The sequence below is a fragment of the Diabrotica virgifera genome, chromosome 7 (assembly GCF_917563875.1).
Source record: "Diabrotica virgifera virgifera chromosome 7, PGI_DIABVI_V3a".
NCBI classification, from domain to species: Eukaryota; Metazoa; Arthropoda; class Insecta; order Coleoptera; family Chrysomelidae; genus Diabrotica; species Diabrotica virgifera.
In genome coordinates this window covers 133,076-277,254 of record NC_065449.1, presented here as the reverse complement: position 1 = coordinate 277,254, position 144,179 = coordinate 133,076, and the positions used below count along the sequence as shown (strand labels likewise).

Below are 144,179 nucleotides of genomic sequence, written 5' to 3'. Positions count from 1 at the left end.
TATACCTAATAGACTACATCGAACAGAAAAGATTAACCTGGTACGGACGTGTCAGAAAGAGCAGACCAAAAACGTTAGATAAATATAATAACAGAGTGGAGCCCGATAGGAAGAAAAAAGACAGGCAGACCCCGAAGATCCTTCAGAGATGAAGTGGATGAAGCAATGGAGAGAAGAAATCCACAAGAATGGGACTGGAAAAACAGAAAGGACTGGAGAAAAGGGTTGAGTGAAGAAATACAGTAAAAACTGTATTTACTATCCTTACTACAAAATATACATATTATACATTTTATTCTTATAATAGTCCAGGCGTACCTGTTGAAAAGCAGACCATCATGGACATTTTAAAAATTAATTATGATATAATATGGCACTGATCAAAACACATTTTTGTCTATGTTTAAATTATCATTAATGAAATATTTTGAAAATTTCTTTGTAAATTGTGTATTGTACAGTGTACAGTTGTTTCTTGTTATGTTAATAACTGTAAATAATTGAAGTAAAGGGAAACAGAAAAAAATCCTTCTATAATTAATACAAAAACTTACCTTTTTAATTCTTTGTAGAGACGCCATACGACCGCCATTCTGCATTCAAAATCAACGTCCAAAACTCACAATACATAAAATATTGTTTTGTTCAAAATACCCGATTAACACAAGTAATCACGAATTTAGAATCACTCAACAACGAGTTTCACGGCCGAAAATATTTATACACAAATTTCGATATGAAATATATTATTTTATTATAACAATAGTTTTGACTTGTCGCGGGGTGTTTCTTTAATGCATGTCCGATAATGGCTAATGAGATAACATAAATAATGGCGCGTGCGCCGAGGCGGCCAGTGCTCGCCAAAAAACTAGTTTTTTGGCGACTTGTAAGAAATAGTGGATGGATATTAATTGCACACAATAGGAGAAGTGGACGCGACTCAATTGCACATAATTAATAAATTAAACCATCAATGAATGAAATATAATTAAAATATTTTAATAATAAAAATGATCATTAACATGATTATACTAAAATAGAATTAAGTATATTTATGTTCATTTTATTAAATATTACAGAGCAAACGCAAAGGAGTTTCTAAAGTGTATCTAATATTTAAAAAAATAAATAAAAAATAACAATAATTTCTTTTATTTACAATAATAACATTCTTAGAGGTTAACTTCTATAAAGAAATTTCCACTAAGAAAAGAGGACATAGAACCAATTCTATCCATACACTGAGAGACAATTAAGGTCATATGATAATCGACGATAAAGAACTAACAGAAGAATGGAAAGGGTATTTCAGGGACCTTCTAAACATCATACAGGAAGAACAGCACAAAGAAGAGATCTATATCATAGCGGACATGCCCGTCAAAAATCCCTCTTTTGACGAAACCCAAAAGGCGTTAAATAAGCTGAAAAATCACAAAGCGCCGAGTACGGACGAGATACCAGCAGAACTTCTGAAATATGGTGGAGACGCACTACATCGCCAAATCCACCACTTTATAACACAAATATGGTTAGAAGAAAGGATACCAGCAAGATGGAAGGAAAACATCATAGTGCCCATCTACAAAAAAGGGGACAAAACAAAATGCGCGAATTATAGAGGAATTTCACTCCTAAACACGGCATATAAAATCCTCTCAAACATCATTCTTAATGGACTAACCCCCTATGCTGAAAATGCCCTAGGAGAATATCAAGCCGGTTTTAGGGCAAACAGATCCACAATAGATCAACTATTCAGGCTGAGACAGCTTCTAGGAAAGAGATGGGAGTATAACAGACCCATACACAATCTCTTCATAGACTTTCGACAGGCATATGATAGCGTAGAAAGAAGCCAAGTATGGAATACCCTGGCGCAGTTCTCAATACCAAAGAAACTCATTCGGATGACTAAAGTATGTATGGAGGGTGGAATATCAAAAGTACGTGTAAATAATAAACTGTCTGACAGCTTTGAAATCAACAGTGGACTCAAACAGGGTGATGCGTTATCTCTACTACTTTTTAACCTTGTATTAGAGAAAGCCATGAGGTCGGCCGAAATAAGGACAGAACTGCTATCGGTTCAAGGTCCCAAGTTATTACTAGCTTATGTAGATGACATTGATCTCGTTGAAGACTCCATCCTAACCACAAAAGCCATTTTCAACAAGGTGAAAGGAGCAACAAGCGAAGTAGGGCTGAGGATTAATGAAGAGAAGACGAAATATATGTGTATAAATAGAACGACACGAAGAGACAGGATAGGACAAAATGTGACGGTCAACACCTTCAATTTCGAAAGAGTACAACGTTGTAAGTATCTGGGGGCCGTAATCACAGGTGACAACGATGTTACTGAAGAAATAAAAGACAGAATCCAATCAGCAAATCGCTGTCTATTCGCACTGGATAAGCTTATAAAATCAAAAAATCTTACAAGAAGTTCCAAGATCAAAATTTATAAATCCATCTTCAGACCAGTACTAACATATGGATGCGAAACGTGGACCATGAAGAAATCAAACGAAGAAAAGCTCAGACGTTTTGAACAAAAAAATACTTAGAAAAATTTTCGGACCTCACCACGACATTAACACAAACCAGTATAGGATCAGAACCAACATCGAATTAAAAGCACTTTACAATGACACCTATATTGTCCAAAAAATTAAATCACAGCGACTAAGATGGGCAGGCCACGTGCACAGACTTGATAACGAAAAACTTGTAAAACTGGTATGGGAGGAGATTCCTACAGGCAAAAGACCACTTGGACGCCCCAGAATGCGATGGAGAGATAAAATCCAAGCAGATCTCCGGAAAATGAACATTCCATTTGACCCTAGGTTGATGGAAGACCGAACAAATTGAAAGAAAGTTGTACAGTCAGCCAAGACCCACCCAGTGTTGTAGCGCTACGTGATGATGATGATGAATATCATTCTTCTTTTTAAGGTTCCATCTTCTATTGAAGGTTGGATATCAACTTGGCAATTCTAATTTTACTTACAGCAGCTCTAAATAGTTGGTTATAGCTCTTCTTCTTTAGGTGCCATCTCCGCGACGAAGGTTGGCAATCATCATGGCTTTTTAACGTTCAATTCAGCTGCTCGGAACAGTTGCCTTGAGCTGCAACCAAACCATTCTCTGAGGTTCCTCAACCAGGAAACGCGTTTCCTTCCTACGCTTCTCCTACCCTCTATTTTTCCTTGAATTATGAGCCTCAAGATTTTATATCTTTCGCCTCTCATCACATGTCCGAGATATTGCAATTTTCTTTCTTTTATTCTGTTTTTAGTTTCCCTTCATCTGCCAATTCTCCTTAACACTTCCTATATTCGTGACTCTATTATACCCTCTGTTATAGGAGTTCTCTATTCAATTCTTCTCGCAACACCCAATATCTCAGCTGCGTTAAACTCAAATGCTAATAATATCAAAAATTTTAATATATTTAACATCTATCTATCTACAACCGAGGCTCCTACAGCCTTGCCGCTTCTCGCATTTCGACCGCCATCATCTTCTGTCCATCCATTCGTCTTCTTTGATGGATCTATCTCTTATTATGTGCCGTACATTATCTTCCCGGGCAGCTGAAAACCTTCTCCTTCTTCTTCTTTGTTCTGGTATGTAATTTAAAGCTTTGTTTGGCCATCTATCTTCATTCATTCGTTTCAGGTGACCATACCACACTAGCTGTCTCGTTTCAATTCTATCTTTACTGGAATGTACCGTATTTGTACTCCTTCTTATATCTTCATTTCTGATGTAATCTTTTTTGGATATACCATACACTCTTCTTAGATAATCCGGTTCTAATACTTCTATTCTTTTTTTTCTAGCTTTTTTTCGTTATCTGCTAAAACTTCTGCTCCGTAAGACATAATAGGCTCTACCAAGGTTCTGGGACTTTTCATCATCCCCTATTTTAAGATACTCTGTTTTTGACATATTCATATTGAGGCCCTATTTTTAATATTCCTTTTTTTGTATTCTTAACATGTAGTACATGTCTTCCTCATTATTCGTTACGACTACCTGATCGTCTGCGAAAAACAAAGTTGTTATACATTTACCACAGCCTATGTCTATAACACCTACGTCTATAGAAAACTAAGCTTATGACAAATCTTGTAATTAGTGGAAACATAACTATTGACAATAATACCATACAACAGACACTTACAAACATCTGGGACACGAGATCAAAATAAGCAGAGATAATCAAACACATGAAAAATAGCAACGAATAGGGCTTACATGGGCAGTATCTGGCAAACTAAGCAATATTCTATAAAGTTCAATTCCCATGTATCTCAATCGAAAGGTTTGTAACCAATGCGTTTTACCTTTGCAAATTTCTGGAGCAGAGACTTTAACACTGACGCAAAAATCCACAAATAAACTCAGGGTTACACAACGAGCCATGGAACGTGCAATGGAAAATGTAAGCCTACGAGATCACATAACAAACTAACAAATCAAGCAATGATCAGGAGTTCAAGACGTCATCGAAAGAACTACGACGCTTGAGTGGAACTGGACAGGACACCTAGCTAGAACACAAGATGTACGGTGGACACCACGAGTCGACGAATCATGGAATGGAGGCCCAGAAACTATAAAAGACGCCGAGGACGACCACCTACTAGATGGACCGACGAGATAAAAATTAGCGAGAAACTGGCTACAAGCGGCCCAGTGTAGAGAACACTGGAAAGAACTGAGGGAGGCCTATGTCCAGCAGTGGACGCGATTGGCTGAATGATGATGATGATGTATATTCCCATTTCGGATACTTGTTTCCTCCACTGCTCTAGTGGTGATCATATATTTAAAATCAATGGTACATTCCATGTCAAATCATTCAGGCAAAAACTTTTGGATCTCCGATTTTTCTGGAACTTGGTGTATATCTTCTGCGGGAGATAAAAATAAGATATTTTCACGTTTTCTACACTATAAAATTTGATCAAAAACTTGTTTTGAATCAAAACAACTTGGTATAATGCCATACAATGACATTTTTGAGTCCTCTCTATTAAAATATTATGTTTTCCATTGATACTTTACGATAGAAAATGCAATTTTGTTTAAATAAATACCAAATCACTGTAAAATCGTTTAAAATAACATTTTGAGAAAAAAAGAAGAAGAAGACAATTCGATCTTAAATGTTTTATTTCTACATATGCTATATACCAATTTTCGTACAAATCGGAGATCCCAAAGTTTTTTTGATCCAAAATTGAGTGATTTGAAATGGAATCACCCCAATTCATTTAATATTCCACTATTATCTACTACCACCAGGGCTCCTCTGGTGACCATGTTTCGACTAGCTAATAACATCAATACTCTAACTGATTTAGATTGGGCAGTCTCACAAAATGTATTTCGGGGAATAGTGTTACGACAAATTATTAATTTATCGGCATAGGATTAGTAAGTGTAGTCTTATGGATAGTTATAAGAATCGTTTGTATTATCTGATATGTTAGATTTACTACTTATTTTGTTTTTTTTCTGTTATTTTTATTTTTTATGTTATTGTATATTTATTTTAGAAAAATTATTGTATTTTATCCTTGTAATTAGACCTTACAGGTCTGTTAGGATAATAAATAAATAAATAAATAAATAAATAAAATATCACGGGTATAAAATACTAAATTGAAAACTTTTTTTATATAAAAAAACAGAACTTCGTAAATTATAAATTGAAAAAAAAATGCGCAACAGGTATAAACCTCAATGTGGTCTGGCCGGTGTGTTAACAGATTAAATCATCCGGGGTGTAAATTTGTGTAAATATTTTATGTCTGTAAAAGGATCCTTCGGCAAAGTTAATAAGAATAGAACGACGTTGTTTAGACTTTAATTTGTGTTAAACCTGCCTGGACTTTATTACACCGTGAAAAATGGTTAAAGTTTTAATAAAACGCTTGGCATGTGTTCTCGATGTAAGAGATATTTGCTCAACAGGGCTTCATTTTGGGATAAATTACAGTATCCTACACGCTTTTAATATTAATTAAGTTATGAGCCAATTAAAACATGTCACTAAATTCTTGTGATAAAAGTTTTTGAAGTGAATACTTCTCATCGTTTGATATGGAATTTTGGCGGGTGTAAAGTCTATTGGGCGTCATTCAATATCATGACGCCAGAGCGTCGTTCAAAAAAATCGTGAAGATAGAGCTTACCTTGCGGCAGGTATATCATGATATATATAGGCATATCCTTACTCTGTGTGAGCTGATAAGTCACTTCATAGAGTAAATCTTAGGCCGGATTCTGGCCAGGAGGATCTACTATTGTCCAACTATTCAACTATTATATCAGACGATATATTCAACTACAGATGTATATACAAATATAAGCTAAAGCCTGGGAGCACGATATAGAAATCTACCAAATCTTTGTAGATTTTCGACAAGTCATAACATAAACAGAGACAAAAAATATGCTTAATTATTCAAAAATTTGGTATATGTATTAGTATCTAGAGATTGGCAAAATTATGAAAACACAATAATGAAAATCTTTACAAAGTGAATAAAACACATAAATCAGAAGCATAAATATTTTAATTTTACAAATTAATACTTTGTCACATCAATTTATTATTTTAATTGGGGATAAGCTACAAAATGGGCTTATTCCCAACTAAAATAGTAAATAGAGATGATGTAACAAAGGATTATTTGTAAAATTAAAATAATACTGCTTCTTATTTAGGTATATAAACGAGACGATAGACCGCACACTATAGTAGCACCAGTTGGATATACTCGAAATATTAGTGCAAAAACTCTTATGGTAGTGTGCAATCCAGAGTAATAAACAACCTGTCATCATAAACTAGACAAAAAGTTTCAAACCAATTAGTGAGAAACTATTTACAATAAAACAAAAAGCTGGAAGCAAGTCCAATTGCAAGAGTTTTGACGCTATACATCCCAACTAAACCTGTCAGTATCGTTGATTGATAATGCTGCGAAGAGTTAAATCAGTGGCAGGATCCTTTATAATCCTACGTAAGGTTTTCCTTTTAGCAGTATTTAAAAAAGTGTAAAATGGAATTATTTATTATTTCGTCTTAAGATTCTTTTTCCGAACAGATCTAGTTTCTTTTTTTCTATTGCACATAATATGATGTCTTCGCCAAATGAAAATTATCAAGTGATATAAAAAAACGCTACTAAAATTGAAGAATTCGACACAATTGATATTGGTAATGGTAATTTAAAAAATATAAACAAATACTTTTTCCGCTTCTTTTGGCGACCTTATATTTTGGAAGATTTGTGTTCGACCTATTTTCTAGCCACCATTTATATAGTGGTTTCTCCTTTTTCTGCCTCAGCTTCTCCCTTTTCACAGATCTTTGTTGCCTACTGTTTTTCGTCACTCATTTTTGTTTTTGTCCATCGTGTATTATCGTGCATTCTTTATCTACATATTTCTCTCTCAAGTCCTTTACTACACAGTTCTATCATATTCACCTCAGTTTCCCTCAGCCTCGCTCTTCCCTCCTCACGATATCATCAGCAAAGAGCATTGATCAAGGAATCCCCTCCATTAAAATCTCTTTCAGTACATCCATAACAAAATTAAACAGGTAGGTATTCGGTGAAGATCGTAAGCTTCATCAGATGTTCATAGATTTTAAACAAGCATTTGATAGAGTGTGCAGGGCTAGACTGTGGGAAGCTATGCAGGAACTTGGCTTTCCGAAAAAACTAGCCAGTTTTGATACGAATGTGTATGGAACAGTTACGATGTAAGGCGAGAGTTGGACAACAATAATTCGGAGACATTCGAAATAAACAATGGACTAAAACAGGGAGATGCACTTTCACCACAACTCTTCAACTTAGCTCTGGAACACATAATCAGAAGTGCAAGCAAGAATCGAAAAACCGACTGCAGTATTTCATCAAGAAGGAACAAACTTACTATTGGCTTTTGCAGACGATATCGATTTAATAGGAAACATCAGATTAAGGATGAAGGAGACTTTCGTAAGGTTCGAGAAGGAAGCAGAGAAGGTGGGACTCCTAATCAAGGAAAATAAGACGAGATATATGTATATGAGGCGCAATAACCAAAGCAGAGACAGAATCGGTCAGAACATCACCATCGATGACTTTAACTTTGAGCGCGTAAGAGAATTTAAGTATCTTGGAACAACAATAACTGAATACAATAACGGGTCAGAAGAAATAAACAATAGGATACAAGCCGACAACAGATGTCTTTTTGCCCTCCAAAACCTTATAAAATAGAAACAACTAACAAGACGTGCGAAGATACAAGTATATAAAACAATCATACGACCCGTTGTGATGTATGGAAGCGAAACGTGGACGATAACAAAGGCAAACGAAGAGAGACTACGTATTTGGGAAAGAAAAATCCTAAGGAAGATCTTTGGGCCTGTACTGGATGAAGCATCAGGACAATATAGGATAAGAACTAATAAAGAGCTCGAAGAACTTTACCCAGACGCCAACATCATAAAAGAAATAAAGTCCAGAACACTCCAATGGGTAGGACACCTCAGAAGACATTCTGACCAAACAACAGAAAGGCTGGTAGGAAGTCCCAACTGGAAGAAGACCACGCGGACGAAGGAGATCTGAAAGCTATAGGCGTGGAGAATTATATAGAGTTGCTCAAGACACCAAGACAGAGAACAGTGGAGGCATGTTGTCGAGTTGGCTAAAACCCACGAAGGGTTGTAACGCCACGGAGTAATTAAGTAAGTAAACTTGATTTTTTGTGGTTTTCTCTGATATTTTGAATTAGTTTCGCTTTTGATGTCCATCATAAACAGCTTGTGTTGTTGCCTCATCAAAAATACTCTCGTGAATTTCCAGAGTTCAAGTCTACCCACGAAAAAGCGTTGCAACCCGCCTAAGTGCAATCCGTTACAGAAGTCAGCAGACTTCACTCTCAGTGTGAATGGAGTGGTGACAATAGAGGGTTTAAATAAGGGCTTGTTTATAGTTTGTCGAGCGGCATTTGGAATGGTTTTAACTCAAAGTTCAAGCTGTAATTGAGGTTCTTATTACCTGGTACTTTGAAAAGTCCAATAAAGTTAGTTATGTAATAGTTGAGAAGAATTATTGTGATTGGCTGTAGACTTTGGATCGATTCGAAACGGAACAGTTTTAATTGCGTATACTGTGATTTGAGCAAAAATGTGTAGGGCAATTAACACATTTTATAATAGTGACATTCTTAACAGTATGTCACTATTATACAGGGTGAGGCAAATAAAGGGCCTATTAGAAATATCTCGAGAACTAAAGGCAACAGAATCATGAAAATTGGAACAAAGGGATTTTGAAGGATGATCTATTAAATGAAAATATTTTGATCTCTTTGCAACTTCCGGTTATACCGGAAGTTGCTTATGACTTCGTTTTTTAATGGGACACCCTGTATATTTTTACATTTTTGGATTCTCTTCGATGTCTTCTTTCTTAAATATGAGGTTTTGTAATATTATACAGGGTATTTTAAAAGATAATTACGTTTCTTTATTAATTTCGTAGCAAAATTAACACCCTGTAGAATTGTAGTAGTTTCACATCTAAAACTCCACTTACGTTCAAATGATTTTTAATATACTCTACTATTGTTAAGAATCATAAGTATAGCTAAATTTTTAATTTTAGTATACAGGGTTGGTCGAATCTCGGAATGAGTATTTTCTGAGTTTTCTTTAATGGAACACCCTATATTTTAGTATTGTAATGAAATGATATTTTATGGTACTTTTTTATTTCTTAAGCATTCCCTATACCTAACTGATTTAATTTGCGCTTAATTGTTAATCGCACCAACAATCGTAGGTATTTTGATAGCTAAACCATTATTGGTAATTTTAAGGACCAGTCTAGATTAATATGTATTTATTTCTGAAAAACTATTTGGGATTGAGTATTTTCACGGCCAACCTAATAAAATTTTACGTATTTTTTGTTGCAATTAATGTTTAGCTTGAATCACCAATAACTCACAAATTAAAGCAGTTAGGTATAGGGAATGCTTAAGAAATAAAAAAGTACTATAAAATATCATTTCACTACAATGCAAAATACAGGGTGTTCTATTTAAGAAAACTCAGAAAATACTCATTCCGAGTTTCGACCAACCCTGTATACTAAAATTAAAAATTTAGCTATACTAATGATTCTTAACAATAGTAGAGTATATTAAAAATCATTTGAACGTAAGTAGAGTTTTAGATGTCAAACTACTACAATTCTACAGGGTGTGAATGTTGCTACGAAATTAATAAAAAAAACGTAATTATCTTTTAAAATACCCTGTATAATATTACAAAACCTTATAGTTTAAGAAAGAAGACATCGAAGAGAATCCAAAAATGTAAAAATATACAGGGTGTCCCATTTAAAAAAAAACGAAGTTATAAGCAGCTTCCGGTATAACCGGAAGTTTTTTTTCTCTGATTCTGGCTTTGGTTTAGAACTAGAACCTTTAGCCACGTAATTGTATAACTTATCACTAAGTCAGGGGAGTAATAACTAACCGGAAGTTGCAAAGAGATGAAAATATTTTCATTTAATAGATCATCCTTCAAAACCCCTTTGTTCCAATTTTCATGATTCTGTTGCCTTTAGTTCTCGAGATATTTCTAATAGGCCAGTTATCTGCCTCACCCTATATAATATAATGTGAAAAAAGTAAGAAATATCAGAAGTAACAAACGAAGTAAAAATATCATACCGATAATTACATCAAAGGAGTAGACAAAGCATTTATAATCGAACTCCATATGTTACGGGGTAGTTACCCTGAGGAGAGGATTGATTTGGTAAAACACTATTTACTCATACTATACTTATTAATCACTTCTAAATATCTGTAACGAGTTGGTGGGCTTGAGGTCTAACTAAACTGCTCGTCAAAAGTTAGGGATATAGAAAATTCTGCTGAATTTTTATAGTAGATTTTTTCGTGAACAGATTAACGGATTCCGCTAATTTTTTTTATTATTTTAGACTTTTCTTTAGTATTTACACAGTTATGCAAAGGTATACTCAAACTTTTTTTTGTACTTATACCGGGTGGAAGAAAAGAAATGTTTTTCTTATGTTAAGTTTGAGACGCCCTGTAGGGAGGACGAGGTATAAATGGGAGTATATTATATCGAAATCGTATTGTAGTCTTATGTTTTGTGAACATTTTGTTTTTTGAAAAGTCCCTGATATCTTTAGAAATAAAAAAAAATAGACGGTTTTGTAATTTAACATGACATTTGTTTTAACCGAAACAAAAGTTTCAAACACCTTGTAGGGAGAAAAAGGCACAAAGGTGAGTATACCTCGATATTTTGTTGTAGTCTCATATTTTGTGAATATTTTATTTTTTTAATTTCCCTGATATCTTTAATAACAAAGAAACTAGACGATATTACTCTTTAATATGTGTTTTAACTGACGACATGCGTCACATCACACATGTGAAACATAGAAAAACATATTAAAGTGTAATACCGTGTAGTTTTTTTGTTATTAAAGATATCAGAAAAATTAAAAAAATAAAATATTCAAAAAATATGAGACTACAACAAAATATCGGGGTATACTCACCTGTGTGCCTTTTTCTCCCTACAAGGTGTCTCAAACTTTTGTTTCGGTTAAAACACATGTTAAATTACAAAACCGTCTATTTTTTTGTTTCTAAAGATATCAGGGACATCCAAACAACAGCATGTTCACAAAACATAAGACTACAATATTATTCTGATGTATACTCACATTTGTACCTCGTTCTCCCTACAGGGTGTCTCAAACTTAATACAAGAGAAACATATTTTTTTCTTCCACCCGGTATAAGTACAAAAAATAAGTTTTGAGTAAACCTTTTCACAACGGTGTAAATACTAAAGAAAAGGCTAAAATAAAAAAATAGCGGAATCCGTCTGTTCGCGAAAAAATCAACTATGAAAATCAGCATAATTTTCTATATCCCTAACTTTTCACGAGCAGTTTATCTAATCATGTATCTGAATCACGAATGATGATTGATTAAAGAATAATAATAGAATGATTCGCGATGCTTTGCTGTAATTATAAATAAACTAGAAAAGTGTTGATGTTTTTAACGCTGACACGGGCTGGCCATGAATTAAGAATAATATTGAATAGCTGACACAGCGTTATTGAAAACTAGGTGCACTTGTGTTGAGCAATCGGTGTCACCTCATTGTTTAACAACAAACATGATGTTTATTTTGTAAGACATTTAAAAATTAAATGAATATGCTCTTATTTTGGATGCTGATAATCCTGTACACATTCTTCTTCTTCTTCTTAGCCTTCTATCGTCCACGTTTGGACATAGGCCTCTCCCAACTCCTTCCATCGGTCTCTATCCTAAGCAACATATTTCCAGTTTGTTGGTGCACTATCTCGTCCATGAGTGTCACAAAAAAATAATAAAAACCGTGACTTTGACCCCTTAAAACTACCCTCGTCCCCGGCTCTGGTGTCCGCCCGTATGGGAAAGTCATGTACACAACTAATTCAACATATCCCCGTATAGTTTGTCCATATTACTTATCACGAGCAAAATCCGCTTCTATCTCTCCGACTACTGTTTCATCTTTTTAATTTGTACAAGTCAACTATTATTGGAACTTACGTTGGCTAGCCTTAACGTGACTAGTATAGATGTTAATCAAAGCGGATATATGGCATGACAAAGGTAGGAGACCAAAAATACCATCGCCAACAGAGAGGACACGTACTCGAATCCATCAGGACATTTTAGTGCATTCTACCGCAACAAGATAAACAAAAAGACACGATCTGACCAAATTAATCGGGGACTATTTACGTGAAATACGAAATGCAGCCACCGCCGCCGTTAGCCAATGGACAATAAAATGATCTCGATCTAGTAGTCCCTTACTCGGTATAGCTGACCAATAAAATGTTCGATTGGAATTGCGGTTGACTTTTTTGTTAATTATACAAAATTAAATTTGTTTGTTGTAGACCAAACAAGCGTCCATATATTTAATTGCTTCGCTCTATATTCGTATTAATTTACAAAAGAGGATGATTTCGAATACACTCAGTAGGTAAATACCAAAAACTGACAGTGTTTAATTCACATCCCAAAAACCAGACAGGTACTTATAAATATACAGAGTGAGTTTTATGTATGGAGACACTCAATTATCTCAAAAACGGCTTGCACGATTTTTATAGATTTTGGTAAATAGGAGTTTTCTAATGGGGCCGATGTTATAGTGCTAATTACATTGTTGTCATATTTTCCGTTTTTCTGAAAATCTAATGAACTTTCGTATTTCAAATAGAACACCCTGTATATTTTTTGCGTTTTTAAGTCCTTAAGAAATTTTGATTATTTTTCATGTTATATTCCCTATACCTAAATGCCACAATTTCGGAGTTATTGCTACATTTATTTAAAAAAAAATCTTAAACAAATAATAAAAATCAATTTTTTTGGCCCGGGTAAACACTATTTTAGGTTGTTTGGATCATTGGGAACAAAAAAGATCTTTTGTAATTTTTCTCTAAAATTAATCGTTTCCGAGTTATGAAGGATTTAAAAGTGAAAAATAAATCGAATAATGACGATTTTCAAGGTTCAAGAACACAAATGGACAATTTTATTTTTGAAACTTCGAAGTACCCAGATTCAAGCTCAAGCCTTATTTTATCAGTTACCGATAAGTAATTTGAGATTGTTTCATTTGAAAACATTGTTTTTTAGTTACTAATGCAGCCAGATCGCCCGTCCTCTCATATGCACTTCATTAAAAATTAAAAAGCAATATTATAGAATAAAACGAGGCAAAAAATCTTATGGCAGGCTATTAAAAGAAGAGTTGGACTTGAATTTAGGTACTTTGTAATTTCAAAAATTATATTTTTTACTTGTGTTCTTGAACCTTGAAAATCGTCATTATTCGATTTTTTTTTCAGTTTTAGATTGTTTATAACTCGGAAACGATTAATTTTAGAAAAAAATTATAAAAGACCTTTTTTGTTCCTAATGATCCAAAAGACCTAAAATAGTGTTTACCCGGGCCAAAAAATTGATTTTTATAATTTGTTTAAAAATTTTTTTTTTAAATAAATGTAGCAATAACTCCGAAATTATGGCATTTAGGAATAGGGAATATAACATGAAAAATAATTAGTATTTCTTAAGGACTTCAAGACGCAGAAAATATACAGGGTGTTCTAGTTGAAATAAGAAATTTCATTAGATTTCCAGAAAAACGGAAAATATGACAACAATGTAATTAGCACTATAATATCGAACGAATTATAAAACCCCTACCTACCAAAATCTATAAAAGTCTTCCAAACCGTTTTCGAGATAATTGAGTGTTTCCATACATAAAACTCACTCTGTATATAAATACTTGATACTTTAAAGGTGATGCGATGCTCGGAAGATTTATATTTGATTAATGCATCAACAGTTTACCCATGTAAACTACCATAATTTTGTACTCTGCGTCGAGTAAGAACGTGAAGCAAGATAAACTTTTACTTTTACATGACGTTATTTGCTCAAATATGTAAAAATTTTATGCAAATAAAAATTATTCTATTCTATTCTATTCTAAACATAGATGGTTGTGTTTCGATTCAATTCTAGTCTCTTACCATCCTCTGAGACATGTTTCTAGGTCTACCCGTCATCAGGGAGGCTCGTAAGAAAACTGAACTGAATCAAAACGCACTGAATGGTTGGCTAAAGGCATGTGTCCCGAAATCTTGATTGGTCTTGTAACAGCTGGACAGTTGTCTCTTTTGGATAATTCCTTGGTCAGTCCATCTTACTTCCGCACATTCCATGTGTATATTTTTAAATCTTTGTCCTTACTTCGTTGCATTGGTCGTCCTCATAAGTTTTGTCTGGCTTATTTAGCTGTACATCTTGATTCTAACAATGTTACTGACTAAAAGGGCAAAACTGACTGACAAGGGCATAAACATAAACGGAGAAAAACTTAGCCACCTGAGGTTTGCAGATAATATTGTGCTAATAGCTGATGAGATGGATGAGGCCAAAGAACTTTTAAATCAGCTCTACCTTTGGGAATTGAAAATAAATATATCTAAAATCTATGGTTTGTTTTTTAACCAAGAGGAGTGATTCAAACTTACCGCGCTGTATTGATTGTTTGTAATTGGTCCAACCGCAGTCAAGTTTACTCCACTGTTATAAAATTTTAACACTAATGACATTTCATAGGTTAATTAAGTTATATCGGCGATTTTCCTGTTTTCTGTGTTATTCCTTTAATGTTTAGATTGTTAGTCTTCTTTTACATAAAAAGAACTCTTTAGCGACGTATTAGTTTAATATAATATGTATGGATTACCGTTGAGGGCCGACTAGATCAAACAAAAAAGAAGATATATTTGGTTATTATTCTAGTGGCTTTCGTGGGTGTGAATCTGTCTTTTTAGTTTACTCCTCCTGGTTAAAAAATAAACCATAGATGATGACAAATCTTGTAGTCAGCGAAGATATGTATATGCGTAGGAATAAGATCCATAGACCAGATCCATAGACCAACGAAGAGATATAATTACTTAGTCCTAAGCCTTTCTACCTTTAGGTGTAAGGCTGGTGAAGTTGAGTTTGGCATTGTAGTCTCCATGCTTTCCGATCTTGCGTTAGGTTTCTTGCACTTTCCAATGTCAATCCCTTCTTCTCGACTTCTTTCCTGATTTCATCTATCCACATAACTCTTGGTCTTCCTCTTTTGTTTCCCCTGCACTCTCGTTTCGAACACTCGTTCTTTTTTTAGCCTCTCGTTCGACATTCTACACACGTGCCCGAACCATCTAAGTTGTCCCTCCACTATTTTTTCATTGATTGGTTCTAGTTTTAGGTTTTGTCTAATTGTTTCGTTTCGTATTTTGTCTATCCTCTTTCTGTTTGCTATTTTCCTCAGGAACCTCATTTCCATAGCATTGACTCTAGATTTTTGTCTCCCCGTCAATGTCCATGTCTCGCTGCTATACATGATTGTTGGTCTAACTGCTGATTTAACGACTGCCGTTTTTACTTTCTCCGGTATCTATTTTTTTTTTCCAAAAATGTTGTTTTCATAGTGGTAGGGGAGCCCAAGCGGGGATTTTTGCAGTTACTCGAGCGCGTCAGATTAGCATATGGGGAGAAACCTGGTACTCTGCAGATGTACCTCTACCATATATTGGCTCTTAACTCAGGGGAGTTCGTTAAGGGGGGCCCGGAAAAACAAATCAATCCTTAAAAAAACTCGAAATTGTCAGATTAAGATACGGTAAGTTAAGTACATGCAAAAGAGTGTATATTTCAAAAATCTGACGATTTGAGCCGGGCGTAAGGAAATGGGTGAGTCGCAAAATTTCACAAGAAAAAAGCGAATAATTCGCGAAATGATTGACAGATCGAAAAACTAAAAAACATGTGCTCAATATTTTTTAAAAATCTATCGAATGATACCAAACACGGCTTCCCATGGAGAGGGGTGGAGGGTAAATTTAATATTTTAAATACGACTCCAGCGATATTTCGCGACATGAACATCGGATCGAAAAACTGTAAAATACACTTATTCAATATTTTTCAAAAATCTATCGAATGGCACGAAACACGACCCCCCATGTACGTGGGGTGGGGGTTACTTTAAAATCTTAAATAGGAGCCCTCATTTTTTATTGCAGATTTGGATTCCTTACGTAAAAATAAGTAACTTTTATTAGAAACATTTTTTCGATTTATGGATAGATGGCGTTATAATCGAAAAAAACGATTGTTGGAAATGGAAAATTAAATTAAAAAATGGCAAGCGCCCACTAAAATGGAAAACTTTACTTAACTTTTTTGGTTTTAGGACCTACTCTTCACAACCCAATAGGTCCCCAAAGCGCTCGAGTGACTGCACATTTAGCATACTTTGCTCCCCTACCATAGCGTTAAATAAGCTTCCTGTTCGTCCCATTCTCTCGTTTATTTCCATGTCTTGTTTACCATTTGATTCGATTATTACTCCTAGGTACTTAAAATATTCCACTTGCTCTAGTTGTTTCCCGTCTAATTCTATTGCGTGTGTCTTCCTCGTATTTGAAATTATCATTGTTTTGTTTTCTCTGTATTAATTTTCATAGACCAGGTAATCGCTTATAAATAACTAGTTCCTGAGATTCACATAGGAAAAGATAACCAAACCAGATAACCCAACACATTTTGGTGGCTCAGGCATGCAATTTTTGGCTTTTAAACACTGATGATGGATTTCTTAATCCGAAAACATTTTATATTGTGATCCTTATTTAGGGTATTTTAAAATATACCTTTTACAAAAACCTGGTATTTTTATAACCAAACCGTTGGACGGTAACCTCTAACCATTGGAGTTGAAAAACCTTTGATCAGTGTGTTTTGACAGTGTTGACTTACCAAGCGGAAACATTGACAATGACAAGGAGAACAGTGCAAAAGATCCGTGTGTCTCAAAGGGCAATAAAGCGTGCTATGTTGGGCGTTTCACTACGAGACAAGATCCCAAACCGCCAGCTACGACAAAGATCAGGAGTGGCTGATGCAGTAGACAGAATAGCTACACTGAAATGGAATTGGGCAGGTTACGTGGCTTGAATGACAGATAACAGATGGACACAGCGGATACTGAAATGGAGACCAAGAGCTGATGTCTACCGAAGCAGAGGTAGTCCACCAACACTATTGGTTATACTGATGATCTAAAACGTTGTTTTAAAACTCTTGCAGCCAATAGGAATTGGCTGCAAGAGGCACAAGATCAAAATAGATGGAAAATTATGAGGAATATCTATGTCCAGCAGTGGACAAGCGACGATTAAATGATGATAAATATACCTTTGAACGTGATTGTATGTATTGGATATCTTCACAACACGAATTATAAGAAAAATAAAAATCCTATTTTTAGTTTAAATATGTTTTAATACAAAAATGTTTTAGCAAAATATCCAAAAATTAATATGTTAAAAACATGAAGAGAAGTATCCATTCTCAAATGTGGTCTCGAGGTAATTAATATATTGTTAATAGGCCACAGAAAATCAGAAAATAAGAGCACAAATGTGGAAGGTGTTGAATTTATAATCGTTACGGACAAACCAACTCTAAAGGCCACACCTCCACCTGAAAGAGAACTGAGCGAGAGTTCAGTGTGCTGATAAATAATACATCTTATCGAGAATCGGTTAAAGTAGAAATCTTGTGAATAAACCTTTTGAAAAGTGAATAAAAGGTTTTCCATTATCTAAAGTCTCCCCGAAATTCGAACAAGCCAATCCAAGTAGCACTGAACTAGTTCGTGCTAGTCTGAACTGGCTCCGAAGCTTCGGAATAGAGAAAAAGCGAAGAAATAATTTAGTGCATACAAATAACTGTTGTTTGTTAAAATGTATTTTTACCTACTTTATAAGTGAACAATTCAAGTTGAATGTAATAATAAAGTGTAGGTATATTAAAAAAAAAAAGAATGTGTGTGTATTGTTTACGCACGTACTGGGTACGAACCTTCTCTGGTTACACCTCCGAGGCTTCTAAAATTTGCAAGCCATAGCGGATGCTGAGACTAAAGAAGATGAGGGAATTTTACAATTTATAATTCACACCCCATCTGCTTAGCGCGGTAAAGTTCCAACGTGCTTGATGCACTCTCTGATTGAACTAAAATATAATGCGGCTGTAGTTTCGTGTTGCAACGGAATTGAAAATGGTTATTCATTTTTGTTTTACAATATACCTAAGTATCTTAGTACTTAACAGTAATATAGTAAAAAAAAATGAAACGTTAATATTATTTGATTTATCAAGTTTTTTAAAGTTATGAGTTAATTTTGGAGCGCAGTGTAGATAGGGACAGGTATACCGCATACTCTAGTAGCCCCATCGAGTGTACATCTACAGTATATCCAGTATATTATTAGAATATAAACTACATACTATACTAAATTTACAATCAAGATGCAGTAGAAATAAACAAACCAAGACACGTTAAATGCTACTAGGAGCACTCCACTCCCGAATCGTAATTTACAATGTATATACATTGTAAATCCCAAATCATGATTTCCAAAGTTTATACATTGTAAATTATGATTCGGGAGTGCTCCTAGTAGCATTTAACGTGTCTTGGTTTGTTTATTTCTACTGCATCTTGATTGTAAATTTAGTATAGAATGTAAACTGACTACAATTATTATTATTTTAACACAGAATGAAATATAATAAATAAACAAGTATATTCAAATGGGAAATAAGCCACAATTTTACCTAAAAAAAATTTTATTAACAATAAAATAATAGCAACTACAACAGTCGGAAACGTATGATGCCTTAATCAGCATTCTTCAGCCATTTGCATCACTTAATTTTCTTGATGTGTTATAATATAATATGTAATTACATGCTGACTTTATAAATACTGTAATTTAAATTCTGCGAAATTCAATGCGGCATGTTCTATTCTAAACTAAAATAATAATATAATGGTTATGATCCGTGACAAAATACTGCATTAATTCGATAAATTAATACACATATCGGTTTTATGTGAATTAAAATGTACGTGCACGTTATGTAATAAATATATCGCTCATGAATAAAGTAGATATAGTCCCCAGTACACGGTCCTTTTTTGAAAATGATTTCAAAACTTAAAAATGGTTTTTTTATAGCCTTTTTTCTATTCGAACTGTCGAATAAAGGCCTCTCCCATTTCTCGTCATTCATCTCTGTTGTGTGTGAGGCGTTTCCACATTGGTCCTGCGCAAGCGCGGCTCCTCCTTAGGGTCAATTGGTCAATGACCCCCCTAAAATAATCTCATAAAAATACCAATTTTATTAAAAATATCTTTTATCTAAAACTTCACTCTGAAATATAAAATTCTCTCTCAGCAGTCTGCATTGGCAAAACAAATATAATAGATATAATAACGTCGCGCCTCGCGCTATACACAAGCCCGTGGCTGGGCCGTATTTTAAATTGTCTATATACAGTTCTTATGGCTTATGGACAAATGCATGTAAAATAGAAAAGAGACGGCAGATAGCAATTTCGTGGGCGAGAGTGGGAGTGACCTTTCCGTCGTATACCTCTAGTAGAGTCGACGGCCTCACGTTTAGTTAGTTACCGTCTGCTGACCGCACTTCACGGCAGGTCTATATCGATCGCGGCGTATTTGCGTAATTTATTTTGTTTTGTTGGATTTTTTTGTGATTGTAACAAAAACAAGATGAGTGTTGTTGACGAAATAATTGCCTTAAAATCTGCTGGAACACTAAATTATGAACGGCGGCTTGAGAAAAAAGAAAGTGGTCGACCAAAACCAAACATGAATTTAAAACAAACAACAAAGGATAGGGGTAAGGACATTCAAAGATATTTTAAAGAATCAATGTACAATTTGTGTGATTGGATTTGTGGCTGCAGTGTGAGAAATGCATTTTTTTGCTATCCGTGTTTACTGTTTTCGAATGACGCTGTATGGGCGAAAAATGGAGTAACTGACATTAAGCATTTAAAAGTGAAAATTACAAAACATGCCTCTTCAACTACTCATATAAATTCATCAATGAGTTACGCAAGTTTAGGACGTGTTAACATAAGACAGCAACTTGATAGTGTATATCGTAAATCTGTGCATGACTTTAATGAATTGGTATCTAAAAATAGGTATATTTTAAACAAACTAATCGACTGTGTAAAATTTTGTGGAGTTTTCGAAATTGCATTGCGCGGTCATGACGAAAGTGACAGCTCCAATAATCGTGGAATTTTTCTGGGCCTTATCGATTTTGTTTCTGAACTGGATTTAATGTTTAAAGAACACATTGAAAAAAGTACAGTATTTAAAGGAACATCGAAAACAATTCAGAACGATATTTTAGAATCAATGTTAGCCATTGTGCATACTCATATCATGAAGGAGATTGGCCAGACAAATTTTGTGGCCATTCAAGTAGATGAGACCACAGACAGCTCCAATAAAACGCAGATGATTATCATATTGCGATATGTATTAACTGGTATTGTACATGAAAGATTTTGGAAATTTGTTAACCCCCTAGGTACTACAGCACAACATTTAACTAATGTAATATTGGAAGAACTTCAATTATTAAAAATTAATGAAGCACCTGAAAAATTGATTGCCCAAAGTTACGATGGTGCATCAGTCATGAGCGGTAAACTGGGAGGAGTACAAACAAAAATTAAAGAAATATACCCAAATGCACACTTCATTCACTGCTATGCCCATCAATTTAATCTTATCCTCCAAAAAGCGGCGAGTCAACACAAACCGATAAAAATATTTTTTGCAAATTTACACGGATTTTCGTCCTTTTTCGGCCGATCTCCAAAACGTACGATGGTTCTGGATAGAGTGGTTAAAGTAAGGCTACCTAAAGCTGCGCCTACTCGATGGGCTTTCAATACAAAATGTGTTGAAATTGTATACACTTATAAAGATGATTTAAAATCTTGCTTAGAGGAAATTATTGATGAGGAGCAAGATGGTAACAATATAAATCAAGCAACTGGTTTAAAAAGACATTTGGAAGATGAGCATTTTTTATTTTGGTTAAATTTTTTCCATAAAATAATGCCCCATGTTGATATATTGTTTAAACAATTGCAAATGCGAGACATTGATGTTATATCTGTCAAAAATTGTATCCTGTCTTTTAACAACAATATCCAAATAATTAGAAATACTATTTTGGAATCAGAAGTACCAAGCACATCAACAGCAAAAAAAAGAAAAACTACTGCAGAGGATCCAAAGCGACGAACTGCACTTGAAATTTGTGATATTATTATATCTGAAATAAATCACAGGTTTAGTTTCAATGATCATCTCATGATTTCACAGTTATTCTACATAGAGAAATTTGAAGCATACACTACCAACTTTCCGCAAAATATTTTAAAAATGGTGACGGCTAATTATCCCACAGTGAATATTTCCAAACTAAAATCGGAACTTGAAGTCTTATATTGTCGTGAGGATTTTCGCAATAGTGCTGGTGCAGTAGCCATACTTCAGCTTTTTATTAACATGAATTTGTCTGAAACATTTTCTGAAGCAGTGAAGTTATTAAATATTTTGTGCACACTCCCTATGACAACCGTGGAAAGTGAGAGATGTTTTTCTACTTTAAAAAGAGTAAAAACATTCCTGCGTAATACGATGGGACAACCTAGACTTAGTGCCTTGTCTATGCTGAGCATCGAGAAAACGCTTGTCAAGAGCATTCCAAATTTCAATGAGAAGGTCATAGACTATTTTGCAGAACTAAAGGATAGAAGAATTGACTTAAAATATAAAAATATTTAAAGTAAGTTTCGTTTTAATAAATTTACAATTTATTATACTATAAATATTCCTATCTATATATCAGTCAATAACCTGTTCATACCATTTTTCCTATATTTTTTAAAAGATTTACTCTAAAAAAAGACAAATTTAATTTTCGGAAAACTAGGGTAAATAGTATTGAGTTTTATCTAAGTCTGTATTTTTTATCTAAAATATAAATGCTAAAAGATCTTTTAAATACTTTAAAAAATCAACAGTTTGAAGTTTTCAAACCAAAATGACCCCCCTGAAGATTGACCCACGAGCCGCCGCTGGTCCTGCGACTCTTCTGATGTCATCGCTCCAGCGCATTTGAGGTCTTCCTCTTGGTCTCTTCGCTTCGTACGGTCGCCAGTCTCCAACTTCATTGCTCCATCTACCATTTTCGAGACGTTCGTTGTGTCCAGCCCATTTCCATTTTAATTTAGCCGCTTGCTCCACGGCATCCCTTACTTTTGTTTTGTTTCGGGTTGCTTCGTTTGTTTGCCGATCTATGAGTGAGATACCAAGCATCTGTCGTTCCATGGCTCTTGAGTTTTTCTAATCTTGTCTATGTTCATTTTTGTGAATGTCCAGGTTTGAGCTCCGTAAGTGAGAACGGGAAGGATACAAGAATCGAACACTTTGGTTCGAAGGTATTGTGGTATCTTTTTGTCTTTTAGTATATATGAGAGTTTTCCGAATGCTCATTACATAGAATAATAATAATTCATTTTAAATATAATCTGGTTTCCTCTAATAAAATCCACAATTTACAATTTGTTTTGAAAAAAAAAAGAAAATTAAGACATTGTGTCTGCGTAACTTAGAACTATATGGGAAACTTTTTATTATTAATTTTAGGGAAAAAATTTATTCTTCATAAATTACTTTGCATAGTCTCAAAACTAAAATGCAACCTAATATAAAATTTTATCAATCTTATACGAGTATCAAAAATATGAATTTCGATCAAGATTACCTTATATTTTACAATATCGAAATATTATTATGACTATTTCACTCATCTTAAAATTTTCACATAATCTGACCAATCACAAACCAAAGACAGCTTGTGTTATCGCGAAAACACCAACTGTCTTTCAATTCTGATTGGTCTATCAGCTTCGTGTTTTCAACGACGTAACCATGGATACCGATCGCAAAGCAAAGTTTGACGTTTGCCAAAAAAAATATTGTAGCTGTATACGTCAAAATGAGTCGTTTCGGTGGTACTTCAAACGAAGTTATAAACCAAAACATTGAAGAAAATATACCGAGTAACACAAGAAAATCTAAATCTTATATATGAGACAATTTATGATGTTATGTGTGGATCGCAACTACAAATTAGATGCAGAAAATAACAACGAAAGACTAGCATTCATTCTAAAAGACTGGGCCTTCAACTATTTATTGTTATAGGTAAAAAATAATTATAACAAATTATTTATAGTTATAATAAATATTTCATGATTATGACTAATTGTGAATTATTCAAAAAATGGGTAGATTTGGGTTACCTAGATCAAATGTATTATTATTAAATTCCTTCCTCTCATTCTACTGAATTTTTGACCTATCACTTTGTTCGTGAAATAATCTAATAAAATACCACTCGTGATTTAATTTATCTTATAAGTCTGTCTTTTATTTCTAAACTCAACTAAGTTGCTTAAAGAAAACACCACTCGTCCTACGGACTCGTGGTGTTTTCAAGCAACTCAGTTTCGTTTATAAGTAAATCGACAGACTTATCGCGAAAATTGAATCACTAGTGGTATTACTATTGAAAAGTTGTTTGAAATTAATTAAAAACTATGTTTTAATATGCAATTACCTACATCCTTTTAATTTAAACATTTTTTCTCAAATTACAGATACCCAACACCCTTTTCATTTATTACGAATAATGCGATAACTCTTTTATTATTAATGATTAATTAATTAATAATAGTAAAAGACTTATCACATTATTTCTGATAAATGAAAAGGGCGTTGTTGAAAAGTACAATTATTGTACGATAAAAATTTCTTTTTCTACAATCACTTGATAAAGAAGACTTTTTTCTTGTCAATGGCAACGAAAAGTTGACGTTTACTGAGTAGCGTCACTTTATCGCTTTTGCGCGTTAAAGTTAGATAAACGCGTGTCGTTCGTAGCAACCCTACAATCATACAATACAAACAACTTGAACATTCAAATTCATAAAGTTAATGATTTAAAAATAGTTTCATTTTAATAAGTGATTGTAGAAAAAATGTGTATGTATTACAAGTATAAAGTGACATTATTGCTTTCGAGTAATTACCGCTCTCCGCTTCGCATCGCGCGGTAACTATTACTCTCAAGCAAAAATGTATCACTTTTCGCTGTTAACACATAAATAACTATTATAAAAAGCTTTGTATGGTCCAAAATCTAAGATGCAACCATCAAATCCTATCTTTTATCAATTTTATGAGATATGTGTAAAAAATATGAGTTTCGATCAAGAGTAAAGTGCCTTTCTAGATCACAATATTTCAATTAGAAAGATGTAATTGCATATAGAAACATAGTAGTCTAGTAAAATAAAATTTCACTACATGTAAAACAAAATGTAAATTCGTACAGGTTGAAACAAATTTTATATCAAAGTTTAGGTGGGTACAAAAGATATTTTCAAGAAAGTATCCAAGTCACACAAGGGATCATTCTTTAAATAATTAAAAAGGGGTCATTTTTGCAAAAAAATTACTTTTTTAACTGCTGAGATCATTCAATTACTAATGAAGGTCTATAGGATTATTTTCTGCAAATTTGAAGGATTAGTCTTTCACATATAACTTACTAAATTAAATTTGACCCCCTATTTATTTAAATAATTATACATGAAACTTTAAAAACAAATTTGCAAAAAAATATTTTTAGCGTTTTAAATAAGCACTATAAAATATCTTATTTTACAGGAGAAGTTGCACTATGTTATCAGTATTAATAAAAAAAAATTAGTCCAAAAATATTTAATATTTTTTGAGATATTGAATTTGTTTATTAAATGTTACTCTATTTTCAATTGCAAAAACGCGGTTGTTGCCAAAGAAATATTCACCTGTATTAAATCTTATTAGTTTTATTTTTATGTATATTTTCGATAAATGTATTGATAAATTCAAATTTCAATTAAACTTCCCCCTAAAATGACATTTGAAAATTATTCAAATTTGTTTATAATTTGTTTTTTTAATAACGTCGCGGGGATTAAATATTTTGAAATGCCGTTTCGATAATTGGGTTTCTGGGAATTTTTCACTAATTAACAAATTTTTTTGTCTTTTTTTCCTCTTCTTTTTTCTTTCATGGAGTTATATTACTACGGGCCCTTTTAAGGTTAAGTTTCATTAAGAATGTCGAATCTCTAAGTTATAGATTCTAGACCTAAAAATATTAAGATTGGTATAAAATCACTTAAATAAAATGTGGCTAGTTACTGAGTTACAGGGTGTTTAATTTAAAAATTAAAAATTATTTTTATCAAGTAATTTTAAACTATTTGACGCATCCTTATTATACTTGTCAGAAAGTGTGGGTACTATACAGTCTACTAAATTTTGACAAATAAAAGTTTCTAGCTACTACCAGAGGCGTACGACAGGGGATAGTTAATGGTTGACCCTTTCCAAATTCTACGCCACTGAGGGAATTACTATTTTAGCGAAATTTTTCGATTCTCCAATACTTTATATTTAAATAATATACTCTTTACTGGTAACGATTAAGTCATTAGTTTTCGAGATATTGGACGTTAAAAATGAAACGGCATAGTTATTTTGATTCATTCATTCATTCATTTTAAACTTCCAATATCTCTCAAACTGATGACTTTATCGATACCAATAAAGTTATTTACATACAAAGTATTGGAGAATCGAAAAATTTCGTTAAAATAGTAATTCACTCAGTGGCGTAGAATTTGGGAAGAGTCAATCATTCACTATCCCCTGTCGTACGCCTTTGGCACTAGCTAGAAACGTTTATTAATCACAATTTAGTAGGGTGTATAATAGCCACACTTTCTTTATGTTAAATAGTTTTAAAGTACTTGGTAACAATAATTTTTAAATTTTAAAAACTCCCCGTAACTCAGTAAGTAGCCACATTTTATTTAAGAGATTTTAGTTAAATCTTAATATTTTTAGGTCTACAATCTAGATCTCATAGACTCGACATTCTTAATAAAATTTAACCCTAAAATGTCCCGTAGTAATATAACTCCAAGGAAAAAAAGAAGAAGAAAAAACGACAAAAAAATTGTGTTAATTATTAAAAAATTCCCAGGAACCCAATTATCGAAACGGCATTTTAAAATACTTAATCCCCGCGACGTTATTAAAAAAACAAATTATAAACAAATGTGTATGATTTTCAAATGCCATTTTAGGGGGGAGTTTAATTGAAATTTGAATGTATCCATACAATTATCGACAATATACATAAAAATAAAAATAATGAGATCTTAAGCAGGTGAATATTTCTTTGGCAACAACCGCGTTTTTGCAATTGAAAATATAGTAACATTTAATAAACAACTTCAATATCTCAAAAAATATTAAATATTTTTTGACCAATTTTTTTTTGCTTAATACTGGTAACATAGCGCAACTTAGTCTGTAAAATAAGATATTTTATAGTGCTTATTTAAAACGCTAAAAATAATTATTTGCGAATTTGTTTTTTAAGTTTTATATACAATTATTTAAATAAATAGGGGGTCAAATTTAATTTAGTAAGTCTTATGTGAAAGATTTACCCTTCAGCTTTGTAGAAAAAAATCCCATAGAACTTCATTGATAAGTGAATTACCTCAGCAGTTAAAAAAGTATTTTTTTTGCAAAAATGACCACTTTTTAATTATCTAAACAATGATCTCCTTGTATGATTTGGATACTTTCTTGAAAGTATCTTTTGTACCCACCTAAACTTTGATATAAAATTTGTTTTAACCTGTACGAATTTACATTTTGACTTTTTTTTATTTTATTAGGCTATAGTTTTTAATGCTGAAAAACTTTTCCTAATAACTTTTCAATATTGTGTAATAATTAAAAATAATTTACTCTTTAGCGAAATTAATATTTTTTGTTTTGACATACCTCGTATTCATAAAATTTTATATTTGATGGTTGCGTTTTATGTTCTAGACTCTAGACAATGCAGAACTTTTTATGAAGAATAACTTTTTCTCGTAAAATTAATAATAAAACAGTTTCCCATATGGTTCCTAGTTATGCAGACAGCCTGTATACAATTTGTTTGAAAATTTTGAAATGACAAAATATTGTTTATTTACTTAAATGTATATTTTTATTTTAATATACACCGTGCTTCATTAATGTTGCAAAAAAATTTAAGGGGAAAGGCGAAAAATGTCGCCTGTCAAAATTTTCAATGTGTTTGAATGTATTCATTTTTTTCGAATCCTAGGAAAACTAATAAGTATTTTTTTAAAAATTCAAACGCAGAATGAAAGATAACGTTATTGCCGAAGGCTGACAAGAATAGTCCCTTAGAATAAATAAAAAGTTTCTTTTGAATTAAATATTTGCAATTAAAAATCACACTAAATTTTCTCTGTTATTTTCACCCCTGTAACTTATTAAAATAAACATTATAGAAGTTTTCAAGGATTTTCGGCCTCAAAAAGTATTTATTAGTTTTATATAGTAGATTTAAAGGGCGCTACAATATGTCTCGCACGCGGGCGCCAGTCAGCATTGCGGGGGCCCTGACCATGGACGGCGAAAGTCAAATATGTAGATGTAGAAAAAAAGGAAACGGCGTATCTGAGTCACATCATAAGAAACGAAAAATACCAGTTCCTTCAACTTATAACCGAGGGTAAAATTGAAGGCAAGAGAGGAATGGGACGCAAGAAAATGTCCTGGCTACGAAACATAAGACAATGGACAATTAACGACATACAATCTCTGATACACATTGCAAGAAACAGAGAGTTGTTAATGGAAAGTGTGATCGCTAACATCCATTAGTGGATTTGCATCTGAAGAAGAAGAAGAGGTTGGACGCGTTTCTGCGGGCACCACAGCTAAACATGTAGCTCTAGCGTGGGTATGTTTTGTTATTGCAAAAACTATAATTTCTAATTTCAATCAAACGATTACACGTTAAAATAAGATAAGTTATTTTTGTCGGACAAAAAAGAGGGAGCGATCGTCAAGTCCGACATCCGCAAGATATCACTCTAGCGCGGTACAGTTTTGTTATTACAAAACTTAATTAATTTTCAATTGAAAATACTTTAATTAATTACAAAAGATTGTCGATCTCTTGTCCAACAAATTGACAGCCTGGTTTGTTTAGTCCGACAAAATAAATATGTTAATTAGGGCAGGTTATGTTTTGCGATAGATGACTAGCATTCCATTCTCCAATGTCTGCTCTTTTGTTCAGGGTGTTTTGTGTAGTTTTATTTAAACACTTATTTCTAAAAGCAGTCTTTTTGTTATGATTTCTTTCCCCAGGCCAATACTTTTACGTGGTCCCAGTTTGGCGTGTGACCCATTGTGAAAGAATGTTTACTTACTGCACAGGCTTGTACTTTATTCAGATTATTGTCACTCTAGTGCGATGTTAATCTTCCCGACAAATTTCTGGATGTTTCTCCAATATATACTTTATTGCATAATTTTTAACAGGTCATTAGAATGCCCAATCAGAGCAAATATATAACGTATCCGCTGTCATTCATCTGCGAGTAGGGCTAAAAATTTTTGATGAATTCGCGCACATTTACAGACTCCCAATCCCAACATTTTTTCCAATCGCACCTAAAGACGAATGTCTTGAAAATGTTGTTTTTTTTTTGTTTTTCAAAAATAGAACATTTGTTTTCTTTTAATAGAAATAATACGGTCATCATTCCGTGGAAATGCTGCATAGGAAAGCACGGAATTAGTAAGTCCCAAAAATTTAAACCGCAATTCCCAAATCTTCCTATGTGTCGCACAAGTCTGTGGTCTTGTTTTGTTTTCTGATTTATAATCCAAGACAGATTGTAATTAGTTGGTCGCGTTCCGGAATTCAGACATTTCAGTTTTGGTGTGTGGAGCTGCTGTGACAATGAGAGTTTATCGCAGGAGAATTCAGATAAGAAACTTGCTAATGGTTTAATGCAGCTTTCTGATGGTTTTGCAAAGTTTGTGGGGAAAACTTGCGATAATTAAAGGAATCGAGAGTTAAATTATGAAACAGTTGTTTAGGCAATACGTAAAGTATCCTTAACAATAGTAACCTATACTTATTGTACGGTTATAGAGTATATTCCCATAGGTAAGCTGGTTAAGAGTAGATAACGATTTTTCATATGTAATTTAAAGTATTATCTGCATAAATGGCACAAAGAATATTTGCTACGAGAGGTATATGGTTCAAAATGCATACAGTATCACGACTAATAAGTTATGTTCACATACATGTAGAGTACTTACAGTTTTATTCCTTGATGACGTGTCACATCAGAGCTCTGATTGAATTCCATAATCCATTTGGTTCATTTGTAAGGCACTCACTAATACGCTAAATAAATCATCGTCGATAATACTGAGCAGATTGAATTATCTGAGCGGTATAAAACGATAGCAAAAAAAGCCGGTAAAATGCGGCCTTTTTACGAATAGCGGGAGCGTCGATAGATTAGAGATGATTCTCGTTAGGAAGCTTTTGACGATCTGCCCCGGCGAGGGGTTCAAATGCGAGTCTCAACAATAACCTGGAGTTTCCAGAAAGGTTACATAAATACTACTTGAATTTTAAGTAATCAGTAGTACAGGGGCGTAACTAATTATTTTAGTGAGCCGTGTATAATATATTTATTGTACATATTGCCGGGGGCGACAGGCGAGAGAGATGGCCTATATCACCTCGAAGAGAGGGGATTGGCAAAGATGTGCACAACGATAAGAAATGTTTGAAGAAATTAGAGTTTATATACACAAGGGGTAACAACGATAAAATGGAGGAAAACGATAAGTTTTCCCCCTAGGGATAGATTTTAATCTTCCAGGGGAATCACAGCGATTTTCGTAATACCACGAAGAAAATCACCGTGAGTAGTGTGAATCTTGACAGTACGAACTAGACCATCCTTACCAGGCAATACATCTATTACCCTGGCAGTTGGCCATAAGAGTGGAGGAGTACCATCCTCCTTCAACAGAACCAAATCCCCGATCTTGACAGGGTCAGTAGGGTCGGTCCATTTATTTCTTTGCTGCAGGAGGCAAAGATAGTCTTTTTTCCACAATTTCCAAAATTGCTGTTGAATTTTACTAATACGCTGAAAAAGATTCAACCTATTTTCAGGTATCTCTGAAACACTTGGTTCAGGGGGCGCGGTTAAACTTCTTTGAACTAAGAAGTGAGCTGGAGATAGGAAAGCGAAGTCATTGGCGTCAGACGACATCCTAGTGATGGGTCTCGAATTTAGAATAGCCTCGATTTGGCATAATACTGTGTTAAACACTTCAAAGGTGAAGTGGGAATTTCCTATAATTCGATAGAGGTGATACTTCACACTCTTTATTCCTACCTCATGGAGGCCGAATTGATGGGGGTTGCGGGGAACACCCATCTTGAAAGTTATGGAGTTTTGAGTACAGAATTCCTTAATCTGTTCCGAATTATTTTGATTTAAGAAAAAATCATAGAATTCGCGCATTTCATTTTTTGCCCCATGGAAATTTGTGGCATTGTCGCTCCAAATAATACTGGGCGTGGATCTTCTGGCAATAAACCTTTTCAGAGTAAGAATATAGGCTTCTGCGCTTAATCCTGTGACGAGTTCGATATGAACACATTTAGTGCTCATGCAAATGAAATAGGCTACGTATGCTTTGTAAAGCGGTGCCTTCCTCAAATGTGAGGACTTAATTAAGAAGAACCCCCCATAGTCCACTGAGACGACTTGGAAGGGTCTAGTGGGGAGTACACGATCGGGATGCATATCTGCCATCTGTTGAACAGAATTGGGTGTCATGAATCGGAAACAGTTTACACACTTACGAATTAAGCGTTTAATCTGTCTTAATCCGTCAATTGGCCAGTACTTCATTTTGACATACGAAAGTACTGTTTGCGCGCCTGAATGTAATAATTTATGATGAGCTTGAGTCAAGATTAGTTCTACAACTCGACATTTAGAGGGAAGTAGAATGGGGTGTTTTTGATTATACGATATGGGGGCGTGTCGGAGACGTCCTCCCACACGAATCAGCCCATCATTATGTTGTAGGAAGGGGTTGAGTTTACGAATGGCTTTATTGGTCACGAGTTTAGCATTTTTCAATTCAAGAATCTCTTTTTTAAAGTAGATACTTTGGATATACCTGATGATCGCGTGATCAGCGATCTCCATTTCGGGTGGCGTCAATATATCCGTATCTCGTGGAGAGTTATTTATTTTCTTTTTAATATTACTGATGAATCTAAAAAGATAAGCGACAATTCTTTGAATTTTACGAAAAGAAGAAGATTTAGCGAATAGATTTTCAAAGGTGTCGTTGAGTTCGTGATTTGTTGCTATGTTTGAGACAACTAACTTCCTTAATTCAGGAAGATCATCCTGAAAATGAGGAATTTGATGAAGAGAAAAATCGATGGGATTGTCTCTAATAAAGCTAGGTCCGCATAACCAGTCTTCGGTGGTCTGGGGATTATCAAAGACATTTATCCCTCTGGAAGCGGGGTCAGCGATGTTTTCGTGACTTCTGACGAAATGGAAATCACAAGGAAAAGTTTCCAACAAGGAATTGACCTTTTGAATTCTGTTTTGTACAAAAATGTTCCAAATGTGTTTTTTAGAAAGTATCCAAGACAAGGCAATTGTAGAGTCAGCAAAGAGATGAGATGAAGATATACTCAAATTTTTCTTGAAGATGTGAAAAAGTCTATGAGCCAGAGTGACTCCCAACACTATTCCACAAAGTTCCAATTTGGGGATGGTGAGTTTATTTTTTAGCGGAGAAATTTTGTTTTTAGAAGCGATAAGCCGCGACGATACAGAAAAGTCTGAGTATGTCGCTTTGAGATACACACAAGTGCTGTATATTTTTTCCGATGCGTCGGTGAAAATAATTAATTGAACATCAACAACTTTCTTTTGTAAAAGTAAGCATCGAGGTACCTTGACCTCTTCTATAGTTTTGAATGTCGATAAGAGGTTTTGCCAATTTTTCATAATGATGGGTGAGTCAATGGGTTGATCCCAGTCCAATTTCTGGGACCATATTTCCTGTATCAAGAGCTTAGCGTTCACAAGGACAGGGGATAACCATCCTAGCGGGTCATACAAAGTAGCAATGTAGGAGAGAATAGTACGTTTAGTAACAACATTAGCCAATTTGAAGATAGGAGTTTTAAACGAAAAGTGGTCGCGTTCTGAATCCCAGAATATGCCTAAGACTTTATCAGATCCCGTGAAGTTAAGACTGACTTCAGAGACGGGATTTAAATTGTGTTGAGACAGAAATTCTGAAGAACTGCAGTTCCACTTGTGGAGGAGGAAACCATGGGTTTCTAGCAAAGAAGTTAATTGTTCGAAAAGACAACTTAATTCATGAAGACTGTCAGCACCGCTGATCAGGTCATCCATATAGATAGATTCTTGCAGAACACTAGTAGCAAGTTCGTGGGTATGTTTGTTGTTGTCAGCGATGTGCTTGATAACTCTTTGAGCGATAAATGGGCTACTTGGGAGCCCGAAGGGTAATCTTTGAAATTGATAGCACCGTAAAGGCTGCTGAATATTGTCCCTAAAGAGAAAATTTAACAGAAATGTTTCAGTGGGACAAATGGCGATTTGTAGGAACATAGCCTTGATGTCGCCTACTAGTGCGAATTTAAACTGAGGAAACTTAGCGAGAATGTCAAAAAGTTCATGTTGGACGACATAACCTTTGTCTATGACGTCACTGAGGGAGATTCCCGTAGACGATTTATTGTTTGGATCGAAAACTATACGAGTGGAAGTAGTAGAGTTGGATTTGAAAACGGGAAAGTGAGGGAGAAAGTAATTAGGTTTACCTGAGTCATTTAGCATTTTTAACGGCACTTGAATTATTTGTCCGTTATTGAGATATTCCGATATAATGTCCTGATATTTTTCCAATAAATCAGGGTTGAGTTGAAAACGTTTCTCGAGACTGAGAAAACGTCTTTTTGCCGAGAGAAACGAATTTCCCATGTCTATATCTTCGATAGGGAGTTTGAGATTGAGTGTGGACTCATATCGTCCATTGGGGAGAACATTAACATGTTTTACAAAATTAATTTCAGCGGGGTGATCATTAATGAGATCGGTGTTCTGAGGAGCGGCTTCTTCCAGCTCCCAGAATTTTTGTAAATGATCGGATAGTTCCTCGTTGGACACTACCGGCTCATTTACGGCGGAAGGAGTGTTATGAGAACAACAAGTAACGAGAGAGTTTGAATAAAATTCCAAAGCCTTTTTAGTATTTTTCGACTTAAGAGCAAAGTCTGGAACTGACCCTGATATCGTGTACCCGAGTAGAGTGCGTTGAAGAACGGGAAGACCTTTTCCCAAACGAATTATTTCAGGTTGAATGATATCGTTATACAGGTCTGCACCGAGCAGGATACCAATTGGGGATGTTACATGGAACATCGGATCACCTAATGGTATCTCTGAGGGTATGTTTAGTTTGCTCGCCGAAATAGAAATTTGAGGAAGCGGATTTGTTATCTTTGGGAGTACAGAGCACGAGATGTCAAAAGGAACGTCGTTAGCGACAGCGAAAATTGTTGTATCTACAATAGATTGAGACGAGGATGAGGTGGAGTTAATTCCATTGATCCGTAATTTTCCATCTCTAGTGGTGAGTGACAGTTCCTTTACGAGGTCAGCACTAATAAATGAAACCTGTGAGGCCGAGTCTAAAAGTGCCTTTGCGAAGACCCTCTTGCCGCTAGGAGCGACAAGATAGACCTGGAGTGTGCTTAATAACACCAAATGATTATCAAGCGAGGCTGCAGATAGAGCCATTGAATGTGGAGTCGAATTTTGAAGATTAACTTCCGTTTCAGGAGCTCTAACATGTGAGGGCCCCTGTTGTGAATTACCCTGTGTATGGGAGTTATTTGAGATAGCGGTTTTATTATGATTATTTGAGTTGTGTTGGCCAACAGCCGCGGAAGGGTTACTATGACCCGTTTTGTCGAAATGGAGCAACGTGTGATGACGAGATTTACAAACTATGCAAGAGAATTTGGATTTACACTGATCGAGCATGTGAGACCCAAGACAATTAATACAAAATTTATTTTGTTTGACAAAACTAAAACGTTCTTTAGAATTCAACTGCTTGAACTGAGGACAAGAGTAGATCGAGTGAGAGTCGTTGCAATAGGAACATTTCTTAGGACCTAAGCGAGGCGAAAGGTTACTGGTAGAAGTGTCTGAGGCTAGGTGTAAAGAGTGTCTGGAAGTAGTAGTCGATTTTGGTTTTGATTGAGATTGAATATTCTCAAGATGAACAACGCGTGTCTCGATTTCCCCTAGAAAATGGACAAAATCAGGGGTAGCTTGGCTACCACCGGATTGGAACTCAAGAGCCCTAATGGTAGGTGCGTCGAGTTTCTGAGTAGCGATATGTATGAGAAGTAAATGCAAGAGATCTGAAGGGGGCCTATTCAAGTTCAATAGGGCCTTGAAATTATTTGACATGACCGTATGAAAATTTCTTAATTGTGAGTGATTTGCGTTTCCAGAAATAGGAGGCGCATCAAGAATTTGAGAGATGAGAGTTTTGATAAGCGATTTAGAGTTGGCGTACCTTTGTGTCAGGTTATCCCGGGCTATTTTGTAATTGTCACCTGTGAGTGGGATATGCTCGAGAAGCGTCAAAGGCTCGGAAGTTAGAAAACTTTTGAGGTAAATGAGTTTTTCCAGATCACTTAATGTAGTATCAGATCCTATTATTGTATCAAAGGTCTCAATGAATGAATTGTATTCAGTAACTAAGCCACTAAATGGTTTTAACTGAATACGAGGGAGGTTTACTGTTCGTTGCCTAGCCATAGACTGTGAGGTTAGAGAAGAATTAGGGTCAAATTGGAGGGAGGGGGTAGCAGTCACATTAGAACTTTCAATGACCTCTAACCTTTCTTCCAATAGAGAAATTGTATCCAAATATTTATCAAAAACCACAGAGGAATCAGTAGAGGGGGTAGGTTCCTCGGGGATCGTCTCCAGCACATTTTGAGCATCGCGGAAAAGTCCGTAAGAATGTTTGAGTTGTGAAATTATTTCACGAATTTTATATTTGTTTAGAGAATTAAGAGTTGTGGGAACCGAATCAGCCAACTTGGTTATATCAAGTTTTGCGGTGAGCCTCTGTCGGTTATATTTTGATCGGTCAGCCATGTTGCGAGAATGTGAGATTAGATAGATTATTTGCAAATGTCTAAACCTATAAATCGATGCGAAAATGAGAGAATATGTACAATATATTATATATTACACGTTTAATAGTGTGAGATTGGCTTAATAGTATCACCCTGTATGAGCGCAGATTAGTATATGAAATGCAAAACTATAAAATTTCAAAATATATGCAATTTTCCAAAATGGGTATTTTTCAGCAAGTGTGAGACACCCTTAACAAGTATTTAAATTAATTAAATTGAAGGAAAAAACAATTATTTATTTTCTATAGTTTTCTAGAAGTGTAAAATGAGCTTAAGCGAAGCTAAATGTAGCAAAAACTTACAATTTATGCAAGAAAACAAAATTATTTTTAATAATTTTTGTAACCTGTGAACCAGGCTTAATCGGATTCAAAATTATAAATTTAATTTAAATCAAAAGGTTGAACAAACAATGTTAAAATTATAACACCCGTACTATCAGCCAAGAAATGAGTACACTTTTTGTATACTATAAACAGAAAAATATATTTACGAAAATAAAATAATGTAATACATGCAAATATTTTTTCATACAAACAAAACGACTCCTTTATTTGAACAAAGCAAGTAGTTTCTGAAATTGCACGTGTAGACCGGGCTTAACAACCTACCAGCTATTGTAGAGACGTGCTGGGTTAAATACTGAGAATTTGAGTGCAGAAAGAGAGGAATATTTTATTTTTGTGCCGGGGCGGCGTGGCTTGGAAATTTCCAAATGCAACAGAAAGACACTATAAATGAAAAACCGTTATTCTCAGAATAGAGATTATCAAAATATGCAAATACGAAGGACCTTGAGGATTTAATTAATAAATAATTAATATGATACGGCTCGATGGAACAGAAATGTTTAGGCAATACGTAAAGTATCCTTAACAATAGTAACCTATACTTATTGTACGGTTATAGAGTATATTCCCATCCCATAGGTAAGCTGGTTAAGAGTAGATAACGATTTTTCATATGTAATTTAAAGTATTATCTGCATAAATGGCACAAAGAATATTTGCTACGAGAGGTATATGGTTCAAAATGCATACAGTATCACGACTAATAAGTTATGTTCACATACATGTAGAGTACTTACAGTTTTATTCCTTGATGACGTGTCACATCAGAGCTCTGATTGAATTCCATAATCCATTTGGTTCATTTGTAAGGCACTCACTAATACGCTAAATAAATCATCGTCGATAATACTGAGCAGATTGAATTATCTGAGCGGTATAAAACGATAGCAAAAAAAGCCGGTAAAATGCGGCCTTTTTACGAATAGCGGGAGCGTCGATAGATTAGAGATGATTCTCGTTAGGAAGCTTTTGACGATCTGCCCCGGCGAGGGGTTCAAATGCGAGTCTCAACAATAACCTGGAGTTTCCAGAAAGGTTACATAAATACTACTTGAATTTTAAGTAATCAGTAGTACAGGGGCGTAACTAATTATTTTAGTGAGCCGTGTATAATATATTTATTGTACAACAGTCACAAACAAAATTTCATTCAAAATTGTTTTTAGAATTCTACTGAATTCTGGGTATTATTAACGTATTTTAAACAACATGTATCTTATCAAATTGATTTAATAGTTAGGTACCGAGGGTATTGTAAGGATATTAACGCTTGAGGTCAATGGTGTATATACCGAGGGCCTTTGGTCCGAGGGATATACGTTGACCGAATATAATACCCGTGGTGCCTTCAACGTTTAATGTCCGACTAAATTATTCTTTATAAGCAAAAAATTTGAATGAATTTTGAATTTAGTTAGTTTAGAATTAAATAAGTACATTTACCAGCAATAGTCGTATCGTAATTATGATAACCATAGTTTTACTTAGGTTGTTATTTTTGTCAACTTGACAGTATTTAACTAGTTATTTAAATTTATTACCCTAGAGCAGCGTTTCCCAACCGGTGGGTCGCGACCCACTAGTGGGTCGCGAACAGGTTTCAGGTGGGTCGCGGCTTGACTCTTACAGTAGCTGAATAACGTAGATATATATCATCATGAGTGAGGGATGGGTCGCGAATATGAAAAAATATCAGAAGGTGGGTCGCCAGACATAAAAGGTTGGGAACCACTGCCCTAGAGCATTATATCATGCTTAAGGCTATGGGTACATAATTCGCAAATATTTTACGGCTATCCCTACCTTTTCTGTCTTTACATGGCAAATTACGTGTAGTAAAATTCACACTGGTATGGATATGTACATATTACTAGAATGAGAATGTCATTCTACTTGACAATGTCATAACTAGCTTAAAGAGATGGCTTTTGAATGTTCTTAGATAACTGTTATTTTTTGTATAATTGCAAATTATTAATTCAGTTAATAAATGTGATAATTTTTTCACTATAAGCTATGTATTCAGTGGTTGTAATAATATGTACCTACAACAAAAACTAATACTCAATCGAGAAAAGATCAAAAGTGTTAAAGTGATTTTTTAATAATATATTGTTACTATGGAACGCTTACAATTTTGAACATCTTTAAAAACAAAATACTTGGATCACAGAATATATCTTAATGTATTCTCTGCTTCTATCTTCCATAAATAATACACAATAAATAACTTTTTATAAAGTTCACCTCTTAAATTAAATATTTATCAAATACACTATATATCAATATTATTTAATCAACAACTAAAAATATTCCCGATTCATGTCAAATAATTATTTAAAATTGTCACTGATTGTCAGTGTCTGACTGACAATATTCTATTCGACTAAGTGCGTTGTATGACAAAGATAGATTTGGAAAATATTACCACGGACATTGTGTTCATTTTTTTCGAATCCTGAAAAAACCAATAAATATTTTTGAAAAATCTAAACGCAGAATGAAAGACTAAATTATTACCGAGGGCCGAAAGTCCCTTAGAATAAATAAAAAGTTTATTTTGAATGAGATATTTGAAATTAAAAATAACACTAAATTTTCTCTTAGTTTTTCACCCCCGTAACTTATTAAAATAAACAATATAGAAGTTCTCAGGGACTTTCGGCCCTCGCTAATAACGTAATCTTTCATTCTGCGTTTAAATTTTTTAAAAATACTTATTAGTTTTCTCAGGATTCGCAAAAAATGCCGATCCTCTTAACTGACTTCGAAATCATGTCGTTATTAGTCAAATAATATACCAGTCGGACATTAATATAATTAATATTAAATAAAAGAATGTGTGTAGTACTTTGTACGCACGTAAGAAGTTATACTTCTATTATATGATTTCAACGAAATCAATATACTTTAAACAGTTTCTCTACTACTTTCCAAAAATTTGTCTTAAAAGAATACCAAAAATTAAAAAAATAAAAGAATAAAGCACACACAAACACATTGAAAAATGCCACAAATGATTTCTGAACAATAATTGTTGCCAAAAATTTTAATTAAATACGTATTTTCTGAAAAAAATTATATAATAATATACTTACAATCATAAAATCTATAAAAAAAATAAAAAAAAATTATAGAACTTGCATTGGGCTTGAACCTACTTCCCGTGTATCCCGCCGTACGAGAGTCGAAGCGATTTCAAACTGCACCACCTTCGCGTATACGTCATGTGGGAATATACATAAACTGAACAACTTTTTGACATTTTGTTTATATGAATTTTTATTAGTTTGATTTTTGTCGAATTAAAATACAACAATATATAGAGTAGATAAGAAAACGATACATTAGATGAAAATTTGTAGAAAGTTTGTTCGTAATCAGATTATGTAAATTAAAGCATTGCCTACTAGGGGTATAGCATAGCAAGTACTAGGTAAGTTCATTATTTTTTTTACATTTTCCAAATAGGTATGAAGATAATTTTTTTTATTGGAAACAACTGAAACATTTAGAATTACGTACCTGTGGCTTTTCAAAACTATTTAAAAAGTCACTATAATTATAAATTTGATTTTATTTCTGTCCTCACAACAATAAAAACTAATATATTATACAACATTTTTGTTTACCGATAACCTCCATATTGAACAATTATTGACAGATCATTTCAACACCCAATCAGAGCCCGTATAAAGAAATACCAAACTGTCGGTGTGCGCATGCGCGCAGAACAATATAAATTTACCCTCAATCTCAATCGCGCCTAAAGAAGTATAACTTCAAAAAACGAGCCTGTACCGCCATTAAGAAGAACAAAAAATACACTTTCTTCAAATAAACTTTTTTATCCGATGCCTAGATTTTGTGTCATTTTGGAACTACTAAAATTTTTTATTTCATTAGTAGTTCCAAAATGACACCAAATCTAGTCATCGGATAAAAAAGTTGAGTTGAAGAAAGTGTATTTTTTTGTTCTGTTCTGTTGGCGGTACATGCTCTTTTTTTTAATATTGTATTTAATTACGGAGTAATTTCCACATATTAATATATTTTTAAAATTGGGCTCTGTACCGCCATTCTTTATTATATTACGAATACGTGTGCCAAATGTCTCGAAAAAATATTCAAAATTATTTATAACTATTGATCGCTACTGTATCACCTTAAACGCTTTCGGTCAACATATTTATATCGGTCAACACACCATTGACCTCAAGTGTTATTATCCTTATAGTCTTGTTACCTTAATAACTATTTTAGGTATAAAAGGAAAGTCAAGGCAATTACAGTCAACAATAGGGTATAGGAATTTAGTACCAGAGAGAATGGAGGAATTACTATATGTAGATGACCTAGTAATAATAGCAGAGAATAAAAAGAAAATGCAAAAATTAATCGATATCTGGGTGGAGGAAATAGAAAATCTAAAAATGGAGGTAAATGTAAAGAAAACGAAGACCATGATAGTAACCCAAAAGAAAAGGGAAGAAATAAACCAAACGATATTTAAGTGCAAAAACGAAATAATAGAAACAGTCTCGACGTTTAAATACCTTGGAGTATAACATCAAAGGTTGAAACGCTAGACCAAGAAATGTTCGAGTTTTTAACTTTTAAATCGCTTGAAGTGCGAAGTGAAAAAATTGATTGTTTGAAATTGTTTAAAAAAATTGTTTAAACAGTTTTCCGACCGCGGTATCATCTGGCACCCTGTGGATTTATTGAAAGGACCTCTTTTTGAGTAGGTTTGTGCAAAAAAAATTAATCGGAATAATTTACCTAACGGGAGCGAGCATACAGACTGGACTATTATAAATGTAGTTTAATCGTATTTGTATTTTTAACCAAACTCTAAAAAACACTGCTTTAAAACTTCAGATAATACGTCCATTGAACCCCGAATCCAAGTTTATGAAGTAGTCAAAAATAAAAAGTGCTATCTTTAAAATGAACATTATTTTTTGAATGGCAGAATGAAATGAATGAATAGAATTTAGAATAATAGAAATGAAAAGAAGGAATAGCTATTTGTATAACAAGGGAGGAAAGTGCTACTTTTCTTTCCGAGAATGAAGTTTACTTCCCGACGCGTAGCGAAGGGCAGTACTCATTCGAGTGAGGAAAAGGCACTTTACTCCCATGATATACATATGATTTTTCCACCTTCCTCAAATATCGAGTAATTTTTTCATTTTTAAATTATAATTTATTTATGTAACTAACTGACAAAATTTATTAGAGCACTAAAACTAACAAGTAGGTACAGTATAACTGTCAACTGCCAAATATAAGTCAAATTATTAATGTAAACATTGTTAAATCAAAATAACAATTTACTGTTTTTACCATTCTACAAAGTACAGGGTGCTCTATAAATAAACGTTAAAATGTATAGATACTTTTTTTTCTTTAATGGCCTTTGGGAACTGCGCCCATTTAGCCAGCAACACTTCTTGAAATCGACGCCTCACCATACACTATAGATACTTACGTAATAGATAATAGAATATTGTATAGAGCGTCAATACGTCATTTCATCAATGACATATCATGACGTCACTTTTACTTTTCCTTCTAGGGAGGAAAATTACGACTTTGCTCCCTACAATCAGGTCAGGAAAAGTATACTTTCGGTAGAGGTAAGTGGAAAACTTGTTTTTCTACTCTTGTCAAGGGACACATTTTATGACAAATTACAAGTACTTAGTAGATCAAGTTAGAGGAATAATGTCTCCAAAAAATTAACGTAACACTTTAAAAAAGGGTCATTTTTGATGTCTCGAACTTTCTAAATATGTTGTCTGATTTAAGTGATTTTTTAATATGTTATAGCTTTATTCTTTAACAATATCGCTGTAATAATATTGTTGCTAGACATGTAAATTGTCATTGTACACCGGGTGTACCAATCAAACTGTGATTTTTTTCTCAAAATTTGCGTCACCCAGTGGAATATTCTAGCATTTATAAAATACTGAACTTAAAACCCAACTATAGCTTCATGTTTTCATAACATTCTGTTTTTTGATTCATTCGCTTATGTTGGATAATAAAAAAGTTAGGTACTTTAACAACTAGCCTTGTTTTTCGTCAACACAGAGTGTTTTTTAAATGAGTATGGCAAACTTGAAGGGCTAATTCTGCATGAAAAATAATGACAGTTTGCTTTATAAACGTATGTCCGCAAATGCTTCGTTTCCGAGATAGAGGATGTTGAAATTTTTTCTTACAAACTGACGAGTTAGTTTTTGCGCATTTTTTGATATAAAATTAGGAATTTAATATTCACCATTGGCGCACATACGGGTAATAGGATCCCTATATGTGCCAATGCATGGAGAACATCAAATTCTTAATAGTATGTCAAAAATGCACAATAACTATGTACCTCTTAAAACCTACCAAATTTCATTTGCATATCTCAACCGGTTTTAGAGCAATAAATAAATCGTCAATTTTTAAGAAAAATTTCAACAACCCCTATCTTGGAAACGAGCCATTTGCGGACATACGTTTATAAAGCAAACTGTCATTATTTTTTCAAGCAGAATTACATCTTAAATGCCATGCTTATTTAAAAACACCCTCTATTGATGAGAAACAAGGCTAGTTGTTAACTTTTTTATTATTCAACATAAGCGAATGAATCAAAAAACAGAATGTTAAGAAAACATGAGGCTATAGTTGTGTTCTAATTTCAGTAGGTATTTTATAAATGCTATAATATTCCACAGGATATGGTGAACTTTGAGAAAAAAACACAGTTTGATTTGAAACCTGTCTAGTCAATATTATTACAGCCATAATGTTAAAGAATAAGGCTATAACATATTAAAAAATCACTTAAATCGGACAACAGGTTTAGGAAATTCGAAAAATTAAAAATGACCAATTTTCGGTGGTGTGTTAATTTCTTGGAGAAGTGTATTTTCCAATACCAATAAGCCAACTTTAATTTTTTTATATTATTGAATAAAAGTGGTAATATAAATATGTACTGAGTAAGTAACTTTCCTGCATATGATTGTCATTAATGTATGTAATGGTGTAAGAAAAACTAACCTCCACAAGCATCTTTGAAATCTGAGCAGCAATCTCCCAATTTCAAGCAGGCATGGTCACAATAGCAAGGTTTATCGCTCAAGTCCTCAATGATCGCGTTAACAGGAGCTTTTTGAACGACGCAGGAAGAATCTCGCCCTGTACAACAAAGTTTTGCTTCTCTACAACTACCGCACATTGCGCCACAAGAAAAACACGCAAGAATCAAAAAGATAATTGCCACACGCATTTTGATTTGTTCGAAAAATTTCGAATCGGTTGATGTTTTTTAGTGTTACTTTCGAATGCAACGAACGATATCGGAAGTCCACGTGAATTTTGAGTTGCGGCGTGGTAAACGCTAGCTCTGTCCTGCCCGGCCGTTGACTCAAACTGGAATGGGAATGGATTGCGCTTTGCGCTATGCTATCGCTATCGAGAAGCAGACAAGCAGCTTGTGGCTGTAGGAATTTCTGTTTCTGAGCATTTAGGGGTAACGTGGGAGTACGAATGCAGTTTCGGTGGTAGGGTTGTTGGAATGTAATGCACTTGCTTGTGGCTGCGGGCTGTCCGTGTGGCGCGTTTTTTATGATTTCTTATGCCTACTTATTGTATTTCCGGCGCGTGCCGATTTAAAAACGAACTGGTAAGAATGATACAGCTTCTTACAAATTTTAGTTAGCTAAAAGAATGTGTCGGAAGAATATTAATTTGAGTTAAACTAACTTTATACAAGATCAATACATCGACTATGACTATATAGTGCTTTTCAGATAAAATTATCCACCTAAAATGACTTTTGAACGGTTGATTTTTAGGAAAAGCGCAAAAACACGTCAAATAATATTTTAAGGGGAAGACATTAAGCCATTTTAAGCTTGCTGGGAAAGACACCCTCTTATCCCCCGCATCAACCCTTATTTTTTTATACTTCCCCGTTTTTTATTTTATATTCTCCGTTTTGTGCTGATTTCAAAAATATAAATAGGTACATTCGCCTTGAAGGGATTAGTTTATGAGATAGATAATTTTTATTTTAACAAGATTATCACCCTCACCTTAACTCACTTTAACAAGTTTACTGATTTTAACTGACTATAACATAATTTAAACTTTTTGAATATTTGACCGTACTAAAATGTTTTTGAAGGTACTATAAGTACCTATGGTAGGGGAGCCCATGCGGGGATTTTTGCAACTCCTCGAGCGCGTCAGATTATCATATGGGGAGAAACCTGGTACCCTGCAGATGTATCTCTACTATATATTGGCTCTTAACACAGGGAAGTTCGTTAAGGGGGCCCGAAAAAAAAAATAAATCCCTAAAAATACTAGAAATTGTCAGATTAAGATAAGGTAAGTTAAGTACATGCAAAAGAGTGCATATTTCAAAAATCTGACGATTTGAGCAGAGCGGAAGGAAATGGGTGAGTCAAAAAGTTTCACAAAAAAAGCGAATATTTCGCGAAATTAACGTCAGATCGAAAAACTAAAAAATACGTCTTCAATATCTTTCAAAAATGTATCGAATCATACTAAACAGGACCCCCACGGAGAGGGGTGGAGGGTAAATTTTAAATTTTAAATTTTATTTCGCAAAATGAACATTAGATCGAAAAACTGCAAAATACACTTTCAAAATGTTTTTGAAAAATCTATCCATTGGTATAGTACCCTCGGAGATCCGTGGAAAAAATTTACACCCAAAATAACAAAATTCAGTTTGGCAACACTGTGCGAATGTTGATACTAACATATCCTTTTTAAGATAAGCACAACGTTAATTTAGTCCAAACAAATTAATATATTTTTTTTGCCAACAAAAATGAGATTTTTCAACCAAATAATGTTTCAAATATGATGTGCAAAATAATTTTTAATTGGGTTCTGCTAATGGGCTTGCTTTTTTTGTCATTAAAATAAAAAAAAACTAAATTTTACTCATTAAATCAATGTTGTCCGGTTATCGTCTTAATTATTTTAACTGTACTAATATCCGTTGAGTAATTATGAATGATTAATAGGTCGTTAAAACATTTTATCTATAGCGGCTTCTGGAATATCTTAAAAATATCGAATTTCATTGATAAAATGCGCATATTCCACCGATCTTCGCTTCGACAATACCAAACACGAAACACGACCCTCCACGGAGCTATTAAATAAGTAGGGGGTTACTTTAAAATCTTAAATGGAACCCCCAAATTTTTATTGCACATTTGGATTCATTACGTAAAAATAAGCAACTTTTATTTGAGACATTTTTTCGAATTATAGATAGATGGCGCTATAATCGGAAAAAAAGACTGTTAGAAATGGAAAATTAAATTAAAAAATGGAAAGTCCCCACTAAAATGGAAAATATCATTAACTTTTTTTGGTTTTAGGACCTACTCTTCACAACCCAATAGGTCCCCATAACGCTCGAGTGACTGCAAATTTAGCATACTTTGCTCCCCTACCACTACTACAAACCGTCCGGTTAAATATTTAAAAAGTTTAAATTATGCCTTAGCATATTTGCTTAGTCAGTTAAGGTGAGGGGGATACTATCATGTTAAAAGAAAAATTATCTATCTCATAAAATAATCGGTTCAAGTGGAATGAATACATTTTTGAAATCAGCACATATGAATTTAAATACAAAATAAAAAAGGGGGAAGTAATTTAAAAAAGATTAAGGGATGATACGGGGGTGAGAGGGTGCCTTTCCCAGCAAGGTTAAGTGTGGCATAATGTTTCCCCCTTCAAATATTATTCTACGTGTTTTTGCGCTTTTCCTAAAAATCAGTGGTTCAAAAGTTATTTAAGAATAGTTTTATCTAAAAAGCACATTATAATAAAGTAAAGTATGTATAAAAAAGATGAAAAATCCATATGCAAAAGTTATTAAAAATAATAAATAATAATTTAAATCTGAAAACTTTTCGTGGAACCCCTTTCTGGTAACATCCGAAATTTCTGACTTTTACAAAATTTATAAGACAAGAGATGACGAATAAAGAAGACAAAAAGGACTACAATATGCAGTCAAATTTCGCTTCATTCGTCTAGGACCTAGGAAAAGGTCCAAAAGTTAGTTCCTAGTACTCAAAAATATGAACATGTGGCAAGAGAAAGCGAAAGGAAGTGGGCAAAGAGAATAATACAACGGCGACCAAGAACATATAAACGAGGCATAGGAAAACCGCAAACACGCAAAAAATATGGATCCACGACATTAAAGAAAGGGTAGAAAAAACTGGTACCAGATAACTCAAGGCATGCGAATAGGTATGATGGAAGACACATGTAAGGCTAGGAGGTCCAGAACAGGCTGCTAAAGAAGAACAGTAAAACGCACAAGAAGTTATTACATAAGAAAAATATTAAGAAAATAAAGATCGAGTACATATTACATATACCTAATTACTCTAAAATTAATGTTAAATATTCAAATAATACGCCAGTCAATGAGATAAGAGGCAAAACAGGATGTTACCTTCGAATTCTATCCTACTGCATGAATTTTAATGAAATTTTGAAATAGTCTCTACTTATCTCGTAATTCAAAGTCTACCCTATGCTGATGTGCGCTTTTATCCTGGGAATGGTTCCCACCCCTTCCCGGGGTTTGAAAATTTTTGGTGAAAATAACCACGGAAGTGAATAAAGAATCTAATTCTAAGCAAAAACTCTTGAATATATTTTTTTAACATTGAAAAATGATACCTTTTCGCATTTCGGATGGTTTTTTAAGAATACCTTAAAAATTATGCATCTAACGAAAGAAATAATGTATGTGTACTGTGTACTTTGTACGCACTTCTTCTTCATGTACCATGTCCTTTCAGAACGTTGATTACCATCATAGCTATCTTAATTTTATTCACTGCCACCCTAAATAGCATGCTTGTATCAACACCATACCAATCTCACAAGTTCTTCAACCATGAGGTGTTTCTTCGTTCTGGACTGCGTTTGCCTGCTATTTTTCCTTGCATGTTTGTACACACGTAAGAAGTTATACTTCTATTATTATAATTTCAGCGAAATTAATATACTTAACAGGTTATTTGTATTTTATTTAAATATTAAACTAACTTTCTTACCTACTACTTTAAAAAAAAAATTATATAAACGATACCAAAAAAAAAAGAATATGAATCGTCCGGGATTTGAACCCGGGACCTCTCGATCTCCGGTCACACGCTCTAGCACTGCGCTATGTCCCCTTTGCTTTGACAGGTTACAAGATTTCTCATACATACTGACAAATTTAATAGACCAAAAGTGAAGCATACAAAAATACTTAAAATATACTTGACTATTATTATAAAATATCCGAGGAAGACAAATTTAAAGACACAAAAATTATAATAAATAATACATTTACTAAAAACACTAATATATCATTTTAATGACTTATTTGCGCTAGTAGCGCTAATATACACACATATCTTGAAATATTAGCAACGAACTACATACTGTCTGTATGCGCATGCGCCCGGCGGTTTAAAATTTCACTCTCGATCGTAAAGAAGTATAACTTCAAAAAACTATATAAAATATTTTTGTAGCTCATGAAAAATCAAAGATACTCATGTCTTCATAAATCTTCTAGCTATTAGACGAAAAGAGATATATATATATATATATATATATATATATATATATATATATATATATATATATATATATATATATATATATATATATATAGATATATATATATGATAGGTGAAAAGAGAATATTTTTGGTACATGCTCAAATCGGTGTATTCAACTAAAAATAGCAGAGAAATGGTCGACTTTAGGGGTATAATGCTACAAATACCTTTTGTAGTGCTTGAAAAGACCTTTAAAACGAGCACTGTTAAATGTCGATTACATTCAAAATAAGTGAGATATGGTGCAAAAAATTGATGACTAAAATGTATTATGAGGAAAAATGAGAAGTATATTTTACCCCTCATCCACCAAAATTTATATATGTTACAGTTCAAGTTGATTATCCAGTTGGAGTTGACTCCAACTAGTTGGAGTCAACTCTAACGGCTGGTTTCAGTAAAAGTTGATTATAAATATAAAATGAAGATTTATATTCAACATTTACTAATAGTAAAAGTAGACTCCAACTAGGAAAAGTATACTCTTCCCAATGCCATTTAGAAAAAGTTGATTCTGATTCACACAAACAGCCGATTCTAGAAATTAAATGTTACTGAATATGTTCAAATTAGTCTAGGCTGTATCGTCGCCCCCGTTAGGTAAATTACTCCGATTCGAATTTTTTGCACAAACTTACTCAAAAAGAGGTCCTTATAACAAATCTACTGGATGCCAGGCAGTATCTTGATCGATAAATTGTTTTTTAAACAATTTTCTTAGACAAATTCACAAAAATAATTTTTTCACTTCGAACAATTTTTTGTAGATCATTTGGGTTATTCTGAGCAAAAAAAGATATTTTGTGATTTTTCTCTAAAATTGATTGTTGTCGAATTATACGCGATTTAAAATTTGAAAAATGCGAAAATAGCTATTTTCAAGGCTTAATAACTCGGTTAAAATCCATTATTATGAAAGTCAGAAAGTGACCAAATCAAAGTTTATAGCCCCCTCTACAAGATCCAGCAGAAATTTTTGTCACTATTTTATTACTAAGCTTTATCTTTAATTATTAACAATGAGCGCTAAGTGCGCATTAGGCGGCCGTCAATGGTGAGTGCTAAAGAGATGCACTATTCCAGCCATCCAATGGTGAATCTCACTCGCACTCACATTGACGGCGCCTCAATACACGGTTAGCGCTCATTGTTGGTAATTAAAAATAATATCTTATTAATGAAATAATGACAAAAATTTCTTCAGGATCTTATAGAGGTAGCTTTAATCTTTGATTTTTTTAGTTTCTGACTTTCATAATATATAACATCGTATGGCATTTTTGCCTTTCGGACAGTTCCGGTGCCAATTACATCTTTAACCCTGTTTCAAGTAACTAGTGTCGATGTACACTAGCCCAGGGGGACCGACTGCTTAACGTGCTCTCCGAGGCACGGTGAGACGGCTCGTGTCATTATTGAAAATGAAAATGGTTTGTCTTTAGCAGGGCTCGAACCCACGTGCGCTGGCGTATGAGGCAAGCGATTATGCCGTTACTCCACAGCCGCTCGCTCGACTTTCACAATAATTATCTTTAACCGAGTTATTAAACCTTGAAAATGGTTATTTTGGCGTTTTTCAAATTTTAAGTCACTAATAACTCGAAAACAGTCAATTTTAGAGAAAAAAAGGCCCAACGGATCTAAAAAAAAATTGTACAAAGTGAAAAAACTATGTATTTTTGCGAATTTGTTTAAAATCATTGTTTATCGCCAAACTTCACTAAAATCATTCATTATTGTACTCATTTGCCCTCATTTTCGGCAGTAAAGTAACACTTTGTTGTATTGAAAGAAGAATGTTACTTTACCTGCCGCGATAATTAATCAAATTAACCGAGATTGAATGTGAGTGGTCAATGGCAGCAATCGATTATTTATTTGAGTGAAATTAAAATTTATTTACTTTAATTATTAAAAATATTGTACAAAATTTATCGTATTATTAATAAAATTTATGTCAAAAAGTAAAATTCTGTAGTGTTTCGCAATTATATTCATACAAAATAAATCAAAACTTTACAGATTTAGTAATTAGGTAGGTATACAATATTGCTAACTATCGATTAAACATCAAAACCGGCCATCATGCAAAAGTCATCTGTCATTACTGTCATACGAATTTTTTATTTCGTCTAAAATTAAAAAAATTTCCTCAAAGTTGTAAGTAAGTGTTAATGTTTTTTATGATTAACGATACAATTTTGTACGCACCACCTCAATACTCTTTATCGAACGCGTCTGTTCCTCTGCTCGTAATATCAGACTCGTTCGATAAAGAGTCTTTACTGACTGACTTTACTGAAATTGGTTAAACAATTTTTCGACCGCGGTACCGCGTGACACCCTGTGTATTTGTTATAAGGATTGTTATACGGATGTATTTCTTTGAGTAAGTTTGTACAAAAAATCGAATCAGAATAATTTACCTAACGGGGGCGACGTTACAGACTATACTAATAAGTAGTTGAAACGGTCAAAACAAAGAAACGCACACTCATCAAAAATGTACTTGAGATTCTCGTATAATCAACATTTACTGAATCGATTTTACTGCTCGTTTCAGCTGGAGTTGACTTCAACTAGTTGGAGTCAACTCTAACTGAGAATCAACTTGAACTGTAACATATACACCGTTTTCCTTCTACAATACCTTTTAATATAGTGTTATTTCTATGTTGAAAAAGTTCGATGGGTTTAAAATGAATGATTTTTGAAAAAAATAAGATCAAATTATAGAGCGCATTTTTAAATTTTTTTAAAAATCTTCCTTCTTTCATTTAACTCGAAAATGATAAACATGAGATACATTAATGAAAGAAAAACCAAAATTGTTATCTGAAAAAACCCTACATTTTTGTACTATATCTTTTTTTCGTATCTCTTATTATTTTCGAATTAACTATTTAGATGGGAAATAAGCCACAATTAAATTGAAAAAAATAATTTTATTAACGTTTCGACGCCCAAATCGGGTGTCGTTGTCAAAATACAAAATACAAAATCGTGATAGTATCACGAGGTTTTTTCCTGGTTTTCCCTCGTGATTTACTATGGAATCTCTAACGCGAGAATTATACTGTTACCGTTGCATTTGGTGGTCTCTTTAAAGATAGATCACATGCTATGATTTTTTTGTGGGGAATATTCTTGAGTTGGGGTTGATTTCATGTAATCAAATGAACTAAGTTTCAGTAAAGTCGTCCCAGGAACGCAACTCATAAATATTGGCAATATCATTTTAAAGTCTTCTACTTTAAAATGTATACTATATGTCTGAATGGCCTATATAAATGAGTCAGATTAAATAAATTATTTTAAGGAAATAGCTTCAGAACAATATAATTTTCGAGTTACATGGAAAAATAGGAAGTATTTTAAGAAAATTTAAAAATGCTCTCGATATCCTATTTTTTTCAAAAATCATCGATTTTAAACCCGTCCAACTTTTTGAACATAGAAATAAATAACACTATAATAAAAGGTATTGTAGAAGGAAAACTACATTTAAATTTTGGTGTAAGAGGGGTTAAATATGGATATTTCTCATTTTTCCTTAAACTACATAAGTCATCATTTTTTTCTGTACCATATCTCGCTTAGTTTGAATATAATCGATGTTTAATAGTGCTCGTTTTAAAGGTCTTTTCAAGGACTACAAAAGGTATACCCCTAAAATTGACCATTTCTCTGTTATTTTAAGTTGAATACTTCCACATATTTTCAACTTCCCCATTTCTTTTTGTATTATAAGAAGATTTATGAAAAAAATGATTCTTTGATTTTTCATTAGCTAAAAAAATGTTTTATATGGTTTTTTTCTTTAGATACATAATTTTTAAGGTACTCGCAAAAAACCGTCCGAAAAGGTGTCATTTTTCAAAGAAAATGGTCAAATTTCAACCACAAACAACTCAAAAAGTATTGAGGTTTCAAAAAAAAATTATAAAACTGTTTTTGCTTAGAATTAGGTTCTCTAGCCACTTCCGTGGTTATTTTGACCAAAGATTTTCCACCCCCGAGAAAGGGTGGGAACCACTCCCCAGATAAAAGCGCCATAGGATATATGACAGACTTTGTTTCTTGAGCTATTCCCTACTTTACAGCGAGAATATCAAGTAAATTGATGCAATGAGATGGAATTCGGAGCCAAATACCCTGACTGACTGCACTATAACTTGAAGAATAAATTTAATATCATATAAACAAACAAAACATAAATTGTTCAACACGTTGACCGACAGAACGTCTACAGGGTGATTGATTAGTAGGGTAAAGCTCAATAGCTCCGCTATAGTAATATATAGCAATAAAAGTTAATAACAAAAATTTTAGCCACCTTTGAGCTTCATATTACAAAATTAGTTAGAATGTTACAGGGTGTTCGATAACACAGTGGCAGAACAAACTTATGTTTTTTAAAATGGAACACCCTATATTTTATTTTAAATTCGAAATCCTGTTAACTTCCCCATCACAAAAATATAAAGGTTTGTTATGTTATACAGGGTATTTACAAAGTTATAACCAATTTTATATGAAAATCGTAACAAGTTCAACTCCCTGTATAAATAAAAATAAGCAAAACAACAATAGTTTATTAATGCCATATTTTTTAACGTATTGCCAAAATTTTCACGAATGGTCGATATTACTAATTTTATTTATATCAAATACAGGGTGAGTCAACAGTAATTTTATAATGGAACACCCTGTATTTTATATCACTATTGAAAAGTACGATTACCGTACTTTAATTTTTAGATAACATTCCCTATGTCTAAATTTATTAGTTTTCGAGATATTTTCATTTTTCAATGGACCAGTAGAGTGGCCACCCAAATCACCAGAATTTAATAAACTGGACTGATTTTTTTGGAGTTACGTTAATAATGAAGTTTATAAAATACCTCCAACAACAAGGGATGAGATGAAAAATAGAATACAAAGTGTATTTCGATGTGTTTATTTACAAATGCTCCGTAGAGTAAGCAGCTCATTCAATGATCGTTTTTAGGCGTACATAAATGTGTTAGGAGACAATTTTGAACACCTTATATAATTAAATATTAAAAATATTTTATTAAAAGTAGCTTCTAATTTTTTCAAACATGTTTTTTGCAAAATGTATATAGATAAATTTACTGATAAATTATGTTTCGTTCTTTATTTGTTACATTGTTACATTTACATACAAAAGTAGTGTTTAATTGTCTTCACAAAATATTGTATTTTGTGTTTGTGTGTTTTTTGTAAAATTTATTCCTAATTTTATTTGTTTATTTGTTGCATTTACATAAAAAGATAGTTTTTAATTGTTTCAAAAATGTTGCATGTAGTGGTTGTGTTTTTGTTTGTAAAATGTATTACTAATAAATTATTTTTATTTCTTTATTTGCTACAGTGTTACATTGATTACCGGATTGATAATCGGTAATCTTCAATTGTCAATTCAGTCATGGCTTACTTAAAATTTAGATAAATTTAAACACCTGCTAAAATAATTTGCTCTGAAAAGTGAAAATATCTCGAAAACTAATAAATTTGGGCATAGGGAATGTTATATAAAAATTAAAGTAAGCTAAGTAATGTTACTTTTCAAATAATGATATAAAATACAGGTTGTTCCATTTAACATTACTGGGAAAATAATGTAAATACTCGCGTTTTGACTCACCCTGTATTTGATATAAAGAAAATTAGCAATATTAATAATTCTTAAAAATTTTGACAATAAATAAAAAAATATATGGCATTAATAAACCATTGCTGTTGTGCTTATTTTTATTTATACAGGGATTTGAACTTGTTACGATTTTCATACAAAATTGGTTATAACTTTGTAAATACCCTGTATAACATTACAAACCTTTATATTTTTGTGATGGAGAAGTTAACAGGATTTCGAATATAAAATAAAACATAGGGTGTTCCATTAAAAAAAACATAAGTTAGGTCTGCCACTGTGTTATTGAACACCCTGTAACATTCTGACTAATTTTGTAATGTGAAGCTCAAAGATGGCTAAAATTTTTGTTATTAACTTTTATTGCTATCTATTACTATAGCGGAGCTATTGAGCTTTACCCTACTAATCAATCACCCTGTATAGACGTCTAATTTCCATTAATGTAATGTGACACAACGTCTATAGACATTGCATTTTTCCCTATTCTATTTTACAAAATACACATAGTGTCACAACACTTGCTTATACATTTGACGCACTGTCCGTCAACGTGTTAAATAGTGTTTCTTTTATTTATTTACTTTACTTTTGTATTTAATTATAAAGTTCTACTTTTAAATCTATTTTATTGTTTATTACCTTAAGCAAATCACACTAATAACTCGAGAATATGTTTTTAATTTGCATTTGTTTAACCAAGCGCTTTTCCAGGAAATTAACACTTACTGGACTGATGCATCCGCTGTTAAAAAAATCCTACTGTAATATTTGCAACGAAATTTAATAAAAATACAAATATATTTCAATGAAAATGCACTAAAAACGATTATTTTGTAAAACTATGTACATCATGTATTTATGTATCAACGTTTTCAACAATAAATAGGTAGATACTTTTTATTTTTAACACTTACCTTTTAGAAAATCAGGTATGAATATGGAAAGCCATCAATTATTAACGTCATTTTACTACATTTATTGCACTTTTCGACACTTTTAACTAGCAAATTCACTGATTTTATTGTCTTATTTATCATAATTAACCAACTATCGCACAGCATTGTCTTTTTACTTTGTGTAAACACTAAAATATTCAAATTTAAAAATATAATATAAAGATGGCCGTATCCGTCCCGAACAGAAACCTGTAACCTTACCGTACGTTGTGCGGCGGTCGAATGCCGTACTCGCTCAATCTCTCGCTGCTCGAATAGAATTTCGGAAAACCAATTGCTATTGCTATTGGTGTGCAATTGTTTATTCAGTAGTTACTTGTATTTTTATAAAAAAAAATTATATTCATTTTTATATTATTTAGGTCGCTTTAAGCGAATTGGTATTATCATAATAACTTCGAAACTTATTTGCACGACAGATAGATAGCGCCAGAAGTCTTGAAATGTGTGAAATTGAGTGTGAAAATAATAAAATAATAAATAATTTTTAGTTTCGATTTTTCCAGAAGTAGGCAACCAGTATATCGCTTGGGATGGGATGAAAATAAACTTAAAAAACTGAATGCCTAAACTATATTATTTATCTATGGCCTAACAACGGAAAGTGCAGAAATAAAACAGCTGGAAATAGACCAAGGTGAACAAATCAAAGGAACAGACAAGTATAAATACCTATTTAGATTTCATAATATCAAAGAAAGGAACAATTGAAGGAGATGTAAAAAATAGACTAGGACAAATAAGAAACTGCCTACGAAAATTGAACTCGGCACTGTGGGATAAGAACATCAGTATAAAAACAAAACGAAGAATATATAACACCATTACAAGAAGTATCCTCACATATGGGTGCGTATAAATTGCATAATAAATAAGAAAAACAAAAACAAAATAAGAGCAACAGAGATGAATGTTCTAGGAAGAAGCTGCCGAGTAACAAGAAGAGATAGAATAAATAGCATAGAGATTAAGAAAAGAATGGGAATGAACTTATATATACCTAATAGACTACATAGAACAGAATAGATTAACCTGGTACGGACATGGCAGAAAGAGCAGACCAAAAACGTTGGATAAACAGAATAACAAGGTGGAAGGTGGAGCCCGATAGGAAGAAGGAAGAGAGGCAGACCCCGCAAACTTTCAAAGATGAAGTGGACGAAGCAAGGAAAGAAGAAATTTTCAGGAAGGGGACTGGCAAAACAGAAAGAACTGGAGAAAACAGTTGAGTGAAGGAAGACAAGTGAAAACTAGGGAAATCCTGTATAAACATATTTGGACTAGAACTAGCCGAAATTTAGCAGACTCAGAATTTAACCCTTTTTGTGGTTCATTCTTTTATGTAATTTGTAGTGCTCCAAAAGTGATAGGTCTGGATCCCGCGTATCAAAAAAAGTTTATTAATAGCAAGCTGAAAATTTGTTAATAGCTTATACTTATAACGGTGTCTAGTCGGACAAACTTTGATGTACGGGAACTCTGGAACAGGGGAAGTATTCAATGTGGAACAGGTTATAAGGTTTCGAACGTCAGACTACGAAAATGCCCCATGTATTTTGTCGGACAGAATTCCAATTGATTTGTTACCTTTTTATTAAACTTTGATGCAAAAATCAGACTACTATTTATCACCAACACAATTCCTTTCATTTGCCATGTTCTACGTGTCGGACTTACTAAAATGCCCAACATATTTGTCAAACAAACATTTGTTCATATATGAATTTTTCATATAAAATTTGGTATTGAATAAACTTGAAAACAACCGGCTATTTTTCACAATCATAAACTTGTTAGGATGACAAGTTTCACAATTAAAATCAAGTTTCCACAATTATTAAAGCTTCTCCTGTTCCAGTGTTCCCATACATCAAAGTTTGTTCGACTAGACACCGTTAAGCTATTAACAAATTTTCAGCTTGCTATTATAGTAAACTTTTTTTGGAATGCGGACTTCAGGTCTCTGAGTTTGGCCGATAGTTTTTTGGTATTTCAGAATGTTTTAAGCAGAGCTACCACATTTGCTTTGCGACATAGTTTTGGAATTTTGTACGATATCATAAAACTAACTTTTTTTTGCTTTAGAGCAAAACTAACTTATTAATTTAAATTTTTCTTGCATATTATTTTTATCATTTATTTTTGAAAATGAAAATGAAAGACAGTTTATATTTCTTTTCGATTCAGAGGCAATGCACAATCTCCAGACAGCTTCTTCTTCTTCTTGTAGTTTTTTCTCCTATCGGAAGTTGGCTATCATCACAGCTATCCGTACCTTATTGACGGCTGCTCTGAAGAGATCTGCTGAGCTGCAACTATACCACTTCTCAGTTTCTAAGTTTCTCAGCCAGGAAATTCTTCTTCTACCTATAGATCTTTTACCCTTTATTTTACCTTGCATTATGAGCCTTAATATCTCATATTTCGCACCTCTGGTAATGTGGCTTAAATATTCTAGCTTCCTTGTTTTGATGTTCTTTATCACCTCGCAGTCCTTTTGCAGCTTTCTTAACACGTCTGCATTTGTAACTCGTTGGATCCATGGTATTTTCAAAATCCTTCTATAGCACCACATCTCAAAGGCTTCCAACTTCTTTATATTTTCTACTTTTAGTGTCCAGCTTTCCACTCCATACAACAAAGTCGAGAACACGTAGGACCTTAAGGCTCTTATCCTCAGCTCCAGAGGAAGGTCTCAATTAACAAACATCTTTTTCATTTTTATAAATGCTTGTCTTGCAATTTCAATGCGTGTCCTGATTTCTCTACCCTGGTCATTGTTTTCATTTACCCATGTTCCCAGATATTTGTAGTTATTCACTCTTGATGTAATCTATTTAGTAAGTTTTACAGTGCATCTAGACTGTCTGCAAAAATAGCGGTGTCGTCTGCGAATCTTATGTTGTTCAAGATTTTTCGGTTTCAGCTTCGCTGTACAGATTGAATAACAATGGAGACAACACGCAACCCTGTCTAACACTTCTCTTAATTTTTATGGCCTCTGTTTCGACATTTTCGATTTTAACCGTTGCTTTTTGATTCCAGTACAGATTGACAATAACCCGTATATCTCGACTGTCCACATTCTTCTCTTTTAAAAGTTTTATTAGTTTCTGATGTCATACTCTATCAAAAGCCTTTTGATAATCTATAAAGCAGACATAGAGATCTTGGTTCATATCTAGTCGTCTTTGCGCGAGAACGTTAAAAGCGAACAGAGCCTCTCTCGTTCCTAGTCCTCCTCTGAAACCAAACTGGGTGTCACCTATATCTTCCTCTATTTCTTTGTATAGTCTTTCATGTATTATTTTGAGGAATATCTTAAGTGTGTGGCTTATTAAAGAAATTGTTCTGTACTGGGAGCATTCTGTCGCATGTATTGACTTTGGTAGTGTTACAAATGTGGACAGCAACCAGTCCTGGGGTATTACTCCTGTTGTATATACCTTGTTGAACAGATCTAAAAGTACATGCAGTGTTTCTTCGTCAATGCATTTAATTAGCTCAGTGGGTATCTGATCTGGGCCTACTGCTTTTGCGGTCTTTGCATTTCTAATTGCCTGTTCTAATTCGCACATTATTATTTTCGGTCCTGTTTGTTCCTGTGGTTCTTTTTGTATTATTATATCATCGTCGAATAGTTTCATTATGTATTCCTGCCAAAACCTTAATTTATCTTTGATGTCTGCGATGAGTTTACAGTTATCCAGACAGCTGTTTCTGTTTTATTACGATGTCCTCAGTGGAGCTGCGTGCACACTTCTGAATCTAAACGAAACCAAACTGTCTATTTAAGTGGAATTTCAAAAATAGTTTAAAATCCACTTTTAGGACGCTGTAGCGACATCCCTTAAAAAAAGAGAAAAGTCCCAGATACAAAATACACTATTAACATAATAGTGAATAATAATTTAAATCTGAAACTTTTCTTATTGGAACCCCTTTCTGGTACCTTTTTTCTTGAAAGTCTTTCAGGCCTTTTTTCCTAGACGAATGAAAGCGGAATGTGACTGCATATTTTAGAGTCCTTTTCGCTTTCTTTATTCGTCGTCTCTTGTCTTATAAATTGTAAAAGTCAGAGATTAAATATGTTCCCAGAAAAGGGGTTACAATAAGAAAAGTGTCAGATTTAAATAATAATCATACTATTATTTTAATAGTGAATTTTGTATCTGAAACTTTTCTCTTTTCTTTTATTTATTTTTGGATTTGAAGTTTAAAATTGTTTTTGAGACTGAATGCATGTTGTCAAAAATTTCTAATTATGTCCTCGATCTAAATAATTTAATATCTTTCGTATTCGGCGGTAAGTTATTTCCCCATTATAAGTCATGCTTACTTGGCTGCCATTTTACGCAGGAAGGAATCTCATTTTCAACGTTTGTTCGAATTCTAGTTTTAATCGATCGAAGCATTGTCATCTGGTTGGTATGCAGGGAGTAATATTATATTATATAAAGAGTTTCTGCATATGACAGAAATACATTATTGAGACAGTGAGGAAACTATTGTATATGTATGTAGAAAAACCTAAAAGAACGAAATGAAAGATATCAAAAGAGAAATTAAGTAATATATGTATATAATATTTATTTAAACATGCTGACTAGAAAAGGTATAATATTAAATATACATGTGAATAACTTATAAAAATACAATGAAAAAACATGTCTGTGTTTGTCAATATCTTATCTAAATCCTTTAAAATATTGGTATGACTTATATCCATCGTAGGCATAAATACACCCAAGAATTGTACCCATCATCTGGAAAGAAAAATTGAATCATAATAATTATTTAATACCTAAAAACATAGTTTTTTAATGACATCAAAGTCTTAGTCCAGAGAAATAAGATTTTTCTCGTGACACATCCCCCTCCAGGTCGAAACCAAATTTTTTTAGTAGTATGGACATCTATATCAATAACCTATATGTTTCCTGCAGCCGATTTTGATGATGTACATAGTTATAAACAAATGAAGATCAAAAAACGGTAGATTTTCGCTTTTTTCGTCTATAACCAAAAAGTTAAGCATTTTAAACAAATTTGAGAGTAAGGACCTCATAATTCGTCTAAAAAATTTCAATATGACGTTCGCTGAATATGTCTATCCTTATTAGTTGCTTAGAAAATTGCAAAATAAATCATAAATTTTGAGTTTATATAAATATTCATAACTTATGTAAAAATTAACTTAAAACTTTCTTATTACACGAATTGCTGAGACTTCTGGTGCTTAAATTATATTTTAAATTTCAAAGCAATTGGTCAAATAGTTTAAAAGTTATTTAATTTGTTTATCCCAAATTCATTTTTTTTGCAACACTACAAGTCGGAAAATTATGAGGTTGCAGTAAGACTTCTGACAGTTTATGGAAGAAGAAAACTTGACTTATTTAAAAAAAAATTATAAAAAATAATTTTAAACAGTGTAAAATTATTTTGCAAAAACACGTCGATTCTTTGCTTACTTATAAACAATTAAAGTAACTTTTTAACCGTTACCCGTAAAAAATTATTTTTTCATATTTGGAAAGACTGAATTTTTATACGCATTTAGAAAGAAAAACAATTGTCCTAGGACACTTAGGGACGAAGTTAGCCCCTCCCCTTTTTTTAATTCACATGATTTTGCAAAATGATTTTGCAGTATTTAGAATTATTTTTTTTGTCATTTTTTTTAATTAAATTAATAGTATAAATCTTCTTCTTTCATAAACTATCCAAAGTATTACTGTAATTTCATCATTTTCCGACTTATAGCGTTGCAAACAAAATTAATTTGGGATAAACAAATTAAATACCTTTTAAACTATTTGACCAATTGCTTTGAAATTTAGGGTATGCTTTAAGCACCAGAAGTCTCAGCATTCCGTGTAATAAGAACGTTCTAAGTTAATTTTTACATAAGTTATAAATATTTGTAAAAACTCAAAATTTTTGATTTATTTTACAATTTTCTAAGCAACCAATAAGGATAGACATATTCAACGAACGCCATATTAACAGTTTTTTATACGATTTATGAGTTTCTCCGTCTCAAATTTGTTTAAAATGCTTAACTTTTTGGTTATAGACGAAAAAAGTTTTTTGATCTTCATTTGTTTATAACTATGTATCATCATCAAAATCGGCCGCAGGAAACATATACGTTATTAATATAGATGTCCATACTACTCAAAAAATTTGGTTTCGGCCTGGAGGGGGTTGTGTCCCGAACAGGATATTTTTTTTCCTTATTTCTCTGAACTTTATTTTAATATTGATGAATGAGTTTGAAATGCAATATAGCTTTTGGTCCTTCTTCTTCTTGTGGTGCTTTCTCCGTTAGTGGAGGTTAGCGACTACACTGGCAAATCTGTCCAATGCGACTCTAAACAAAGATGTTGAATCAAGGCCGGTCCAGTCTCTGATAGTTCTAAGCCATGAAATCTGGCGCCTACCGGAACCCCGTTTTCCTTCAGTCTCACCCTGGATGATCAGTTGCGCGAGGCGGTACTTTTCGTTTCTCATTATGTGTCCCAGGTATCTAACTTTTCTGACTCTAATGATTTTTAGCTGTTCTCTATCTGTACCTATTCTCCTCAGAACATTTTCGTTGGTGGTGTGAGTTGTTCAAGGTACCTACTTTCAAGATTCTTCTATAAAGCCAGAGTTTAAAGGCTTCTAACTTGTTCATCAGTGTTATGTTGAGTGTCTAGGCCTCCATTCCATACAAAAGTATTGACCACACATAGCAATGCATAAAACGACACATCTAAGGCTGATATTAATGCTACTGTTACAAAATAAACTTTTTATTTTGATAAACCCTTGTCGAGTTACCTCTATTCTCGCTCTTTTTCTTGTTTATAATCAAGCTGATTATTGAACCAGAAACCAAGATATTTGTATTGGTTTACGTATTCAAGCTGTTGATGTTTCATATATATCGGAAGGGGTAAATTTTTGTTCCTTGATATTTTCATAACTTTGGTCTTCGCAGTATTCATCTTCATCCCATTCTTTCACAACTCTCAGTAAACCTATTTAACAGTGTCCTGAAGACTATGGTCCGAATCAATCATTAATACCGTGTCATCTGCATAGCGGATGTTACTTACTCTTTGACCGTTTATCCTGATTCCTTCTGAAGAGTGCGATAAAGCGTTCGCAAATATTACCTCCAAGTAGACGTTAAACAGTATCGGTGATAGCACACAACCCTGTCTGATACCTAGTTGTATTTCAATTGGCCTTGACGTATTACCATTGGTCTTTATGATTGCTGTCTGATTCCAATAAATAGATTGCCTCTATAATTTTAGTATCTCTTCTGTAGACTTCAATGTCGTTCAATATTTCTATCAAGGTCCTGTGCTGCTCCCGCTCGAACGCTTTCTCAAAATCTATAAAACAGACAAAAAGGTCTCCTTGCTAATTTTTGCACCTTTGTGCCAGAGTTTGAAGACAGAATATTGCCTCTCGTGTCTTCATACCTTTCCTGAAGCGAAATTGTTCTTGACCGGTGACCTCGTCACATCTTCTATATACATATTCTGTTCTGTATGATTCGCAAGAAAAGCTTCAGAATGCTATTTAATAGACTTATAAGGCGGAAGTCCTGGCATAATTTGGCGTTCTTCTTTTGGTCCAACTATACTAAATAATCGCTTTTAGTTGGTAATACTTACGTAAGCAGCACTCATTGCGGGATAGACTTGGAAAAATGGAGTAATGACGTACATTGGTTGAAGAAATGTATTCACAGCCCATCCTAAATACGAACACGATCCAAAATAACTTAATGCAGCTACTCCATTGAAAAGAGTTTCCTAAAATCAAATAAAAGTATTTTGTAAATAGAAAAGATTTAAACAAAAAAAAATTATTGTTAATGTAGTTTTGGTTTAGAAAGCACCTATGTTTAACGGCGGATTTTTGATTCGTTAAGTAAAATTTTCAATCTATAATAGATGCACCTATATATCCTCATTTGCATCAAACGTCCTTAGATGAAAAGGCAGTGTTGAGCAGTATTCCTTAACATTTCACGCCTTTTATGGATATCACATGTTTTTAATACCCTACTATTAGGTAATTAGGCTAACGCACAAACTATTGAAAACTTTTAACTTGGGTGATTATAAAATAAACTGTATTATATACAGTGATGAGCGCGCTAATAACCGGAAAAATAACGCAAAAGATGGAAAACATAATACATGGCGAAACAAAAAGAGATGAAACTAGTGGAGGTGGAAATTATCGTTATAAACGTATAAATGAACATTACATTACATAGTTACCCTTAGACGTATCAGAGGAGTATGAAAACCGTCATTGTGACAGTAGAATTTTATAAAATACATACTCCTGTCACAGACGCCTAAAGGTGGGAAACTATGTAATGTAATGTTAATTTATAAGTTTATATCAATAATTTCCACCTCGACTAATTTCATCTCTTTTTGTTTCGTAACGTATTATGTTTTCCATCTTTTGCGTTATTTTGCCGGTTATTAGCGCGCTCGTATAGTGATGAATGCGATAATAACCAGCAAAATAACGTAAAAGAAGTAAAACATAGTATATTGTGAAATAAAAAGAGATGAAATTAGTCGAGGTGGAAATTATCGATATAAACCTATAAATTAACATTACATTACATAGTTTCTCAGCTTTAGGCGTCTGTGACAGGAGTATTTTATAAAATTCTTCTGTCACAGTGACAGTTGTCATATTCCTCCTATACGTATAAAGGTGGGAAACTATGTAATGTAATGTTAATTTATACGTTTAGATCGATACTTTCCACTTCTACTAATTTCATCTTTTTTTACTTCAATGTTTTCCATCTGCTGGTCCTCGATTTTTGACCCTTCGCTTCATTATCGAACGTATTCGTATCTGTTTAGTGTTTAGTGTACAGATAGCGAATGATCGATAACGAAGCGAAGGGTCAAAAATCAAGGTCCTGTTGCGTTATTTTGCTCGTTCATCACTGTATTCTCACGTGCATTCATTTTTATTAAAAATAACCATTTGTACTTACAAACAAAGAAGATCTCAGCAAATTCAGTGACTTTTGGGAGCATACGTAGCTAAACAGGAGAAGAAAACTAGTTAGGAGGCACCACGAAGCTGTAGATAAAAAGGACTGGTACGATGAACCAATCGTCGAAGCGTAACCTGCACCAAAATTTAGAGCCAGACTTTGACAGAAGAAACCTAGAAGCTAATATAATAAAATTGTTTTAAAAATCTATAATATTTACGTGAATGTTTGTTGATATACCCTCTTGAAATGGTAGTAATTCTGTAAAACTACAAAGTTTTCAAAAATTACATTTTTTGAGACGTCGTATCATTTGAATTAAATTTTTGAGATTTTTTTGAATGAAGCATCACTTAGTAAGATGTTTGAAAAGTAAGTTGTGAAAATTTGATAGTTACATAAGTAAAATTGTATTAGTTACACATTTTTAAATCATTTTTAAACAAAATTCATGTAAGTTTCACTTTCCGCCCACACTGTACTTATGTCCATAGGTATATATTATGTCTTTTTATTATGACTGTAAGATACCTTTATTGTTTTTATATCATTTCCAATTTGTAAAATTTAATTTGATTATTTATTTAAAGAATTATATTAAAATAACTCAACTGTGCGCTTCGCCGTACGTTACTATCGCCGAACTCAACAGTGCGCCAATGTTTATGAGAAGGGTAACTTTAGCGTTATAAATAAAAAATTATAGAAGCTCTAGATTTTAATTTTAGAAAAATCTTTATATAAGGTTGTTTGTGTAAAATTTTCTGAATTTTTCAATGGTCAGTTTTCAAAAGTCATTTTTTTCTAAGATTTATAGGAATTTAAAAGAACAACTAATTTCGCAGTTCATTTGTTAAATAAAAAATTAAGCACCCACTTTTGGAGTAGAAATGGTTGATATGTTGTTTATACAAAATTCTATCTTATTTGATTTTTGAAGTCATACTTCTTTACGATCGAGGGTGAAATTTTATAATTCCTTGGCGCATGCGCAGACAGACAGTATGTAGTTCGTTGCTAATCTTTCAAATTATGTATGTATCAGCGCAAATAAGTCATTAAAAGAATATATTAGTGTTTTTAGTAAATGTATTATTTATTATAATTTTTGTGTCTTTGGATTTGTCTTCCTCGGTAGTAAGATAAAATATCTATTTTTATACTTCACTTTGATCTACTTGTCACCGTGATGTGTAATTATATCCAACACGTCAATAGCACGGGGCTTGATAGCTCGGTTGGTATAGCATTGGACCAGAGATCGAGAGATCGCGGGTTCAAATCCCGGACAATTCATATTCATTTTTGAAGTTATACTTCTTTACCGGAGATAGAGGGTGATTTTTTTATATGTTAAAACCTATCAGCCCGGCGCATGCGCATTATAATTCTGATTGGATGTTCAAATGACATGTCAAAAATTATCCGATATGGCAGCTGTGGTTTGGAGGTAAAGGTAAAGGTAAACAAATGTATAATATATTAGTTTTATTGTCGTGAGGACAGAAACAAAAAAGTTTATAATATTGTAGTGACTTTTAAATAGTTTTTAAAAGCAACAGGTACGTAATAATTGTTAATGTATCATGGATATAAACCTACCTATTTGATCTGCCAAAATACACAGTATGTAATACTTTTATTTATATAATTTGATTACCATCAAAATTTCTATCAATATTCACCTAATATATTGTTTTTTTACTCTATGTTTTGTTGTATTTTTTCAATTCTAAATCATTTCAATTCAAAATTAAAATAATTTGATCAATTTTCAAAATATCAAAATATCACAAGTTTAATCCGTTTAGTTAGTCGATCTTCTTAACTAATGACACATAGTGTCCGAGGCTAAGCGGAGAAGGCGACTGAATTCCAATACCAACCGCTCTTATCAGCGCTGGTTCGAGTCCCAATAGAAACTTTCTTTTTTGTTTTTTTTTTAATACAGTTTATGATTGTAAGTATATTTATTATATAATTGTATTTTCAGAAAATACGTATTTAGTTAAAAAAATTTTCGACAATTAATGTTCAGACATCATTTGTGGCTTGTTTAATGTGTTTGTGTGTGTTTTATTCTTTTATTATTTTAATTTTTGGCACTGTTCTAATAAAAATGTTTGAGAAGTAGTAAGTATAAATTAGTTTAATATTTAAACAAAATATGAATAAAAAGTATATTAATCTCCTTTAAATCATATAATAGAAGTATAACTTCTTACGTGCGTACAAAGTACACACACATTCTTTTTTTTTTATTTTGGGTATTGGTTAATTTTTGGTAATTATTGTTAATTTTTGGTATTGTAACTGTCAAGTATATTTATTTTTAAGAGATTATATAATAGAAGTATAAATTCTTACGTGCGTACAAAATACACACACATTCTTTTTTTCCGTAAGCAAAAAGTCTATTGACTCCCCTATATAATAAAATTAATAATTAAATGGAAAACTACTTACTATTTCGGCTAGTTTAATAATGCCTTCCGGACTTTTCAAAACTTGCAGTTGTAAACATGTGCAGCATCGACAAAAGCAACAATTTATTCCACCCTGGCTAGCGGCACTGTGGACCGCCACTATTGTTGGGCCTCTAGCCATATTTGATATTTCACAAATGTACCTATGTAGATCACTTCAAAATTCAATTGATACTATTAAAAAATATAGGTCCTACAATTTATTAAAAGTAAATAATAACACATTAACCTATTATAATTTGAACAACCCCAACCCGATGTGTGTAGAAGTTTTGACTAGACGAAATATAAACTCTGTAGGGGGCGACGTACTTCGTACTTTTATTGTCACTTTTCTCTCGTTTCCAATGAGGGTATTCGGTCGCGCTATTTTTGGAATCTCACAAATGAAAATATTTAGATCTTCCTGTGTGACATTTCCTGAGAGACACGAGACGAGATATCTACAGTGCGAAATATTTTGCACACTTTCACTAATGTGAATCATTTCTTTATATTACGGCACTCGCTATTATATACCTACACGGGTCACAAAAAGTATCGCATAATTTTTGAAACAGAAAAAAGTTCAAAAATAATTTTTAATTTTTAGCAGAATGTTATAATACTCGTCTATCGTCTTCTTTAGGTGCCTACAAACCCATAACATTAAGAGTTGAAGCGTGTTTTAAAAAAAACATTAAACAATACGTTGTTTTAAACAGAATATTTATTTTGGACATTTGTTTTCGATAATTTTGATCTGTGCACTAGGTATGTCTGCTTGAGTTTTCAATGAGGAGGTGAGTTCTTACAAAAAATGAATAATATAAAGTCAGAACAAGCAGTCTAAATTGTAGGTTTAATTGGAGGTGGACGTTCGCAGCAATATATTGCTGATGTTATGGGAATCCACCAACCCAGCGTTTCAAGAGCTTTAATTAAAGCTCTTAAGAAGGTTTAATTCTTAAGACGGTACTTATAGAGAAAGTAGAGGATACACTAGATAACTAGAAGACCAGTTTCAGGGTGTCCCAGATGCACGAATCCCGCAGATGAACGTTATTTACATCTGCAGACTTTGGTTTACGCATCACGTTCTAGCTAGACAACTGCGAAATGATCTTTACACACTACACAGCCCTTAATGTTTAAATAAGTGTCAATTCGGTTAGAAACAGATTAAGGGAATTTGGAATCAGAGCCAGAATGCCTTCTACTGCTCCACTGTTAACGAGGGCACATATCGTATGGAACGTTTAAGTTTTGTACCAGGATTGGGAAATTGACGACTTGGCTAATATTCCTTTTATAAATGAGTCAAGATTTGCTTTTGTGGACCAGACAGTACAAAGTGTCTGAAGTGTGAAGAATCATTCCGTAGTTGACGTAAAACCAAATACAGTGATATATAGGTACATAAGAAATTCATATCGAAAACAAAGGAGAATGGGTAGCGGTATGACATATCGCATGCCAGAGTCTACGTCCTAAATCTTCAGTACTTAAGGGTTAACAATTCACGTAGTACTTTTTTTTATTTAATTTTATTTCTTTGGTCAAGACCAATTAGCCAGCACCTAGTACTTAAGCTATTCATTGTCGCTATTCTTATAAGTCTAACCTGTTATATTTAATGTCCGACTGGTATATTATTTAAAAATAATGACATGATTTTTGCGTCAGTTAAGTATGATATTATAATGCCCTAGGGCGTTATTTCCTAGGGCGTTATTTTGAAAAATAACGCCCTAGGATATTAAATTTAAATAACTAATTAAATACTGTCAAGTTGACAAATAACAACCTAAGTAAAACTGTGGTTACCACAATTACGTTACGACTATTGCTATTTAGTAAATGTACTTATTTGAAAACTAATGTGCTGATTTGAATATTTTGCTTGAAATTGTACTTATTTGAAAACTAATTAATTCAAAATTAATTTAAATTTTTTGCATATAAAGAATAATTTAGTCGGACATTAAACATTGAAGGCACTACGGGTATTATAGATAATAACGCTTTCGGTCAACGTTTATTCCTCGGGCCAAAGGCCCTCGTTCTCGGTATATACACCATTGACCTCAAACGTTATTATCCTTATAATACCCTTGGTACCTTCATAACTATTATTTCGAAACTGATAACTTTAGGTAAATAGAAGATTTTTGCTACAATATACTTGTATTGAGAATCGAGTCGTGTAAGTATGTGGTGTAAGACGGATAGTTTTACATCTATGCACTCTATAACCGGTAGGTACCTGTAAGAGGAAGAAGGTAAAATTAAAAAGGAATAAAACGCTTATTTTTTAAACGATATATATTTTTAGTTTCATATAAATATAGATAACAAATTAAAAATAATCAAAATGAGGTTTAAAAATTGGCACAATCGGTAATATTACTCCGCAAATTTGAATAAAGAAAATACACTAGGTACTCCAAGAAATTAACGCACCTCATTTTTGACGTCTCGAATTTTCTAAATCTGTCGTTCGATTTAAATGATTTTTTAAAATATGTTATAGCCTTATTCTTTAACAATATCGCTAAAATAATATTGTTGCTAGACAGGTAAATTGTCATTGTATACGGGGTGTACCAATCAAAATGTGTTTTTTTTAAGTTCGCCACACCTTATGGAATATTCTAGCATTTATAAAATACTGAAATTAAAACTCAACTACAGCCTCAGATTTTCTTAACATTCTGTTTTTTTATTCAATCGCTTAAGTTGGACAATAAAAGTTCGGTACTTTTAACAACTAGCCATGTTTTTCATCAATACAGGATGTGCGGCAAACTTTAAACGGTAATCCAACATGAAAAAGAAATGACAGTTTGCTTTATAAACGTAAATGCTTCGTTTCCAAGATACGGGTTGTTGAAATTTTTCTTACATACTAACGATTTATTTATTGCTGTAAAACCGGTTGCGATATGCAAATAAAATTTGCAAGTTCGCAATAACTACATCTTAAAACATACCAAATTTCAATTGCATATCTCAACCAGTTTTAGAGCACTAAATAAATCATCAGTTTGTCAGAAAAATTTCAACATTCCGTATCTCCGAAACGAAGCATTTGCTGACATATGTTTATAAAGCAAACTGTATTTATGAAGAACATGGCTAGTTGTTAAAGTACCTAACTTTTTTATTACTCAACATAAGGGATTTAATCAAAAAACAGAATGTTAAGAAAGTCTGAGGCTATAGCTATGGTTTAATTTCAGTATTTTAGAAATGCTAGAATATTCCACAGGGTGTGGTGAGCTTTGAGAAAAAAACACAGTTTGATCGGTACACTCGGTATACAGTGACAATTTACCTGTCTAGCAGCAATACTGTCAAAAGAATTCAAATACCTATAGTCCGTCCCAATTTGACTTTACAGTATAGGGAACATAGGCAATGCAGTCCTTATGAGAGTTTATAGCGCTGTGATGCTGATTTTATCAAAAAGAATTTGTATTCGAACATTACAGATATTCGAATAAAACTGTTTTAGAAAGACAATCTACAATTTTAGGAGTCGTATGCGTAATATCTATAGTACCTATATCAAATAAACTTAAACGCATAGGAATCCTAAAATTGTAGATTGTCTTTCTAAAACAGTTTTAATTTAATCTCTCTAATGTTCGATTACAAATTATTTTTGATAAAATCGGCATCACCGCCCTAAAAACTCTCATAAGGACTGCATTGCCTATGTTCCCTATACTGTAAAGTCAAGTTGGGATGGACAGGTACAACCATTAATGAAAACAATGACAGTTCTCAAGAAATACGAACCAGAATCGAACAGGCCAGAAGCATATTTACAAGAATGAAGAGGCTTCTCTGCTGTCGGGACTTAAACCTTGAGTTAAAAATACGACTGCTGAGGTGCTATGTGCTCTCCGTATTATACTACGGGATGAATGCATGGACACTGAAGAAACTCGACGTGATGAGACTGGAGGCATTCGAGATGTCGATTTGTGGATGTACCAAAGAGTACCTACTGAATATTTCATGGGTAGATAGAATAACCAACGTAGAGGTAATGAGATGTATGCATAAGGAAAGAGAAGTACTTCTACAAATTAAGTGAAGAAAACTGAGATATATATGACATGAGTGATGAGAGGAGATAAATATCTAATACCCCAGGTCAATATGCAAGGAAAAATCCAGGGAAAAAGATCCATAGGAAGGAGACGCAGCTCATGGCTGAAGAACCTTAGGGGAATGGTTTACAAACGAATTATTTAGAGCCTAGATCTCAAATTAAAAATCGCTATGATGATTGTCAACCTTCGAAGCGGAGACGGCGCCTAGAGAAGAAAGTTTAAACACATAAAAAAATTACTGGAAACCTAAAAAACGCATGGCAGTATCTTTTGTATATTTATCGCAGTGTGAAGCAGTAGGTATTTATATCTACAATTAATTATTCTTCTTCAAAAATCGAGATCTCCAGAGGAATGTTTACTATTTTTCTACTTTAGAACGAATTCTACTCAGGTTGATACTTTCTAAGGCTTTTATCCATCGCCAAGTCTACAAACTTATCGATAGGCTTGATTATAAATGGTATAGTGAACAATCCAATACCCGTGACCAACCATTTTCTGTTATAGGAAGGAATTTTCTCACCTTTTTTCAATAGATAGTTGGATAATGCACAAACCCTATTTATTGTGAATCCAGGAATTGCCACTGAAGCCATCAATTGCCAAATGAGAGTATCTGCAGTTGTGTAAACCACTTTTTTGGTGTGGTTTTTTTCATTTATCGCCGTCTGTAACAAAAATTGACATACATGTATCTTAAAACATTAACGTATGATAAATACGTATATGTATAATCTATATATTCTAATACGTAAATATGGGTGGTTCATCTTATTCGCCTCGGTCTCTGTACGGAAAACCACTTGATATTTTAAAAAAATTTCTTCACAGAAATATACAGGGCCTTTAATACTACAACCTAAAAATAATGTGAATTATACAGGGTGTTCCAAAAAAGAGTTGTATATCAAAGTTATATTTTTTCTTATGGAATGCCCTATATCTGATGACATTATTGAATTGACCTTAAAAAATAAGCTATACTTTCATAAGGGTTCCCTATACCTAAATACAGGGTGTTTTGATTTATTTCGATTTTTATAAAAATGTAAGGTTTTAGAAAAAAATAAATATCTCCGAATCTAAGAAGCAGTAACAAATTCTTTCCTGGATCTTAATAATAGACTATTTAGCATACTTAAACAGATGCTTATTGAAACAATATTTCTTACAGGGTGGTCAAAATATGAGATTGTTCTATTAACAAATTCAAGCTGTAATAACTTACTTATTTTAAATAGAACACCCTGTAGCTTACTAGTCTATCGAGTAGAAAATTTACTTAGCTTTCAATTCTTATTAGGGTTTCCTATACCTATCCCCCTTCATTTTTTAAATATTTAAAGATTTCCTAATTTGTAAGCTTTAAAAATTAGAATTACATAAGTACCTCTATGTCGTGTTTATGTATAACACATCACCAACACCGGCAATATACTTAGACAAGATACTGTCATTAATAATAAAATTTTCATTGTTATCATGTAATCACACAGAGTGTTGTATTATTTTAGTTGATTTTTGCCTACATTTGAAATTGAATATGTTTATTTTAAACTGCATACCCTATATTAGATTATTCTGGAAGATATTTAAATTATATTTCGTTCCGTATAAATATTTTCCATATCTTAACCCAACGGTTATTAAGTAAATTTAAGAACGCCACTTTTTGTTTGAATCTTTAAATCGCAATTACAAACAATTAAATGCAATGGCTACTTTGACGAAAACGAGAATATTGTACAAAAATATGTAAAAATGGGTATTTACAGAATAACATGGGAATTTATATTTACAGAATAACATGTGTATTGCTATTGAGAATGTTAACATGGAATTTAAGAGATTTTAAATATCTTCCATTATAAAGAATATAATATCGAGTATGTCATTTAAAATAAGAACACTCTGTGTGATTAAATGATAAAAATGTGAATTTTATTAATGAAACTATCTTGACTAAGATATTTAAGTATATCGCCGGTGTTGGTGATGTGTTGTACATAACCACGACATAGGTACGTAATTCTAATTTTTAAAGCTTTCAAATTAGGAAATCTTTAAATGTTTAAAAAATGAAGCTAGATAGGTATAGGAAACTCTAATAAGAATTGAAAGCTAAGTAAATTTTCTACTCGATAGACTAGTAAGATACAGGGTGTTCCATTTAAAATAAGTAAGTTATTACAGCTTGAATTTGTTAATAGAACAATCTAATATTTTGACCACCCTGTAAAAAAATAGGTATAGGAAACCCTAATATAAATTGAAAGCTAAGTAAATTTTCTACGCGATAGACTAGTAAGATACAGGGTGTTCCATTTAAAATAAGTAATTTATTACAGCTTGAATTTGTTAATAGAACAATCTCATATTTTGACCACCCTGTAAGAAATTTTGTTGCAATAAGCATCTGTTTAAGTATGCTAAATAGTCTATTATTAAGATCCAAGAAAGAATTTGTTACTGCTTCTTAGATTCGTAGATATTAACTTTTTTTCGAAAACCCTACATTTTTATAAAAATCGAAATAAATCAAAACACCCTGTACATATTTAGGTATAGGGAACCCTTACAAAAGTATAGCTTATTTTTTAAGGTCAATTCAATAATGTCATCAGATATAGGGTATTCCATAAGAAAAAATATAACTTTGATATACCACTCTTTTTGGAACACCCTGTATAATTCACATTATTTTTAGGTTGTAGTATTAAAGGCCCTGTATATTTCTGTGAAGAAATTTTTTTAAAATATCAAGTGGTTTTCCGTACAGAGACCGAGGCGAATAAGATGAGAACCACCCTGTATAACTATTAACTATATAATTAGACTAGTGGTCACATATGGATGTAAAACGTGGTCCCTCTCAACCACTGATGAAAATCAACTGAGAATATTTGAGCGCAAAATACTAAGGAAGATATTTGGACCAACCCATTGCAGCGATGGTTTGTGGTGAATTAAAAGGAACTACGAGGTAAATGAACTAATGCAGATATTGTTAGATTTATAACGTCGCAAAGACTAAATTGGCTTGGTCACTTAGAAAGAATGCCAGATAATCGAGCTGTAAAAGTAATCCAGAGATGGAAGTCTCAAGGAAATAGAACAAGAGGAAATCCCCGTAAAAGATGGATAGACGACGCGACGTAGAGAGTTGAGAGAGTGAGGTTTTATTTTGATAGATTTTTCCATAATATTTACTAAATTTGATGAAAAATGCGCCACAAAAGAGTAGGGGTAGGTACATACCTAGAGACGGATTTGAAGATTTGCCGCTCTCCCCCTACCCACGCTATTTTTTATTTTTTTTTTACCAAAATTTGCCGCCCTGAGGGTATAGCCCATTCAGCTCATATGTAAAACCAACGCTTACTTTGATAAAGTTTGCAGTTACTGGCAGATGCAGAACTACGAATGGACTACTGGAAATAATGAACAATGAACACACGTCCTCATCTGCTCAATAGAATCAAAATTAGAAAGACTTCATATCTAGGACACACAAGTAATGCGCCATAGGGAATTTGAGCAGCTCCAAGTAATATTAGAAGGCAAAATCGAAGGTAAAAGGGGTAGGAAGAAAGAAAAAATCCTGGCTCCGAAACATCAGAGATTGGACCCACACAATAGGGAATGACTTAATTCATCAAGTTCAGAACGTCATATTTATCGCCAACCTCAATAGAGAAGGCACGTAGGAGGAGGAGGTCAGATGCACAAGTATGCAAGCAAAAAATAAGAGTAAAAAGATGAACAAGTTTGCAGTTCTCTTGTAGTAAGTTTTACTTCAAATTTAGCAAATATTATGGAATAATATTTCGAAATAAAACTATAATTTTCCATCAAAATGAAAATACGTTTTAGCGCCACGTAATATTCCAGCTCTTTTGTAGCAACTCACACTTTTATCACGTTTAGCGGTTTTTATATTCTTGTATCTACAGCTATACAAAAAAATGTGTAATGTAGGTACCTATAGTAAATATCATTATATTAAAGAATAAAAGAATAGGCTAGAGATAGAATTTTTTAGGCTGAACCAAAAAGATTAGTATTACATACCTATATTATAATCTAAAGAAGAAAAGAAGGCAAATTTTAGATTAATTTTGGGTTTGAAAGATTTTAGGTGTATAGTGTAATAAAATATTACAATAAGACATTACTGTTCAACCAATCTGAAGTCGATTGGTAAAGTACTTTTAGTCCAAGGCGAATCTGTTTTGAGATGGACGTTGAGAGGTGACTCTAATTTTTTTGCAGAAATTGCTTGGAATTAACCCATATAATAATAATTGAGTTATCCTCCCCCTCAAAAAGGTCCGGAACATTGTTTAAATAATCAAAATATCAAAAAATGAAGGATAAATTCGATTTTTTTCTTCGTTTTTTGATTATAACTTTAGAAGTATTCACTTCCAAGAAAAGTTGCACTAAAATAAAAGTTGCGTAAGTAAATTTCCTACAATATAAGATTGGTTAAAATTTTTTTAAATTGTTATCCTTGTTGCAAAATAGCAATAATTTCGAAAAAAAAACATAATAAAACAAGTATTCGAATTTTACGTTTTCAGCCATTTCTGCTACACTTAGTAACTTCATATTTCACCCAGAAAAACTTTATGATATGATAAAACAATACTGTAAATTTAGTTAAGATCGGTTCAATAGATTTTGCAAAATAAATTTTGCAATCAAGCTTTCGCTAAAAAAATTCATTTTTTCAAAATGTTGAAGAACTGAAAATAAAGCAGATAGCAAGTTAAAATTTTTTTTGCAAATAGAGGAATACTTTACCTTTCATTTGCAATTTGCAAAATTAAAATCGGTTAACTACCACGGCGTCAGGAATTTTTTTAAATAAAGAATAATTTTTGATGCTTCGCGCAGGACAGCGGTGTTTGATCCACACAAGTTGATTTTCACCAAAATTTCTTCCAATCTTTATCTAATATATTATTTTCTTACTCTATATTTTATTGTATGTTCATATTTTAATTCCACAAAAATCAAACTAATTTGATTATTGTTTGTGAAAAATTGTTTAAACAATTGCATATTTTAAAAAATAATACACTTTTATTTTCTAAGTTAAAATATATGAACAAAAAAAGTTTTTGCTAAAAAACTGTTATTTCAAAGGAAAGAGATGTGTTTTTATTTTGCAATAAACAAATTTATTTATTTATTTCGAAATGTACTAAAAATTAAAATATATCAATCATTATCAAAGGTCATTGGAATGCCCAATCAGAGCGATCGTATCCGCTGTCCTGCGCGTAGCACCAAAAATTAATGTTTATTTAAATAAATTCCTGAGGCCGTGGTAGTTAACCGATTTTAATTTTGCAAATTGTAAATGAAAGGTACAGTATTAGGTACAGCTTTATTTTCAGTCCTGCAACATTTTGAAAAAATGAATTTTTTTTGCGAAAGCTTGATTGCAAAATTTATTTTTCAAAATCTATTGAACCGATCTTAACTAAATTTACAGTATTGTTTTATCATATTAAGTTTTTCTGGGTGAAATATGAAGGTCCTAAGTGTAGCAGAAATGGTTGAAAAACGTAAAATACAAATACTTATTTTTTTATGTTTTTTTCGCAATTATTGCTATTTTGCAACAAGGATAACAATTTTAAAAATTTTTAACCAATCTTATATTGTAGGAAATTTAATTACGCAACTTTTATGTCAGTGCAACTTTTCTCGAAAATGAATACTTTTAAAGTTATAATCAAAAAACCAAGAAAAAAATCGAATTTTTCCTTCATTTTTTGACATTTTGATTATTTAAACAATGTTCCGGAACTTTTTGAGTGGGAGGATAACTAAAATATAATTATATGAGTTATTTTTAAGCAATTTCTGCAAAAAAATATGAGTCACCTCTCAACATCCAAATGTACTAAAGTCTAAAGTACTAATATTTTTACAGGTGCGCCCTGGTCTATTTGAGAAAGATCAAGACGACAATTAAAATAAACAATTGGTGTATCCCCGGTATATACCTACCTAACATAGGCAACCAACATTACACCGAACACTAACTAAAGTTGCATATTAGGTGTTTTTTGACATTACCTACCTATTATTGTTTAAATCGTTAGGTTTTTTTGAATACTTCCATAATTTTATAAATAAAATCACTTACCTTATAAACTGCTATACTTTTATCGGTTGTATCAGCCAAAACGTACAAAGTGGCTACGGCGTATGAAACGTTTACCCATTTGGTACCGATTATTGATCTGAATGCTTCTCCTACTTCATTTGCGTAACCTTGTAAGAAATTTAATTATTATTCGCTTTATGTAAGTATTAGAACGCTTACCTAAATATCTAACTGAAGTATCCCTATATAAATCTAATTCTTTTGCTAGCTCCTCTGGAATTTCATCCATTCTTGCACATAAACTTTAACTTACTGAAATTGAAATATTAGGTTATTGTACGCTTCAAAAAGTACAAGTCAGCGTAGTATGTTAGAATGGTATTAGAACAATTAAGCATAATTGTAATTTGAGTAAATAATATTTTATTATTTTGTAAAATACGGATAAATGTTTGAATATACGTGCATGGTGTACTTATTACATCTATTAAAATCATATCACAACGGCCTGTTGGTCTAGGGGTATGATTCTCGCTTCGGGTGCGAGAGGTCCCGGGTTCAAATCCCGGACAGGCCCAGACTTTTTTATTTTATTTTTAGAATTTTGAATTAATAATAATTAACAATCATTATTCATTAATTGAAGATGACTAATTTAAACTATTTTCTACATTTTACATTTTTGAAATATCTTATTGGTAAAACAAATTTTTAAATAGGTATTTTATTGTGCCTTTCGCATTCTGAATCCAAATGAATTTTGTCGTTTATTATCAACAAGATACTTAAAAGATAACAATAAAGTTCCGTAATAACACACAACAAATCGTACATCGATTAAATTACCTATATGGATTAAAATAAATTAACTAGAGTAACAGTCTTTTATTTACAATTTTTAACACAATTTAGTAAAATTAAAACCTTCCACTTCTTTTTCTTCCCGTAAATTTGGAATTTGCTCTCACTTCTTTCCCTTGTCTTCGTCTTCTTTCTTTTTTCTCCAAAATCCAGGCCTTACTATTTTTCAAAGGTTTTCCGCGCTGTTGCTTCATTTTATCCCTCTTTGCGGTATATGAAACACCTAAAATGGAATATGTTTCCCATAAAAGTATAAAACTATAAACATACAAGCGATAAAAAATAAAAAAAGTTCTGTCAGGTGTGGGGTTCGAACCCACGCTCCCTCTCGGGAACCAGAGCTTAAATCTGGCGCCTTAGACCGCTCGGCCAACCTGACTTACATTTAAATGTTGATATTATGAGTATAAGACCGATAGTGACAAAAATGATAGTGACAAATAATTATAATTTAAAATCTGATAGTGACAAATGCACCATTGGCGTGCATACGGGTAATATGACCCTTATGCGCGCCAATGGAGAATATAAAATTCTTAATTGTATTAAAAAATGCGCAATAACTATCTCTTTGTTCTGAAGCTATTTCTTTGTGGCATTTATGTAATTAACTATTCCAGTTGGGAAAAGCCACAATTTAACTTAAAAAAATGATTTTATTGACGTTTCGACTTCGGACGTCGTTAGCAAAATACAAAATATTAATAAATTAATACAAACAAAAATGTTGCTTAGTAAAAAAATTCTCTATACAGGGTGTTTCATTAATAATTGTCCATATAGTAACTGGAGAAACCTTAGCACAAAATACGAAGATTTAACCTAAAACGCTTAAATAAAATGTGATTCCTTACTGAGTTACAGGGTGTTTTATCTAAAAATTGAAAAACTATTTTTGCTCACCATTTTAACTCTATTCGACGTATCATTTTCATACTTGGCAGAAAGTGCGACTACTATTCACCCTACTAAATTATAATGAACAAACGTTTATAGCTGCTACCAGAGACGTTCGACAGGGGATAGTAAATGGTTGACCCTTCTTAAATTCTACGCCACTGGAGAAATTACTATTTTAGTGCCATTTTTAGATTCTCCAATACTTTCTACGTACATAATATACTCTTCATTGGTATCGATAAAGTCATTAGTTTTCGAGATATTTGAAGTTAAATATGAAACGGCACAGTTATTTTGATTAATTTACGATATGATTAATATGATTAAAATTTAAAAATTATTTATACCCAGTACTTTAAAACCATTTGGCGTATCCTTATCATACTTGGCAGAAAATGTAGGTACTGTACACCCTACTAAATTAAGATAAACAAACGTCTCTAGCTACTTCCAGAGGCGTAGGACAGGGGATAGTGTCTGGTTGACCCTTCCCAAATTCTACGCCACTGACGAAATTGCTACTTTAGTGTAATTTTTTGATTTTCCAACACTTTTTATGTAAATAATATGCTCTTCATTCGTAACGATAAAATTATTAGTTTTCGAGATATTTGAAATTAAAAATGAAGCGACACAATACATTAATCAAAATAACCGTGTCGTTTCATTTTTAAGTTCAAATATCTGGAAAATTAATGACTTTATCGTTACGAATTAAGGGTATATTATTTTCATAGAAAGTATTGGAGAATCCAAAAATTTAACTAAAATAGCAATTCCGCCAGTGGCGTAGAATTTGGAAAGGGTCAACCATTTACTTTTCCCCGTCGTACGCCTCTGGTAATAGCCAGAAACGTTTGTTTAACATAATTTAGTAGTTTGTACAATACCTATACTTCCTGCCAAGTATGAACAGGATACGTCGAATAGTTTTAAAATTCTGAGCAAAACTACTTTTCAAATTTTTAGATAAAACACCCTGTAACTCAGTAAGAAACCACATTTTATTTAAGCGTTTTAGGTTAAATCTTCGTATTTTGTGCTAAGGTTTCTCCAGTTACTATATGGACAATTATTAATGAAACACCCTGTATAACATTAAAAAAAATCACTTAGGCCCGGTCTTTTCACTTATTTCACCTAGACAGATAATTATTTAGTCGGAGGTGAAAACTCCGGGCCTAAATCGGACAACAGGTTTAGGAAATTCGATACATAAAAAATGACCCATTTTGTGGGTGGTCCATTTTCTCTGGCACACAGTGTATATTATTGAATTAACAAAAACACCAACAATTTTTTTTTCACATTGTTTATTTGAACTGAAACGTAACTTGAAAATATTTAGCAACTAACACGACTGTCATTTTTATCTTGTCGGCGTGCGCGTACTGCAGTTCAGACTGTCATTTTTATAAAAATTCATTCTCAATGCATTTTTCCTAATCGCCTACAGAAGTACAACCAGAGAACAACGACCACAGTTGCGGTCGTTGTTCTCTGGTATAACTTCAAAAAAGATATTTAACAACCGATTATGGTTGATTATAAACAAAAATATGCTGAGTTCTTGTCAAGTAGCAAGTAAGTGACAAGTTAATAAATGAAAATAAAAAAATATTAACACGTTTACTACATGTGATTTCTTAATAAAGGTTGTTCCACGCCAACTTTGTTTAATATACGTTTATTACAGCTGGCAGTATAAATCCATAGACTAGCTTCATACTGCTTTATAGATAAACTGCTTTATAGAGTTAAAATTAAAACTGCCATAACTTTGGTTCTCGACCACATAAAGGCTTCCTTAAACGCTTAAAATTTATGTTTTGTTATCTGTTTTAATAATTCGTTGAGTTGTAATATTTCAGAATAATCAAACCGATGAGAGAAATCATTAACGATAACGTGCGTTAGCTTACTTAGGAAGCAAAGAGCTCAATTTTTAGGCGATCAAAAAAGATAGATAATGGCTCGGCCCAAGAAATCCAATAAGTAGATATTGTTGTATAGGCATGTACATACATGCAAAACTACCTTCACCTGCATTTTTATGCAATTTAACAGATTTTAATTTAAAAATGCTCGTTTTAAAGGTATATAAAAAACGTCTATAAAGGTCTATAAAAGAAATGAAACTAGTGGGGGTGGGAAATTTAGGGGAAAAACCTATAAATTTACATTATATTTATTGACATACTCCTGTGATGCGTCTAAAGGTGAGAAACAATAAATATAATGTAAGTTTATAGGTTTTTATCGCTAAATTTCCCATCACCACTAGTTTTATTTCTTTTTATCTCACAACTTAATAAGTTTTCCATCTTTTGCGTTATTTTGCCGGTTATTAGCTAGCTCATCAGTGGATAATATATCTACACATAAATATACAATATTTAAAGTACCTTGAGAATCCTGTTCGGTACCTAAAGCGGCTGGCAAAGGTACACTACCTCCAGTCATCAGTACTAAAAAGTATTTTTTAGCTTTCGTACTGTTTGGATAATCTACAACTACTCCTCCATAGAATCCCGCCTTCATTGCCTGCGATGTAACTAGTTCCATCTGTTCACTATTTTCTGGATAAAACTGGAAGACTGCTCTTGCTGAACGAGTCTAGAAATAAAATAAAATTATTTTTGTGGTTTTTAGAAAAACTAATGCTATGAAGTGGAATCATTCAGTCCAGGCTGAATGTTCGCTCCTGTTGGGTAAATTATTCCGATTCGTTTTTTTTGCACAAACTGATTCAAAAAGAGGTCTTTATTACAAAGCCACAGGGTGCCATGAGCTACCCTGGTCGGAAAATTGTTTAAACAAATTTTTTAAACAAATTCAAAAAATCAATTTTTTTACTATGGACAATTTTTTTAGATTCTTTGGGTCATTCTGTATGAAAAAGATCTCTTGAACAAAAAATGTTTCTCTAAAATTGATTTTTGTCGGCTTAATAACTCAGTTAAAAATTATTATTATGAAAGCCAAAAAGTAAAGTTATAAAAAAATAAGTATTAACTCACCAGGCAAGCATATAAAGTGCAAAAAAAGTTGTATAATCTCCGCACAGGCTTGTGAAATGATTTGTCTGCATTGCATAACCATTGGAGGGCAGATATGCTGATAGCACCATCAAATGTTCCTAAAAAATATGTGTCGCCGTTGAATATATACATTACTACAATGTTATACTACAGCTACAATAGAGTACGCAATATAAATTTTCTTCTAACACAACAACTTAGGAGTATAATATAATATGTTTTCTGTTGTGTTTTGAATCTAAAGAATAAAAAAGAAGTAACAGGACCATAGCTATGCTTTAAGTGCCACAGTTCTTTTGTATCGATATGCATATTTCTTCATATTTACATTATATCACTACCCCTATTACCTTTTGTGCTATTTCTTCTTTTTTACTTCTTGTAGAGGAACTTTTTTCTGATGTTTATGCTTCCTTTTAAAAGAAGGAACCAGTTACACAAGTTCGATATTGTGTATATAATAATGAATTACACATTTGATCTAATATTTAAAAATAACAGTGTCTGTTATTAGATTCGATGATTCCAGTTCTAATAGTAATATAGAAAAACATAACTTATTTTAGTATATATTCAATAAAGGAAAAGGAGTTCATTTACCTGCTTTAAATGGACATCCCTGGCCCATATCAGACAACAAAAGGTCCCCTTCTACTTCACGTTCTACTGCAATATCTAAAGAAAAATATTGATATTTTTTTAAAAAGAGGCAGTAAAAGATAAATATGTAAAATTATATAAACAATTATTTAGTATAGTATATATATACTTAATTATTTAGTAATTGATTTCACCTTCATCGGACTGGCCGGGGTCTGTTTTGACCCCAAGTCACAATTTTGGCCGTTACTTTATTGATATTAATTTTTAATCGACATTCTTCTATTCATCTGTAGTTTATAAATTTTATTCATAAAAAATTTTGGATACAAGAACATTTTAATGGTTAGATTAAATTTAAACGTTAGTTTTAAACCCTGGGGTCTCCTAATACCCCGGCCAGCGTTTTATGTCATATAAAATGCATTCTAATAAAGTTGTAATAATGTGGGAATTCCATAGATTTTATTGATTAGTACCAACTGTGAGTGTACTATTGTTTTATGTAAGGGTTTTACATGTTTAAATGGGGAAATACCCCATTGATGTCGCAGATATTAATTCGTATAAATTGTGGCTACTAAAATATCCTGATTGGAAAAAGCATAATCTGTGTAAGCGTAAAATGTATATTGCACTAATGATAGATAAATATTTATTCATTTAAATAGGTTACCCTAATATACAATCAATGTAGAGAATAGATATTACAAATAATTTACAAAATCGAATATAACTAAGCAACATCAAATGAAATTGAAACAAACGTTAAATAAATTTTACAACATATAATACCATACAATACCCACCCATAAAATTAACGTAATAAAGTACTACATCATTTGTTTCTAATATACAGCTTAAGTTTGGTTTTAAAAGATTTTAGTGACATAGTATTTTTTAATTCACCCGGTAGAGCGTTAAACTCATTAAAACCCCTGAATACTAATGAGTTCATCGTCATTCTATAATTTGTTTTTTGCTATGTAAATATTCCCCATATTTCTTGTAGAATAATCATGCACATTTTTAGTGTACACTATAAACTGCTTAAAGTAATCTGGAGCTACATTATTAAGTATTTTATAAACCAAAATCATTGTATAATAATACAGTTTCTCTTCAATTGTGAACCAACTTAAAACCTGTAGCATATATGATACAGGTGTAAGTCGATTTGTTTTCAATATAATTCTCATGCCACGATTTTGTAGTTTTTGTAGTTGATTGAGTTTATTTAAATTAAACATATATAATATAGTTGCGCAGTACTCAAAATGTGGCTGAATAATTGAATTAAAAACTGTAATTTTAGCTTGAGTCGATACATTTTGTGATATTCGGCTAAAAAAATATAGTTTTTTCGTTATTTTCCGGACAATATAATCAAAATGGTGATCAAAATTCAAACAACTATCAATTTGAAACCCCAAATATTTAACACATCTTACAATACCAATCTTTTCATTTTTTACTTGTAGCAGAATGTTATCAGTATTTAATTGGCTATATTTGTGATTTGTTGTAAAGATGATTGCTTTAGTTTTGGAAATATTTAATTTTAATTTATTTGATGCCAAGTATTTAGCCATTTTTTTGTAATGTATTATTCATTTTTTGAATCGCTACTTCAAGGTTAGTATCACCACAAGCTACAAAAGTATCATCCGCAAAAAAATTAATAAATTCACTTTCTACATATAGGTCTATATCATTTAGATACAATATAAATAAGAGAGGCCCCAATAAGCTGCCTTGTGGTACCCCAACATTGATATAATGTTCAGAGGATAATGCCCCATCAAAACGTACTATCTGCTTCTTATCACTAAGATAATCACTTAGCCATTTGTGTACTTTACCTACAAACCCATAATTTTGTAGTTTTGTTAGGAGTATTTGGCGATCAATGGTTTCAAAGGTTCTTTTAAAATCAAGAAAAACACCTACTACGTATCGGTTTTTATCAATATCATTTTTAAGTTTACAGAGATTCAATTGTAAAGCTGACTCACATGAATGTTTCTGTCGAAAACCAGACTGATTATTTATTAAAATTGAATTTTTTCCCAACTGTTCTAGTAGTAGGTCATAAACTGCTATCTCTAATATTTTTTCAGTTGGGGGTAATGTGTTAATGGGCCTAAATTCACTAGCTTTATTTGTATTCAAAATCTTCTGAATAGGAACAATTGTACTCACTTTCAAAAGTGTAGGAAATCTACCTGTCATTAGAGAAGTGTTTATAAAATTCAGTATAATGTGCCCAATTGATTCAAAAATTTCCCTCACCATCCTTGAATTTAATATTTCATGTATGGAGAACTTGTTGTCCATACTATAAACTATTTTACGTAAGTCTAACACTGACAGTGGTTTAAATTCACTCAAATTTAAATATAAATTATTATTGGTATTGGTCCAGGAATTTATTGAATCAATATTTTCGACAATATTTGTTATACTCCTGACAAAATATTTGTTAAAATTTTCTGCAATCTCCAAACATTCTCTTAATACATTATGCTCCGCATCTATATCAAAACATATACCGCAAGGAATATCAAAGTTTTTACCATTAATTAAATTTTTTAATGTTTTCCACATTTTGTTTGGATCATTTTTAAACCTATCAATTTTCTCCAGATAATACTTATCTTTTTTAGCTTTTAATAAATTAACGACATGGTTTCTATGAGTTTTAAACAATGACCATTTATTTTGTTTCTCATTTTCCCGGCAATTTTTGAACTCCTTATATGTTTTATCACGAATTCTAATTTGATTAAACATCTCATTATCAAACCATGGTATATTGGATTTATATTTACACGACTGAATAGGCGCAGTATTATTAATTTCTTTTTCACAATTAGTTATAATTTCATGAAAGATAGTGTCAATATTTGTTGTATTTAAGTTCCAATTAACCATCATTAAGTCACTAATGGCACTAGTCAAGGAACTTATAAAATAAAGGAATATGTTTTCAGGCATTATAGTAATAAGCACATTAAAAAGATTAAAAAGCGTCATACAGCAGACTTATACCCAGAAATTTTGAGCTCAGAGTAGAACAAAAAAAATACAAGGGACTGGTGTCATTTGTGTTGTAGAGGCAAAGACAAAAAAATAAGTAAAACATGCGTAAAGTGTAATAAATTTGTATGCCTAGAACAGAGACAGTTTATGTACATTGTAGAAATAGTATGTAGTTTTTAGTTAGTCTGTTAGTATCAATTAGTAGAATGTATTTTCTCGTAATGTTTATGCTTTAGTCTAATAAATGAATGCTATGCTGGAACAACGTTGTAAACGTCAAATCACATTTTGTTAATAAATTGAAAAAAACACTTTATAATTGATTATTTTCAAAAAAAAAATATTTATGAGCGTAATATGGTAGACTATAGGATGCATAACATTAATATCAACAAAAATAACCTTAGGTTATACAAACCAAGAATTTATGAACTTATATGTTATATTTTAATAAAACAACGTGTTAAATCCCTGTCGGTTAAAACGTTGTTGTGTGGAAGTAACGCAGTTAAAACGTTATTTTAGAAATAAAAAATGAAGTACACATGAAATTAAGAAACGTTTTTGCCTCTATTAATTTAGGTAATCATTGAATTGGTTATACTAACATCCATTTTAGCTTGAAATGGCAAATTACACAATTGAAAACGTTGATTTGACACGAAAGATCACCCACTAACACATACTACGTTGTTACACCGAAAGTTGAAGATTGACTAATTTTCAAACTACCAAAACAGGCAAGTTAAGTCTCATAATATTCCCCACAGTCAGCAGTACATTATTTTGCACATTTAGAATGTTGTTCCATGAAAAACCCACATATGAAAGTATTGGCGGTTACAACGTAATTCCAGCATAGCATTCAAATATTCAATACATACTATAAAAATAATGTGTTATTGTTACAGTTTTCTTTTGCATAGTTTACGCATTATAAGAATAGGGCACCTTTCAGATCCCGGCAGCCTTTTGTATAATATTTTGAGGCCCGTCCGATGAAGGTGAAATTCACTATAAACGACTTATAGTTATGGTCATATGATCATAAAATATAAATATAAGCAAGGATTGCAAGGAGGCAATGTATTGTTAATGTAGGTGTTACTTGCATTGTGTAAGATCTAGATAACTACTGTCATGTCGAGCTTTTTAACTAACATGCTTTACCTAACATAGCTTCTGCTATATCCATGCCAACCCAAAAATGTCCTTGATCTTCTAACACACTTCCACTAAGACCTGATCCGCAACCAATGTCCAAAAGAAAACATGGTTTATCCTCTGGTAGTAACAGTAATTCAATGGCTCTTTCACTCATCTGAACTTGAATATCAATAATTCTAGTACTGAAAGAATATTTATATAAATTTGTTGCTAATAATATTAATACTCAATACAAATTAATGTACTTTTTATGATTAAATTTTATTTGGACTACTAAGTAAAAGGTAAAACTGTATTATTAGTACTATCATTTATCAATACGTACTTTTGGGTGTACTTTCGGGCTTCATCTTGATTATAAAACTGAAAAAATTAGGTTTTAGTCAAAGAAATGTAAGTAAATAAAAAAACATAAATACTTACAATTTCAGGGGGTGAAAGATGCTCAGGTCTCGACATTTTAATTAAAAGTAGCTTTAATTCGTTGATGAACTTATCAAAACATATCAATAATACGTAAATATTTACAAATTAATGTTTAAATAATTCTCAAAATATAGAAATTAACAGTAAACATAACCTCAAAGGGAACGCATGGAGGACCATAGAGATGTAATACCTGTCTATGGATGACAGAGACAGATCGTATGTGTTAAGGCGGCGCCAGATATGCGGTATTTGCCAAATACCGAACAAATGCTTGCTATTTGCCTATTAGTGTGGAGGGTTTGCTTGCTATTTGGCATTGACCAATTTTAGTGCGTGTTGAATATTTGTCGTGTTCCCGTACGTTGTCGGTCTTTTCCAACACTTCAAAGTAAATAAATATTCGCCGTGGTGAATCTCGAATATGTGGTGCAAGGTGCTTGCCGTTTAAAGGCTGTATGACACTATGCATTTTCTTGTATCATTTCTAATATCGTTTCTTGTATACATTTTCTTGTATCCTTTCTTGTACGTACATTTGTGCCCTGTATGACACTATGCAAGTTCTTGTATCGAAAACTGTATGAAATTCGACACGTGATTGGTCGAAATTTTGTTTGTCACCCTGTCACGTTACATTTGGTATGGTAGTACTGCGTCTACAGCTGATTTTAAGGATTTTATAAAATTTATAAACTTTTAAAAACAAATATTTTAATGTTATAATTTTTACGTTGACTGTTGATTATTTGTGTTTTTTATTTTGTTTTGATATTTGTGCTAAAATATTTGCATTATAATTATCTTCAGTTTGATCCAAATTGGAACTAAGTATTTTCCTCTATTAAAAAATTATGCAATATGAAACCCAAAGTTATTCTAAATATATGGTTATTAGTAGAACAGTAGTCCATACCAAACGGTATATTAAGTATCAATAAAATATTTATAAATAATACCTACAAAACACAAATAAATTCATCAAGACATAAATCATATGATCTCATTTTCAGCCGCCATTATGACATTTAGAAGTTTTACCAGCAGGTTTTACGTTTTTGCTCTTTGCGCAGTTATTGTACAAGAATCTGTGCCTGACACAAATTCTTGTATCGTTTCTGATATCGTTTCTTGTATCTGTGTATGACACTATACATTTTTTTGACATATCAGAAACGATATTAGAAATGATACAAGAAAATGCATAGTGTCATACAGCCTTTACGAACAGTTTCATGAGCACTCAAATATTTGATATTTAGCAAACACATAGGGCTTTTCAAATGATTCTCATTTGTTTCGAGCTCCTGTCATATGTTGTATTACTACTCATAGAGGTATATATTAACATAGAGGAAGCCTACTTTCCGCGCTTCCTGACGACAAGATCTCATGGACTGGTTTGCTGCATCTCTTTCTAACACATTGTATCGAAAATCTATTATGACATTCAGTGTGAATATAGGCACGGAAGAGGAGGACAACTGTAGCAGCTTTACTATGCGTAAGAGTGAAACAGCACTAATCCAAATAAAAAAGATGGTGTCGTCACTTCGCTCTAAATGATACTCTCTCTATGCTAATATATAACTCTATGTTACTACTGTGTATATTACATACGAAATATGACAGAAGCTCGAAAAATATGAGAATCGTTGAAAAGCCCTATTCTGTCATTCTGCTGTCAATTCGCGATTGAAACGGAATATAGAGGGCAGGTCGAATGCAGGAAAATGGCCGATATAAATGGTATAAACAAACATTCAATTAAGGAATAGAACAATACTGATTTGATTTAAAATATTTTAATGTGCTGATAATGCTGAAATTTACTAAACATTTTTAAAAAGTGACCAAATTCAATTCAAATCAACAATTTTCTGGTTTGTTTATACCACTTATAGTGGTTCAAATTTATTCCACCAGAGGTCAGATACTTTGTTTTTCATCGCGAATAGAATGTCACTTCACATGCCATGTGTTTGTCTAGTTTGTCATATTTGTCATCAAGTCATCAACCTTCTTCAAACTTGAACGTCAAGTGTGAGAGGTTACGTGGCCGAAGTTTTCTAATTTTAATTTAAAGTAAACATGTATCTTTTCGGCTTCCTTATTTCACTGGTTTGTTTGGGCATAAATCAAAGTTTGGCCTATTTTATCACAGTAGATGCACATGCAGAAGAATGTTTCTTTGACAAAGTGGAAGCTGGCACAAAAATGGGTATGTATTTATGATTTTTTAACAATTATTCATATGTCCCTAGTTCAGGATTTATACATATTATTGCTTTAGTTTATAACGTTCTTTCGAAAAAGAATAACTTATAATCCCAATAAGGTATATTCTGTAAATCAAATGTACAAGCATTGAGGATTTTTGAATTATTCAATACCTAGTTGTCTTTTTTGGAGCCCTTAGACTACTTGCATTGCTATCATCTGTAACATGACAAGTTTTGTATTGCCTTTGTGACAATATGTTTCATTCATATAATGTGGCAGCTGGATACTTATCTAATAGTCATATGGTAAAGAAATATAATAGTCTCTATAACGAACATGGAGGTTTCGCTTATAACAAGGTGCATGAGGTATCCCATGAAATTCCTATTGAACTATAACCCTCTATAATGAGGCATATTTGGTTATAACGAGGGAAAATGATATCGAAAAACATGTTTTTTACTTGTTTTTGGCGTGGTGAAGGCTATAAATAAAAATCCAGCTTCCTGTGTACAGAAATGTCTAAAATTTGTGTGTCTATCGAGGCTAGTGATGTAAAAAAAAGAATGTGTGTGTACTTCGTACGCACGTAAGAAGTTATATTTCTATTATAATATAATTTCAACGAAATAAATATACCTACTTAACAGTTACAATACAAAAAATTAACAATAATTACCAAAAATGAACCAAAACTTAACAATGCCAAATATTAAAAAAAAAAGAAAAAAATATGAATCGTCCGGGATTTGAACCCGCAATCTCGTGATTTTTTGATTTCTGGTCCAATGCTCTACCAACAAGGCCATCAAGCCGCATGCTAGTTACCTTTCAGATATACATAATTATACATCACGGTGACAAGTGAAATATAAAAATGGATGTTTTATTATTTTATGCCCAAGGAAGACAAATCCAAAGACACAAAATTATAATAAAAAACCTTTTAAACCACCTTTTTCAAATTGCGCAAGTTGTATTATTAATATTAATGTTAATAAACGAAATATAAATATTTTGACGTTTCACAATTTGACAATTTACTTTTAACTGCAGTGCCTTAAAAATTTTAAAGCACTAGTGCCTTAAAGTAGCATTTTTAAGGCTCCTATGGAGTCCTAAAAATTGCATTTTTAACACATTTGTAGAAAAATATATTTAAAAACACTAATATATTCTTTCCACACCTTTTCTGGACTGATACATACATAAATTAAAACATTTTGAAGTATAACTTCAAAAATATAATATGAAAACTATTTAAAAAGGCAGTATAACTATTAACTAACCTTTGTTGTTTCTCTTCCCACAAATTTTAAAATGCAACAACCAGTGGCGTTTGGTATATAAGTGCTGCGGAGCTGCAGAACCACCAAAATAATCCAAACAAAATTACTTTGAAAATTAAATAAAAAATATCACTACTTATAAAATCTAAATTCATTTAGATGGTTTTCGTGCATGGCCGCCTTTATTTTCATCTGTCGTCCGTCGCATCTCATGGCGATAGCAAGTCCCACTTATTTGACCGGACCGGTACTACTCCGAGCTGTGAACTGTTAAAGATATCCCCGATAACACCCGCTCAACCCTCGCCTACACTTTTCAGGCGACGACTGAAAGCAATATTTGAGCTGCATTTGTCGCAGTTCGAACTAGTGTGTAGAAACCTACGTTTATTGTAATTTTAAATAATCGGTGATCGCGACGCGACGACTGTTAAAATAAGTTGTCCTGCACGTAATTCGGTATTTATATTAAGTATATGAGAATAAAAGTGCTGTTCAGGATGGATGTTATTTATAATTTGATTAATGTTAAGAGATTCTTTAAATATTCTTATGACGAAAAACTAGAATTAAAATGCAAAGGACGTCCTTTGCCGGATATTAAAATCGAAAAAGAAGGATCAAGCCGAGGGAAAAATTACAAACGACAATTTAATTGCGATATTTATACGAGAAATAGTTGGATATGTGGCTGCAACAGAAAAAACGCTCTTTTCTGTTTTCCTTGTGTACTCTTTGGAGGTGATAAGTCATGGACGCAAGTTGGTGTAACAGACTTAGTACATTTAAGTGATAAAATAAAAAAGCACGAAACTTCTAAGCATCATTTGCACAATCAAATGGAATATGCTTTATTAGGCTCCGTGAATATTAAAGAACAGTTAGATTCTGCATACTGGATAAATATTCAAAAATTCAATGAAGCTGTAACAAAAAATAGGTATGTTCTCTCAAAAATTATAGACTGCATAAAATTTTGTAGTGTTTTCGAATTGGCGCTTCGGGGACACGACGAGACACAAACATCCGACAATCCTGGAATTTTTCGCGGCCTCATAAATTTTACTGCTGAATTGGATAGACATTTAGCACAACACTTGGAAGAATCGACGGTTTTTAAGGGCATTTCTAAAGAAATTCAAAATGATATTTTGGACTGCATGTTGGAATTATGCCAGGATAAAATTTTGGAGGAAATTCGGGAATCTCCATATCTAGCTGTCATGGCCGACAAGACTACAGACATTTCAGCAAAATCACAAATGGTTGTAGTATTTAGATATTGTCGAAATGGAGCACCGGTAGAACGATTTTGGACATATTTGGTACCTTCAAAATTAAATGCAGATACTTTAAGCAAAAACATTTTCAGTGTTTTGGATCCTATCCTGGAAAACTCAAATAATAAACTAATTGCTCAGAGTTATGATGGGGCAGCGGTCATGTGTGGACAGCACGCAGGAGTTCAAGCCAGAATCAAAGAAAAATATCCATTTGCTCATTTTGTACACTGTTACGCGCATCAATTAAATTTAATAATGTCTAAGGCTTGTTCCGAAAACTCTCAAGTTAGACTTTTTTTTGGAAATTTAAATGAAATCCCTACCTTTTTTAAAAATTCGCCACAACGAGTGGCAGTTTTAGATAAAATCGTCCAAAAGAAAATTCCTCATGGCGCTCCAACTCACTGGAACTTCAATATTCGAACTGTTAATGTTGTGTTTGAACATCGATCTTCTTTTATCGAATGTATGGAAGAAATAGAAGAATCGTTTGATAAGGCAGCTGTCTGTAGTTCAGCGTCTTCCATTCAAAGAATACTAGTGGATCAAAATTTTGTTTTTTGGTTAACATTTTTCCATCGCATAATGCCACAAGTAGACGTTTTGTATAATGCCCTTCAAAAGACTAAAACGGATCCTTTGGAAATCAATAAAAAGGTGACAGATTTCGAAAGATACATGAATTCAGTTAGAAATTCAATAGATGATACCATTGACCAAGGTTCTAGTTTATGCGTTGAACCATTACCAACTAAAAGGTTACGGAAGGATAACAGTCCAGTAGATCATCTGAGAGCATCTATCGAAGTTTGTGATATAATCATAAATTGTGCAAATGATAGATTTGCTTTTAAAAATCACCTACTTGCAACTTCATTGCTTTATCCTGAGCAATTTGATAATTATTGTGCTAATTTCCCAGATGATAATTTAAGCCTGACTTGCGCGTCATATCCAAATTTAGATAGGGAGCGCTTGAAGACTGAATTATCTGTTATTTATTTTAGAAGAGACTGTAGAGACATTAATGGGGTACCAATTGACATTAATTGGGTATTAATTGGGGTACCAATACCTTTTTTAAAAGTTTTAATTGAAAATAATTTAACAGAGCCTTTTCAAGAAACTGTAAAACTGCTTCAAATTCTAATTACAGTGCCCATGAGTACGGCAGAAGCTGAAAGGTGCTTTTCGAGTTTAAAATGGATTAAAACATTCTTGAGAAATTCCATGACTGAAGACCGACTTGTAGCATTAACCATGTTATCAGTAGAAAAAACACTTATAAAAGAAATACCAAACTTTAATGAAAAAGTTATAGACAAGTTTGCTTTAAAAAAAAAATCGACGAATCGAGCTTATTTATAAAAAAAAAAATAATATATTTGGCTCTGTGTGTAGTTAGTTCGTAAGACCCTATAATGCAATTATTGTTGTGGCGATTTTGTTTGTAGTGTTTTTTCGTTTGCATTCCTTAGTTTCGCGTATTTATCGATAAAATTCTACTAAAAACATAAACTATAAAACAATTACTAGTGTGCCATAATGTACCATTGCTATTTTTGATATAATTGGATTTATCTTCAATTTGAAAAGAAGAAAATCGGTAAGTTCTTTATTATTTTTTAATAGATATACAATGAATAAATATATGGTGTAAAATATCAAACTAAAAGCCTCGTTGTAAAATACAACGATTAAAAGATATTGAATTAAAAAAAAACCAAAAAATACTGCAGACCTACCAAATTTTTGAGTCACCAGCCGCCACTGGCAACAACCATACATAACCAAACCGTTAACCGTCCAAACCACAGCTGCGCTACAGCTGCCATATTGGATAATTTTTGACATGTCATTTGAACATCCAATCAGAACAAAGTTATAATGCGCATGCGCCGGGATCGTAGGTTTTAACATATAAAAATTCACCCTCATATCGCGCATAAAGAAGTATAACTTCAAAAACACCACTGCCTGTCACCTTCGTCCCGTTTATCCATCAACTCTTAGTCAAATGTGCCATTCAAACAATATTTAGCATCTTATATTGCTCGGAATGGCTTCACTATATAGTCCAGAAAGCCACTGCGCATCTGCTAGGAAAAATATTCTAATTCGGATTTTTTGCACAATCTTCCTTAAAAAGGACTCCTTTTAACAAATTTGCATGTTGCCAGGACCAAAAGGTGGTCAAAAATTTTTTAAACGTTTTTTTTTGTTTTTTTCCTAAAATTATTTTTTTTGCATTGAAAAAAGTTTTTTTAAGTTTTTTGGATAACTCCAAACATAAAAGGTCTTTAGTGACTTTTCTCTAAAAATGATAGTGTTTGACATATTAAGCGATTAAAAATTGAAAAATTGCGAAATCAGCCATTTTTAACCCTAAAAAACTATGTGAAAAACTGAAAATTTGAATGTTGCCAAGGTAGATAGATATTCTTTAAACATCGATTGATGAAATCCCGAAGAGTTTTTTGCAACACAATATTCAAAACTCCTTTGTTTTTTAATTGCTAATCAAGCGTGCGTGACACTATTTTCCACCGACAGTATGGTGCAAATGAAAGGAATAAATTCGTTATTTCTTAAACCGGCGAATTTAAGGAAAAATTCCGAAACAGGTCGATTTTTATTTTTAAGTTATGATATTGTGGCATATATGGTATACTAGTGAGGTCATCCGTCTGGTCGTGATGACGTAATCGATGATTTTTTAAAGTGAGAATAGGGGTCGTGTGCTAGCTCATTTGAAAGGTTCTTCAATTCTCTATTCAGTAATGTAAACATTTACATAATTATTTATACAGGGTGTCCTTCTACTTCTTTTTTTGTCAAATAATTTAATTTATTTATTTATTTATTTATTAACGGGATAAACCCAATACATACAAAATACAATAAAGCAGAGCTTTTGTCATAATAATGAAAATATAAAATTTAGATACATGTAAAACTACAACTATAAAACACAAACATAAAAAATAAAAAAGAATATAAATTATTTGTAAATGATGAAAACAACTGAATTAACTATAACAGTTAAATCTATTTAATTTTTTTAAATTCAAAATTCAAGACGCCCGAGTTCTTGTTTAATAGAGGAAACTGAAGAACCAAACAGATCTATTACATGACTAAACTTGTTTCCATACAGGGCCAATCTACTAATTGGTGCATATTGACCATAATTTGTAGCATGTCGTTGTTCCCTGAATATTTGTGGATTTCGTGTCAATCTAGCAGGTATATTAAAGTATACAAGACTTATCAATTCTTCGGAGTTAATAACACCAGAGATAATTTTGCGAAGACAACAAATATCCAACATGACTCTTCTGCGTTCAAGAGTTTGTAAATTTAATCTCTTTAATATATTATCATAAGTATAATTTCTAACTGTTAAACCCATCTTAAAAGCTGCGAAACGTAAAAATTTGTTTTGAACCTTTTCAATATTTAGGATTTGATATGCATAACTAGGTGACCAGATAATAGAACCATATTCAATAATTGATCTCACGATACTGCAATATAAGATTTTTATTGTGTGAATTGACAAATCTTTTGATGAACGCAATACAAAACCCAACATCTTAAATGCTTTCGAAACAGTATGGTCAATGTGAGAGTAAAATGTTAATTTACAATCAAATATTATACCCAAATCCCGAATTTCGTTCACACGTGTGACAGGAGTATTATTAATAAAATATTGATGGTGAATAGGCGAATGGAATCTAGCAAAAGTTATTAAAAAGCATTTATTAATATTAAGTTCCATATCATTTCTACCACACCACTCATAAAAATCATTTACTTGTGACTGAAGCTAAAAAATGTTATCCTCATTATTGACAGTCTTATATATTTTAACATCATCAGCAAACATTAAAAAGTTAACTTCCTTAAAAATAGAGTGAACATCGTTCAAGAACAGATTAAATAGAAGAGGGCCACAGTGGGAACCTTGCGGTACTCCAGATGTAGCTGTAAAAGCATTAGAAAGAAAACATCCTATTTTTACACTTAACTTCGATTAGTCAGGTAACTTTGCATCCAATCAAAGAGACTTCCAGAAACACTGTATGCTGTAAGTTTTGCAAGTAAGATATTATGATTGACCTTATCGAATGCTTTAGAAAAATCAGTATAGATGGAATCTACTTGTAATTTGTTCTCCAAAGCAATAACAATGTCATTCTGATAAAGAAGTAAATTAGTTACTGTAGATTTACCCTGTACAAAACCGTGTTGTTCATTCACCAGAATACTGCCGAATTCACAAGTAAGCTGCTTAGTAACTAAATAATCTAATAATTTTGGAATTGCTGATATAGTACAAACTGCTCTGTAGTTTTCCACATTTGACTTTGAACCAGATTTAAATATAGGTTTTACGTAACTTCGTTTCCAGCAATCAGGGAAAACCCCTTCTTGCAAAGATTTATTAAAGAGTATACACAATGGCTTAGATATAGTACAAACACATTGTTTTAATAGATAGTTAGGAATGCCATCAGGGCCAAAATTTAGTGTAGGAGCCAAATTGTGAATACTCTCAAAAATAGTATTTATGTTAAAAGAGCATGAACTCATATTACCAGCATTTTCAAATTGATATTGTGGGGGGGTAGTAATATGGTCAGTGAACACTGTAGAAAAAAATTTGGCAAATAAATTCACAGCTTCCTCCCCAGAACTACTTTGATCATCTCCTAAATATAAATGGCAAGGTACATCATAATTTTTTTTGCGACTGTTTATATATTTCCAAAAAGTGCCTGGGTCATTATTAATTCTAAATTCAGAATCTCTAACATATAAATTATAACAATCTTTACTCAGTGTACTACATTCAGATCGTAAGTTATGAAAAATAATAAAATCATCATAATTGTTGAACATCTTATACTTTTTATGATATTTTTTCTTTTCTATTATTAGTCGTTTTAACTCCGGGCTAAACCAAATTGGAAATGTACTTGTCTTACATACTTTTTTAGGAACATAAGAATTTATTGCATGATTGACAATATCGTAAAATTTAGACACAGCGTCTTCAATATTCAAAGCCTTTAGTGAATCCCAATTTATTTCCGACAAGAAAAAGTTCATACCAATATAATCACCGTTTTTAAAATCATAATATGACTCTGCATACTTTAAAGGATCACTGTTATTTATTATATTAACATCAAATGTTACACCATTGTGGTTAAGGGAGTTAGGAAAAATTAAATCAGCAGCATTTACAACACTCAACTCCTTACAATTAGAAAAGATTAAGTCTAAAATTACATTTCTACTATTGGACACAAAATTATTTTGAAAAAGGTTGTAAAAACTATAGCAATTGACCATATGTAAAGCTGGTGAATTTGGTGGATAGTTCAATAAACTAACTCCTAAATTATCGTTTGTCCACGTAACATTCGGAAGATTAAAGTCACCAGAAATAAAAACCTTAGAGTAGTTATTGTTCATTAATATAAAATCAAGGACATTACAATGATCTTCGTATATTTCATGATCAGACCGTAGCGGTATGTACACAGAGCCAAAAATAACGTTCTCTGTTCCAATATTAACTAGTACAAAAATTTGTTACTTTAGTATGAGGTATAGATAGAGCAAAACTGTTAAACTTTTTCTTAACGGCTATAAGGACACCGCCACCTCTTCCCTTATCTTTAAAATGATCAAAATTATCACGATCTGCTCGAAAGATATTATAATCAGAATCCAAGCCCAATTCTGAATCAGAATAGCTATTTGTCAACCATGTTTCAACAAGTATAATAACATCATAACTCGAACATAATACACTTAGACTAAAATCTATCAACTTCGTACGCATGCCTCCCACATTATGAAAATAAACAGATAGCTTTGAATGATTTAAATTAGATTTATCCCTACAGATTAGTTTTTTTCTTTAATAGGTAAAATTTTAGGAATTCCATGTACATACTTAATAGTCAGATTTGTTTCACCAGCACTTTTTTTTATTTCCAGTTCCTTCCTAAGTTCATTTAAATAATTTCGCTGACTGATAGTAAGATCGGAGCTAACTCTAATATTTGAAGGTAATTGACTTCGGTTTTTTAGTACACGAATAACACTAGCAGAACTGTCCAGAATTGCTTTAATTGGTCGAGGCCTATTTCCTTGCTTTCCAACACGAAACAACTTTTTTATGGATACTTCAGTAAAACCTGAAAGTAATTCTTCAACTGTTTTTATATTTTTATTTGTTTTCACTGTCTTCAATTTAACTGTTTTCAATTTAATAAAAATTTTTTGTACACCCTGTATAAATAATTATGTAAATGTTTATATTACTGAATAGAGAATTAAAGAACCTTTCAAATGAGCTAGAACACGACCCCTATTCTCATTTAAAAAAATCATCGATTACATCATCACGTCCAGATGGATGACGTCACTGTATACCTTATATGCCACAATATCATAACTTAAAAATAAAAATCGACCTGTTTCGGAATTTTTCCTTAAATTCGCCGGTTTAAGAAATAACGAATTTATTCCTTTAATTTGCACCATACTGTCGGTGGAAAATAGTGTCGTGCACGCTTGATTAGCAATTAAAAAACAAAGGAGTTTTGAATATTGTGTTGCAAAAAACTCTTCGGGATTTCATCAATCTATGTTTAAAGAATATCTATCTACCTTGGCAACATTCAAATTTTCAGTTTTTCAAATAGTTTTTGAGGGTTAAAAATGGGCGATTTCGCAATTTTTTAATTTTTAATCGCTTATGTCAAAAACTATCATTTTTAGAGAAAAGTCACTGAAGACCTTTTCTGTTTGGAATGATAAAAAAAACCTAAAAATAATTTTTTGCATGCAAAAAAAATAATTTTAGGAAAAAAACAAAAAAAAACGTTTAAAAAATGTTTGACCACTTTTTGGTCCTGGCAACATGCAAATTTGTTAAAAGGATTCTTTTTGAGTAAGATTGTGCAAAAAATCCGAATTAGAATATTTTTCCTAGCGGATGCGCAGTGGCTTTCTGGACTAATAGGAAATAAATGTCTTAAAAAACTACATATTCATATGTATGCACAATATTTCCACCTAAATTAAAACCACTTCTAACCCCATATATAGATAATGAATGGAATCAAATCATTCAAAACAGATCTAAATAAGTATTCATATATAAGGCACTCCCCATGTGCCATGATTTATTTTTCTTCTGCTTTCTTTATTTAAAATAACCACCTTTAGAAGCCTTTATAGTATTTTCACACCAACATATTAAAAATTATTGTTTATTTCAGGTCTCACTTTTGAAATAGCAGAAGGAGGATTCCTTGACATAGATGTGCGTATTATAGATCCAAACGGCCAGAACTTATACCAGGGTGAAAGGGAAACTGCCGGAAAATACACATTTGCAGCCCACACATCTGGTATATATACATATTGTTTCTCAAACAAGATGTCAACTATGACACCTAAAGTTGTTATGTTTAATATGGCTGTTGGGGAATCTCCAAAGGCAGAACAACAAGAAGGTGAAAATGCTAATAAGTTGGAGGAAATGATCAGAGAACTTACAAGTAAGTGAATGTATGCACAGTTCACTGATAATCTTAGTAGAATTTGTTTTTCATTAAGGGCACCTGAAGTCCCATTTAACGACAATGTTAACATTATGTCACATATCTCTGTAACCAAAGCACTTAGAGACCTAATTCTTTTTGTATTTTGAAACTACATGTATTTTTTAGTGCCGCATAGATTTCTGTAAAGTTAGAGTGAAAGAAACATTTATTTTAAAAATTTTTAAAATACTCTTACAAAAAAACCCTAAAAAGTTTAGATTTTATTTTTTATTTTACTTGTTTTTGTACAGTTTTCACTAACACTTTATGCGGCACTTGATATTATCTATCTACATCTACTGTAAAAATTTGGACCTTCTATAATCTAAGGATCCAAAGATATTTGACATCAAAAATTAAAAACCTAGTATTCGGGAAATCGCAAAAACATAAAACACTCAATAGGTTATAAAGCTACCGGCACACAGTAAGTTGAGTACAGGCGTTCAAAAAATAAATAATTTTGTAACCATGAATATTTTCGACTATAATGTATTATACCGGGTGTCCACTTATATTTTCCCCCATTTTAACTGCCTATAACTTCTAAACGACTCGTTTTATTTGAAATGTTTTATTTTAGTAAAAGTTTTGTTTGAATGGATTAAATTTTTTATATTGCTTTTAAATAAAAAAGGCGGATTTTTTAAAGAAAAAACGTTGACTTTTTTTATTGAAACACCCAGTATATTTTTTTGTAAATTTAAATAACGATCATTTACCTATCCAGCGATATAAAGTTTTTTTAAATCGGTTATCAAATGACTGAGCAATTAATTTCTAAAATGAGAGATGCAATGTGGAAATCACATAACATAATATCAATTTGCTTAGTTGTGTTATTGAGTTATGTGATATCCACGTTGCACCTCTCATTTTAAAAATTAATTACTCAGTCATTTGTCAATCGATTTTAAAAAACTTTATATCGCTGGATAGGTGAATGACCGTTCTTTCAATTTACAAAAAAATATACTGGGTGTTCTATTAGAAAAAAGTCAACAGAAGTTTTTTTTGGTGCTATGTTTTCTCTGTTTTGCTGTACAGCATGGAAGCTTGGACACTGAAAAAGATAAACATCAAAAACATTGAGGCATTCGAGATGTGGTGCTACAGGAGAATGTGGAAAATACCATGGACAGAAAGAGTAACAAATCAAGATGTTTTGCTGAAGATGGGGAAGGAATGCGAAGTCATAAAAACCATACAAACGAAAAAACTGGAATCTAGGTCACATAATAATAGGAGAAAAGTACTCTCTGCTAAGACTCATAATCCAAGGAAAAATCTCGGGAAAGAGAAATGTGGGACGTAGGAGGATTTCCTGGTTGCGAAATTTAAGGGAGTGGTATGGGTGCAGTTCAATACAGTTGTTCAGAGCCGCAGCCAACAAAGTTAAGATTGCTGTGACGGTAGCCAACCTCCGATAGGAGACGGTACTGCAAAAAGAGAAAGTTTTTTTCAAAAATCCGCCATTTTTTTCATATTTGAAAGCGATATAAAAAAACTCAATCCATTCAGACAAAACTTTTACTAAAATAAAACATTTCAGCGAAAACCGCATATTTATAACTTGAGCCGTTTAGAAGTTATAGGCAGTTAAACTGAGGGAAAATATAAGTGGACACCCGGTATATCGTTGGAAAGAGAAGATTTCAGAGAATAATTTTCAATCATAACCAAAAAAACTTAAAAAATTAAATTTTCGGTCTTTGGGTGCCCTTAACACTCTGCCTGCCAATAATATTTGAAATTATATCATCTTGTGCCAAAACTATACTAGTGTTCTAAGTGAAACGCTGCAACTGTACATTAATGTTACAAGTTTGTCAATATAAACTATAGACTGTACATAAATGTTACACTTGGCAGCGAGAGTGTTAAATATTCATATACCTACACTCAGAGCTGTTGTAAGTACCGACAAAAAGTACTTAAATATTAAGTACCAGTATTTATTCAAAGTGGAACTAAGTATAAGTACCAGTACCAAGAATAGTACTTAAGTATTTCGGTTAAGCAGTACTTAAAAACAGTAAATGTAAGTATTAAGTAACCAATTTGTGTACGTAAATACATATAAAATATGTTATTCTGTACACCAGAGGCGTACGACAGGGGAAAGTGAATTGTTGACCCTTCCCAAATTCTACGCCACTGAGGAATTGCTATTTTAGCATGATAAGTATGGAAAAAAGTATGACAAGGATATGTCAAATAGTTTTAAAGTACTGGATAAAAATAGTTATTAAATTTTTAAATAAAACACCCTCTAACTCAGTAATGAGGCACATTTTATATAAGTGATTTTGGTTAAATCTTAATATTTTGAGGTCTAGAGATTGGACAACTCGGAGGAGATTGGACATTCTTAATGAATCACTCTGTATTGTATATACAATTAATTTTAACGCCAATATTTACTTTCTAGATTCATTGTCTGGTGTAAAACAAGAACAAGAATATATGCAGGTTAGAGACAGAATTCATAGAAGCATCAATGAAAGCACAAATTCTAGGGTAGTCATGTGGTCCTTCTTTGAAGCAGTAATTTTAGTAGCAATGACTGTAGGGCAGGTATACTATCTCAAGAGGTTCTTCGAAGTAAGAAGAGTTGTGTAAACATTAAGTCTGATCATTACATATTTCTTAAAATTTTGTAAAATTGATAATATACAAATTATGTATGTAATTTGAATTTTGGGACATTGTAAATTAAAAAAAAAAAAAGATCTCTAGTTTTAAATACAAAGTCTGATGGTACAGAATTGATTGTGTTTATGATCGATAACCTTATTGTATTCAGGAAGACTGAAACTGGTTAGTAATGTATTACTATTAATTTGTTCTGTTGAATTCACTGCACAATATTTAAAATCATTTCTTTATAACTGATTTATCAGAAATGAATTTTTTGAGTTCGAATAGAACAAACTAGAGATCTTTATATTTGAAATAATAAACTTACGGAAAAGTACAAATAAGTATTGGTTTTCTATAATGTTTTCTCTTGTACATACCTACCTCAAACTAATATCTTTTGGGGCGAAATTTCTCACTGTACCATTAAAATTTTTTGTTGCTTCTTTTGTTGTAAAATATTTGTATTAATAAGTAAATTTTTATATAAATGCTTATAAATAATGTGGTTTATTTTTTACCTTTTTCTGTTCATTTTCATTTTTTCATACGAAAAAAAGAGGTATGAAGTGCAATAACCGAAAAGAAAAACGAAAGCTGGGAAAAAACTGCTCCAGGATTAACACTTACCTGGAAGACAGCAGGGATACTGCAACTTCTTTGAAAAAAAAAATACTAGGGAAGCCAATACTAGCCAACTTAAATGGAATGGATCTATTGAAAAACTACTGATTGAGGAAGGGGCAGAACATCTACAAATACCACAAACATACACTTATGTACAAGTAAATACAATAGCATCCCCCTTAGGCAAGCCGCACACCAAAGAAACATGAAACGTAAAACACGTTTCATGAAAATAAAACACAGGTAAACAGATCTTGAAGTTCGCCTACCAATGAAACGAGTGTGATTCATGCTCATAAAACATTTTTATTTTCGGAGTTTCATAAATGGCAGGACGTCTATTTGTTTAGCAGTGTTTTATTTCCATGAAACGTGATTTACGTTTCATGTTTCTTTGATGTGCGACCTGCCTTAGAATATTAATGCTTCGTGAGTCTTTGCCTCGTTTACTATTATTGCCTTCCATGTTTGTTGGTCCTGTGCCACTAATAATTGTTATGTTAATTGATTAACTAATCTCATAATTATAATCAATTATGTTTTCAGCAACCCAACCAAAGTTGACATTGACAGTTTTGACAGTAATTAAATATTTGATAGTGATCATTGTTGATTAGCGTTCGAACAACCGGCCTTAAGTTGATCTGAGTTGATTTTAGCAGTTAATTGTGTAAGGTAGGAATTTTTGTGTTGTATGTTCCCTATTCCTAATGTGTCAAAAAAAATCTCGCGAGAGCGAATGTAGTATATATGTATTTACTAATAAATAAAACATTTTAGTTAATAAGATATATTCTACAACTTTTTACAATTTTCTATATATTTTCAACGATATAAATGGTCAGCATGAATATTACTGGCTATTTCAGACTCCCATTTGTCGCCATTGTTTAATAACTTTTCTTTATTATAGAGAAGTTCTTCATGAGTCTCAGTAGAGAACTCAAAGTTGGGACCTTCTACTATAGCATCGACTGGACAAGCCTCTTGGCAAAAACCACAGTAAATACATTTTGTCATGTCAATATCATACCTAGTGGTTCTTCTAGAGCCATCTGCGCGTTCTTCTGCTTCAATTGTGATTGCCTTAAACAAAAAATAGGTTGTCAAGATACATTATTATCAGGTTTTATGTACAATGTTTCTGAATTGTATATTCTTGCTGTTCTGCAACTGCCAATCATTCCTCTCAATCACTTCTTCAAGTATCTGCACTATATGTAGCTGCTGTGAGTATGCTAGCTTCTATCGTTGGTCCAAATCAGTAATAAAATGTTTAGTGTGTCTGGGGTGACACTAACATCCTCACCTATACTGCCTTTGAAAGTGTCTGCCACAGTTATAGAGAAACATCCAGATCAGCAATTCTGGGACAAAGCATATAAACTCTGATAATAATACTAAAACAGGAAAGTTCCCGGGCCTTGGCTGTATACCATGTAGTTAAAAAACTAACATCGAAGTAAAAAACTTCTAAGTAGTAGGTATAATTTAATTAAAAACCACAAAAATCCTAATAGATTACATAATATGTTCAGACTTATCAGTCCATCATCAGTGAACTCATGTACTTGCAAGATAGTCCCAAAACCAAACAATGGTTATACGTATAATTCAATTTACATTCTTAAATCGTAAAATTATAAAGGCTTGAAGCCGATGTTAGCGGATACTTTCCAGGAACATTACGAAACCCTACCCAAAATCTCGAGCAACCATCTTGATCAACTGAAGTCTCATTGTTTGGTTTTGGGGCTATCTTGCAAATACATGAGTTCACTGATGATGGAGTGATATGTCCGAAAACATTCGTTCTGAACATATTTATGTAATCCATTATTTGGATTTTTATGGTTTTTAACTAAATTATACCTACTAGGTACTTAGAAGTTTTTTACTTCGATGTTAGAGTTTTTTGATAATAATGTATCTACCTTTATAAAATACCAGCCTTAAAGCATACATTCCTTCATAAAAAATAAGGTAGTATGAATAAGTAATACATTCCTTCATAAAAAAAGAATGTGTGTGTGTACTTTGTACGCACGTAAGAAGTTATACTTCTAAATATGATTTCAATGAAATAAATATACTTTCGGACAGTTTATTTGTATTTTATTTAAAGATTAAATTAATTTTTACTTACTACTTTCCAAAAATTTTTATTAAAACAATACCGAAAATTTAAAAAAAAATAGAAAACACCAGGATTCGAACCGGGGACCTCTTAATCTCCAATCCAACGCTCTACCACTGAGCTATACCCTTTTCTTTATCCGGGCTATAAGATTTCTCAGACACAGTGACAAACAGACGAAGTTGATTATACAATACTTTAAATATTACTTATTATCTTATTCCCGAGGTAGACAAGTTCAAATACACAAAAATTATAATAGTTATTTATGATATAAATGTTAAAAGTACAATTTTAAGGCACGTATTTGAAAGTTTCGTGTGAAAGATTCGCTTCGCTCATTCTGCAATTCACATGAGTGCCTTAAAAATGTACTTTTTGACACGTATATCATACAATATTTTTTCTACAAACGTCTTATATATCAACAATTATAATTTATTCATTCTCAATTACAGGACAATACCTACAAAAACTTTTACTTGAACTTGACTGACATTCTATTTTTATATTTTTCTTGACATTACATCAAAACTGCTTATACTGTCAATACGCAAATCATAACAACTATAGAATAACATCAGAATCTACTTTTATTTTTGTATATTCTACAAATTTTAATAGTTTTTTTCTACAAACGTGTTAAAAAAGCAATAATACAGTTTAAATTAAATTTTAAAAAACCTTTTAAACCACCTTTTTCAAATTGCGCAAGTTGTATTATTAATATCAATGTTAAATGAAATATAAATATTTTGACGTTTCACAATTTGACAATTCACTTTTAACTGCAGTGCCTTAAAAATTTTAAAGAACTGGTGCTTTAAAGTAGCATTTTTAACGCTCCTATGGAGTGCTATAAATTGCATTTTTAACACGTTTGTAGAAAAATATATTTAAAAACACTAATATATTCTTTCCATACCTTTTCTGGACTGATACATACATAAATTAAAACATTTAGTAACGAACTCCATACTGTCTGTGTGCGCATGCGCGCAGATTAATAAAATTTCACCCTCAATCGCGCCTAAAGAAGTATAACTTCAAAAATAAGGTAGTATGAATAAGTATTTACAATTTTAAAATCACTATGTATGAACAAATAAAAGTTGATATTTTAAAATCCACTGTAGTTATCATCTGATGCTATCTTACCTGGGCAGGACAGATGGCCTCACACAACTTGCAGGCGATGCAACGTTCTTCACCAGAGGGGTACCTTCTCAAGGCATGCTCACCTCTGAATCTAGGACTGAGAGGTCCCTTTTCAAAGGGATAGTTTATAGTTGCTGGTTCTTTGAAAATGTGAGCCAAAGTAACACCAAATCCTCTGAATAATTCAGTAAAGAACATTGTTTGGGCAGCACGATCTAAAATGCATTAAAATGTATTGCAATCAAACTATGTAAAATTGGTTACATAGGTAATATTGACCAGCCATTTCATTAAAAATTCGAACCTAAAAACACACTGTCTCTGCTTTCTCTCTCTCTCTATTTACTTTGAAAAAAACATGCCAAGACATACTTTTCAACAGAAAAGAAAGGAAAAACATGTTTTTTGTAGTTTGACATGTATGTATGAATACACATGGTCAAACAGTCTTTTTTGACTGTCCGTATGTAAATATATATGTGACGGTTTGAGCTCTGCCACTGTGTATATTCAGGAATAGACCCGTGTTGAGCTGCCCCCCCCCCCACTTGCAAAAATTAAAAAACAAATAGCCCTGATTTATGAGGTATTTATGAGCTTTAATATTCCGCAAACTAAAAATTTTGAGCTCGTTCCACTGAGCAGGAATTTAAAACTTTAGTGGAAGTAGTTCCCACTACTTAAAAATAGGAATATTGAATCGGTTTTTGCGGCAGAATTACGAGCTATTTATGAGCTCTTGAAATTATATAGTTTTGATTTTTGAGCTCATCCCCTTCACCCCTAAACAACCCTTTAATTGATTTAACTTAAGAGAAAAATGCTGAGAAAACTTAAAATATATCGTATTGCGGATATAATTCCTATAGCTTATATACTCTAAGAATAAACTATTAAATCACGTGCATTTCGATTATTGCGCTACAACCCCTTCGCAAGAAAACCACCCTATCTTCCCGGCTTAAGAGAAAGTTGTACTTAAATGCATTAAATTAATTATTTGGCGACTACATATCATTTAATAATTTATAAGCTTCCAAATTACGCGCAGTTAGATCAGTAAATTGCAATTTATTTTGTATAGTGCAGTCACTGAAGGTAAAAATCAACGATTACCTTCAATTTCGGTGAACCTTCATCGATTTTCACGAAAATTGGTCAGTGGTTAGAGGATATCTCAAGAAACAAAGGTGACATGGTACCACCTTGCGCCTTTACCCTGAGGGTGGATACCGCCCCTTCTCGGGGGTGAAAATTATTTTATAAAAAATAACTGCACAAATCTATAAAAGAACAAATTATAAGCAAAATTTATTATATAAAGTTATTAAAATAAGTCAATACTTTTTAAGTTATTAAAGATCAAAAATTTTAATTATTCGTGAAAAAAATGCATGTTTTGAAGCGGTTTTTCGTAAATCACTGAAAAATTGTAAGTTTTTACAAAAAAAGTTAATAGTAGTTTAATTCGTATAGCTTATATTCTAAGAATAAAACTCTTAAATCACGCGCCTTTCGGTTATTGAGCTACAACCCCTTCGCAAGAAAACCATCCCATATTCCCGGCTTAAGAGAGAGTTGTACTTAAAATAATTTAAATTAATTATTTGGCGACTAGATATCGTTTAATAATTTATGAGCTCGCAAAATATACGCATCTCAATTATTTAATTGCCAATTTCTTTCTATAGTGCAGTCACTGAAGGTAAAAATCAACTATGACCTTCAATTTCGGTAAATCTCCATTCATTTTCACGAAAATTGGTGAGCGGATTTTGATGCTATCAACTTTTTCTGGAGCTCATTTTTTATAGGTATTTCTAAGTACTTTGACAAGTATTTAGTACCTAAGTGTTATAAAATGCATCTCTTTCCCGTTATTTAAGCTTGAATCCTTAGATTTGAACAGTCACAGAAAAAAATATACATTTAATTACCAATAACTTACTTTAAATTAACATTAAAGGGTTTTTCAAGTAAGCAATTTATTATATTTTTTATTAGCTTCAATTTTAATAATGAAAACTTTTTTGTAAAAACTTACAGTTTTTGAGTTATTTATGAAAAATCGCTTTAAAACATGCATTTTCTTTCACAAAAATTAAAATATTTGATCTTTAATAACTCAAAAAGTATTGATTTATTAATAACATTATATAACAAATTTTGCTTACAATTTGTCACTCTCTCGATTTGTGGGGTTATTTTTAATAAAGTAATTTTCACCCCTGAGAAGGGGTGACATATACCCAGGCTAAAACCGCAAGTTGTTATTGTCAATTCGTGAAAATGAATTGAGATTTACCGAAATCGAAGGTCATAGTTGATTTTTACCTTCAGTGACTGCACTATAGAAAGAAAATGGCAATTCAATAATTGAAATGCGTATATTTTGCGAGCTCATAAATTATTAAACGATATGTAGTCGCCAAATAATTAATTTAAATTATTTTAAGTACATCTCTCTCTTAAGCCGGGAATATGGGATGGTTTTCTTGCGAAGGGGTTATAGCTCTATAATCGAAAGGGGCGTGATTTAAGAGTTTATTCTTAGAATATAAGCTATACGAATTAAACTACTATGAACTTTTTTGTAAAAACTTTCAGTTTTTCAGTAATTTACGAAAAACCGCTTCAAAACATGCATTTTTTTTCACGAATAATTAAAATCTTTATGATCTTTAGTAACTTAAAAAGTATTGACTTATTTTAATAACTTTATATAATAAATTTTGCTTTTAATTTGTTTTTTATTGATTTGTGCAGTTATTTTTTATAAAATAATTTTCACCCCCGAGAAGGGGCGGTATCCACCCTCAGGGAACAGGCGCAAGGTGGCACCATGTCACCTTTGTTTCTTGAGGTATCCTCTAACCACTGACCAATTTTCGTGAAAATCAATGAAGGTTCACCGAAATTGAAGGTAATCGTTGATTTTTACCTTCAGTGACTGCACTATACAAAATAAATTGCAATTTACTGATCTAAATGCGCGTAATTTGGAAGTTTATAAATTGTTAAATGATATGTAGTCGCCAAATAATTAATTTAATGCATTTTAAGTACAACTTTCTCTTAAGCCGGGAAGATAGGGTGGTTTTCTTGCGAAGGGGTTGTAGCTCAATCATCGAAATGCCCGTGATTTAATAGTTTATTCTTAGAGTATATAAGCTATAGGAATTATATCCTCAATACGATATATTTTAAGTTTTCTCAGCATTTTTCTCTTAAGTTAAATCAATTAAAGGGTTGTTTAGGGGTGAAGGGGATGAGCTCAAAAATCGAAACTATATAATTTCAAGAGCTCATAAATAGCTCGTAATTCTGCCGCAAAAACCGATTCAATATTCCTAATTTAAGTAGTAGGGGCGGGGGCAGACTCAGCCCCCCCCCCCCCCCCCACTAAAGTATTAAATTCCTGCTCAGTGGAACGAGCTCAAAAATTTTAGTTTGCGGAATATGAAAGCTCATAAATAGCTCAAATCAGGGCTATTTGTTTTTTGATTTTTGCAAGTGGGGGGGCAGCTCAACACGGGTCAGGAATAGACACGGCAGTCAAAGTGTTAACAGTTGATATGAAGTTGCCAGCATATACATCATTGCAGTCAATCTTTAAATCATTGATTTGCATTTCCCAACACCACTATATGAATACTATGGAATGTATCATGTTCTCTTCATCATAACATTTTCTATTGTTGATATTTGATGAACAAAAAGTTAATTTCATTGATCCCTATTAAACTAGCTCATTACAAAAGGTACAATTCGATTCACTACGCTATACAGGCAACAGTTTACTCTATTTGTTTCTGTTCATTTGTGTGCCATTCCTCAGTGAGATTATTGGCCAAGATATTATAGGTGTAACAATTACATATGCATCAGTGGTATGGTGGCCAAAAGTGCAGCAGAAAAGTGCCATCATCAAGGTGCAAAGACTTGCTTGTCTCGGGATCACGGGGGCTATGAGGGGCACACCTACGGCAGCTATGGAGGCACTACTGGATCTCCCTCCTTTACATATAACAAGAGGTGAGGCGAGAATGGGCTATTATAGACTGCGAGAAAACCTGAGCAACGTACCAGTTAAATCAGGACATAGTAAAATAACGAATGAAATTAATGATGCCGAATGGATGATGATTTCTGACCATATGACATCAAGATATATGCCTGAAGTACCTTTTCAAGTGGACATTTGCCCACGAGACGAATGGGACAGAGGAAACTCTCGACACAGACTGCAGGGTTGCACCTGGTATACGGACGGGTCTAAAACTGCAGACGGTTCGGGCGCAGGAATATTCTATAGTGGTGGAAATTTCAACATTTCTATTCCACTGGGGGAATGTACCTCCGTATTTCAGGCAGAGATTTTTGCAGTGTGCAAGAGAAAACAACCTAAGGGCATTCGAACTGCAGCGGGTTAACATATGCACAGATAGCCAAGCAGCCATTGGGGCTCTTATAAGCCCTAAGGTGAACTCTAGGCTGGTGTTGGAATGTCGACAAGAACTTGATAGACTGGCACAACATAACAGTGTTATACTGGTATGGGTTCCAGGTCATCGGGGCATATACGGCAATGAAAGAGCTGATGCACTTGCCAAGAGAGCATCAGCTACAAAATACCTGGGTCCAGAGCCGGCCGTGGGAGTGCCAAAAAGCACCGTCCGCGAACGAAAAAAAGCCTGGATCCGAAGCCAACACAACTCACACTGGGAGAGTGTACCCGGTCAAACACATGGCAAGATGTATATCGGACGGACATGTGCTAGTAGAGCTGAGTTACTGCTGAAAACAAGCAGGAATCAGCTCAGAGTCATAACAGGTTTCCTCACTGGACATGCGCCAGTTAAGGGTCACCTACATACAATGGGGCTGTTTCATGGAGACTTGAGCTGCAGACTCTGTAACAGAGAACCTGAAACAGTCAACCATATCTTGCATGACTGTGAGGCATTGGATCGGAGGCGGCAAACACTTTTCGGAGACATCGAAATGACTCCAAATTTATATGGCACCCACCCACTAGACCTGTACAAGCTAGTACAGGGTTCCAGAATTCTGGAATGGGTTTCATAAACAATGGAAGATGTACAATAAGCCAAGTGGCTGCAGTACAACCGGTTCACAACAGACGGCTTCCAGGGAAAAAAAAAATAGGTGTAACATCTAACTGTTGGATTTAACTAACTCAGGTTAAAAGCAACTGGAAGTAACAATATATTTTCATTGGCCCTTAATATAATACATTAACAGTGGAACCTCGATAAGCCAGATTAATCAGGACTGCGGCCAATCCGGGATAGCCAGAGAAACTTATATTGGTAAAAAATTCAGACAGTTTCGGTTGTGTAAATATTAAGGCTGTATGACACTATGCATTTTCTTGTATCATTTCTAATATCGTTTCTGATATCGTTTCTTGTATAAATTTTCTTGTATCATTTCTTGTACGTACATTTGTGCCCTGTATGACACTATGCAAGTTCTTGTATCGAAAATTGTATGAAATTCGGCACGTGATTGGTCGAAATTTTGTTTGTCACCCTGTGTCACGTTATGGTAGTACTGCATCTACAGACACAGCTGATTTTAAATATTTTATAAAATTTATAAACTTTTATATAATTAACATTTTAATGTTAACCAGAATTTTACGTTGACTATTTGTGTTTTTATTTTGTTTTGATATTTGTGCTAAAATATTTGCATTAGAATTGTCTTCAGTTTGATCCAAATTAGGAACTATTGTATTTTCGTCTATTAAAAAATTATGCACCATGAAACCTAAAAGGTCCGCTTGCCACTATGCTAAATTTAGTACTGAAATTAGTACTAAAAATATTGTATCTACAAATTAGATGCGCGCGCCGATTTAGTACTAAAAATTAAAACATGTTCTAATTTCTTGTACTAAAATTGACACAATATTAAAAAGTGAGGTTATATTGTATATACTAGTATATACTAGGTACTTTTGTTTTGTTTATAGGTACATAATATAGTGATTTCAACTTTCAACATGTGGAGCCAAAGGCAGATTGAAACATTAATATAATTAATATGATGAATTAATTAATATGATCAATTTAAAATATGATGAATTTTTTTATGATTTTGTAAATGGAAACTACGCTGAACTCAATAACTTCCTTGCATCCATGGATTGGCAGAACTGTCTGGTTGAGGGTGTTGATAATTCTGTGGGTTTGTTCTATGATGTTCTGTTGACGGGGATAGCATTGTTTGTACCATTAAAAAGATTCAGAACATCTACCTTCCCTAAATGGTTTTCCCACGAACTCAGGTATTTAACGCAGGAGAAAAAACGTGCCCACTCTATGTACATGAGGAGTCAGTCTGATGCTGAATATGTTAGGTTTTCTCGCCTTAGGGCTGAGTGTAAGCGTTTGTCTGATACATACTTTAGTGGCTATATGGGTGGAGTAGACATTAGCTTAAAAAATAACCCTAAATCATTTTGGAAGTTCATTAATGACAAGCGATCTACTCATAGCTTACCGAGCTCTTTATTTTATTTAGACCAATCAGCATCTAACGGTCAAGATATAGCAAATTTATTCAAGAAGTTCTTTCAAACTGTTTACTTGCCTAATAATGGTCAGCTCCGGGTGCCCTGCTACCCTGAGGGTAGCAATGTAAGTACATGTATTAGACCTGCTGCGATATCCATAATTGAAATTTTTGACAGTATAAGTGATCTTCCCAATAAGCTGTCAGCTGGTCATGATGGTGTGCCTAATTATCTTTTGAAAAAGTGTGTCTGTACTCTAGTCATACCTTTGCATTTACTGTTTAACAGGTCTTTAGCGACATCTATGTTTCCGGCTGCTTGGAAGGAGAGCTACGTTATACCTGTATATAAAAATGGGCAAAAGGATAACATTGAAAATTATCGCAGCATATGCATTCAGTCTGCAATACCCAAGCTTTTTGACAGCCTGGTGGCCAAGCAGCTTTCTTGGTTGTGTAACGGATTAATTTCCGATTCGCAGCATGGCTTTCGCATAAAAAGGTCTGACTTGTTGTGTCAAATGGAGGATCGTAAACAGATAGATGCCATATACACGGATTTTTCGAAAGCGTTTGATCGTGTTGATCACCAGATACTCTTGGAAAAGCTGGTGTCTGTGGGTTTTGATGTTAACTTTGTCGAGTGGATTAAGAACTCCTCATCGGGGCGTACTCAACGAGTGAAGATTGGTAGCTATTTATCTGACATTATTACAGTAAGCTCCGGAGTTGCTCAGGGTGGCCATACTTCTCCGCTTCTTTTTATCATCTTTGTTAATGATATAAATAATTGCTTTTTGAATAGTAAATGCTTAATGCTAGCTGATGATCTGAAATTCTGGAGACCTGTGGATGGTTTGTTGGACCAGGCGTTGTTGCAGGAGGATCTTGATAGACTGCAGGAGTGGTGTGTTCGAAACAAACTTTTCTTGAATGCCAGGAAATGCTGTTTTATAAGCTTTTTTCGGAAAGTCAGTAGAATTGAATCAGGTTACATCATTAATAATCAGCCACTTGAATATGTATCTTCCGTTAGGGATTTGGGTGTGGTTTTGGATGAGAAAGAAGCTTTCTTTTGTGGAGCATATAAATGCTGTATCTGTGAAGGCATCTAAACTTTTGGGATTTGTTACAAGAAATTGCAAATTCTTCTCTATTGAATCTACTAGGCTTGTTTACTGTAGTTTAGTAAGGTCCCTCTTGGAGTACAGTTCTGTGGTTTGGTCACCCTATTTCCAGACTCATATTGATACTATCGAGAGAATACAACATAGATTCTTGAGATCATGTGCTTACTATACACAAACTATCATTGTCAATCACGATTATTCTTTTCTTGAACAACAGTTGTCCCTACCTCCACTTAAGGTACGCCGTGACATAGCAGGTGCTGTTTTCATTTTTAGGATCATAAATGGACTTATAGATTCTCCCAATCTTTTAAGTCAGATTAATTTTAATGTTCCTTATCAAGCTCTCCGTTATCATAATATGTTTAAAATACCTTTCCATAGAACATTGTATGGCGTTCACAACCCACTTGATAGGTATATGGGATTGTTAAATAATTACGAACTTGATTTATTTAATATAACTCTAAATCAATTAAAAAGATCTCTTGCTCTGTGATGTTATTTTTATACTCTTAAGTGTTATGTTTGTATGTTGTATATTTTTTTTGTAGTCAATATTTATGTTATACAGCGTGTCTACTTGAGTTGGAAACATATGGGAAACTTTTTTATTATTAATTTTACGAAAAAAAGTTATTCTTTATAAAAAGTTCTGCATGCCCCAAAACCTAAGATCCAATCATCAGATATCAAATTTTCTGAATATTATACGAGGTATGTCAAAAAATATGAATTTCGGTCAAGGGTAAAGTACCTTTATTTCTCTCAATATCGAAAATTCTTATGATAAAAAGTTGTTTGGAATTAAAAACTAAGATCAAATATGCAATTACATGCTTCTTATTGAAAAAAAAATTTTTCTCAAATTTAAGGATACCCAACATTGTTTTTAATTATTACAAATATGATAACTCGTTTATTATTCATTTTACGAAAAAAAGTTATTCTTCGTAAAAAGCTTTGCATGGTCTAAAATCTAAGACACAACCATGATATATCAACTTTTATTAATTTTATACGAGGTGTGTCAAAAAATATGAAATTCGCTCAATATTATAGCACCTTTATATTTCACAGTATTTCAATTAGAAGGATGTAATTGCATATTGACACATAGTTTTTAGTTCTAAACAACTTTTTTAATAACTGTTTTCAATATTGTGAAAAATAAAGGTACTTTACTCTTGAGTGAAATTCATATTTTTTGACATAACTCGTATAAAATTAATAAAATGTGATGATATCTGTTGGTTGCATCTTCGGCCTTATGACCTACAGAGCTTTTTATAAAGAATACCTTTTTTCGTAAAAGTAATAATAAAAGAGTTATCGTATGTGTAATGAATCAAAACGAAGTTAGTATCAATAAATTTGAGAAAAATTTGGAAAATATTTTTTTCCAATTAGAAGCATGTAATTGCATATTTGAGCTTAGTTTTTATTTCCAAACAACTTTTCAGAATAAGCATTTTCGATATTGAGAGAAATAAAGGTACTTTACTCTTGAACGAAGTTCATATTTTTTGACATACCTCGTATAATATTCAGAAAATTTGATATCTGATGATTGAATCTTAGGTTTTGGGGCATGCAGAACTTTTTATAAAGAATAACTTTTTTTCGTAAAATAATAATAAAAAAGTTTCCCATTATGTTTCCAACTCAAGTAGACACGCTGTATATTAATTTTCGTGACATATGAAATTTTTCAGTGTTTTTATACTTTTCTAATTCTCTATTTTTTTAGATTAATTAAGTCATATTTAACACATTGAATTTAGTATTACCTTTTGGAAATGTATTAATATTTAACTGTAATTTTTCTGTTAATGGGGTTATCCCGTATAATAATAAATAAATAAATAAATAAATTAATAGAGTTGTACAAATCGAATCAATGTTTGTATGTGCCAAAGCACCCTCTCTATAAGAATAGGAACGCACGAATTAAAGCCTTGGAAGAAATAAAGGCAGAATTAGCTAAACTAGGTGTGAATATATCTGTGGCAGAAATAAAAGCCAAGTTTGCCAATTTTGCAAAAATACTTCTTCCCATCTTTTATTGTTAATAAGTTAATGGCTTGCAACTTGCAATATCGATTAGTAAAGCTCATGTAAATTTAGTAGAGCACATGCCTATATGCTGATTACAATTCGGATAGTTGCAAACACAAACTTGGCACAAACTGACATTTTTCATACTAAATCGACTCGCGCAACTAACCAATATTTTTAGTACTAAAATCAGTACTGAAATTAGTATAATGGCAAACGGGTCTTATAGTTTGAACTTTACTAGGAGTTAAATATTATATATGGTTATTAGTAGAACAGTAGTCCATACCAAACGGTATATTAAGTATCAATAAAAGATTTATAAATAATACCTACAAAAACACAAATTAATTCATCAATACATTATCCCATTTTCATTTCAGCCGCCATTATGCGTAAGTAATTATGACATTTTAGATGTTTTACCAGCAGGTTTTACGTTTTTGCTCTTTGCGCAGAAATTGGCGCAGTTCTTGTACAAGAATCTGTGTCTGACTCAAATTCTTGTATCGTTTCTGATATTGTTTCTTGTATCTGTGTATGACACTATGCATTTTTTTGACATATCAGAAACGATATTAGAAATGATACAAGAAAATGTATAGTGTCATACAGCCTTTACATTTTTACTGTTGCAATGTTTACCTGAAAATCAGTCCGGGTTAGCCGGGTTATCGGAGGCCGGCTTATCAGAGTTTCTAGCTGACCAGTATTCTCTCACTGGGTGTATTTGGACAACCACAGCAGCTGACTGTCAGCAGAAAGCATCTAAGTGGTTGCGCTAAGCGCTAATCGTAATAATAAGTAAATCTCTCAGCGGTGTCGTCTGACAGCTATCACTTACTCAACTCTCCAGCCGCTGTGGTCATCGGAATGCACCCAATGGGTGCGTTCGGACGACCACAGCGGCTGGACAGCTGAGCCAGCAGTAGCTGTCAGACGTCACCGCTGGAAGGCAGCCGCTGAGAGATTTACTAAGCTTTCCCTATCACGGCTGGATACAACCACTCAGCCGATTTCTGCTGACAGTCAGCCGCTATGGTCGTCCGAACGCACCCATTGACTTGACCAATATATTTTGACAACTTACCTGTGATAGCCCCAAACTCCATACTGGGTTCTTTGTCGTTTACATAGAAATATCCATCTTTAGAGCCGCTAGAGCAACATCTTTGACCAACAATCTGGACACTTGGTCTTACTAATTTTGAGCCTAAAATAGTTTTCAAATTTGAGTACAATATTTAGGTTATGTTATGAAAAATCATAGTAGCACTAAGGCATCACATCAAAAAATACAATATAACTAATATTACATCGAAATAAATCAATTTTACTTGTCTTACCTACTGAAAATATTTTACGAACTCCTAAACTCATTTTGAAACTTTTTTATGGATTTTGAATGAGTTATGTCACCATATGTCATAATAATGTCACATGTCACTCCTAAAATACACAGCAAAGTTCAAACAGGGTTGCCACATTTTCATGAATAAACAAAAATTATCAAATTTCCAATAGATTTTAAAAATCAACGATTTTAATGCAAAAATAAAAAAAGTTTTGTGTTTTAATAATCGAGAAACAATGTTGTTTTTTATGCTGTAATTTTAAATAGCCCAAAAGAAGGTATTTATCAAAAAAACATAAACATCACAGTACAATAATCCTTGATTTTGACTTTCAAAACTTGATAGTGCCGTGCCTATGACGTACGTCATTGGCCGTTCATAGTTTGAAGTTTGAGTTAGTTTGAAGTTTATAGTTTATGAAACATCCATAGATTTATAATACTCTAGATTGCGCCTTACGATCTTAAAATGGGTGACGGTTGCGACAGAGATAAATGAGCCTATTTGGTCGGTAGTCTCTTTTTAATTTAAGGGGAATATCGACGACGTGACTATCCCACTTTATCGAGTATTATGTATTGACAGTTCGAGCGGGTGGTGACGAGAAATGGTCTTTGGTCTTCGGACATGGATAATCGTGGTTCGAATCCCATACCAACTTTACCTTTTTTATTTTTATTTAATCAATATTGCGTTTATTAGATATTTTTACATCTGAAAAATGGACCTAAGTTAAATCTAGCAGATAATAAATGTATGTATAGTAAGTTAATATTGGAATACATAATTATTTGTAAAATAAGTCATTCGTTATTAATATAAATTCGGCCTTATTCGAATGACGTGAATAATGTTTGTATTGCTTCTACCTTTTTAAAAAATTGTAATAATAGTTTCATAAATAAAAATAATGTCTAATTACTTATAATTGAATCGGTCATTTCAAAAACAGCAAAGTCCACAATTTTCAGAAACTAACTTTTTGAGAGGAATAGACTCCTTTAAGATAAACATTGTGTGCAAAAACGACACCAGTCCAGTAAAAACATTAGGAACAAAACTACAATATAACTCTGAATTTTGATGTCATCCATTTCATCCATCTTTCGACTATATAGGTAGTTTTCTTTGCTCTTCTGTAAAATTAGGAATATGTGACTCGTGTCTCGTGTTGTTTTTGAAATGACCGATTCAATTAATAAATCGATGATGGTACATTATGTTGATATTAATTATTGGTAATTTGTACGAATATTTTTAACAATTACTTTATACTATTGTACCATTAACTTATTAAAAAAATAACATTGGCTTTTATATTTTTAAAAATCTATAGGTACCTACACAGTTTTTCTTATTTGTTATATATTTCTTTGCTTAGATTTATTTTAGAGATATAATAATATCTAATAAACGCAATATTGATTAAATAAAAAATAAAAAAAGTAAAGATTGGTATGGGATTCGAACCAGGATTATCCACGCCCGAAGACAAACGACCAGTTCTCGTCGCCATCCGCTCGAACTGTCAAATCATCTAAAATACTCGTCGATAGGGTAGGATAGTGACGTCGTCGATACTCCCCTTGAATTAGAAAGAGACTACCGACCAAATAGGCTCATTTATCTCTGTCGCAACCGTCACCCATTTTAAGATCGTAAGGCGCAATCTAGAGTATAATATATCTATGGAAACATCCATAGATATATAATACTCTAGATTGCGCCCTGCGATCTTAAAATGGGTGACGGTTGCGACAGAGATAAATGAGCCTATTTGGTCGGTAGTCTCTTTTTAATTTTAGGGGAATATCGACGACGTGACTATCCCACTTTATCGAGTAATATGTGTTGACAGTTGGAGCGGGTGGTGACGAGAAATGGTCTTTGGTCTTCGGACGTGGATAATCGTGGTTCGAATCCCATACCAACTTTACCTTTTTTATTTTTATTTAATCAATATTGCGTTTATTAGATATTTTTACTTCTGAAAAATGGACCTAAGTAAATCTAGCAGAAATTAAATGTAGTACCTATGTATAGTAAGTTAATATTGGAATACATTTTGTGAACTGCATAGTAAAATAAAAGTCATTCGTTATTAATATAAATTCGTCCTTATTCGAATGATGTGAATAATATTTGTTTTGCTTCTACTTTTTTAAAAAATTGTAACAATAGTTTCATAAATAAAAATAATGTCTAATTACTTATAATTGAATCGGTCATTTCAAAAACAGCAAAGTCCACAATTTTGAGAAACTAACTTTTTGAGAGGAATAGACTCCTTTAAGATAAACGTTGTGTGCAAAAACGACACCAGTCCAGTAAAAACATTAGGAACAAAACTACAATATAACTTTGAATTTTGATGTCATCCATTTCATCCATCTTTCGACTATATAGGTAGTTAAGTTTTCTTTGCTCTTCTGTAAAATTAGGAATATGTGACTCGTGTTATTTTTGAAATGACCGATTCAATTAATAAATCGATGGTACATTATGTTGATATTAATTATTGGTAATTTTTTACGAATATTTTTAATTACTTTATAGTATTCTACCATTAACTTATTAAAAAAAATAACATTGGCTTTTATATTTTTAAAAATCTATATAGGTACCTACACAGTTTTTCTTATTTGTTATATATTTCTTTGCATAGATTTATTTTAGAGATGTAATAATATCTAATAAACGCAATATTGATTAAATTAAAAATAAAAAAGTAAAGATTGGTATGGGATTCGAACCAGGATTATCCACGTCCGAAGACAAACGACCAGTTCTCGTCGCCATCCGCTCGAACTGTCAAACCATCTAAAATACTCGACGACAGAGTAGGATAGTGACGTCGTCGATACTCCCCTTGAATTAGAAAGAGACTACCGACCAAATAGGCTCATTTATCTCTGTCGCAACCGTCACCCATTTTAAGATCGTAAGGCGCAATCTAGAGTATAATATATCTATGGAAACATCCATAGATATATAATACTCTAGATTGCGCCCTGCGATCTTAAAATGGGTGACGGTTGCGACAGAGATAAATGAGCCTATTTGGTCGGTAGTCTCTTTTTAATTTTAGGGGAATATCGACGACGTGACTATCCCACTTTATCGAGTAATATGTGTTGACAGTTGGAGCGGGTGGTGACGAGAAATGGTCTTTGGTCTTCGGACGTGGATAATCGTGGTTCGAATCCCATACCAACTTTACCTTTTTTATTTTTATTTAATCAATATTGCGTTTATTAGATATTTTTACTTCTGAAAAATGGACCTAAGTAAATCTAGCAGAAATTAAATGTAGTACCTATGTATAGTAAGTTAATATTGGAATACATTTTGTGAACTGCATAGTAAAATAAAAGTCATTCGTTATTAATATAAATTCGTCCTTATTCGAATGATGTGAATAATATTTGTTTTGCTTCTACTTTTTTAAAAAATTGTAACAATAGTTTCATAAATAAAAATAATGTCTAATTACTTATAATTGAATCGGTCATTTCAAAAACAGCAAAGTCCACAATTTTGAGAAACTAACTTTTTGAGAGGAATAGACTCCTTTAAGATAAACGTTGTGTGCAAAAACGACACCAGTCCAGTAAAAACATTAGGAACAAAACTACAATATAACTTTGAATTTTGATGTCATCCATTTCATCCATCTTTCGACTATATAGGTAGTTAAGTTTTCTTTGCTCTTCTGTAAAATTAGGAATATGTGACTCGTGTTATTTTTGAAATGACCGATTCAATTAATAAATCGATGGTACATTATGTTGATATTAATTATTGGTAATTTTTTACGAATATTTTTAATTACTTTATAGTATTCTACCATTAACTTATTAAAAAAAATAACATTGGCTTTTATATTTTTAAAAATCTATATAGGTACCTACACAGTTTTTCTTATTTGTTATATATTTCTTTGCATAGATTTATTTTAGAGATGTAATAATATCTAATAAACGCAATATTGATTAAATTAAAAATAAAAAAGTAAAGATTGGTATGGGATTCGAACCAGGATTATCCACGTCCGAAGACAAACGACCAGTTCTCGTCGCCATCCGCTCGAACTGTCAAACCATCTAAAATACTCGACGACAGAGTAGGATAGTGACGTCGTCGATACTCCCCTTGAATTAGAAAGAGACTACCGACCAAATAGGCTCATTTATCTCTGTCGCAACCGTCACCCATTTTAAGATCGTAAGGCGCAATCTAGAGTATAATATATCTATGGAAACATCCATAGATATATAATACTCTAGATTGCGCCCTGCGATCTTAAAATGGGTGACGGTTGCGACAGAGATAAATGAGCCTATTTGGTCGGTAGTCTCTTTTTAATTTTAGGGGAATATCGACGACGTGACTATCCCACTTTATCGAGTAATATGTGTTGACAGTTGGAGCGGGTGGTGACGAGAAATGGTCTTTGGTCTTCGGACGTGGATAATCGTGGTTCGAATCCCATACCAACTTTACCTTTTTTATTTTTATTTAATCAATATTGCGTTTATTAGATATTTTTACTTCTGAAAAATGGACCTAAGTAAATCTAGCAGAAATTAAATGTAGTACCTATGTATAGTAAGTTAATATTGGAATACATTTTGTGAACTGCATAGTAAAATAAAAGTCATTCGTTATTAATATAAATTCGTCCTTATTCGAATGATGTGAATAATATTTGTTTTGCTTCTACTTTTTTAAAAAATTGTAACAATAGTTTCATAAATAAAAATAATGTCTAATTACTTATAATTGAATCGGTCATTTCAAAAACAGCAAAGTCCACAATTTTGAGAAACTAACTTTTTGAGAGGAATAGACTCCTTTAAGATAAACGTTGTGTGCAAAAACGACACCAGTCCAGTAAAAACATTAGGAACAAAACTACAATATAACTTTGAATTTTGATGTCATCCATTTCATCCATCTTTCGACTATATAGGTAGTTAAGTTTTCTTTGCTCTTCTGTAAAATTAGGAATATGTGACTCGTGTTATTTTTGAAATGACCGATTCAATTAATAAATCGATGGTACATTATGTTGATATTAATTATTGGTAATTTTTTACGAATATTTTTAATTACTTTATAGTATTCTACCATTAACTTATTAAAAAAAATAACATTGGCTTTTATATTTTTAAAAATCTATATAGGTACCTACACAGTTTTTCTTATTTGTTATATATTTCTTTGCATAGATTTATTTTAGAGATGTAATAATATCTAATAAACGCAATATTGATTAAATTAAAAATAAAAAAGTAAAGATTGGTATGGGATTCGAACCAGGATTATCCACGTCCGAAGACAAACGACCAGTTCTCGTCGCCATCCGCTCGAACTGTCAAACCATCTAAAATACTCGACGACAGAGTAGGATAGTGACGTCGTCGATACTCCCCTTGAATTAGAAAGAGACTACCGACCAAATAGGCTCATTTATCTCTGTCGCAACCGTCACCCATTTTAAGATCGTAAGGCGCAATCTAGAGTATTATAAATCTATGGAAACATCTGCTTTGGCGGTTACTTGAAAGAGGTTATAATGTTGGTGGGATGTTAGCTTTTTGTCTTTTTTAGATTTATTTACGATGTATGTGGATGATATAAAAAACGATTTTTATGAATATTTATCTGGAAAGGTATGTTGTTTTTATCTTTTAAATAATTCTAGGATATTTTCCAGCTTATATTCAATTTATTTAGGCTTAATCCTTGATATTACCAAGATACTAATATGGCTTGTTTTTTTATTTACAGCGAATATTTCTAATGATTCATTATGATATCGATAGTATATGTGCATGTAAAATACTCCAGTCTCTTCTTAGGTACAAGCATATTTTATACTCATTGGCTGTAATAAAAGGCAAACAAGATATCAAAACAGCATATAGGGAAAACTGCAATGATGTTAAATATTTTATTTTATTAAATTGTGGGGGAACTATCGATATTGTTGAAGAACTGGAAGCTGAAGAGGACGTTACTTTTTTTATTTTGGACAGTCATAGGCCTACAGATCTGTGCAATATCTACAGTAATGGACAGGTCAGGATACTTTCAACTCCAGAAGAAGATATTGCTGTTCCAGAATTCCATGATGTTTTTAGAGAAGAGGTAATTTTTTTTTAATTATAACTAATATATCAAAATCGTTTTTAATTGTAATATAGATAGATACAACTAAGAAACAAATTGGAAATATTGAAATAGAAAGTGTTGAGTAATATTTGATTTTCTGCTGATACTATCAATTAACTTTCAAGTTCTCTTCTGCTCCATTGCAGCATATTTTTATATCCCATATCTGTTTTTATTAATTTGTTTGTTAATCTCTCACCCGAAACAAAGATCTATTATTATGTGATTGTTGTTTACGCTAATAGTATCTAAAGCCACAATCAAGTATCCAAATGTGGCTGATGTATTTTTTACTACTCTTCTCATTTCCTAGAGATTCTAGTGAAAGCTTTACCAAAATCAGATATTTATTTGAGTTCAGACATTCAATGTTAACACACACATACATGACCGTTTTACTTTTTCAAATATTGTTAATTCCAAGTTTATTTTTATTGTCAATAAAACATGTAAAAAACAGTTAAATTCTAAAAAAAATATAAGTGTAGTGGTTACATAAACCCATCTACTACTAGATTGCCAATGGTTTTTGTTTGCTTCTAGTCATCTATATGTAGTTATGAAAAGTCGTTGAAGTTTAAATACTGAAGTCTTTAACATTACAGTAAAACCTTGATTTAACGAACTTCGGATATAACAGACAAAAATCCACTCAAATGTAAAAAAATTAAATGTTCTGTTAATATTATACGTGATTCACCTGTCACACACCAAGATACATTGAATATCAACAGGGTCCCAAGTGGATCCAAATGCTACACCTACCTACAAACCTTAGTTGTATGTTTTTTTTCAAAAAAAAATACATCGCTTTTTCAACCCTTGGATAATGGAATAATTTTGGAAACCAAATGAATATCTCACAGAAAGTATTTAGATGAAATAATGGTTGTATTACATGATGAATATAATGCAGAAGATACAAGAGGGCAGTGTACCTTGCAAAAGAAAAATTTGTTTGATAGCCAAGATGCAGATATAGGCTTAGGATTGGAAATTCCTTATTTCTGTAGGACAATACACAATAAAGCCGGAGAAGAAGTAGGTAGCTGAAGAAGATGTTTTGCAATGGCTAGAAGTAGATGAAAGTGCCCCTGGATATAACGTCATACTGAAAGTAAAATAGCAGATGAAATTATGAACCTAAAAATTAAGGATCGAAGCAAAGATAGCAAAGAAGACAAAACAACACTGCCAAAAATGAAGTAATCAGAGGTAAGATCACATCTCGACAATCTAATAAAATTTATTGATTATTCGTCAGATAACAAAGTTCAACTATACAGATTCGGCACTTTTTTAACTACCCTATGGATTATTCAGTGTGTGGAACAAAGATAATACTTAATTGTTTGAATGCGAGTGAGACACAATCCACTCATGTTGTGGATAGTCTCCCCACTCCAGTCAACTAACGAGTCTGACAATTCGACAGTGTTGCTATATTTCTGTTATATCATTCCTTCTAAAATATTAGACGGATATTGAATGTAAAATAATATTTAAATTCGTTACAGTTTACTGTCGAATGAAAATTAATATTGTCCCAACAAAACTTAAATGAAGTAGTGATGTACCTAATTGTATTTTTTAAACGATTCCATCAATTACTTGATTAATTAACACAGAACACTGACTTTACAAATTGATGAGTGACAACAGCGCAACTTTACTAGACAGACAGCAATATTCCCCTCATTTCCCTAAAAGGCTAGGCGGGGCTTATGATTTGCTTCTATTTTTCATATTTTCGCGTTCAACAGGTCGAATTTCAGATTTCAGGTTCTATTGTTTACATTTACAAGCTGTTGTCACATAAGGTTGAAAATTAAAAAATAATAATTAACATGCCAAACTTTTATAAACGAGAAGAAAAGATCCAAATGATAAAATGGTATTATGTGGGACATTCTATTCTGACAATAATACATTTATTTATTGGTGATTTTGAAAATCGCCCAATTCCAACAAAAAAAAAACAGTTCGGTCAATAATTAAACATTTCGAAAATTTTGGTTGCATAAATAACTGTAGAAAATGTCGTCCTGCGAATCAATCACGACCGAAAGTAATTTCTGTCGAACGCGAAGCTCGCGAAATGCAAGTCTGCTTAGCTGCTGAAGAAAAGCCTTGTTCGAGCAGACAAATTGCCGACGAAGTTGACCTAAAGGAGAGCACTGTAAGGAACATTTTAAAGCGAAATGGATACAAGTGCTATAAAGTGCAAACCACACAAGAACTTTTCCCAGACGATCATTTTAAACGTATGCAATTTTGTCAAGCTATGATTGAGAAGTCGAATGTCGACAATAACTTTTTAAAAAATATTATGTTTACCGATGAATCTTCATTCACCATCCACAGACGTCATAATCCATCTGTCGTCCGCTATTGGTCTAGGAAAAATAAACGATTGATTATTGCTGTGCGAACACAATACCCAAAAAAAATTAAATGTGTGGACTGGACTTTATAGCGATCATATAATTGGTCCATTTTTTATTATGGGAAATCTGAATGGACGTAAGTACCTAGAATTATTGCAAAATCAGATTATTCCCGCAATTCGAAACGTCGCGCCCAACTTCGACGATGTCTGGTTTCAACAGGATGGTTGCCCAGCACACAATTCAGCAGCAGTCAGAAATTATTTGGAACAAACATTCCCGGGACGATTAATTTCTACTCGAGGGACAATAGAATGGCCCCCTAGATCACCAGACTTAGCACCTTTAGATTTTTATTTCTGGGGTATGCTAAAATCCAAAATATATCAGCATGAATTTGAACGAGCGACCACTTTAGCAGAATTACAACAAAAAATTGTTCAGCTCTGCAGTGAGGTAGAGCCAGATCAGCTGAATGCAATGAGATCTTCATTGTATGATCGATTCGGTTTTTGTTCACTGCAAGAGGGTGGTTTGTTAGAACATTTACTTGTTTAGAATTGTTTTTGCCTTTAATTTTAATTTAATTATTTAGAATAAATTTTTCAGTTGGTTTTCTTATAAAAAAATATTTTTTTAAAATGACTTTAATTTTAATTTCATTATTTAGAATAAATTTTTCAGTTGGTTTTCTTATAAAAAAATATTTTTTAAAATGACTTTAATTTTAATTTAATTATTTAGAATTGTTATTGTTAGGTTGGTTATATTTTTATAAAAAAAGTACTTATTTTGTTATTTAGGTTAAAAATTTTTTTGGGGGATAAAGGGGTAGAATGCGAAAACATGGAGTTGATTCCAGTTTACTCCAATTAGCCTCTTCTACTCAAATCCGACTCTCACCTTCACGTTGGTGTCCCCTCTTAACCGAGCAACCCAACCTAGAGATCCGGTATCCAAGCCCGGGTGGAAAGTTGGGTCGGGAACTGACGAGAGCGGGTGAAATGGCCCTCCGAAAAGGGGGTTTGGCGTTGGGTTAACTACCCAACCCCGTAAAAATCCATAGTTACGAAATCTGAAGTTGAAAATGCTGGACGGAAATCTCGACGACGACCTATATGCAACGAAATAAGGACAAATATTAAATTGTATGAAGCCATGGATGAATTCCACATCCCTGATAAACTGATAATATTGGTTAAGGCTACAATGCGTAAATTCGAAATACAGGGCGAACAATGGCGTTTGAAACGTATGTTGAGCTGCGACCAGGAGATGCGCTGGTGTGTCTCATTTTCAACATAGCTCTGGAAAAGTCGGTTGAAATGCCCGAATAGACAACAGAGGAAATATTTTTAATAAATCATCTCAAATTTTGGCATATGTAGATGACGTGGACCTAGTTTCCCGACAACACGCAAGCTAGAAGAAATGTCACCTTCTCAAATGCTTCAAAAAATATAGCGCTGCAAGTAAACGAGGAGAAAACTAAGACGATGGCATCAACACCCAACAATAGAGCCAGAAACATCGGTCACCAATTCGCTGTTGATAACTCTACCTTTAAAGCGGTGGACAAATTCACATACTGATCGCCAAAGAAAACGTCATGACGGAAGAAATCAAGCGAAGGATACCTACAACATTTTTGTTCAATTTATTAGATAATATTTTGTATTTTGACAACGACATTCGAAGTAGGAGTTTTTTAAGTTAAATTGCGGCTTATTTCCCATTTAGAATAATAAATTACATAAGTAAATGCCACAAAAAATAGAAGCTTTTTATTAGATAGAACAATAGAAGAAATAGAACAATGTTTTAGGTGAAATATATTTTAAATACGTATCCATAAAAAATAAGAATCCATTCGTAAATACCGCGTAGATATGCATAGAAAGCTGCAATCGTGCAAGTAGTTAGTTTCATTCGGTTCCCTTGGCGCGATGCAGAATCTTAAGTCATTTATCGCACCGGCAGAGGATATCGGACTGAACTGAAGTTTAATTTTGGCAGGAGGGCGTGGCTTATTTTGCTACGAATTGAGGGGAATAACGCGTAGTTGCCACGCATCAATTCCTTAAGTCAATGTTCTTTGTTAACTAATTAAGTAATTAATAGAATCGCTTAGAAAATAACTATTACATTGCTACTTTATTTAAGTTTTTTTTTGTGACAATATTAATTTTAATTTTACAATGAACTCTAGTGAAATTAAATACTATTTTACTCTTATGTATCTCACTAATATTTTAGAAGGAAAGATGTAACAGAAATGTAGCAACACTGTTTCAAGATCAAACCCACTCATTCGAGATCGTGACTGCATCTCACTTGTATTCACACAATTAAATATTATCTTTATTCCACACACTGAATAACCCATAGGGTAGTTAAAAAAGTGCCGAATCTGTATAAGCAATTTCATAATTTTAGGGAGTTGATAATAAAAAAAACAGCAAACGAAACTTTATTGAGTGCTTTATTGAAGTGCGTCAATATCAAACCATGTTTACTTCACGACGAATGTCTGAAGACAACTAAATAGAATTTTGTTTGTGTTTTGTATTTTTTATTTATAATATATCTAAATACAGTGTACAGGGTTATTCACTATATTTTGACCCCCCTGTAAACTGTTTTATTTACAGAATTAGAAAAAAATGTTAAATACAAAAGTTATTTGATTTTTAAATTATGATTTTTTGACATACTAGTGACGTCATCCATTTGGGCGTGATGACGTAATCGACTATTTTTTTAAATGGGAATAGGGGTCGAGTGCTAGCTCATTTGAAAGGTTATTAAATTCCCTATTCAGTAATATAAACATTAACATGATTAATTATACAGGGTGTCCAAAAAAATTTTTAATTAAATTAATTGACACAAAAAGAAGAATGTATGTAATTTATTTTATTCAAAATACATTCTACTGCTGTCAGAAAACAGAAATAAATGTTTATTGAACAAATAAACATTACTTTTCACTTAAATTCAATGTTCAATCTGCCACCCATCTGCCTTTTGGCAGTTTGAACATTGAATTTAAGCAAAAATAAATGTTTATTTGTGCAATAAACTTTTATTTCTGTTTTCTAACAGCAGTAAAATGTATTTTAAATTAAATAAATTACATACATTCTTCTTTTTGTGTCAATTAATTTAATTAAAAAATAATTTTTTTGATACCCTGTATAATTATACATGTTAATGTTTATATTACTGAATAGGGAATTCAATAATCTTTCAAAATAAGCTAGCACTCGACCACTATTCCTATTTAAAAAAAATAGTCGATTACATCATCACGCCCAAATGGATGACGTCACTAGTACAATATTATATATGTCAAAAAATCATAATTTAAAAATCGAATAACTTTTGTATTTAACATTTTTTTCTAATTCTGTAAATAACGCAGTTAACAGGGCGGTCAAAATATAGTGAATAACCCTGTACATATTTTCAAAAAAAAAAATTTTGATTTCTTTTAAATCTTTTTTTTCTATAAAGGACTTTTGGCTTTACGGACACCCAATGCCCGCAATCAGTCTGTATTATCGAGGTTTTACTGTACTTGAATGTCAGATTTAAACTTCTTGGACATTGTTTTTGATGTAATGGACATCTTGATTTATTTTGAATGAATATTTTTGATTCTGAAATTTTTTAAATCATTTTTCCCAGATTCCAGCTAATTAAATTGCAGTAAAGTTAGAGAATAGTCATTTTTCTATAGCAATGACAAAAGATTTTACAAAACCAGTAACTTTGGTGCCGGATCATTGATAAATCACAGTGATTTTTCCAAATAGCTTTGTTTCAAGCCTAACTGTGGATTTCTAACTTCAACATATAGAATCAAAGTTATAGAATTATTATTGTATGATTGTACATAATCATTTGAATATTTTATTCTGAAAATTAATTTGTTTCATTTTTTTTAATAGCAGACATTAGTCGTTCAGCCAGTTGCAATAGATTTTCCAGTCAGACAAATACACAATTCTATCCCTAGTACGAAATTAACGGATAATTATTAATAAAAGAAAAAGAATTCGTTTTATGTCTACTTATAATTTTATTGCATTTTTCAGATATTTATTTTAAAAATTTTTAATATTTCACATTGCTGGTCAAATAATCCATTATTTTAAATATTTTCAATAAATAATATTAACAATTTGGTTAAATCTAACCCTAACCCCTATATGCAATATTTAGGTATAAGTGTATTTCTTTCGTTGCACTTATCTCGATTTCAAGTACACTGATGTTGGTGGTTTTTGTTATAGTGTGTAACAGTCACAGTAAAAATGTTACGTGCAATGTGTACCAGTATGTAGGATCATCTAGTATATCCTAAATAGTAGCTTATTGTTATATTATATTGTTAAAACTGTGTCTTCTTCTTTAAGTTCCATATTCTATCGAAGGTTGGAAATCGTCATGGCTATGAGGACCCTGTTGACTGCTACTCTAAATAGTTCTGCTCTGCTGCATTCGAACATTCTCTTAAGTTCTTAAACCAGGATATTGTTCGTCTTCCCACATTTTGCTTTCCTTAGATTCTGCATTGCATAATAAGTTGTAACAATGAATATTTTTGCCTCCTCATCACATGTCCTAGGTTCTCAAGTTTTCGTCTTTTATAGTTAATATTATTTCCGCTTCATGTCCTATACTTCTAGTTACCTCCACATTTGACATTCTTTGAATCCATGATATTGTATGATTTTTTTGTAACACCAAAATTCAAAGGCGACCAACTTATTCAGACGGACTTGTTTTAATGTACACGCTTCCAAGTCATAAAGAAGAGTCTGTAGAAAACCTTAGGCTTATATCCTGACAACAAAGAAACTTTTTTATTAATGAATGATGCATATGCTATTTCAATGTTTTAATTTCTTTGGTTTGGTCTACATTTGATGTTATCCATGTTCCTAAGTATTTTTTGTAAATTACTAAAACTGTGTAGAAGTATTATAGTAGTCTTTTAAAATGGCACATAAATGTGACAGAAGTAGAAGTTTTGATAACACGTCATTAGTTTACATTTACCATTAATGGTATTATTTACTATCGATGTAACTTTTAACACTAAATTGTTGCCACCTCATTACAGTTTTCTTTTTTTTTATCATTCTAGTCTGACGATGAAGAAGACGATTCTGATGATGAATCACAAGCAGCAAAAAGAAGAAGGTTGGATGAAGAACAGTTAATAAAGAGAAGAGAAAAAAGGTTGTGGGAAGAAAACCGTGATAAATTAATTTTTGAATATTCTCAGTTTACATACTATGCTAGGGCAGTAAGTTAAAAAAATTTTCACTAGTAATACCACTAGAGGTCAAATTATTTCCGGAAATTTTTTTGAGATCATGAATATTTTGAAAATTTCCCGAGTCGCAGACGAGGGAAATTTTCTAAAAATATTCATGATCAAAAAAAAATTTCCGGATATTAATTTGACTTCGCGTGGTATTCGGTAAGAAAATTCCACACCAAATTTGCATTTGAAAATCCAAAGCTGCATGAACAGATTAATAGCGCGCCATAGCTTTGTCAGCAATTATTTAGGCTTTCAAATTCGTAATTTCTACTCATTGTAGTTGCATGGGAATACCATTTCAAGATAGAAAATAGTATATTCTTCAATTTTACATAAGTTTTGAGTAACTACAAGTGAAAGAAAATGAATCAAAACTAAATTATGTAAACAAATAAAAACCAGTCTGTCAAAAATGTTCTGTTATTGTAAACGTCAAAAAATTTCCACTATAATTCGCTGTTGGGTACCCCACGAGCAAAAAATTTCCGATAAAATACCTCCGTTGCCATGGTGATCTGTCAAAATAACGTATTTTGATTGGTTCAAAATTACAGGTGTGGAATTTTCTTTGTAATTATTTTTTTCTGCACACAGCTTTAGTATTTTCAATTAAATTTTCCAAAAAAAATCATTGCATGGGATGAATTAACATTGTGACAAAGTCAGGTTTAAAATAAAAAGTACTAGTCTGTGCATAGTTTCTTAAGGGGCCTGTATCATGTGTCAATTTTGAGAAAAACGATTTCTTTTGGAATTAATTCTGTGAGTTTTACGGTAAATAAGGTTCTACAGTTTTTTTGGCTTAATGCACTCTTAAAATAAATGCAAAATTTTTAAAACAAAAGAATGTTTTAAACTTTTTGACAGTTGGTCATATTTGCTTATTGTCTGAATTAATCAAATTAGTTTGATTTTTGTGTAACTAAAATATTAAAATACAACAAAATATAGAGTAAGAAAACAACATATTAGATGAAGATTGATAGAAATTTTGTTGGAAACCAAAATGGGTAAATCGAAGAACTACATTTTACATATAGGTATATAGTTTTGTATTACAATACTAAAACTTATACAGTTAAGAGGATGGGTACGTATTTTCGGCTGCAATGCTATTCAAATGGGGATTCATTTTTTTCGAATCCTGAGAAAACTAATAAGTATTTTTGAAAAATTTAAACGCAGAATAAAAGATTACGTTATTAATGAGGGCCGAAAGTCCCTGAGAACTGCTATAATGATTATTTGAATAAGTTACAGAAGTGAAAAACTAAGAGAAAATTTATAGTGATTTTTAATATCAAATATATCATTCAAAATAAACTTTTTATTTATTCTAAGGGACTTTCGGCCCTCGATTATAAGTCTTTCATTCTGCGTTTAAATTATTTAAAAGTATTTATTAGTTTTTTCAGGATTCGAAAAAATGGACACCATGTCCGTGGTAATATTTTCCAAATCTATCTTTGTCTTACAACGCACTCAGTCGAATAGAATATTGTCAGCATATTGTCAGTCAGATTGTGACAATCAGGACAATTTTAAATATTTGACGTGGCATCGGGAATATTTTGAGTTGTTGATTAAATAATATTGATGTATAGTGTATTTGATAAATAATTGATTTAAGACGTGGACGTGAACTTAATAAAAAGTTAGTTATTGTGTATTATTTGTGGAAGATCCAAGCAAAGAATACATCAGGATAATATATTCTATGATCCAAGTATTTTGTTGTTAAAGATGTTCAAAATTGTAAGCGTTCCATAGTAACAATATATTATTAAAAAAATCACTTTAACACTTTTCCTCTTTTCTCGATTGAGTATTAGTTTTTGTTGTACATATAAATTATTACAATCACTGAATAGATAGTTAGTACAAAAATTATCACATTTCTTATTTGAATTAATAATTTGCAATTCTACAATAAATAACAGTTATCCAAGAACATTCAAAAGACATCTCTTTAAGTTAATGATGACATTTTTAAGTAGAATGACATTCTAGTAATGTTTACATATCCATACCAGTGTGAATTTTACTACACGTAATTTGCCATGTAAAGACAGAAAAGTAGGGATGGCCGTAAAATATTTGCGAATTATGTACCCATGGCCTTAAGTACTAGTTGCTTTTTATCTCTGTTCTCACAACAAAAAAAAAACTAAAAAACAACATTTGTGTACCCACAGCCGCCATATTGAATAATTTTTGACAGGTCATTGGAATGCACAATCAAAGCAAACATGTAACGTTCATCTGTGCGTATAGCTAAAAATTTTTGATGAATTCGCGCACATTTACATTTATTCTCAATCCCAACTTTTTCCCCAATCGCGCCTAAAGAAGTATAACATAAAAAAAACTAAAGCTAAAGTTCTATAAAGAAATGGCAAAATTTTAACACTATGTGCTTGAAAGCCAAAACTTTCGAAATTAATAAAAAAAAAATTATTTTTCGAGGTTGACACATGATAAAGGTTCCTTAATTATCAATGTATTATTTAATTCTTTTCTTGTTTTTTTAGAGTGCAATAAGAATTTTCGAACTTGCCTGGAAACTGAATAAAGATGACAAGGACCTACTCTGGCTGGCCATAGTAGCATTAACAGAACAAATGCTTTTAGGAAAAATAGAAAGCACCCTATATACGTTGGAAATAGGGCCTTTACAGGCACATGCGGTACGTTTACAGAACAAAACTAATGACACAGACGTTATGACATCACTTAAAATTACATTTGAGAATGATTTGAAATTGACCCTCTACAGACATTGGTCAGTAAAAAGCAGTTTGAAGTATTCCATGTTTCCAGCAGTTAAAATGAAGCTTTGGTCACTGAAGGGAGATAAAAAATTGCATGAATTGTTAGCAGACATGGGGTGAGTTATCAGAAGGATATTATTTTAATATTTATAATATATGATATTCAGAATCAGTAACGCGGTTCCCTGGGTATAAACGAACAGAGCATATATACAAAAACAATAGGGAACTTGCATAAAATTTTAAATTCGAAAAAAATGTTATAAATCACAACAGAATATAATTAAAAACATATATCAAAGATAAAAAAAGTTGTTTTTGTGTTCCGTTTGGCCCCTAAAGACGATTCTAAATTCAAATTATTGCAGCTAGCCCAAAATGCGTCGTGATGTCATATGGTTGTGTGTTGACATTCTGCACCAACAAAGTACCTAAACAAAATTGTATATAATTTTAAATTAGACATTATAAACGTCAGTAGAAAATACGTTTGATCGTTTGAACTATTTTTAAATACATAGAAAACTTTTACTTTTACAAAATAGCACTAAACAACACTTATAATGTTTTCTTTTATTTTCCATAGTAAACCTTCTTTCCTTTCCTTCAAAAACTGTATCAAACTCCAATCTCAACAAACTGGTATATTATTACAATGACATACGATAAATGTCATTAGAATATAAATATTTTTCCCTTATTCCGCAACGATGAGCCCAAATACCCAAGTAGGTGGAGGCCAATAAACTAAAGAAGAAGAATATACATAAATATAACCATAAAGTTAAACTATGTGACGTCACGGGTCGTTTGAACTATTTTAAAACACAGAAGATTTTAAATTTGTACTTCTAGTCCTGTCGCCAGGGGGGTACAATGGCCTTCTTAATTCAGATGGACTTACCCAAGTTTTTTTATGTATTTTGGCCCGTAGAACACGAATTTTTTGGGTAACAGTTGATCCGGATGTCGATAAGATTGTTATAAACAAAGAAGTTGAGGAATTACATAACAGCGATTTCTCGCAAAACAAAACATTTTTTTGTATTTTTTGGGTCATTCTAACCAAAAAATGTTCCTACAAGTTTTTTCGTAGGATGCATAGTTTTCGAGATAAACGCGGTTGAAATTTCAAAAAATCGAAAAATTGCAATTTTTGAACCCGAATAACCTTTGAATAAGAAATAAAATAGCAATTCTGCTTACCGCCTTTAAAAGTTTGAGTCAAATTATATCTGTTTGGAATATTTGCATTGCTAAAAATTTATTTTTTGATTGTTAAAAAAAGCTGTAAACACATAGTGTTTCCCGTGGCTAATACATGCGTTTTAATGCATGCTACGTAGAAATAGCCTCGCTTGCACTTTTACCTCTTCTACCTACTTGTTCGATTTTAAATGAGAAATCATTAAAAACATCACTCAAGCAATAGGTGTTTATAGTTTTTTTTAACAATAAAATATTAAATTTTTAGCAATACAAATAATTAAAACCGATATAATTTCACTTGAACTTTCAAATGCGGTAAGCAGAATTGCTATTTTATTTTTTAATCAAAAGTTATTCGGGTTCAAACATTGCAATTTTTCGATTTTTTTAAAGTTCAACCGCGTTTATCTCGAAAACTATGCATCCTACGAAAAAATTTGTAGGAACATTTTTTGGTTAGAATGGCCCAAAAAATACAAAAAAATGTTTTGTTTTGCGAGAAATCGCTGTTATGTGATTCCTCAACTTCTTGGTTTATAACAATCTTATCGACATCCGGATCAACTGTTACCCAAAAAATTCGTGTTCTACAGGTCAAAATCCATAAAAAGAAACTTGGGTAAGTCCATCTGAATACAGGAGGCCGTTGTACCCCCCCTGGCGACAGGACTATTCTAAGTTATTATGAGTTTTTAAAGAGTGAAATTTTGGAAATCTCATTTTTAAACAAAACTGAACATACGTAATAAAAAAATGTGCAAGTTCCCTATTACCCGAAGTAAATGGAATAAGATGCACTCTCAGAAAGCTTACCAGGAATAGTACGATATAAATCCTATATTTTTAAGTGCATTTTCTAGTGACCTAAATGACACTGATTATGAATCTGCAAAAAATTTTGTGATCCTCTGATCCTTTAAATTTGCCAGTGTGTTTTTTAAGTGCTTTAAAAAAAATTTTTTTCGTAATTTATTTTAGGTTTCCTCTTATTCAAAGTCAGCAAGCATTCAAAAGTATGGACTTACAACTAAGGAAAGAGTTTCACGAATCACTAGAAAAACTTTCAGAAAAGTATGGCTTGCAGGATATAGTTTATGCATCATTTGTACTTCAATATGGATACAGAAATAGATACTGCGCGGCAGATATAGTTTTTGCCTTATTAGCTATACTAGAATCATCAGTAAGTGTTTTATAAATACATAAGTACGGCATGCGGCAAAATAAACAGTACTGAAATTCGTATGCCTCAAATTTGTAGGTATGTGTCAGGCGCCGAAACGTACTGAGTGGTTTCTGAACGTCGTTATAACGTATATGAATGACGTGATACTGTTAGATGTTTCAGAATGGTTCTCAGTTTTGCACAAAATTTTTTCATGGTGAAGTACTATTTTCGGTAATACGGAAATGGTCACGAAAACGGTCAAAGCTTAAAATCAACAATGGTTTCAGCAGGACGGGACAACCTGTCACACTGTCTCTTCGAATACTGAGCGATCATTTTGGGGGTTGCCACTCACCAGAACTAACGCCACCAGGTGCGTACATATGGGGAATTCTGAAGGAGTCAGACATACCCATCGTCTGCCATTTAGGAATTGCGGACTAGAATTAAAGATTTTTTCGTGCCAGAGGCAGTGACAGATCTAGAAAGTTGCCTTGGGAGAAGAAATTTGCCTTAGGGGGGAATTTCCAATGAAAAACCTACCAAAAGACATAAAAAAGATAAACTCAGATTACATAAGAGACATAAATAATAACTTTAGGCATTAAGTTCCCTTAATTTTTCCTTACTAACGTGTTTATTGGGTTGACTTTGTCTTTCTGTGGTTTCTTTAATTTTGGACCTTGTTAGCGGGGGAAATTTCCTCATTTTCCCTCCACGTAGATCCGCCACTGGCCAGAGGGCATCTTTAACATCTGTTTTATCAGGAACGTGCGTCGTCGTGAATAATGTTGGCAAGGTTGTATCATGTATACTAGATATATAAATAATCATAAACATTTCAAGTTTCATTGATTTCAGTACTGTTTATTTTGCCGCATACTGTAGGTCATATTATGAAGCACCAAATTTCCAGTGGCGGGTGATATTTATTTTTAAAAGAGTATACAAAACAAAATATATTATTTTACAATTATTGAAACATTAGATTGATCACGTGTTGATCAAACACAATCTAGGTGTTGTTGGTGTGTGACATTACATCCTTGCCAACCTTTGGGATGTACGAGAAGATAGTTGCTTGTTTTTGGAAAGCAAATATGGAGGTACATATATAATAAGCGGGCAATATTTCGTCCAAAGTCACAAACTTAGATGGAATATACATACTTATTTCTGCAATTTTTGAGAAACAATTCAAAAAATTATTTCATTGGAGCGAGCTTATTAAACTGTCGTCTTTCAGTTCTTGTGTGTATATTTTCAAATCATAAGCAAGTACAAAGTATCTGTCGGATCCACAAAGTGCAAATCTTGACTAACCAGTAAAAAAAATATTAGTCCAGTCGTTAGTGTCCCAATCGACATGTTCTGATGCAAAACTTAAACATGCTATTCGCGGTGTGCAAGTACTTGGAGGGGATACGAGAAACGATCGTGCGAGAATAGCGGAGAAATATTGCATCTTTCTTAAATAATTCATATTGTCAATTGAAGTATATTTCATACCTACTGTCATTGAAGAAAAAAAAGAATGTGTGTGTACTTTGTACGCACGTAAGAAGTTATACTTCTATTAAATGATTTAAACGAAATTAATATACTTTTTATTTATATTTTGTTTAAATATTAAACTAATTTATACTTACTACTTCTCAAACATTTTTATTAGAACAGTGCCAAAAATTAAAATAATAAAAGAATAAAACACACACAAACAAATTAAACAAGCCACAAATGATGTCTGAACATTAATTGTCGAAAATTTTTTTAACTAAATACGTATTTTCTGAAAATACAATTATATAATAAATATACTTACAATCATAAAATGTATTAAAAAAAAACAAAAAAGAAAGTTTCTATTGGGACTCGAACCAGCGCTGATAAGAGCGGTTGGTATTGGAATTCATTCGCCTTCTCCGCTTAGCCACGGACACTATGTGTCATTATTTACGAAGATCGACTAACTAAACGGATTAAACTTGTGATATTTTGATATTTTGAAAATTGATCAAATTATTTTAATTTTGAATTGAAATGATTTAGAATTGAAAAAATACAACAAAACATAGAGTAAAAAAACAATATATTAGGTGAATATTGATAGAAATTTTGATGGTAATCAAATTATATAAATAAAAGTATTACATACTATGTATTTTGGCAGATCAAATAGGTAGGTTTATACCTATGATACATTAACAATTATTACGTATCTGTTGCTTTTAAAAACTATTTAAAAGTCACTACAATATTATAAACTTTTTTGTTTCTGTCCTCACAACAATAAAACTAATATATTATACATTTGTTTACCTTTACCTTTACCTCCAAACCACAGCTGCCATATCGGATAATTTTTGACATGTCATTTGAACATCCAATCAGAACAAAGTTATAATGCGCATGCGCCGGGCTGATAGGTTTTAACATATAAAAAAATCACCCTCTATCGCCGGTAAAGAAGTATAACTTAAAAAATTATATGTTGCTCCACAATATTTATATGATATGCAATTATTATATAAAGATAAATTTAATTAATTGTATTTTGCTTGCAGTACTGCAAGTCATTCTCAGTTTTTGTAAGAATGCACCTCCTTATTGAAAACTCAAGCAGACATAGTGCACAGATCATATTCTTAAACACAAATGTCCAAAATAACTATTCTCTTTTAACAACGTTTTGTTTACTGTTTTTTTTTCTGCAAAAACACGCTTCATCTTTTAATGTTATGGGCTTGTAGACACCTAAAGAAGCCGATAGACGAGTATTATAACATTGTGCTAGAAATTAAAAATTATTTTTAAACTTTTTTTCTGTTTCAAAAACTATGCGATAGATAATTAAGTTAAAACGGCTTTTTCATTTACTAATTTTAGTCTATTTTTAGCCTAGAGATAAGAAACCTGAAGAACTGTTCAACTTAACCTTGGATTGTCTATCCAGAACGAAAAGGGAGATTCTTAGCAGTGCAATAGATAGAGCTAAAGACATTTCCAAAACGATATTTAAAACAGTTCAAAGTGCTTTAGATATGAAACAGATTATAACGGCTGGACCTTTCGTATATTTTATCATACAAGAGGTAGGTTTCTTGTAATTTTCTTTTTTGTGTTTTGCTACCTAAACTCGGCTTTGAAAGCCGAAAATAAAGTGAAGAAAGAATAGAACAGAAAGGGGGAAGGAAGAAGAATAGAATAGAGCACCGGCTAAGTAAGCCCGAGGAACAAGAGACCAAAAAGAAGGTGGGATTCGAGAGGCAGAAAAAGGAATTAAATTAAAACAGATTTCTCTCTGAAATAATTTGGGCGTGAAAGAATGAGAGCTGAAAGAATAAAACAGAAAGTTAGATAAATAAAACCAGACAGAGATCCTGAACAAACTAAAATGAGGGCGCCAGTCTTACTCTTCAGCAAATTAATAAATTTGTGGATTAACCTCCTAAACCAATTGTTTCCTCCTAAACCAATTACCCTGTGAAGTGAAACTGGAAAGAGATATGTAATAAGCAAAATGAATTTTAATCATCATCATTTTCTTTGCCTTATCGTAATAAAACACTGAAAAACGTTTGTTTTCTATACTTCCACAAAATTTATTACAACTATGTTATTACTACAGCTGTTTCGGCAAAGTGCCTTTCTCACTTGAGAAAGGCACTTTGCGGAAACAGCTGTAGTAATAACATAGTTGTAATAAATTTTGTGGAAGTATAGAAAACAAACGTTTTTCAGTGTTTTATTGTGAGATAAAATGAACTTCCATCAAGTAACGGTCGAATCCATCAAGTATTTATTTATGTAAGACATTTAGTCTGTTTCTAAAAGGTTTTAACCTTTGTATTTTTGGGTGGCTTAGCATGTTATTGCAACACTGATGATGCTCTTTTTACAGAGCGAAACCGTTTTGTGATATTTGTGGCCCTCTTATGGGTTTTTTTTTAAATAAATATACCTTATACCAAGAAAAATTTTTCATTAAATTTACTAATACTATTTTCTATTATAGGGTAGCCCCAACTGGCACATGTTTTCTCATCAGCATGTGTTATTGATGTTAGCGCATTTTCTTTTGAGGGCATACGTCGCCATGTCTAGAAATAGGAAAGCCAGTACACTACCACTTATAGTGTCAGCTCCTAAAAATCTGGAATCTGGAACTTGTATATTACTAGGGATACCGCCATTATGTGAGAATTCTCCAAAGAAGTAAGTATCCGTTAATGATTTGCTTACAATAGACCTCTTAAGTCCAAAAATATTAGTAGGGTTAATACATACATGCCAAAGGTAAAGGAACAGCATGTTTTACTGTTTTTTTGGCTGTAAACGATTTGAACAAAACAAAGTAAAAGGAAATCTCGAATAATTCCTCTCTGAGGAAAAACAGCTTTAGATTAAAGTCGATTCGGGGCCGCTGCCATTGGTTGACCATGGTTTCTGCTTTTCAGCGTCTTCAGAGCCGCCTGTGGTGTATCCCGAAGCGAACCGAATCCAAGCTGTCGAAATATGCATATAAATAAAATATTGAATGCGTGCGGACGCGTTAACAACATCTATATGGACACAGAGATAATTCTCTGTAAGTTGGAGTGCAAAATCCTTGGTATCTATCTGTTGTCTGAGCTTTTAACAAATGTGTAAAGGCACAGGCCGATTGTTGATAGATGGCGCTATAATCGGAAAAGTACGATTTATTAGCGCCATCTCTAAACAATTCTAAAATATGTTTCAAATAAATATTACTTATTCTATAATGAGGAATCCAAAACTGCAATAAAAAATGGGGGTTCCTATTTAAGATATTAGAGTTACCTCCACCCTACCTCCAGGGTGTAGAGTGAGGGTTGTGTTTGGTATCATTCAATAGGATTTTGAAAAATATTAAGCACATATTTTTGGTTTTTCACGAGATATTAGACCGTTTCTATAATTTATCTATTATGGTATCACGATAAATCTTTTTTTTTTTCGATTATAGCGCGATTTACCCAAAATTCTAAAACATGTCTCGAATAAAAGTTGCTTACTTTTACGTAAGGAATCTAAATCTGCAATAAAAACTGGAGGTTTCTATTTACGATTTTAAGTTACCCTCCACCACACCTCCAGGGGTGGAATGGGTGGTCATGTTTGGTGTCATTCGATAGATTTTTGAAAATTATTGAACACGTCTTTATATCAGTTTTTCAATCCGATGTTTATTTCGCGAAATATTCGTCTGTTTCGCTACTTTTGGGACACCCTATATAAACAAAAATGGGCTATTAAATATTTAATAAACAAAAGTGTTCTCTATTAGTGTGTTACGTTTAGTTTGGATAATTATTTCTTATACCTATAATTATATTTTTTATACTTACTGTTTTGTTTTCTTTTAAGCTTTTTTGGAAAAGCTTTTGAACAAGCCGCTGAACGTGTAAACTGTGACGCATCCTGTGACTTCATTGATACATCCTGTAAGTATAACTGACTTTTCTATCTGGTTGACAATCAAATATGTGCGGGACAACACCCGACTTAATAATTTTGGGACCACCCATAATCTTGAATTTTATATAGTTATCCATGTCTTGTTCCAACTACAACAAATAAACAAGTTTAAGTAGGTACATTTAATGAAACAACAACTCATATTTTTTCTAGAAATAAAAAATTTCTATTTAAATAAACTCACATCAAAATGATCCTTCGGGACAAAGACTTTTGCTACTTTGTGAAATATCTTTTTTATATCACCTGCATGCCTTTAGCCATTTTAATCGACGTTTTGGTTCTAATGGTAGAGTAAAAGTTTGTTGGATGTGCTGATAGTTGTGCTTTGGCATTCCGGCACTATACAATATTTATATTGTGCAGATTTATTTTCCATTTTGTTTAAGTATATTACACACTAAATACAATAATATAAACCGAGCAAACAACACAGTTATTCGACATGCACAACTAGCAATGGCAAAATATGTCATTCAATACAATAGTCCACCGCACGGGCGAACGAGAACAGTGGTTAAATTCATGGTTGGTTACGTCAGACCCAAGCGCGCGCTTTTGAAGTTGTTTGAAACGGAAATTTTGGGCGCGGTACTATTATCAGTTGTACGTACACTATTCTATTTTGAATATAATATTTTTAAACATAAATTAACAATTTTATGCAAAAATATTTTTATGTGCTAGTTCCCTATAATAGTGGTTAACTTTTGTTGTCGTACCTTATACTTTTTAAAAATATTATTTTTACATTGAATTTTTTGTAAAAAATTATAATGTATCGAACGATTTGCAACTAATCCATTTTCTTTTATTTCAGATTTTGAAATACACGCCAAAGATAGGACGAGATTTTTTGACGCATTAACAGCGCTGTTAAGCTGATAGTTTTTAAGTATAATTTTAAGTACAAAGTAATCTGTAAGAGTTACTGTAAATATTATTTATTTTTATTGTAAATATTTTTTATACTATCGAATTGTATAGTGAGTGCCGAAAAATATAATTTTCATATGAATTTATTTTTTATTAATTCCCTCTAAAGCCCAACACTTGACGCTATATTATAAATTTACTAGTCGAATAATAAATATCTTATAAAGGTTTTGAAACTTTTTCTTGGGGCATGTTTAAGTTAAACATTATGTTTATATGGGATAAGCCACAGTTTATTGTAATATCAATTACATTAATTTTTACCTAAAAACATTTTTATAACGGCCAAGTTGCTTTTTTTGCAGAAACGATTCATTTTGCAGAAAAGTTGTACTGAAATAAAATGGCGATAATTGAATTATCTATATGATACGCCTAGTTAAAAATGTTTTAATTTATTATACTTGATGCAAAAAACAATGTACATCCAAAATGGGGGGAAACAACAATTTTCTTATTCAATGTTTTCCAACCACTCATATTGAACACAAGCCCTTCATAATTCTTCTATAAAGTCTTATAATATAATAAAACAGTCCACTAAATTGAATAAAATAGATTTATTTAATAACTTTGCAATCTAAATTAAAAAAAAATAAATCTCGCCCCACAAATACTAAACCATATGGAAGTTTACCATTTTTTTGCATATAAAAGAGCACTCCGCGTATGTAACTTACTTTATAGAATTGAAATAGGATTATGTAGGCGGTCTCAGGAATTTTTTAAAATTAACAATTTTTTGGTTTTTAAACAAATATAATAATATCTAGGTAACTTTTTCTGCCAAAAATCAGATTGCCACCTCCTCTCACATCCAAATGTAGTCGTTTTCTCAGATCATTGGTCCAATTTTTATTACATATATATTGTTTTGTGCAATATTGAGAAATGTACATATTTGCAATATTTAAATAATATTCGAAAGTTTCAGTATTTATAGTCAGGTTAGCCGAGCGGTCTAAGGGTGTGCTCACTACGGAGACCAAAGGATTGTATTCTCGCTCCCTGGTATTTATATTCGTGAATTCTCGCATATAAAATAATGTATTTATTTTACATAACGATCGAAACTATATTATCGATGTAAACTATGTATAATAAATACATAATTTTATATGCGAGAATTCACGAATATAAATACCAGGGAGCGAGGATACAATCCTTTGGTCTCTGTAGTGAGCACAAGCTAAGGCGTCAGATTTAAGCTCTGGTTCCCGAGAGGGAGCGTGGGTTCGAACCTCACACCTGACACAAGTTATTTTAAATTTTTTCTCGTTTGGAGCAATATTTTTCGTATAATAAGTATGGGCCATTCCACGAACATACGCCTGTTTTGGATTACTTCGACAACTAATATTTTACTGTACAACATAAGAAGTACGAAAGTAAATGGCGCTAATAATTATTCCAATAAACCACAACGTAATTTGCAATTTACTTTCGTTCTTCTTATTTTGCACAGTAAAATATTCGTTGTCGAAGTAATCCAAAACAGGCGTATGTTCGTGAAATAGGGTATAATATATGTACATATCTCTAAATATATTATTGAAAACGCTTTTAAAATGTGTTACTTAAAAAAGTTATACAATATTGCATAATATTGTGCAATAACAAAATTTTGAGTAACTTATCGACGGTTAAACTGCAAAACCTCGTAAGTCAGTTTTATGTAACTTTAGAGGAGAGACGAAAAACATTTTGGTTTCTTTATGTACGATTCAATTTATTCGTTTTGTGTGTGTAGGGTTCTTTTTAGGTAACGATTCCATTACCATTTTTAAGTAAACTTCAGTAATATTGTTTTTTTTTCAAAGAGTGACTTACGAGGTTTTTGTTGCTTAAAATCTTACTTATGAGGTTTTTGTAGATGTCGCTAGTACCAATAAATTTAAATATTGACTTACAAGCTTTCGTAGATTAAAAGATATGTAAATGTATTAACCAACAAAGTATAAAAGCAATTATGGACCAAAAATCGACTTACGAGGTTTTGCAGTTTAACCGTCGTTATAATAATAATTGAAAGTGCAGAAAAAATAAATACATGGGAAGAATATATTTTAATAGAGCTATTAGTAGTTGGGAGTGTGACGTACTGTTTCTACCAGTGGCGGAAGGAAATTTAAAATAATTTTTAATACGTATATTCAGTTAAAGTGAATAATTGGTAAATTGGCCGTTTTCATGGTAATACTAGTAAACAAGAACCACTGCGCA

The 144,179-nt window shown here is 32.4% G+C and overlaps 6 protein-coding genes, 1 long non-coding RNA gene and 2 other non-coding genes across 11 annotated transcripts; 3 read left to right on the top strand and 6 right to left on the bottom strand.

Moving 5' to 3' along the window:
- Window positions 1-59,166: 59,166 nt before the first annotated feature.
- Window positions 59,167-66,571, bottom strand: LOC114328452 (protein singles bar). 2 transcript variants are annotated; one of them, XM_028277306.2, is made up of 5 exons: window positions 66,376-66,571; window positions 66,108-66,320; window positions 63,639-63,821; window positions 62,278-62,418; window positions 59,167-59,367 (listed from the first exon to the last, which is right to left on the bottom strand). In XM_028277306.2, the coding sequence occupies exons 2-5, from the start codon at window positions 66,246-66,248 to the stop codon at window positions 59,290-59,292; spliced, it is 543 nt and encodes a 180-aa protein (XP_028133107.2). In that variant the 5' UTR covers window positions 66,249-66,320; window positions 66,376-66,571; the 3' UTR covers window positions 59,167-59,289. The 2 variants fall into 2 exon arrangements, with proteins under 2 accessions (XP_028133107.2, XP_028133108.2); XM_028277307.2 differs by having other exon boundaries at window positions 66,108-66,570.
- Window positions 66,572-68,413: 1,842 nt separating this feature from the next.
- On the bottom strand, window positions 68,414-76,739 carry LOC114328451 (mitochondrial fission process protein 1). The gene is made up of 3 exons (XM_028277305.2): window positions 76,577-76,739; window positions 76,397-76,524; window positions 68,414-70,901 (listed from the first exon to the last, which is right to left on the bottom strand). Exons 1-3 carry the CDS (start codon window positions 76,644-76,646, stop codon window positions 70,617-70,619), a joined length of 483 nt encoding a protein of 160 aa, XP_028133106.1. The 5' UTR covers window positions 76,647-76,739; the 3' UTR covers window positions 68,414-70,616.
- A 123-nt stretch (window positions 76,740-76,862) lies between these two features.
- Window positions 76,863-76,934, top strand: Trnap-cgg (transfer RNA proline (anticodon CGG)). Its single transcript has one exon. It is a non-coding gene; the product is annotated as a tRNA-Pro (tRNA).
- A 293-nt stretch (window positions 76,935-77,227) lies between these two features.
- LOC114328449 (probable 18S rRNA (guanine-N(7))-methyltransferase) lies at window positions 77,228-86,601 on the bottom strand. The gene is made up of 7 exons (XM_028277303.2): window positions 86,392-86,601; window positions 86,294-86,331; window positions 85,972-86,150; window positions 81,760-81,834; window positions 81,139-81,257; window positions 80,524-80,734; window positions 77,228-77,441 (listed from the first exon to the last, which is right to left on the bottom strand). Exons 1-7 carry the CDS (start codon window positions 86,425-86,427, stop codon window positions 77,275-77,277), a joined length of 825 nt encoding a protein of 274 aa, XP_028133104.2. The 5' UTR covers window positions 86,428-86,601; the 3' UTR covers window positions 77,228-77,274.
- Window positions 77,514-77,597, bottom strand: Trnal-uaa (transfer RNA leucine (anticodon UAA)). The gene has a single exon. It is a non-coding gene; the product is annotated as a tRNA-Leu (tRNA).
- A 1,761-nt stretch (window positions 86,602-88,362) lies between the features above and the next one.
- LOC114328450 (transmembrane emp24 domain-containing protein 2) lies at window positions 88,363-101,967 on the top strand. The gene is made up of 3 exons (XM_028277304.2): window positions 88,363-88,615; window positions 98,497-98,778; window positions 101,255-101,967. Exons 1-3 carry the CDS (start codon window positions 88,486-88,488, stop codon window positions 101,443-101,445), a joined length of 603 nt encoding a protein of 200 aa, XP_028133105.1. The 5' UTR covers window positions 88,363-88,485; the 3' UTR covers window positions 101,446-101,967.
- Window positions 101,968-102,864: 897 nt separating this feature from the next.
- Window positions 102,865-116,565, bottom strand: LOC114328448 (NADH dehydrogenase (ubiquinone) 23 kDa subunit). Its single transcript, XM_028277302.2, has 4 exons — window positions 116,463-116,565; window positions 116,207-116,329; window positions 105,386-105,600; window positions 102,865-103,176 (listed from the first exon to the last, which is right to left on the bottom strand). Exons 1-4 carry the CDS (start codon window positions 116,494-116,496, stop codon window positions 102,916-102,918), a joined length of 633 nt encoding a protein of 210 aa, XP_028133103.1. The 5' UTR covers window positions 116,497-116,565; the 3' UTR covers window positions 102,865-102,915.
- An 897-nt stretch (window positions 116,566-117,462) lies between these two features.
- LOC126888009 (uncharacterized) lies at window positions 117,463-120,725 on the bottom strand. Of its 2 annotated transcripts, none has more exons than XR_007699343.1 (2): window positions 120,379-120,725; window positions 117,463-117,811 (listed from the first exon to the last, which is right to left on the bottom strand). It is a non-coding gene; the product is annotated as an uncharacterized LOC126888009 (long non-coding RNA). The 2 variants fall into 2 exon arrangements; XR_007699342.1 differs by lacking the exon at window positions 120,379-120,725 and adding an exon at window positions 119,096-119,442.
- A 945-nt stretch (window positions 120,726-121,670) lies between these two features.
- Window positions 121,671-142,038, top strand: LOC114328442 (cell division control protein 45 homolog). The gene is made up of 9 exons (XM_028277293.2): window positions 121,671-122,146; window positions 122,265-122,624; window positions 130,191-130,352; window positions 132,905-133,260; window positions 135,332-135,536; window positions 138,419-138,613; window positions 139,537-139,736; window positions 140,910-140,986; window positions 141,841-142,038. The coding sequence occupies exons 1-9, from the start codon at window positions 122,096-122,098 to the stop codon at window positions 141,903-141,905; spliced, it is 1,671 nt and encodes a 556-aa protein (XP_028133094.2). The 5' UTR covers window positions 121,671-122,095; the 3' UTR covers window positions 141,906-142,038.
- Window positions 142,039-144,179: the final 2,141 nt, after the last annotated feature.

Bases quoted from the DNA above. Each gene is read 5' to 3' on its own strand.
- LOC114328450 (XM_028277304.2), top strand. From the start codon at position 88,486: ATGTATCTTTTCGGCTTCCTTATTTCACTGGTTTGTTTGGGCATAAAT. The intron at 88,616-98,496 runs GTATGTATTTAT...TGTTTATTTCAG, and splicing joins GGAAGCTGGCACAAAAATGG to GTCTCACTTTTGAAATAGCA. The intron at 98,779-101,254 runs GTAAGTGAATGT...TTTACTTTCTAG, and splicing joins AATGATCAGAGAACTTACAA to ATTCATTGTCTGGTGTAAAA.
- LOC114328442 (XM_028277293.2), top strand. From the start codon at position 122,096: ATGTATGTGGATGATATAAAAAACGATTTTTATGAATATTTATCTGGA. The intron at 130,353-132,904 runs GTAAGTTAAAAA...TTGTTTTTTTAG, and splicing joins TTACATACTATGCTAGGGCA to AGTGCAATAAGAATTTTCGA. The intron at 135,537-138,418 runs GTAAGTGTTTTA...GTCTATTTTTAG, and splicing joins TAGCTATACTAGAATCATCA to CCTAGAGATAAGAAACCTGA.
- LOC114328448 (XM_028277302.2), bottom strand. From the start codon at position 116,496: ATGAGTTTAGGAGTTCGTAAAATATTTTCAGTAG. The intron at 105,601-116,206 runs GTAAGTTGTCAA...AATGCATTTTAG, and splicing joins GGAGTTTGGGGCTATCACAG to ATCGTGCTGCCCAAACAATG. The intron at 103,177-105,385 runs GTAAGATAGCAT...TTTTTGTTTAAG, and splicing joins AGGCCATCTGTCCTGCCCAG to GCAATCACAATTGAAGCAGA.
- LOC114328451 (XM_028277305.2), bottom strand. From the start codon at position 76,646: ATGGATGAAATTCCAGAGGAGCTAGCAAAAGAATTAGATTTATATAGG. The intron at 76,525-76,576 runs GTAAGCGTTCTA...ATTTCTTACAAG, and splicing joins TACTTCAGTTAGATATTTAG to GTTACGCAAATGAAGTAGGA. The intron at 70,902-76,396 runs GTAAGTGATTTT...TTTTTGTTACAG, and splicing joins AAAGTATAGCAGTTTATAAG to ACGGCGATAAATGAAAAAAA.
- LOC114328452 (XM_028277306.2), bottom strand. From the start codon at position 66,248: ATGGCTAGAGGCCCAACAATAGTGGCGGTCCACAGTGCCGCTAGCCAG. The intron at 62,419-63,638 runs GTAAGTACAAAT...ATTTGATTTTAG, and splicing joins TGCTGAGATCTTCTTTGTTT to GAAACTCTTTTCAATGGAGT. The intron at 59,368-62,277 runs GTAAGTATTACC...TTTTCTTTCCAG, and splicing joins CCGCAATGAGTGCTGCTTAC to ATGATGGGTACAATTCTTGG.
- LOC114328449 (XM_028277303.2), bottom strand. From the start codon at position 86,427: ATGTCGAGACCTGAGCATCTTTCACCCCCTGAAATT. The intron at 80,735-81,138 runs GTGAGTTAATAC...TTTTATTTCTAG, and splicing joins GCACTTTATATGCTTGCCTG to ACTCGTTCAGCAAGAGCAGT. The intron at 77,442-80,523 runs GTACTTTAAATA...ATTCCATTTTAG, and splicing joins TACCGAACAGGATTCTCAAG to GTGTTTCATATACCGCAAAG.